Source organism: Quercus lobata, chromosome 4 (assembly GCF_001633185.2).
Source record: "Quercus lobata isolate SW786 chromosome 4, ValleyOak3.0 Primary Assembly, whole genome shotgun sequence".
Taxonomy (NCBI): domain Eukaryota; kingdom Viridiplantae; phylum Streptophyta; class Magnoliopsida; order Fagales; family Fagaceae; genus Quercus; species Quercus lobata.
In genome coordinates, this window is record NC_044907.1 from 74,083,125 (window position 1) to 74,216,039 (window position 132,915).

Sequence of the window (132,915 nt, forward strand, 5' to 3'; positions counted from 1 at the left end):
CCACCGCCGGCCAACCACCTCAAATCCTCCTCTGTGTCCAAATCCTCCTCTATCTCCGCCCGCCGGCCAGCCCAAATCCTCCTCTGTCTCCACCGCCGGCAAATCTAAAATCCTGTACTGTCTCCACTACTGGTCCACCTAGTCTCCGCCGCTTCACCGGTTAGAACTAAATTTCCTTTTGTTTTATTCATAGATAACTAAATTTTCCTTTTTAATTCTATTAATTTTTTTTGAATGAATTGTGTTTGATTATTAATGTGAGTTCTGGATTTTCTGGGTTTTTTTTTTTAAAAAAAAATTATTATTGTGCCTTTTTTAGTTTGATTGTTCATTGATAACCTTGATTCCTTCAAGAACTGAAGATGATTTTCTAGCGGTTGTTTATAAGTTACCAAATCTAGTTTAATTTACTTATTAAAAAAATGAATTTATGTGTATTTCTTCTCTAATATGTAATAGTGTTGTTATTTGCTGTCTTGTACTATGGTTTTGTTGTAGTTGTTATGTTACTAAATTTAGCTGAGTTGTAGAAATTGTATTCATTTTTCTTTAGTATTGAATTTATCTTTGATTCATCTAAAAAAATTGTTTCTGTTCATATTGACTTGATTTTCAAAAGTATAAGAACTAAGAGTAAACTTTATAGGCTTCTAGATTTATACATTCTAAAACTCTAGTGTTTTCTAAGTAATTCATGGAGAGTATTCTTTAATGGGTCCTGAATATTGGAATACTTTTTTTAAAAATTGTTTATAAAATTTTTCCTTTTTTCTGATTTGATTTTGAATATGTATCTTGACTACAGGTGATGGATACTAGTCAAATCATTTTATTGGAAGATGAATTGAATGATTGTATAGCTGATCAACAAGAGGAGGCTCAAATAGAACCTACTCATGGAAGCCCAAAAAATTCAAATACTCCAAGTAGACATAGCAAGGAAATTGTAGAAGTACCAGAAATTGTATTGGAAGATGAATTCATTGGTTGGATAGCTGATCAACAAGAGGAGACTAAAGTAGAACCTACTCTTGGAAGCCCAAACAAATCAAATACTCTAGCAATTGGCATGAAATTTGATTGTGATGAGAGTGCATATGAATTTTACAAAGAATATGCTCACCGAATTGGCTTTAGTGTACGGAAACATTTTGTAAAGTGAGGAAATGCAGGCAAATTATAAGGAGAACATTTAGTTGTTCAAAAGAGGGTGAACGAGCTGTTGACAAACGTCGAGAAAATGCATCTTATCGTCGTCCAATTTCACGAACAGGTTGTTTAGCACAGATGACCTGTCATCTTCAAAAGGATGGTATGTTACATGTTGTTTCTTTTCATGGTCAACATAATCATGAGTTTGCTCCTTCACCAATGAAACATATGTTAAGATCGAAGAGAAAAATTTCATCTGCTCAAAAAGCCATTGCAAATGATGCAGAGAGGTCTAGAATATCAATTAAACAAACCATTGAATTATTGAGCATGCAAGCTGGGGGTCGTGAAAATCTTGGGTTTATGGATGTTGACTATAAGAATCATGTACATAATGAGAGGAGGATGGCTTTGAGGAAAGGAGATGGACCTGCTATGATGGAGTACTTTCATAAGATGCAATTGGCAGATCCATCTTATTTTTATTCAATACAAGTTGATGATGATGGTCAAATCATGAACATTTTTTGGGCAGATGCTAGATCAATTGTTGATTACGGGCACTTTGGTGATGTTGTTTGTTTTGACACAACTTATCGAACAAATAGATATAATCATCCCTTTGCTCCATTCGTTGGGGTTAATCATCACAAACAATCCATTATCTTTGATGTAGCTTTACTTTATGATGAGACTATAGAGTCATTTAAGTGGTTATTTGAAACTTTTTTAACTACAATGTCAGGAAAGCAGCCAAGAACTATACTTACAGATCAATCTGCTGCAATGGCTAAAGCAATAATAGAGGTATTTCCTAAATCTAATCATCGTTTATGTGTATGGCATATTTATCAGAATGCTGCTAAGAATCTACATCATGTATTTCATTCATCTAAGCATTTTGCAAATGATTTTAGTGATTTTTTGTATGAGTATGAAGATGAAGATGAATGGCTTATTTCATGGGATTATATGCTTAAGGAATATGGTCTTACTGATAATAAATGGTTATGTAGCATATTTGATGTTAAAGAAAAATGGGCAATGGTATATGGTCGACATATGTTCACTACTGATATGAAATGCACCCAACGTAGTGAATCAATAAACAATGTGTTGAAGAAATACTTGAAACCAAAACATGATTGTGTGTGCTTTTCAGAACATTACTCTAGAGTTTTGGTTGATAAGAGACATCAAGAACTATAGGCAGAGTTCAAAATGAGGCAAACAAAACCGATTTTACAATCTACTGTAGAGATGTTGAGACATGTTGTAGAGCTATACACCCTAGAAAATTTTCAAATGTTTCAAGATGAATATATGAAGATTGCTGATTGTACTATTTACAAGGCTAATAAATCTGATACTATCACAGAATACAAGGTCAAATATAGTCAAAGAATTCAAGAGCACCTAGTTAAATATGAAGCCTCAACTACAACGATGGAATGCAGTTGCAAGAAGTTTAGCTTTGTAGGAATTCTTTGAGCCCATGCCTTGAAAGTTCTTGAACATAAAAATGTTAAAAGACTTCCCGTCCAATATGTATTGAAAAGATGGACGCAAGATGTAAGGGCTGGTTCTATCAAGGACTATCATGGCATTGATATTAAAGGTAATGCTCAAGAGTCGATAGGAAAATGCTACTCTCATTTGAGTCACAATGGTCGTGAAATTTCCACACTTGCAGCAGAGAATGAGATAATGTATGAACATACCAAAGAATGTTTTGAAAAATTACTGAGGGATTTGCAAGAGATTAGAAAAAAATGTCACTCGAATAATATGGAGAGTTGCATTGAGGTCCACGGTGATGTTACTGCAAATGTTTTACAAGGTGATAGCATGCATAGGATTAAAACAAAACCTACTGTTGGGTGTCCAAAGAGAAGATTGAAATCTGCATTAGAGAAGAAAAATGGTAAATCTGGAAGCAAAACAACACATGCTAAAAAACATGCCATTGGCTTACAAAAAAAAGCTTGTGAGGTGAGACAATTTGAATCACTTGGAAGCCTAAATAAAGTAAGATTTGTTACATTCCACTGTAATATATCAATCTTATAGGCACATAAATTTGTTTACAGTCTATCTGACAATTATTCTTTGCAATTGTTTTCAGGTTTCAACAACTACTTCTGATGTTATCCAAGAAGAGCACCATTTTGGCAAAAGCACTATATAGGTTGGAGTTAGGGTGCAACTTTATTGGATGGAGATTGAAGACCATGCAGTTTTATTTGTTAGAGATTGAAGACTATTTTTTATTGTTAGACTATTGGCAAATTGTTAAACTTTTAGTATTTTTTATTGTGATGCCATTGGCATATTGAAGACTATTTTTAATGGTTAGACCCTTGGCAGATTGATGATTCCATACTAATCATATTGTCATGTGAGGTCGAATATAGTTTAGGCTGACTTTATTTTAGCTATTGTGAGAGATGTTTGTGGTTCAAAATGGTACCACTTGTTCTGCAGTCCTAGTTTTACTTGTTCTACAGTCCTAGTTTACCACAAGTGTATTGTAACTTTCAGTATGGAAGATTTGAAATTCCCTGGCAAAGAAGCCCAATAATAATTCTGCTCTATTGATATCCATTTCCTTGCAATATCCATTTGTTAATGCCTTGCATATTGCTATATTAGGTGGCACACCAAATTTAACCATTTCTTTCATTACATATTCACCCTCCATACTTTTGTTTATTTTACACAAGCAGTCTATTATAGCTCTATATGCAGTGAGATTGGGTTTTAAATTTTATACACCATCTCAACTTTCCAAGCTAATGCCTCTGCCACATAATTGTCAAAGAAATTCGAATTACTGCACTAGCAAATAAGAAATAACCATTTTAATAATAAATTGTACCACTCAGGTAAAGGACTAAATACTTGGCTCAAGTGCTTTCATCAAGATCTTACAACAAAACTTAATTCATGTTGTGACCCAACAAGCATACAATCCATTGCCAATTGCAAAGGCAATAAAATATACTCCAATGCCTTCAGTGGAAGGTTTTTGGAAGCAAATAAGGAGAGTTCCAGCAGATAGGGACATTACAAAAGAGCTCCATAGTATGAAATGAACCATAAATAAAGCCCATTCCCTGACCCTTTTGCCATGCCAATGCAAGAGTAATGCTCAAAAAAGATGCAGCTTCAACTTGTGGCAGATAAAACTGCAACACCCTTTTCTCTTTCGTTTTAATAGATTCTGATGCTTGTATTTGGCCTTGAATTCCCTTAAATATAAGAAAACAAACTAACCCAACAGCAGCAACCATGTGCAGAAGGAACAGAAACAGAGATATTCTATCTGTATAAGCTCTTGAATTCAGCGTTGTCAGTGATGGTTGCTGTGCAAAAAGAGAGAAACCAAAAAAAAAAAAAAAAAAATCACATTCTTGACTTGAAAATTAAGCATAGATTTTAACTCATTCTTTAGATATACATGAAACTTGACATGAGATGAGAGATAGTAAGAAGGAGCCAGAAAAATTCAAATTTGCCACCTGTGAACAGCAAATATATAAGCTATTATTTTTTAATCTTATGAAAACTGACTTCTAATTGTACCCATATGAAAATAGACAAGTTCTTTTGAGATGACAGACTAGAAAAAGGTTCAAAAAAATTTCTCCTTTTGCAGACTATGAAACACAAACAATACTTGTAAATAGAATATAGGATCTCTCCAACACCTTTTAGATTTGTTTCAATTCAAAAATAGAATAAAAAGGTAGAAAAAAAAGTTTAAAAAATTTTGATTGTAGCTTCAAAAGAAAATGTCAACAATGACTGACAGTTTGAGACTTAAATCATTCTTGACCCAATTGAAGAAAGTGAGAGCTGATGAGGAATCAAATTGAAACCTCAACTGAACTTAAAAAAACCAACTAGCAAATCCTCTTCAGTTCTTGAAGGAATTAAAAAAGTAAATTTAGTTATCTATGAATAAAACAAAAGGAATTAAAAAGGAAATTTAGTTCTAACCGGTGAAGCGGCGGAGACTGAATGCGCCGGCAGTGGACACAGTGGAGGATTGAGGTGGTTGGCCAGCGGTGGAGACAGAGGAGGATTTGGGCTGGCCAACGGGCAGAGACAGAGGAGGATTTGGACACTAAGGCTACAACTGGTTTTGTAGCTAAACTTTGTCCTTACTATTTACTTTGGGAGAAACATGTAATTCATATAACTTTTTTTTAAAGGAAAAATTCATATAACATTTAATTGTTATAAGAAAGAAGAACTATATATAGCCAATACTTTTATATAGGAACGTTAGCAATTGACCAATGACATGCTAGTGTATTCACCATAATAATAAAATATAAAAAAGGACATGCCGGTGTGAAACAAATAAAATAAGTCAATAGCGTAATATTAAGAAATTCATTGCGTGTAAAAAATAATATACAGATCTCAGTAAAACTTTTTGGTTTAATTAGATTGTCAATTTTACATCACGTATCCCATTTAATTTTTAATTTTGTAACAACTGCCAAGTAAATTATTGAGTATAAAAATAAAAGAGTCCAAATCTAATTAAATTCTAAATTGATATCAATTGGAGTCCAATTTTTCGACACGTGTCCATTTATTTTTTTTTAATTTATTGAATGAAAAAACTAAAGAATCTAAATCCAATTAAAATCTAAATCACACACACACACACACACACACACACACACACACACACATATATATATAAACCATTACATAATTTAGTAATGTATGATTTAAAAAAAAGTGTAAACTAATATTATGCATTATTTGAATCTTTTCTCAAAAAAATGTATAATTGTGATTGTTTTTAGTTGTATCGGTACATATACATGGGGCTACACTAGTAGTTATATGGTCCAGAAGTCATGCTAGTCAATAGCTGAACTATTATTCCATTACATACTTTCCAAGTCAAAATTGAATTCACTAACCAAAGATTCATTCAAAGTAATTAGGATTAAAGTCTTCTAACATAATCACATGTTTTGATGTCTTTTGGATAATTTGATAGTTATAACAAAGGAGAGAGGCTTTGAATCATGGAGATACTAGGAGATGTTAACTAATTGAGCTACAAAAATCTTGGCATAGGTTTTGAGGTATATTCCCCCATAACATTGGTTTTTAAGTTTGAATGAATTTAGATAATCAATGACTCTCTTTATTTTTCTTTTTGGTTGAAACATAGAGAATCAATGACTTGAATAGAGTAGCTGTATATCATCAAACAATTATATAGCTCAAATGTCCCGCTAGTTGATAATGGTACCATATGGCCATTACTTTCCAAGTCTAAATTTATTTTACAAACACTAACCAAAGACTCATTGCAACAATATTAGGATTAAAGTCTTCTCTAATAGTAACACACATTTTGAAGTTAGTTTGTTTTTTCATTTTGATAGTTATAACGGAAGAAGGAAGATTGGAATCCGTAATGTCTCCATTGATAGTTATATCTAATTAGAATACACATATCTTTTCAAATAAAGCAACCTAACACTAAATAAATTTTTATTTAGGTTTGATTAAATTTCCTTGAGCAAATTTAAATTAATATGTATATTCTATTCTAAAAGGTCTCTAATTGACTTTTATTTATCAATACTTATTAAATGAAGGTTAAATTACAAATTACACCTCTAACTTTGACTTAATTTTTAATTCGGTTCATTAAGTTTTACTCTTTATCATTTTAGTCCTTTAACTTTCATTTGTTTTCTTTGTATTCCTTCCATCCAATCCACATTGGATGATATTAAACTAATAGCAAGATTGGACAATATTGACAGAATGACTAAACTGAAAACATATTTAAGTTAAGGACTGAAAAACAAATGAAACTTAAAATGACTAATTTGAAAATAAGTTAAAGTTGGAGGATGTAATTTGGAGTTTAAACTTAAATAAATATGTTTATATAAAAATAGATTCTCTTGATCATTACATTGGGATGTGGATGGGTAGAAAACTAGATATGTAATTATGGTCCCTTTTTTTTTTTTGGAAAAAAAGTAATGGATGATATAAAACTGACTCAGATATCATGATTGCTACACATTTGATAATTGCCATACACTTAGTCTGCAATTATGTAGTCTACATCAAACTATTATTATATAGTCCAAAATTTTAAGATTATAACTTTCCAAGTTTTTGAAATTTTCAAACAATAACTAAAAGACTTTGGAAGTTTTGAACAATGAGTCAATGACCAAAGAGTTGGTGAGATGTTAACAAGATTAAAGACTTCTAACAGTGTCATTCGTTTTCATGATCAAGGTATCTAGCATATCAATGACTTAAAAAGAGTTGCAATTATTTTCTTCAACAAAATATTTTAAGAGATAAAGCTACTAATTAAATTTTTCTTACTTGTTATTTTGGAAAACTCTGTCTTCCCCAAAAGTCCACTCCCCCTAGTAAATTATCAAAATATAACAAATGTATGCATACATATTTAGAAAAAGATAGTCCATGTTACGAAAGAGAAATCCAAAAACTCATGTATTTTATTGTTTAAGTTGCACCAATCACATTTTTGTTACCCATTTATCATTGTTTTGCAATACACTTTATTACTTTAAAAAATTTAGTACAATTTGTAGCATCTTTAAAATTTTAGTAATAAGGGTATCAAATATTAAGAAATAGAAATAACATTAGGTATATAAGAAAAAGAAAAAGAAAAAGAAAAAAACAGTGCTACTTATTAAAAATAGGACAGATGAAGTTGGCTACGCCATTGTATGCATGAAATACAATACCAAATTGGACCCTCTAGAAGTTATCAGTTATCACCTTATGTTGAACTTTAATTAATTGGAGCATTCTCATGTTGTAGCTTGTAGGTCATGACTCATGACTATACTATTACCAAATTGGACCCTCTAGACGTTATCACTTTATGTTCAACTTTTATAAGGTTTTTTTTTTTTTTTTTTGGCTGAGATTATTAAGAAATTTTCTGCTATTACAATGATCTTAGATACTATATTCCTAAGGGTGTAAACTTCCCTTTAAACCAATGGCTTACTGGCTATTTTTATTTGTGCATTTGGCATGTGCCAAAATTATAATGATTTAATTAAAATTTATGCCAAGAGGATGCCTTTGTCTTATTTGCTGGGTCCATAACAATATGCTAAATGTGTAGCATAAATATCATAATAATAAGTTAATTATTCCCATAAACTGATAGTCCTAAATGGGCAAAAACATTTCCTAAAAATGAAAAGAAAAAAAACATATAGATACATGATATATATCAATAAAAATTTATCCACTACAGGCATCGGATTGAGTGAATTGATATCTAAAGTATTTTTTTATGGGAAATATTATTATTTTTGAAAAATAGTAGATAGGATTATTATGATACTTGATTAATTATATGGAGTTTTTTATATATACCTAATCTAGATAATCTGATTTTCTAACTTTCCTTTCCCTTTAAAGAGAGAGAGAGAGAGAGAGAGAGAGAGAGACTTCTAATGATGTCACACATTTTCAAGGTTAAAGGAATTTGGCATATGAATGATATAAAACTTATTCAAATAACATGATTGCTACATGTTAATTGGTTTCTACAAAATTTGTTTATAAATCTGCAATTTGCACCAAACAATTCCTCTATAATCCAAAATTCCAAGACTACAGCAAACAAAAAAAACAAAAAAAATCCGAGACTTGAATTTTCAAAGTCTTTGAATGTTCCAAAAAATGATCAAAGACTTATCAAAACTTGAAACGCTAACATGATTAAAGTCTTCTAATGCTTCTAATGGTGTTTCCCTCAACAACAAAAAATGACTTGTAATAGTGTCACACGTTTTCAAAAATTGATTGACAAGAAATATGAGTTTTACAGGAAAAATTAGAAAAGAAATAAAAAGAAAGCAACGTGATAATCTCAAAAAGAGGTAAGTTACTTTACAGCCATATTAAACCAAACCGTTATGCATTTTTCTCATAACCAAAAAAAAAAAAAAAAAAGAGAGAGAGAGAATAAAAATGTTCATCGATTATTATTCTATTTTATCTTTCTTTTTTCTTTTTTTAATTTTATTTTATTGAATCTAATTGTAACCAAGTGTAATGTTGGCTCCACCACTGCACACATGAAATTGGAAATACTACAAATTGTACCCTCCTGATGAATGATGATGCTATCACTTTATGTTCAACTTTTATTGCTTGAAGCATTCCCAAGTTGTAGGAAATGAGCGCCTAATACCTTACACTAATTAAGAAATTTTCTACTTTTACAGTGATCTAAGAACAAGAATTAATAATTGTATTTTGTTTTCTGGCATACAAATTGATGATAGGTATCTTTCATTCAACCAGCATAGTTAACAAAGGGACCCGGATAAGGATAAGCCTAATTGCTACGCCTATGGGTCCAGATTTGAACTCTACCAAGCAATTATTATATAGTCCAAAATTTAAAGACTTCAGCTTTCCAAAGTCTTTGGGAGTTCCAAACAATGACCAAAGACTTGTGAAACGTTAACAGTAATGTCCCGTTTAGCAACAACTTATATAGCTAAAATTGAGATTTTTTTTGGCTGAAAATACTGTAGACAAAACTAAAAGGCAGCTAAAAGAGTACAGTGGAACTCATGAATAGTATCAAAAAGTGCAGTAAGACCCATAAATAGTAGTAAAAAGAAGCTAAAGAGTAAAAAAAAAATGGCTTTTTAAACCATGCCAAACGCGCACTAAGTCTACTAATCTAAACCACACGTTTTCAAGGTTCATTGAATCTTTTAGTAAGAATAGTTAGTATTTTGTTTTCTCCCATACAAATTAATGGCAGATATCTTTCATTCAACCACCGTGTGTTTCACCAAGTGGTCTTTGCTTGGAATTGCCACAAGACTTGGGAAGTTATAGTCTTTTCTATTAACCAGTGTGTTTTCAAGGTTGATGAACAATTGAGTCGAAAGCAATGAACAGGAAATTGAGGGTAAAAGAGTTCTGGGTTATGAAAAGAGAAATAAGAGAGTTTGGGAAGCAAAGAGAAAATGAAACTAAGAAGCAAGAGATATTTAATAGATAAAAAATAGAGAATCAATTGAATTAATTCATCTCAGTACAAATATATTATTTATATATAAGAGTTATGTTTAACTGCTCTACTAGCCATTATTTATATATAAGAGTTATGTGTAGCATAAATGTCATAATAATAAGTTAATTATTTCCATAAACCGATAGTCCTAAATGGGCAAAAACATTTCCTAAAAATGAAAAGAAAAAAATATATATACATAATATATATTAATAAAAATTTATCCACTACAGGTATCGGATCGAGTGAATTGAAATCTAAAGTATTTTTTTTATGGGATTATTATTATTTTTGAAAAATAGTAGATAGGATTATTATGATACTTGATTAATTATATGGAGTTTTTTATATACGCCTAATCCAGATAATCTGATTTTCTAACTTTCTTTTCCCTTAAAAAGAGAGAGAGAGAGAGAGAGAGAGAGAGAGAGAGAGACTTCTAATGATGTCACACATTTTCAAGGTTAAAGGAATTTGGCATATGAATGATATAAAACTTATTCAAATAACATCATTGCTACATGTTAATTGGTTTCTACAAAATTTGTTTATAAATCTGCAATTTTCACCAAACAATTCTTCTATAATCCAAAATTCCAAGACTACAGCAAACAAAAAAACAAAAAAAAAATCAGAGACTTGAATTTTCAAAGTCTTTGAATGTTCCAAAAAATGATCAAAGACTTATCAAAACTTGAAACGCTAACATGACTAAAGTCTTCTAATGCTTCTAATGGTGTTTCCCTCAACAACAAAAAATGACTTGTAATAGTGTCACACGTTTTCAAAAATTGATTGACAAGAAATATGAGTTTTATAGGAAAAATTAGAAAAGAAATAAAAAGAAAGCAATGTGATAATCTCAAAAAGAGGTAAGTTACTTTACAGCCATATTAAACCAAACCGTTATGCATTTTTCTCATAACCAAAAAAAAAAAAAAAAAAGAGAGAGAGAGAATAAAAATGTTCATCGATTATTATTCTATTTTATCTTTCTTTTTTCTTTTTTTAATTTTATTTTATTGAATCTAATTGTAACCAAGTGTAATGTTGGCTCCACCACTGCACACATGAAATTGGAAATACTACAAATTGTACCCTCCTGATGAATGATGATGCTATCACTTTATGTTCAACTTTTATTGCTTGAAGCATTCCCAAGTTGTAGGAAATGAGCGCCTAATACCTTACACTAATTAAGAAATTTTCTACTTTTACAGTGATCTAAGAACAAGAATTAATAATTGTATTTTGTTTTCTGGCATACAAATTGATGATAGGTATCTTTCATTCAACCAGCATAGTTAACAAAGGGACCAGGATAAGGATAAGCCTATTTGCTACGCCTATGGGTCCAGATTTGAACTCTACCAAGCAATTATTATATAGTCCAAAATTTAAAGACTTCAGCTTTCCAAAGTCTTTGGGAGTTCCAAACAATGACCAAAGACTTGTGAAACGTTAACAGTAATGTCCCGTTTAGCAACAACTTATATAGCTAAAATTGAGATTTTTTTTGGCTGAAAATACTGTAGACAAAACTAAAAGGCAGCTAAAAGAGTACAGTGGAACTCATTAATAGTATCAAAAAGTGCAGTAAGACCCATAAATAGTAGTAAAAAGAAGCTAAAGAGTAAAAAAAAAACTGGCTTTTTAAACCATGCCAAACGCGCACTAAGTCTACTAATCTAAACCACACGTTTTCAAGGTTCATTGAATCTTTTAGTAAGAATAGTTAGTATTTTGTTTTCTCCCATACAAATTAATGGCAGATATCTTTCATTCAACCACCGTGTGTTTCACCAAGTGGTCTTTGCTTGGAATTGCCACAAGACTTGGGAAGTTATAGTCTTTTCTATTAACCAGTGTGTTTTCAAGGTTGATGAACAATTGAGTCGAAAGCAATGAACAGGAAATTGAGGGTAAAAGAGTTCTGGGTTATGAAAAGAGAAATAAGAGAGTTTGGGAAGCAAAGAGAAAATGAAACTAAGAAGCAAGAGATATTTAATAGATAAAAAATAGAGAATCAATTGAATTAATTCATCTCAGTACAAATATATTATTTATATATAAGAGTTATGTTTAACTGCTCTACTAGCCATTATTTATATATAAGAGTTATGTGTAGCATAAATGTCATAATAATAAGTTAATTATTTCCATAAACCGATAGTCCTAAATGGGCAAAAACATTTCCTAAAAATGAAAAGAAAAAAATATATATACATAATATATATTAATAAAAATTTATCCACTACAGGTATCGGATCGAGTGAATTGAAATCTAAAGTATTTTTTTTTATGGGATTATTATTATTTTTGAAAAATAGTAGATAGGATTATTATGATACTTGATTAATTATATGGAGTTTTTTATATACGCCTAATCCAGATAATCTGATTTTCTAACTTTCTTTTCCCTTAAAAAGAGAGAGAGAGAGAGAGAGACTTCTAATGATGTCACACATTTTCAAGGTTAAAGGAATTTGGCATATGAATGATATAAAACTTATTCAAATAACATCATTGCTACATGTTAATTGGTTTCTACAAAATTAGTTTATAAATCTGCAATTTTCACCAAACAATTATTCTATAATCCAAAATTCCAAGACTACAGCAAACAAAAAAACAAAAAAAAAAATCAGAGACTTGAATTTTCAAAGTCTTTGAATGTTCCAAAAAATGATCAAAGACTTATCAAAACTTGAAACGCTAACATGACTAAAGTCTTCTAATGCTTCTAATGGTGTTTCCCTCAACAACAAAAAATGACTTGTAATAGTGTCACACGTTTTCAAAAATTGATTGACAAGAAATATGAGTTTTATAGGAAAAATTAGAAAAGAAATAAAAAGAAAGCAATGTGATAATCTCAAAAAGAGGTAAGTTACTTTACAGCCATATTAAACCAAACCGTTATGCATTTTTCTCATAACCAAAAAAAAAAAAAAAAAAGAGAGAGAGAGAATAAAAATGTTCATCGATTATTATTCTATTTTATCTTTCTTTTTTCTTTTTTTAATTTTATTTTATTGAATCTAATTGTAACCAAGTGTAATGTTGGCTCCACCACTGCACACATGAAATTGGAAATACTACAAATTGTACCCTCCTGATGTATGATGATGCTATCACTTTATGTTCAACTTTTATTGCTTGAAGCATTCCCAAGTTTTAGGAAATGAGCGCCTAATACCTTACACTAATTAAGAAATTTTCTACTTTTACAGTGATCTTAGAACAAGAATTAATAATTGTATTTTGTTTTCTGGCATACAAATTGATGACAGGTATCTTTCATTCAACCAGCATAGTTAATAAAGGGACCCGGATAAGGATAAGCCTAATTGCTACGCATATGGGTCCAGATTTCAACTCTACCAAGCAATTATTATATAGGCCAAAATTTGAAGACTTCAGCTTTCCAAAGTCTTTGGGAGTTCCAAACAATGACCAAAGACTTGTGAAACGTTAACAGTAATGTCCCGTTTAGCAACAACTTATATAGCTAAAATTGAGATTTTTTTTGCTGAAAATACTGTAGACAAAACTAAAAGGCAGCTAAAAGAGTACAGTGGTACTCATGAATAGTATCAAACAGTGCAGAGAGACCCATAAATAGTAGTAAAAAGAAGCTAAATAGTAAAAAAAGAAAAAGGCTTTTTAAACCATGCCAAACGCGCACTAAGTCTACTAATCTAAACCACACGTTTTCAAGGTTCATTGAATCTTTTAGTAAGAATAGTTAGTATTTTGTTTTCTCCCATACAAATTAATGGCAGATATCTTTCATTCAACCATCGTGTGTTGCACCAAGTGGTCTTTGCTTGGAATTGCCACAAGACTTGGGAAGTTATAGTCTTTTCTATTAACCAGTGTGTTCTCAAGGTTGATGAACAATTGAGTCGAAAGCAATGAACAGGAAATCGAGGGTAAAAGAGTTCTAGGTTATGAAAAGAGAAATAAGAGAGTTTGGGAAGCAAAGAGAAAATGAAACTAAGAAGCAAGAGATATTTAATAGATAAAAAATAGAGAATCAATTTAATTAATTCATCTCAGTACAAATATATTATTTATACATAAGAGTTATGTTTATCTGCTCTACTAGCCATTATTTATATATAAGAGTTATGTGTAGCATAAATGTCATAATAATAAGTTAATTATTTCCATAAATTGATAGTTCTAAATGGGCAAAAAAATTTCCTAAAAATGAAAAGAAAAAAAAAATATACATAATATATATGAATAAAAATTAATCCACTACAGGTATCGGATTGAGTGAATTGAAATCTAAAGTATTTTTTTTATGGGATTATTATTATTTTTGAAAAATAGTAGATAGGATTATTATGATACTTGATTAATTATATGGAGTTTTTTATATATACCTAATCCAGATAATCTGATTTTCTAACTTTCTTTTCCCTTTAAAAAAGAGAGAGAGAGAGAGAGAGAGAGACTTCTAATGATGTCACACATTTTCAAGGTTAAAGGAATTTGGCATATGAATAATATAAAACTTATTCAAATAACATGATTGCTACATGTTAATTGGTTTCTACAAAATTTGTTTATAAATCTGCAATTTGCACCAAACAATTCTTCTATAATCCAAAATTCCAAGACTACAGCAAACAAAAAAACAAAAAAAATCCGAGACTTGAATTTTCAAAGTCTTTGAATGTTCCAAAAAATGATCAAAGACTTATCAAAACTTGAAACGCTAACATGATTCAAGTCTTCTAATGCTTCTAATGGTGTTTCCCTCGACAACAAAAAATGACTTGTAATAGTGTCACACGTTTTCAAAAATTGATTGACAAGAAATATGAGTTTTACAGGAAAAATTAGAAAAGAAATAAAAAGAAAGCAACGTGATAATCTCAAAAAGAGGTAAGTTACTTTACAGTCATATTAAACCAAACCGTTATGCATTTTTTTTCGTAGCAAAAAAAAGAAAAAAAAAAGAGAGAGAGAGAATAAAAATGTTCATCGATTATTATTCTATTTTATCTTTCTTTTTTCTTTTTTTAATTTTATTTTATTGAATCTAATTGTAACCAAGTGTAATGTTGGCTCCACCACTGCACACATGAAATTGGAAATACTACAAATTGTACCCTCCTGATGAATGATTATGCTATCACTTTATGTTCAACTTTTATTGCTTGAAGCATTCCCAAGTTGTAGGCAACGAGCGCCTAATACCTTACACTAATTAAGAAATTTTCTACTTTTACAGTGATCTAAGAACAAGAATTAATAATTGTATTTTGTTTTCTGGCGTACAAATTGATGAAGGGTATCTTTCATTCAACCAGCATAGTTAATAAAGGGACCCGGATAAGGATAAGCCTAATTGCTACACCTATGCGTCCAGATTTCAACTCTACCAAGCAATTATTATATAGTCCAAAATTTAATGACTTCAGCTTTCCAAAGTCTCTGGGAGTTCCAAACAATGACCAAAGACTTGTGAAACGTTAACAGTAATGTCCCGTTTAGCAACAACTTATATAGCTAAAATTGAGATTTTTTTTTACTGAAAATACTGTAGACAAAACTAAAAGGCAGCTAAAAGAATACAGTAGAACTCATGAATAGTATCAAAAAGTGCAGTGAGACCCATAAATAGTAGTAAAAAGAAGCTAAATAGTAAAAAAAAAAAAAGGCTTTTTAAACCATGCCAAACGCGCACTAAGTCTACTAATCTAAACCACACGTTTTCAAGGTTCATTGAATCTTTTAGTAAGAATAGTTAGTATTTTGTTTTCTCCCATACAAATTAATGGCAGATATCTTTCATTCAACCACCGTGTGTTTCACCAAGTGGACTTTGCTTGGAATTGCCACAAGACTTGGGAAGTTATAGTCTTTTCTATTAACCAGTGTGTTTTCAGGGTTGATGAGCAATTGAGTCGAAAGTAATGAACAGGAAATTGAGGGGAAAAGAGTTCTAGGTTATGAAAAGAGAAATAAGAGAGTTTGGGAAGCAAAGAGAAAATGAAAGTAAGAAGCAAGAGATATTTAATAGATAAAAAATAGAGAATCAATTGAATTAATTCATCTCAGTACAAATATATAATTTATATATAAGAGTTATGTTTATCTGCTCTACTAGCCACTATTTATAGATAAGAGTTATGTGTAGCATAAATGTCATAATAATGAGTTAATTATTTCCATAAATTGATAGTTCTAAATGGGCAAAAACATTTCCTAAAAATGAAAAGAAAAAAAAAATATACATAATATATATTAATAAAAATTTATCCACTACAGGTATCGGATTGAGTGAATTGAAATCTAAAGTATTTTTTTTATGGGATTATTATTATTTTTGAAAAATAGTAGATAGGATTATTATGATACTTGATTAATTATATGGAGTTTTTTATATATACCTAATCCAGATAATCTGATTTTCTAACTTTCTTTTCCCTTTAAAAAAGAGAGAGAGAGAGAGAGAGAGAGACTTCTAATGATGTCACACATTTTCAAGGTTAAAGGAATTTGGCATATGAATAATATAAAACTTATTCAAATAACATGATTGCTACATGTTAATTGGTTTCTACAAAATTTGTTTATAAATCTGCAATTTGCACCAAACAATTCTTCTATAATCCAAAATTCCAAGACTACAGCAAACAAAAAAACAAAAAAAATCCGAGACTTGAATTTTCAAAGTCTTTGAATGTTCCAAAAAATGATCAAAGACTTATCAAAACTTGAAACGCTAACATGATTAAAGTCTTCTAATGCTTCTAATGGTGTTTCCCTCAACAACAAAAAATGACTTGTAATAGTGTCACACGTTTTCAAAAATTGATTGACAAGAAATATGAGTTTTACAGGAAAAATTAGAAAAGAAATAAAAAGAAAGCAACGTGATAATCTCAAAAAGAGGTAAGTTACTTTACAGCCATATTAAACCAAACCGTTATGCATTTTTTTTCATAACAAAAAAAAAAAAAAAAAAGAGAGAGAGAGAATAAAAATGTTCATCGATTATTATTCTATTTTATCTTTCTTTTTTCTTTTTTTAATTTTATTTTATTGAATCTAATTGTAACCAAGTGTAATGTTGGCTCCACCACTGCACACATGAAATTGGAAATACTACAAATTGTACCCTCCTGATGAATGATGATGCTATCACTTTATGTTCAACTTTTATTGCTTGAAGCATTCCCAAGTTGTAGGAAATGAGCGCCTAATACCTTACACTAATTAAGAAATTTTCTACTTTTACAGTGATCTAAGAACAAGAATTAATAATTGTATTTTGTTTTCTGGCATACAAATTGATGACAGGTATCTTTCATTCAACCAGCATAGTTAATAAAGGGACCCGGATAAGGATAAGCCTAATTGCTACGCCTATGCGTCCAGATTTCAACTCTACCAAGCAATTATTATATAGTCCAAAATTTAAAGACTTCAGCTTTCCAAAGTCTTTGGGAGTTCCAAACAATGACCAAAGACTTGTGAAACGTTAACAGTAATGTCCCGTTTAGCAACAACTTATATAGCTAAAATTGAGATTTTTTTTGCTGAAAATACTGTAGACAAAACTAAAAGGCAGCTAAAAGAGTACAGTGGAACTCATGAATAGTATCAAAAAGTGCAGTGAGACCCATAAATAGTAGTAAAAAGAAGCTAAATAGTAAAAAAAAAATGGCTTTTTAAACCATGCCAAACGCGCACTAAGTCTACTAATCTAAACCACACGTTTTCAAGGTTCATTGAATCTTTTAGTAAGAATAGTTAGTATTTTGTTTTCTCCCATACAAATTAATGGCAGATATCTTTCATTCAACCACCGTGTGTTTCACCAAGTGGTCTTTGCTTGGAATTGCCACAAGACTTGGGAAGTTATAGTCTTTTCTATTAACCAGTGTGTTTTCAAGGTTGATGAACAATTGAGTCGAAAGCAATGAACAGGAAATTGAGGGGTAAAAGAGTTCTAGGTTATGAAAAGAGAAATAAGAGAGTTTGGGAAGCAAAGAGAAAATGAAACTAAGAAGCAAGAGATATTTAATAGATAAAAAATAGAGAATCAATTGAATTAATTCATCTCAGTACAAATATATTATTTATATATAAGAGTTATGTTTAACTGCTCTACTAGCCATTATTTATATATAAGAGTTATGTGTAGCATAAATGTCATAATAATAAGTTAATTATTTCCATAAATTGATAGTTCTAAATGGGCAAAAACATTTCCTAAAAATGAAAAGAAAAAAAAAATATACATAATATATATTAATAAAAATTTATCCACTACAGGTATCGGATTGAGTGAATTGAAATCTAAAGTATTTTTTTTATGGGATTATTATTATTTTTGAAAAATAGTAGATAGGATTATTATGATACTTGATTAATTATATGGAGTTTTTTATATATACCTAATCCAGATAATCTGATTTTCTAACTTTCTTTTCCCTTTAAAAAAGAGAGAGAGAGAGAGAGAGAGAGACTTCTAATGATGTCACACGTTTTCAAGGTTAAAGGAATTTGGCATATGAATGATATAAAACTTATTCAAATAACATGATTGCTACATGTTAATTGGTTTCTACAAAATTTGTTTATAAATCTGCAATTTGCACCAAACAATTCTTCTATAATCCAAAATTCCAAGACTACAGCAAACAAAAAAACAAAAAAAATCCAAGACTTGAATTTTCAAAGTCTTTGGATGTTCCAAAATATGATCAAAGACCTATCAAAACTTGAAACGCTAACATGATTAAAGTCTTCTAATGCTTCTAATGGTGTTTCCCTCAACAACAAAAAATGACTTGTAATAGTGTCACACCAAAAAAATGCTTCTAATGCTCAATGTCTTTGAAAAAGTCTATCCATTATGTAACTAATAATAATGGATAGACTACAAGTCTTCTATAATCCAAAATTCCAAGACTACAGCAAAAAAAAAAAAAAAAAAATCCAAGACTTGAATTTTCAAAGTCTTTGAATGTTACAAAATATGATCAAAGACCTATCAAAACTTGAAACGCTAACATGATTAAAGTCTTCTAATGCTTCTAATAGTGTTTCCCTCAACAACAAAAAATGACTTGTAATAGTGTCACACCAAAAAAATGCTTCTAATGCTCAATGTCTTTGAAAAAGTCTATCCATTATGTAACAAATAATAATACCTTAAGGGTAATTATGAAAGTAAATTATTTGCACTCTCACCAAATAACAAGAAATATGAGTTTTACATAATGAAAAAAAATATATATATATTTTGAGCATTTTCAGGGTCCCCTCCTTGCATTCTTGCTCACATTTGAGATGCAAGGAGTAGGCAACGGGCATATGCCTAATACATCAAGCGTTGAACAATTTTGCTATGGTCTAAAAAAGATTATATACTGGTTGTAGAATTGGCATTTTAGTCTGATTAGATATAAAAGATGGAGTACTAAGTAGCTCTTGTGATTTAGCATGAAGCAAAATAAAAGTGACAACAATTCAATTTTTGTTAATAGCTTATCTAAATTCAACTCACTAAAAAGACTTCGGAAATGTGTCATTGACAAGGGATGAGAATGCAACTAGAATACGCAAGAATTTTATTGGTATATATATTTTCCTTAGCAAAAAGAATGGAAAATATCTTCAAAATTGAATCTGAGTTTTGTTTTTTGGATACTCACAAAAGAATGTAAGTTTGTAGCTCTACTAAACCAAACAATTATGAAATTTGTTTCCATTACAAAAGGAAAGAAAGAAAAAATAATAATCATCTATTATTATTCTAACTAGTATGTAACCCGTACTTATGCACATGAATGATAAATTGTAGAGGTACTATTGGTGTTAGTTTGGGTTATTAAATATATAGGACATTAGTTCGACCAGGATATTTGTACATACTAAAATGATTTTTCCTTGCAATTTTAATGATATTGGTTACTCCAAGTTTTTAATTACACTGTTGTTATGTATATAATTTTGAAAATCACAATTGGACACTACATATACAATATCAATTCACTATCATTGTTTGTGAAATTTTACTAAATACAACACAAAATAAAAGAATAAATTGGTTCAATAATATCTATATCTCCAAAATTGAATGGGGATAGGTGCATGTGATTGTTTAGCTCAATTATAGTTTATTATGTAAAAACGGAAAAATATAAATAATTTAATTTGTATGAAAAGCTAACAAAGGCAAAATCTAATTTTGATTCTAATTAAATTTTCTCTAAGAACTCCTCGTTTTCTTCACTATATTTACTCCTTGGCACAATTTTTTTTTTTTTTTTAGATTAGATGGGATATGTGGTGCAAAATTAAACTCTAATTGAAATCCAATTTTTACATTAAATTAACTCACTTGGTACAAAAATTTAAAAACTTAAATTAGATGAAACACATGGCGTAAAATTAGACTTTAATTGAATTCCAATTTGAGATCTAATTGGATTTTCTCTCAACTTTAACTATTAATATATATATATATATATATATTTTAAAGTATTTTTAATTGAATCAAATTGTAAATAATCAGTCATTAATTAAATCCCCTTACATTTTTCCCCAAAAGAAACCAATTATGATGTTGGCTCCACTATTGTATGCATGAATTGAAATTTTATAACACCAAATTAGAACTGAGTAATGATATTACAATGTCATATTCTCCGTAATACATACTTACCTTACACATTCTACCACATGAACTGAAATTTTAATTTTTAAAAAAAAATTATTTTAGTTAAATTGTAAAATAAGAATTTTAAAACACAATTTCACAATGTTGGTCATGAGTGTACCTTACAGGAATTAAGATCAATACAGTATTCCTTAAGGATGTTTTCAGAAGTGCTTATATTTTAGGCAATGGATTGGAAACCCCTTCTAGGCCAAATTAAATCATAGTAAAATAAAAATGTGGGAAACCAAGAGGTCAAGAACATTTTTAGCTGTACAATATATAAGCAATGATTAGGAATTTCAAGACCATAATCATTATAAATGAGAACTGAGCAATGATTAGAAATTCCCAAACCCTCTAAGATCTTGATTGGTCTTTTTTTTACTTGTGCATTTGGCATGTGCCTAAATTAAAATAATTTAGTTAAACAATTAGGCCAGGGCCCTGGAGGATCATTATGATACTTGTTTATAAGGAGTTTTTATAAATCTCACTCGGAATACCTGATTTTTTGACTTTGAATTTTTTTTTTTCAAATAAAAAGTTAGTTTTCCAAAGCGACCGCACGCTGGTTATACTAAAGTGACCCACAAGATTTCCATCAAAAAAAAAAAAAAGTGACCCACAAGACCTTAATTTTCCAAGTCACTGGCCCAACTCATAAAATAAAGCTAAGACTAGGGATTAGAATTGTCTACGTGTGATGTGCCTGATAATCGTAGTTATGGTCTCTCGTCATACCTATAAATATATGTATCTATGCCATCCCATTTCCTTTCTCTTCCTAAAAGAACTCCCAAAATATATCATATCCTTTCTCAACCTAATAATTGTTCCTCTTCTCTCTCTTTTAATTCATCAACGCCTCTTTGCCATTCACACCAATCCTCTGCTTTGCTCCATTTCAGAAACTCTTTTTCTGTCGGCGTTTCTCTTTGTGACAATTTGTATTATTATCCTCCGAAGAATTCGTGGAAAATGGGTACAGATTGTTGTGGGTGGGATGGGGTCACCTGTGATACGATGACAGGTCATGTCATTGCTGTCGACCTCAGTTGCAGTCGCCTTGAAGGTCACATCCATCCCAATTCTACCATTTTCTCTCTTCGCCATCTCCAGCGGCTCAACCTCGCTTTCAACGAGTTCTATCCCTCCGCAATTTCATCTAAGTTTGGTGGCTTTGCGAACATGACGCATCTCAACCTCACTGACTCCTCCTTTGCTGGTAATGTCCCTTCCGAAATCTCCCACTTATCTAAACTGGTTTCACTTGATCTCTCTTTGAATTATAACATGAGAATAGAAAAGCCTAGTTTGAAAAGGCTTGTTCAAAACCTAACCCATCTAACTGAACTTGTTTTGGATGAGGTTAACATGTCTTCTGTTCCAGCTAATTCTTTCATGAATTTGTCTTCCTCTTTGACATCTCTTAGTCTTTCTGATTGTGGATTGAAAGGGAGATTCCCAGATTATATATTCCTCCTCCCAAACCTCCAGCTGCTTGATGTAGGTTACAACTACAATCTCACCGGTTCCCTTCCAACGTATAACTGGAGTACTCCTCTCAAGTCCTTGGGTCTCTCTAGAACTGGATTCCCAATCGACATACCTAATTCTATCAGCAATCTAAAGTCCTTAAAAGAATTGTACCTCAGTAATTGCAATTTCATAGGTTCATCGCATCCAACATTTCTTTCAAACCTCACACAAATAACTTCTTTGGGCCTCTCATATAATAACTTTGGTGGTCAGTGTCCATGGTCCCTCCTAAACAATGCAGGACTTACTTATTTAGGTCTCTCAGGCAACAATTTCATAGGCCAACTTCCAAATCTTTCAACAAACTGGTCAAAAGTTTCTTCTTCAAACAGTTCTTCCAATAGTCAGTCAGTTAGTCAAATTCCTTCCAAATTGGTATATCTGCTTTTATTTGATAACTTATTGAATGGCACTATACCATCTTGGGTGTATGACATACCATCTTTGCAGTACTTATTTCTAGACAATAACCAATTCACTGGGCATATTGGTGAATTCCTGCATAACTCATTGGTTGATCTTCAGTTGAATAATAACAAACTACATGGTCCCCTTCCATTGTCAATCTCTAAATTGGTGAGCCTTCGTCAACTAAGTGTTTCCTTCAATAATTTAAGTGGCAATGTGGAGTCAAAAATATTCTCAAAACTCAAAAGTCTTGAAGATCTTGATATGTCAAATAACCCTCATCTATCACTAAGCTCCTTCACCCTCGCCACCAATATCTTGCCCAACATTTTCTCATTACATTTGTCTTCTTCCAACATAACTGAAATTCCACACTTTTTACGAACTGCAGAATATATACAATCCTTAGAGCTTTCCAAAAACCAAATCAAAGGCAATATTCCGAAGTGGTTTTTGGAGGTGGGGAAGGATTCATTGCACAATTTGAATCTTTCATACAACTTCTTGACAAGTGTAGGACACCTTCCGTGGAAGAACTTGAGATATCTTGATTTTCGTTCTAACTTGCTTCAAGGACCACTTCCAATACCTCCACTAGGCATATCTTTCTTTTCAGTTGCAAGGAATAAAATAACTGGACAAATCTCTTCCTTGATTTGCAATCTCAGTTCTATTGTGTACCTTGATTTGTCTTATAATCACTTGAGTAACATGATTCCTCCATGTTTTGGAAACTTTAGTGACAATCTCATGGATCTGAATTTACAAAATAACAATCTTAATGGCACCCTCCCAATGAAATTTGCAAAGGGATGTCGCTTGAGAAGTCTTAAACTCAATGGCAACCAATTTGAAGGGTCATTGCCACAATCATTGGTCCGTTGTAGAAATTTGGAAGTTCTAGATTTTGGTAACAACAAGATTAATAGCACCTTCCCTGTTGGTTGGAAACTCTTCCAAAGTTGCAGGTTCTTATCTTGCGATCAAACAACTTTCATGGTGCCTTAGGAAACCCCAAGACCAAATTCCCATTCCCAAATTTGCGAATCATAGACCTCTCTCACAATGAGTTCCATGGGCATTTGCCGACAAACCTTTTCAAGTATTTAAAAGCCATGATGAATGTGAGTGCAGACAAAGGTGAATTGAAATATATGGGTGATAATTATTATCAAGATTCTGTGACAGTGGTGATGAAAGGGTTTTTCTTTGATTTGGTAAAAATCCAAAGTCTATTCACAACCATTGATTTCTCCAACAATAATTTCAAAGGAGAAATTCCAAAGGTAATTGGAGAGCTTCGATCATTGAAGGGGCTTAATTTTTCACACAATAATCTTACAGGTTGTATGCCTCAATCGTTGGGAAATTTAACCAATCTTGAATGGTTAGATCTCTCCTCAAACAAGCTCACAGGTGAAATTCCTATACAATTGGTAGATCTCACAATGCTAGCATTTTTAAACCTATCAGAAAATTATCTTTTTGGACATATACCCCAAGGTAAACAGTTCAATACCTTTATGAATGATTCTTACTATGGGAACCGTGGGTTATGTGGATTTCCAATGACAAAAGCTTGTGGCAATGATGAGGGACAACAACCATCACCATCATCAACCATTCAAGAAGATGATTTCGAATTTGAAAATGGGTTTCATTGGAAAGTTGTATTGTTGGGGTATGGTTGTGGATTCATGTTTGGATTGGGTTTGGGTTATCTTGTGTTCTCAAGTGGAAAACCGAAATGGCTAGTGAATATTGTTTATGGAGGAAGACATAACAAGTTACAAAGATCCTAGAAGAATGCTCGTGGACGAACTCATTGAAGAAGAATTTAGTGGATACAAATACTAGGTATATTTTTATATACTAATATATTTGAAAATATCATTTTCATAAATTTTTTGCTTCCTTAAAACTGTCTTTATATTGGTAAGAAGATTCTTCATTTTTAATTTCCTTTATGCGAGTTTGGAATGGTTGTACTTGTGTTAATGTGAGGCTTATTACTAGTGTTACTGGGTGCATAAGCTTCTTTGCTTCCTTTAAAAAAAAAAAAAAAAAAACTTTTATGTTTAAGGTATAGCCATACCAGAGAATATATAGGCTACTACTATGTAACCACCACATTTTAATGCTTTATTTATGTCAGACTTCATTTAATGACCCTGCTTTATGCTCTAGTGTGAGAAGAAATTTCTCTACTCCATTGCAATTCTAACTACATCTTGTGGTCTGGGTATTTTTTTTTTTTAAAAGGGGCAACTTCACTGCTTAGTTGTAGCTTCAAATAATCGGGTTATATTCTATTACATATTTCATTTATTATTATTATTACATCCTTGTAATATTACCTTCCTTTTACAGATTAAGATCTTGTTGGTTGGATTGCATGAAGAGTAATTATTTATTTATTTATTGAAGAGCGGTGTTAATTACCCTAGTGCTACCTAGGATGCTTGGAGGAGTAGACTAATGTCCTCTATATTTTCAATTAGATAAGATTCTAAAGTTACATATTGATTGTGGGGAAAGCTTAGAAACTTAATAAATTGAATATATGTTCCTAGTGATTTTTGCTGTATTGGTTTCCACAAATTGTTACATACACCTTTACTAGTTGTTTCAGGAAATTTTTGGTTATGGTTTTTCAGGTCTAAAATTTCAAAAAATTCAAAAAAAATGAAATACTTTTCTTATTCCAAATTCAGTTAAACTAACAATAAAGAACAGCTCTTAGTAATTCTTTTTGTTGGAGTGCTCTTATGTACAGGCTGGTGGCCCTTTCTATCTCTCTAACAAGATGGAGGGACAGCATTCATTCATAATTTAGATCACTGGCTGACATTCCATGACCAGATGATGATAAAAAATTGTATGTTCTTATTTTTGGTGTCTAATTTCTTGCCATTTATTTTTAGGTACTAATTTGTTGGTCTTAATTTTTTGTGGGATTTTCTTGATAGGGCTATGGTGCTTCGGTCCTTTTTGATGACAGCAATTTTAATAAAAACCATTTCAGACCTTGAGGGTTTTCAATAAAATTGATTTCATCAAGGAGGAGCTTGAAAAGGCTTGTCCAGGGGTAGTTTCATGCGCTGATATTGTTTCTATTGCCACAAGAGATGGCATTATGCTGGTCTGTTCTTGATCCTTAATCTTCCTATTCTCTCTCTCTTTAAAGATATTTTTGTTAATATCCAGAGTCCTTTAGCAACACTTTAAGGTTTAGGATTTGATGATTGTTTGTGGACAATGATTCTTGAATGAAACTTGGGTAAAATGTAGGAAATAGACTTTAAAAGAGTTGGTACCTCTTTACATTTTTTTATGTCGAGAGGAGTCTATAAAGTAAATATTAGTTGTGGGGAAAGATTAGAAAGTTAATGAATTGAGAATATGTTCATAGTGATTTTTTCTGTTTTGGTTTCCACAGATTGTTAGTCACCTTTAATTAGCCAACTATTTGTTTCAAGCACTTTTTTATTATGGTTTTTTAGGTCGAAAACTTCAAAAAATTCAAAAAAAAAAAAAATACAAAAAAAAAAAGGAAAAGAAGAAGAAAAAGAAAGAAAGAAAAGAGAAATACTTTTCTTATTCCAAATTCTGATAAACTGACAGTAAAGAACAGCTCTTGGGAAGTTTGATGATGTGCTTGGGCCCAAATGCAGTTAGTTGGCCACCTTTCATTGCGTGTGCAGCAGCTGGATGTTTGATGTGAAACAAAGACAAAAGGTTTGTTGCATATTTGTTTTTCCCTTGATTTCCCATTTCTTTTTCTTCTTAGGAATTTAGTTGGAACATGCTTGTAAACTATTGTGTTGTATGATAGCCACATCATATCATTGGGTCCTAGAGGGATTTAATTTTTTTGAATTAGTAATAGTGTGAAAAAAAGATTCATATACTTTGGAAATTATATGGGAACACAAAGGTAACATTTTAAATTTGCATTTTACAATATTTTCCTGTTTTGTAGCAATCAGAGAGAGTAAAACATTCAATTTGTCTCAGTATAAATGTATTTACTTCTTTTCTGGGTTTGAAGCAAGGGAAACCAAAATTGACCAACTAGTTGTTTCAGGCACTTTTTAGTTATGGTTTTTCAAGTCTAAAATGTCAAAAAATTCAAAAATAAATAAAATGAAATACTTTTCTTATTCTAATTTCTGTTAAACTGACAATCAAGAACAGCTCTATATTGATAACTCTTTTTATGGAGTCCTCTGATGTAAACTACTATACATGACATCACAGGCTAGACAACATTCTTTCATATTTCAACAGACACCTAATCTTAGGTGTCTTGGCCTCTTTGATCATCTGAGGGTGCACAGAAAACTGGGAAGATTGGCTATGAATTCATACAGAAACACCTCTCTGACTTCAAGGGGACAGGGCAGCCAGACCCAACTATAATTCCTGATTTCCTTGTTGAGATGAGAATGAGGTGCCAAGACAGTAATAGGACCGCCACTCAGCCTTCTTCTTCATCCATGGCTTTATTGGAAATTAGTGAATCTGCAGTGGGGGATGTCATATTTGCAGACATTGTCATCTTCAATATCATCTGGGGCAAGTTTTGGCACTCACTACTATCAGAGCTTTTTAAGGGGGAGAGGACTCCTTTTTTCCAATCAGCAATTGATGGCTAATGAGGAGTCCTCAAGATTGGTAAGGGCTTATGCTTCAAATGACTATTAATCTTTTGAATGGACTTTGCTCAGGTGATGTTGAACAGTTGAAGATGTCAGGTCTTAATGTTCTGACTAGATCTCAAGGTCTGGTCCGACGAAACTGCTCCTTGGCCTTGGTTAGTTTCTAAGTGTCAGTCTGGCCATAATGAACTCTTGAGATCTCTGTTCTTTCATATTAGTTTTTCATATGTTCTATGTTTGATTGTAGATGCTGTGACTTCTAAATTTCTTGTCTGTGCTAATTATTGAGTCTATATATAAAGGCAATGGCATAGAGTGTAGAGTCTGTAGACATTAGTTGATGCTTTTGGTTGGTATGTCTGTGTTTTAGTTGGTATGGCATAGAATGTAGACATTAGTTGAAGCAGCTCAAAGATATTGCTGGGAAAGGCTGGTATGTCTATGTCTTAACGAGGAGTTTCTATTTTAGCTTTTCATTATATTTTCTTATGTTTGATTGGTTGCTGAGAAAAGGAAAGAGAGGAAAGCTTTGAATTTTATAAACTTTAATGCTTTTGTTTTCAAGTTAATCACTAACTCTCTCCTTAAATAGTCTTAGGTGTAAATAGGGTGGAGGAATTTAGTTTTTTTGGGTCTCAACTGCTCTTGCTAACAATGATTACATTCTTTTTTTGGTAAAATGTGCATAGGTTTGACTTGCCTGCACAAACCATCACCCCAGAGATTCAAAAAGATCTGCGTTTACTGAAGGTGTGGTGAACTCTATTTTTTTCCATGTAATTTGTTTCCACGGCACTACTTTTCAGTTATGCTCAAATGATTCTCTGTAACATTTTGATTGCTTCATTGTTTTTATCAAAAAAAAAAATTGTTTCATTTTTGAGAATTTGCTTAGTTTTTCAACTTTCAACTTGTGTGCTTTAGGGAATGTGCAATTAAGCAACTTGAGTCACTGTCATGCAGAAATGGAATTAGGGAAATTATTTAAATGCCTCTTTGTAAATTAAGGTTATAGCTTAAAGTATAATTAAATCTTATTCTTCTACTTAAGAGATTGTTTGACTTTAGATAACTAACAAACTGGAAAAATAGAAATGATGTAGATGGTAGGGGACTTCCTATTGATGCATTTAATATGTTCTATAATATATATGCAGTCATTAGCCTTTGACTGGATCCATGTTTAGCATTCGAAAATTCTTTTCTATGTATGGAATGTAAAATTTTTACTTACCAAAAAATAATGTTTGTGTAAAATTTGAGTCTAGGTGGGTAAAATACCAAATTGAAACTGAAAGCTGGTTGATTTTCCACGAGTTGAACTGGAATTGATAATATTTCTGCCAATGACGCTGACAGGGTTGCTGATCTTCTTCATGCCTTGTGTAACTTGAAAGCAGCATCCTTAGGCCTTCTGTAACTGTAACTTGTAAGCAGCATCCTTAGTGAGAGGGATTTACCCTGCACCATACGAAGATGATTTTCAAGGGATATAAATGATATCTGTTAGTCATATACTGCCAGTTAGTTTTCTTGTAAAATGGCATTGGCATACTCAAGTATAAAACTTGGGCTGGACTTGAAGTAATTATGATGGTAGTATCCTAGAATCTTTGATTTGTTGCATTATCTGGGATATTTATAGTTTCAATTTCAAAATGTTGATTCAGCATCTCAACTTCACTCAAAAAGTTTTGTTTGCATCATATTGACCTGAATGCACATGATTCTAGTTGTTTACATGAAATTCATATCAAGAAGCCATCAAAACACATCGTAATTTAAGACATGCTTTAAATTATGATGGGCTCTTACTTTGACCAAAGTGAGCATTCTCTTATCATAACATGGTCCAGATATAGGACTAGACCTAATTCATCTCAGGATTTCTTTGGAGTTGAACAAGTCTCACTCAAACAATCTCCCATTTATTTTTGAATTGTGCTGGAACTCATTTAGACTTTGTCATTATATAACTATCTAAATGATGGAAAGTTATTCAATACTCCTTTAGTAATGCTCTCTCCTCTCACATGAATGATGGGGCCTACCATGAATTTAATTCTAGATAGAGCAAGTTGTTTTTTAAAAACCATATTTATGAGTTTTTTGATAACAGGCAGTCAATGGAATTGCACTTCCTCTAAGATGCAACAAGCTCTGTTCAGGTAGCAGTGACGGAACAATTCGGCTTTGGGACTGCCGTGCTGGTCAATGTGCTAATGTGATTAACCTTGGTGGCAAAGTTGGATCTGTTTGTAGTGAAGGCCCATGGCTCTTTGTTGGCATGCCAAATGTTGTGAAGGTTAGCTTAAAACCGAGTAATGTTTTGTTCCAATTTTTTTGTTGCCACATTGATGTTTTTTTTGGGTTTGGTCAGTTCATGATGTGACCTTGATTTGGCATGTTGATGATGCTGCAGGTGTGGAATACTGAATCAGGTGCTGAATACAGTCTCAATGGACCTGTTGGGCAAGTCAATGCATTGGAATCTATTAATGATTTGCTTTTTGCTGGGGTAGAGGTAAGCCACTTTACTAATAGTTTAGAATTCTTGTGTTCTCTTACTAGCTTTTATTCTTTCTATTTGATTAAATTTGGGTAATGTTAAGTTCAGGGTGTTTCCCTTTTCAGAATTTTTTTTTAGTTGTTTGAGCAAGAACTTATCTCTTTATATTTAATGTACTTTGATATTGTGAGTCATATCCATAGCAGATGCTTGGGGTTGGTCAGTTGGTTGTCATGCTTGTCTCACCCACTAGAGTTTCCCAGTTTAAACTGGGGGCTAAGACTCTACTGTCAAAGCCGTTTGCTTTTACTTATTAAAAGGGGGGTGGTGGGGAATGACCAATGTTAATGCTCGAGGTCTCACTAGATTTTGGTGTTGAGTGTTTCTTGTGTGTACATCACTTATATTCTAATTAAAGTTGGTCCAAAATTAATTTAGTATTACTTTTGATTGCAGGATGGTGTTATTTTGGCATGGAAAGGCACTTATGAAACTAACATTACATTTCAACTTGCCGCAACCCTTAAAGGCCACACGCATGGTATAACATCTTTAGTTGTTGGAGGAGGCAACAGGCTGTACTCAGGTTCCAAGGACCAAACAATAAGGGTTAGTTTTTCTCTTCAAGAATTTTTTCCCCCTGCTGTTGTATCTTTTATGTTGTGAGTAGTTAGTATTTGAAGAGAGCTTGATTATTTTAGATCGTTGGTTCTTTCTTCTCATTACTTGCTTCATCTATACTGGAAGGACTGTGGTTGGATAGTATCTCATTTAGACCTGGTGCTGACCTTTTGTTTTAGTGATTCTGTATTGTTCTTGTTTGAAATTTCCCCTTTTCAAATCTTGCATCGAACCAAATGATGTACTCTCCCTCATGTATTTTGCAGGCAACAATAACATATCCTTGTTTTAGTGACTAAATTATTTACGTTAAATTGATTAAGTTCTACTCTGTAAAACTGAGCAGTATATATCTTATGTGGTACTGATATGATTTGAATCTATTAACTATCCCTTCTTTTCTTTTTCTTTCTCTCTCTTTTTTTTTTTTTTTTTTTTTTTTTGGTAGTTGTCATTTTCTTTATATGTGCGCAAGGACCATATATTTTGTTTTGATTTGTCAGAAAAATAATAATAATTCATTTCTGTTCTTATATTTTGTTTCAGGTTTGGGATCATGAAAATTTGCAGTGTATTATGACATTGAATGGGCATGATGATGTTGTGAAGTCTCTCATGTGCTGGGATAAGTATTTGTTCTTTGGTTCATTGGAATGCACGATAAAAGTTTGGGCTTCTACTGAGGATGGCAGCTTGGAAGTAATCTATACTCACAGTGAAGAACATGTAAGTTATTGAACCACAATTAGTTTCATTTACTTTCCTATTTGCTTTCCTTCTTAAGTAATTGAGTTGTGCTACAGTTTTTAGCAAAAACTCAATAGGTGTATTATTTTGTTGCAATGCCATGTTGTTGATGCTGTAGCCTTAATTTTTCAAAAGTGTCAACTAATTGGATGGCATGATTTTTCATGGTACAGGGCATCCTTGCACTTTCTGGGATGACTGATCTCAGTGTTAAACCAATCTTGTATTGCTCTTGTAGCGATAAATCTGTCCACCTCTATGAACTGCCAAACGTGAGTACAATTTTCCCTTTGAAAAATCTTTCTTCTTTTCCCTCTTGGATTTGACTAATATTAGTGATTATTGTTTTAGATTCACTGACAGGGGCAGATTATTTGCAGAACAAGAAGTCCAGACTCTTCAAATAGGTCCTGGGGGCCTCTTTTTTACTGGGGATCAGACTGCTTTGCTGACAGTGTATACATGGCTAGCAGACTAATGGCTGAGACGTGGCCAAGACTAGTAAAAGCATGGTTTTTATTAATTATAGAAAACAATGTACATTATTTTGAGTACATTTTCCAATGTACAGTATTGCGTATTTTGAGTAAATTTTCCAACGTACATTATTTTGAGTTTAGAAATTCATGTTATTATGAACATTGGGGATAAAACAATGTAGTGTTATTATTACATAATGAAAATAAATCGCTATATACCCTAAGGCAAGGGTGAGGTTTCTCCATCTTGAATTCACTGTCTTAACAGTTATTGTCTACTGCCCCTACGTGTGAACAAAAGTTACAACATAGTGGGATTTGATGATATTCAGATCTCCTTTTCCTCACTTTATTAGATGTTTTTGAGGTCTACTAGGAGGTTCAGAATTCCATTTTCTAGCCATTGCTCAGTTTAGAGAGCTTTTGCAAATAATACTGAAGAAATGTATTTCAACAACAAACCATATGCCTTGAACTAGATCCTTATTTCTTATTAGATTACATGAATATGATTTCTTAGTCAATTACACTTTTTTTTACAAAAAATTTATCTTCTATTAAAGAGATAGACCTTAGAAAGTCATTCCACACTTCTTACACATAGTGCTCTACTTGTGATTTTTGAATTAAATTCAATGGCATGAATCATACGTAGAATCTATGTTACAGAATCTAAGAAAGTCTACTTCTGTTTTAGCCATTGACAAAATTCATACATGTGGTCACATAATAGTACAAGAGTCTTGGTTGTTATCTAAGATGTCAGTGTAATAATATGGCACACTAGCTTGATAAGTTGGCCAAACCATTGATTGTATTCTGTTGTGTTTGGGCTCTTGTTGCTTTTTCCTCTCATAACTGATTGGTGAGAGACTCATTAATTCAGCAGATCCAACTTTCTTTTTCAGCAAAGATGTCAAGTGGACTAAATCAATGTCATTCCCAACAACAACAATTTGACTGCTATCCTCACCTTGTAAAGATACTGATTCAACACCTTAAGCACCAAAAAGAAAGATCATTAATTTTAAATTCCTAAGTGAAACTTTGTTGAGTTTAATTGAAGTAATTGGGGGAGTAAACAAGTACGTAAAGAGCATGTAAATTTGGTTCAATGTTAACAACTGAAAGAAAAAAAAATGATTACCTTGTACACCAACTGCAATCTGCAAGGCCTTGGTCCGAGCATTCTTTTTGCCATTATTCAAGTTCACCCGGATCACTACCTTTTGCTACAATAAAGTTCATAAGTGGCAATTAGTATTACATTACATGACATGATTTGAATTTGGAAGTACAGTAAGGAACAGAACTTCTAAATCATTGTTGAGCATGGTATTCACCACTACCTTCATTTTCTTCGTAAGAGAGTTCAAATTCTTATCAGGGAGGAGCAGGGTGATGTTTTAGATAGCTTATAATTTCTGGGTGTCGAAGCTTGATATGACAAACAAGCTGAATGGGAGGGTGATTGAGATTAACAACATTTTGTTTGTCCTCTCTAGCTCTCCATAAAGTTGTGGGTCTACTACTTTAAGTGGCTTTCGCATTCACACGGTTTCTTTATGAAACCCAAACGACGCGGTCAGCATAGGCCTCCTACTCGTAGTTGATCCCGGTCAAATATAAATAAATTTTTTAACAAAGATGACCCTTTTATTTTTAAAACAAATACGTGAATTTCAATTAATCCAATTGGTAAAATTTTTAATGATTGAATAAAATATTTGGGGTTTAATCTTTGTCTATATCAAAAAAATTGATTGATGTCTTGGTCTGATAATAAAAAACTATCATTAAGAACAGACATCATAAGTTGAAACTAATAATAAAAAAAAAAAAAAAAGTACAACAAGTACAAAAAGTAATGAGGACAAAGAAAGCTATAGGATTACAAGATATTTATCTTTGCATGATTGCATCTGCCAGTGGACATGAATTCAGAAATGGGGGATTATCTTTCGTTCAAATACATGCCTCTGGTTGAGTAGAAGCATAACAAGATAATCATTTCACTTGAAATTTCATTTGGTTATGACAATATAAGGATTGTAATTTAATTTTATTTCCTAGATATACATTATTTTGGCACTACATGTATCCTTAAGTATGTAATATCATTGCTTGTGGACTGTAAAATGTGAAATGGATCCATTATACTTTAAATTCTGAAGGATTATGGTCAAGATCAAACAAAAGGATTGAATTTTATTTCATAAATGCACGCCAATTTGGAATGAATCCAGATTAACCAGGGAATGAATCCAGAATAAATAAGATGTAAAAGAAGGGCTAAATTTTAGGAGTGACGATTTGTGTTCGCGTGTCGAATTCACGTTGTGTTGACTTATAAGTATTTGACTATATGGATTAACACAAACCTAACATATTTATTAAATGGGATAAGATCCCTCAGCTCTAACATGATCCATTTATTAAACAGATCAGTTATGTTGACCTGTTTAACAAATTTTATTAAAGTGAAAAAAAAAAATACAAATTTTAGTATTAACCAAATTAATCTAAACTATGAATATATATATATATATATAATTCATAAATAATAAGTAAATGTATCACAAATAATCATTCAAAATTAAATCATTTCTTAATATCACAAATAATTAATCAGAATATGTCAAAAAAATAAACCACAACAACTAATGAGTTTATATACCTAGAGTTTAAAGGGTATATTGATAAAATTTCATTTAATTAAATGGGTCAAACAAGTTCTATAAGTTAGACATAAACTTGACATGTTTATTAAGCGAATTAGTCCAGCTAACCCGAATATAACACGAATCCATTAAGTCTCAGCTCATAACCTGCTAATTTCATGTCGTGTCAAATTCCCCCCCCCCCCCCCAACAATATTTTACACTTTCTACTCTTTTTATTTTTATAACAACGAAGAAAGTAACTCATTTCATATTGAATAGTAAAGTTACAATCTTTTAGAGCATTTTATTTTATTTTTACAAGTTAGATTTTGATAGGGTTGAAGTAATATAATGTCTACATTGAAAAGTAGTCACATCACATGAAAAAAAAAATTCTTTTCTTTTCTTCTTTTAAATTTTCATTTGTTTGTCATATTAGACAACTAATAACATACTTAAAGCATTGATATCAGGTGTCCCAAATACTGAATTTTTAGTATTTGGCACACCAAACACCAAAATCCATACTTCATATAAGATGTACCAAATGCCAAAAGAAATAGCATGAAGCTACAATGATGTTCTATAAATGGTATAGTACGGTCAAAATACTTTAAAATTTTTAATGGTTTTTTTCTCTCTCCTTGTGTCACATCTTCTTTGTGAGATATCTTTCTTCTCCCTCCCATGCCACTATTCTCTTTCAAAGAAGCTTATATGTAATTTTTATTTGAAGGAGTATTTTTAAAATTATTTTAATGTGTCTAAAATTTTAAAATAGATCATGTGATATAGAGTATACTGTCAAATGATCTGGTAAAAAAAAAAAAAAAAAGAGTAGGTTTTAGTGTGTCAAAATAGCATTTAGCATAGCACAACTCATGCTAGTGCTCTTAGAGCATCCACTGATGTAAAAAAAAAAAAATGCTACATTCATATACCAAATCTTACTTTTACTATTTTAATATAGCATTTGAATAAAAACATTCTACATCACATATTCTAATATCATGTTCTATTCTTTTCTTTATTAATTTCTCTCTCTCTCTCTCTCTCTCTCTGTGAACCTCACCACTACCCTCCACCATGAAAACCAATCAAAATCACTGCCATTTGAAACTCACCACCACTAGAGGAGGAAAAAAGGCAAAAACACCACCTGAAACTCACCACCATCAGAGGAAAAAGAAATTCAGCCGACCTGCAACTTAGACTACTCAGATTGACAATGGCAAAGAAGCAAGAAGGTGAGATGACGAGGCGGCATGTAAAGGTGATGAGCAGAGGTGGTGGCAGCAAGAGGTTGGGATTGGTTTCACAGAGAGAGAGAGAGAGAGAGAGAGAGAGAGAGATGAATAAAAAATGTTTTTAGTTTTAGCATTTGTGTCCTTACTGTTCTATTCGTAGAATGGTAAGGTCACAAATGCTGCAAATTTTTGGCATTTAGAACATCTCAAGCAACTTATTTTCTGGTGTTAGGTGTGCTAAATGCTAAAAATGTAGCATTTAGCACATGATGCTAATGCTCTTAACATAAGGTGTTCAAAAGAAAATCTATTTTAACATACCAAAAAGTTATTTTATACTTTTATTTATACTTTTAGCATAGCATTTATAATATAACCTACATTACATCTCTTTCTTTAGCAAATCACTCACTAAAATAACTTAAAAAAACTCCTACCTTTTATTAAAACAAAAACAAAGACAAAAAATATCACCACCCTCAGAAGCAACAACCACCACAAGAAGCCAATATCACCACTAGAACAAAAATTTCAAAACAAAACCTATTGAAACTCACCCAAAACTAGAGCAATCCAACTCAAAATCAATCCACCGCCACCCATGGCTTGCTAACCACCACCACCTTCCTAAAATACCAAAATAAAAACCTATAAACAACCCAAAACCCCTAAAAGACAAAGCAACAAAGCAAAAAATTGAGATGAATCTAATCAACCAACCAAAAATCAACCCAAAAACCTCTTTGCCGACACTAACCCACCAAAAATATGATGACCCACGAAACCAACCATCACCACCATAAATAACACCCATATACACAACCTAGCAATATCGACTATCTCTTCACCACCATTAACACCATTTACACAACCCTGCAAAGAGTGTGGCATAAAGAGTGCTAGGTTCAGATTTAGAATAATTTGCAAACCATGAGCACAAACATGTCTAGTATAGATTTTAGATTCTATAGGGTATATTAAACAATGCTCAAGGTGTTGCAAGTTAGAATACAAGAACAAGGAAGTTGCAGGTTTAGGAATTTGAAACATGCTAGGCTCGACTGATCGAGACTGTGCTTCAACTAATCAAGACTGTGGTTCGACCGATTGAGATTTGAATCTCTAGGATTTATTTTTCGACCTATTAGCCCATTAAGCCCAGTAAGTGATTAGGGTTTTAGATCTAATTCACATAGTATGTAAATGAAACCCTAAGACATATTTTGTTAAGACTTGGGAGCTTTTCTTTTGAGATCTAAAAGGTTTTGTGCTTACTCCTTTTAAAGTCACTATCGGAAATCAATCTACACATCATAAGAACTAGTAGAACCAAAGTTGCTGCATATATACCAATCATCAAAGGTGCTAGATCTAAACCTTCAAGGGTGGTCTTGGAGTTACAGACTGGAGGTTTATGATGTAGAACTAAAGAGTGCACTGGAAGTTCATGTTGGAGCAAATCCACATCAAAGAAGTTTGGGGGGTTCAAAATTGGATTGGATAATCTTAGTTAAGTTTACTATGAATGGTATATTTTTTTACTATAAACTTCTATTTGATATAGTTGATTGTTTTCTTGGGATCGTTCCCCCTAGGTTTTTACCTTAAAACTATATTATTTCATTGGTTTTCTTGAGTCACCATACCTTGTGTTATTTAGTTTTTCGCTGTGCATGATATGTTTGATGAATATTTAGCCTAGATCCACCTAATTGACCTAAGTAATAATTTGGCTATTAAATTTGGTTAAACACAAGTGTTTTCAGGGGTCTAAAAAATAATAGAAAGAAATGGGAGAAAGACAGATTTCAAACAAAAAGGAGATGAAAACTAAGCCACCATCACGATGATAGTGGCGTTGACTGGCTTTACGTGGAGCAGAAACCGTGGGCACAACTATGGTTGAATTGGTTTGATAGAAGAGAGAGGGGTTGAGTGAGAGAGAGGAAAGAGAAAAGAGAAAGAGAAACTGAACTGAAAGGGAGAGAAACAAATGAATTAAAAAAAAAAAAGAGTTTTTACATTTAGCATTTGGTCCATACGTTTCTAATAGTAGAAGCATACAAACAAAAATGCTAAAGAAAAATAATAAATGCTAAAATAATAATATATGCTAAAAAAACATTTGGGACATCTAATATAGATTTGTTTTAGTATTTGGTGTGTTAAATACTAAAATTTTAGTGATTAACACACTTAAATGCTAGTGCTCTTATACTTGACAATAATTATATCATATTTGTTAATAACTAAAGTTTTATTGAACTATAACACTGTAACCACCGCACGTCCTTGGTGCGATGGTCACTCCACAAGTATAAGTGCTTGTGAGGTGTGGGGCGTAATGGCCGGGGGTCAAGCCTCCAAGAGGGAGTTTCACATATAAATACACTTAGATTAGGTTAGAGTAGAATTCTATCTAAAAAAAAAAAAAAAACACCGTAATAAACATTTAAGGTACCCTACCAATGAATGACTCCTATAATTTTAAGTATCATTGATTCTCAAATAATAATAATAATAATAATAATAATAATAATAATAATAATAATAATAATTTCAAGTAAGGAAAGGTTAAGGAACGCCCTAAGTGCATTGGTTTGGGAATATTTTTAGAAATAATTTATGGGATAAGAAAAAAATAATTGCTTTTTTAATATTTTTTTTTATAACAAATGCTCTAAAAGTATTAGTTAACCTGTAGCTTTTAAGTAAAGTTAAGGCGACTGGAGAAAGCTGAATCATGAAGCATGTGCTGTCAGAAACTAAGGGTGGTAAATGGGTGGGTTTGGGGTGGTCATAATTGGGTTGGGTATATAAAACTCATTTATCTATTAAAACCCATTTAACTAATTGTTTTTAACCCAAATACAACTCAACCCAATTATTATGGGTAATCCCCAACCTACCTAATTACCCAATTATCAAAATCACCAAAATGCCACTAAAGTGAAAATGACCAAAGTACTCTAAAATCTTTAAAAATGACCAAAATACGCTCAAATCTAAAATTACCAAAATACCCCTAAAACCCATAAAATTACCAAAATACCCCGAAATAAAAAATTACCAAAATACCACCAAAACCCAAAAAATGACCAAGATACCCTCGAAACCCAAAAAATGATCAAAATACCCCTAAAACATAGAAAATGACCAAAATAACCCCAAAACCTAAAAATTACCAAAATAATCACGAAACCTACAAAATGACCAAAATACCCCTAGAACCCTAAAAATTACCAAAATACCCACAAAACCTACAAAATGACCAAATACCCCCAGGAATCCGAAAAATGACCAAAATACCCCTGAAACCTAAAAATTACCAAAATACCCCCAAAATCCATAAAATGACTAAAATACCTCCAAAACCAAAAAATTACCAAAATACCCCCCCAAACCTAAAAATGAACAAAATATCCCTAAAACCCAAAAAAGTCCAAAATACCCCCGAAACCTAAAAAATTACCAAAATAATCTCAAAGCCTAAAAATTAACCAAATAATGCTGAAACCTAAAAAATGACCAAAATAACCCCGAAGCCTAAAAATTGAACAAAATAACGTAGAAACCAAAAAAAAAATGATCAAAATACCCTCGAAACCTAAAAATTAACTGAAATGCCCCCTGAAACCTAAAAAATGACCAAAGTACCCCTGAAACCTAAAAATTACCAAAATAATCACAAAACCTACAAAATGACCAAAGACCCCTAAGAATCCAAAAAATGACCAAAATACCCCTGAAACCTAAAAATTACCAAAATACCCCCAAAACCTGTAAAATGACCAAAATACCCCCAAAACAAAATAAAATTACCAAAATACCCCCTATAACATAAAAAATGACTAAAATACCTTTGAAACCTAAAAATGAACAAAAAACCCCCCAAAACCCAAAAAATGTCCAAAATACCCCTGAAACCTAAAAAATTACCAAAATAATCTCGAAGCCTAAAAATTAACCTAAATAACGCCGAAACCTTAAAAATGGCCAAAATAACCCTGAAGCCTAAAAGTTGACCAAAATAACCTAGAAACTAAAAAATGATCAAAATACCCTTGAAACCTAAAAAATGATGGAAATACCCTCGAAACCTAAAAATGAACTAAAATACCCCTTGAAACCTAAAAAATGAACAAAGTACCCCTGAAACCTAAATATTACCAAAATAACCCCTAAACCTTAAAATGACCAAAATATCCTCAAAACCTAAAAAATGACCAAAATATCCCGAAACCTATAAAATGACAAAAATGCCCCTTAAACCTACAAGTCGATAAAAATACACCCTAAACCTAAAAATTACCCAAATCCCCCCTAAAACTAAAAAATGACCAAAATACTCCCTAAACATAAAGAAAATGACCAAAATACCCCCTAAACCTAAAAATGACTAAGATACCTCAGAAACCTAAAGAACGATTGAAATATCCCCAAAACCTAAAAAGTTTAAATGACCTCCAAAACCTAGAGAATTACAAAAAATGGCCCCAAAATCTAAAAGTTAACGAAACACCCCTAAAACCTAAAAAATTAGTGACGTTCCCTCAAAACTTACAAAATGACTGAAATACTCTTAGAACCTTTAATTTAACGAAAATACCCTCGAAACATCCAAAATACCCCAAACCCCTATTTTGTTAGTTTTAGAGGCTTCGGGTGTATTTTGTTCATCGTATAGGATTAGTGGTACGTTGGCCATTTTAGATATTTTGAGGGGTATTTTGGTTGTTTTATAGGTTTAGAGGTATTTTGGTCGTTTTAGGGGTTTCAGGGTATTTTTGGTAATTTTAGAGGTTTCAAGTTGTTTGTGGCCATTTTAGAGGTTTTGGGTTATTTCAAAAGTTTAGGGGTATTTTTATCACTTTATAGGTTTAAGGGTATTTTGGTCATTTTTTAGGTTTCATGGGTATTCTGGTAATTTTTTAGGTTTAAGGGGTATTTTGGTAATTTTTTAGTTTTAGGGGGTATTTTGGTCATTTTTAGGTTTCTAGATTATTTTGATCAATTTTTAGGCTTCGGGGTTATTTTGGTCATTTTTTTAGGTTTCAAGGGTATTTTTGTCATTTTTTAGGTTTCGGGGGTATTTTGGTCAATTTGTTAGGTTTGGGGTTGTTTTGGTCATTTTTTAGGCTTTGGGGTTATTTTGGCCATTTTTTGGGTTTCAAATGATATTTTGGTCATTTTTTAGGTTTTGGGGTTATTTTGGTAAGTTTTAGGTTTTGGGGGTATTTTGGACATTTTTTATGCTTTGGGAGGTATTTTGGGTTTCGGGGGTATTTTGGTCATTTTGTAGGTTTTGGGATTATTTTGGTAATTTTTAGGTTTTGGGGGCATTTTGGTCATTTTTGGGTTTTGGGGTTATTTTGGTTTTTTTTTTTTTTTAATTTTTTTTTTATTTTAGGGGGGATTTTGGTCATTTGCAGGTTTAGGTGTTATTTTGGTCATTTTTTAGGTTGATGGGGTATTTTGGTAATTTTAGTGGTTTTGGGGCATTTTAGAGTTGGTGATTTGTAGAAATGATAGTTGGATCATAATTGGGTCTAATTGGGTACCCAATTAAAACCCAATAAATATTGATGTTAATTGGGTTTAATTGAGTTAATACCCATTTAACCCAATTAATAATTGGGTGGGTTTGGGTGAGCCAAATGGGTTTGGGTTGATTTTGCTAGGTCACTTGTCATCTAGACCAAGAAAGCTGAAGCAAGAATTAGTACAAACCTCTAGCTACTAATTTGTTGTTGCTTTGGTGAATTTGTTTTGATAGAACATCAAATTTAATTGTGGGACATGTGAATGAGAGATATGAACTTCTCTTCTTTTGTCATCATTTGAGAAATTTTTTTCCTTTTTGGAACTTGAGTCTTAGTGACTCAAGTTCCGCATGGATTTCTTATCCACATCAGCTTTGCCACCTCTTGGAATTCAAGTCCAAGACTCAAGTTCCTTCATTCGACTCGAGTTTTAGAGCTCAAGATGCTAGTTTACAAAATAGTTTTGAAACCTACCAACTAACAAAATTTTTAAGATAATCGTGTAAATGGCAAAAAAATGGGGTATCAATAGCCAGTTTACCCAAAAAAAAAAAAAAAAAATTTGCCTTCTAAGAGTAGAAAACATTTTCAAAAACATTACATACTCAATAGATCACCACGAAGAACTATTTTATCTCTCTTCAACTCCTCTCGGTTGCTACATACCAACTATTATCCATCATTAACTAGCCATTGATACCCCATATATTGAATAGTGTCAACTAACCATTAACTTTGTCACTCTCAAAAAAAAAAAAAAAAAGACATTTTTTTATTCAAATAAGTAGCTTTCCCACTTAATTTACTACATAAATCCCAAATTTAGGGTATTTTTTCCTTATTGAAGCTCGAAAATGGCCTAAAATTTTGAAAATATTTTCTCATTCGAAGTTTTCTTTTGTGTGTAAATGAAAGTTTATATATATATATATATATAATTGTTTAAAATTACAATAAATATTAATGATTTTCATATGATCTAAACAACAAAAAATATTTTCTAACTCATTTTCCAAGTCATAACTAAATACGGGAAAACTAATAAAATTTTCAGAAAATGTTAATTGAAAATTTTTTCAGATAAAGAGTACTTATAATCTTCCCTTCAAGGGAAAAAAAATGTACCACTAAGAACTCTATGAATAAATAGTTAGCACACAACTAGTAGTAAGTATGCAATTTTTGAAACTAGAAAAGTTAACAAAGATACTAATCTTTGTTTGGAAAGACAAAGTTTTGCTTAGAGTAAGAAAGTGATTGGCAGAAAAAATAAATTTGATTACCAAAGTGGAACCCATAGTTTTATCAATAGAGACTCATTTTTCTCTATTCCTTTAATGTCAAGATATAAACAAGTTGTTCAAACTAAAAAGGATTTATAAGTTTGAGATTTCAATTGACAAAATTAAAATTTTGAAATTTAATTCAAAAGAGGATATAAATCTTAGGAGATCCTTTTACGTAGACTCCCTTAAAAAGGGAGGAAAAGGGGGGGGGGGGGGGGGGGGGAATACGATAACTTATTTTGTAGTAAGAATAACAAACTTTTGACTTCTACTTTGTTTACATGGTCTTGAAAAATGATTCTTCGGAATAATTTAAAAGTAGAGTTATCAAACACGTTATAGACAAAACTTATTTTTTATGCAATCAAGATTCACAATAGCTTATAGGATAGGATCCATAGGGGGGAAGTGTATAAAAAATTTTCTAACTTTTTTGTGGAGGTAGTGGTATAAACCAATTTTAGTCTAAACAAAAATTGAGACTACCTTTTATCTGTCCAGTAAAAGTTGTAGAGGAATGCCCTACAAAAAGTTGGGTATTGTGCTTTTAGAAGGCAAACACACGGTTCTCTTTATGAAAAGCCAATGAATGCTTTGTGGTCTTTCTTGGACTACCCACGGGGCATGGGCTTTCTTAAGGTTCTTCTCTTTAGTTGACCTGGTTACGAACTCATGTCTACATATGAGAATTGTTGTCATTTTATGTATGGAGTATCTAATTTTTGAACCCGGTTTATATAAAAAATCAACTGATGTTCTTATTTGATGATAATGAGCAGTCATCATAAAGTGAGTACCATAAATTGAATTTTTATTTGAGCATCAGAATTCATAGTAGGATGAACTTTCTATTGGCATAAAGAAAAGTTGAAAGTTTGAAACCCCTTAACCTTTATAACTCAGGCAAATGACAATTGAGGTTACCTAGAAAGAGCTGGAATTCACCTTCTGAGCCTTTAAATTATGCTAGCAAAGTATTCAATCATAGAAAGATTGCATTGAAATAAATAGAATGAAACTTTTCCAGTTTTCCCTGAAGGGTCCCTTAATTCGATAGTGGTCGTGGCGGGTATATTACATTTTCAGTTGATTAATTTTGAACACCAGACTCTTATACTATACCAAATATCAAAAAATAAATATAAATATCTCTTGAAAAATTATTTTTCTATTTTCCAACATAAGTTTTATATTAGTGTTGTGAGTACTTAAAAAAAAAAAAAAAACATTACAACTACAATGCCTGTAACTCATCATACAATGTCTTAAGCTCGACTCTAGAAAAAAACATGTTGGTTTAATAAATAGATTAGATCCACTAGTAGATGCCAGAATATGAAACCAATTAATTTTATAGTTCATATTAGATATTAAATATATAAATATGTATTTAGTGTTATATCATTTAAAATTTTTAAAATAACATAACACCATTTATACTCTTAAGTATACAAATGATATCTTTATTGTTGAAATTGACTCTTTTTTTTTTTTTTTTTTTTTTTTTTGGGAATGAACCATAGATGACTTTCTTTTAAATATAATTTGTTAAATTATCGATTGTCCCAACTTCTAACACTTCCTCTTACATGTAGGTCAAAACTACCTTTTAATGAATGAGACCCAACATGTGGAAATTTAAATGGAAGGTAGAGTGGAGGAGATAAGAATCGAACTCAGGATCTCATGCTCTGATACCATGTTAAATTACCGATTGTCCCAAAATCTTAAGTTATTATGATATGGTAAATTTAGATTGCATTTGGGATTAGAGTTTAAAGCCAACTTATTTATTATTTAACTTATTTTTGCTACTATTCATGGGTCTCACTACACTTTTGATATGATTCATGGGTCTCACTATACTATTTCGGCTAGCTTTTACCTTTATCTACAGTGCTTTCAGTAGAAAATTTTCAGTTTTAGTTAAATAAGTTGTTCTCAAATGGACCCTAAATCATTTAACCAATACTTCTAACACAATTACCTTTCATTTATAAATCCATATATGGGCTATTAGTATGTTTGTTCAAGCATCCAAAATAGAAAGAATCTCACAAAGAATTTGACTAGATTCAATGAAAATGACAACTTCATCAAGGATATTTTATTTATAAGTTATTAGGTGTGCGTTAGGCTCCAGCTTAAAAAACCAGCTTAATTTTACTACTATTTATAAGCCTCATTGCACTTTTTGGTGCTATTCATGGGTCCTACTATACTATTTTAGCTAGCTTTTATTTTTATCTATAGTACTCTATGGTGTTGGGTCTTTTATGATGATGAATCCCTAATATGGCCTTAACATAGCTTAATTTCGTTCATTCTTGAGAAATTGGCTTTTATTGAACTTTGTGAGCTTGAGAGTTAATCAATCTTGTTGACTGGCTTTAGGAGCCGAGTTTAGCTGGTTTTGTGGACTGAATTATGTCAATTTTACGGCTATAATAATGGATTTTGGGCTTTGTTTATTTTTTGAGATAAGTATGATCAAAATCCAAAATTGTGTAAAAAATGTCCTACGTACCTATAAAGAAGTTTTAAGAAATCTTTAATTTTATTTAGTAAATAACTTGCGATTGAATGACAATTTCTCCTTATCCCCGGGTTTTATTTTATTTTATTTTATTTTATTGTTTTATTAGGGAGTTTCAACCTATGGCGTTTGCTTTTGATAATGCTTATTATCATTAAATGAAGACACTAATTAGTTTTTGATATAGGTGAGGATTGAACCCCAAATCTCTTATTCAACCATCAGAGACTTTATCAATTGAGTTAACTAGAACCCCAGATCTATTTTCCCCGCTTTATTAGATATTTTGAGGTTGACTTGGAGGTTTAATTAGAGGTCCATTTTCCACCAATTGCTCAGTTTAGAGAATTTTTGTTAATGCTATATTGAAGAAATTTATTTCAACAAAAAACCACATGCCCATTACATGAAAATAATCTCTTATACAGCGCTCTCTCTATAATTTTATTATCACTTCATATCATGCTTTAAAACAAAATTTTCTCCTTCCCATTGAATGAGAACCATAAAATCAATCCACACTTCCTAGATTTCTATACTTTAAGTGCTCTTACTTTTGATTCTTAAATCAAATTCAATCTCAAGAATCATATATACGTAGAATCAAGTTACAGCACCTAAGAAATTTTACCCAAGTTTTAGCCTTCAAATAATTCCTACATGTAGGTCACATAATAATGCAAGAGTTCTGGTTGTAACCCGCGACTTCATATGCATAATATGGCGCACTGGGTTGATAATAATATGGTACACCAGCTTGATAGGTTGGCCAAACCAATGATTGTATTCCAGATTCACTGGGTTTGGTCTCTTGCTTTGGTTTTCCCCCCTCAGTACTGACTGGCGAGACACTCGTTAACTCAGCAAATCCAACTTTCTTCCTCAGCAAAGATGTCAAGTTGACTGAATCAATGTCATCCCCAACAACAACAATCTGACTGCTGTCCTCATCTTGTAGAGACACAGATTCCACGCCTTAAGAACCCAAAAGAAAAACAATTTGATCATTAGTTTTAAATTCCTAATCAATTCAATGATCAGATAAAAGACATAAAAATGAGTACCTTGTAGACCAACTGCAATCTGCATGGCCTTGGACCGAGCATTTTTTTTGCCATTATTTAAGGTGACCCTGATCACTACCTTTTGCTGCAATAAAGTTTAGAAGTGTCAATTAATGACATAAAAATGCTTAGGAGTACATAAGGAACAGAACTTGTAAATAATTGTTCAGCATGGTATTCATTATTACCTTCATTTTCCTGGTGAGAGAGTTCAAATTCTTATCTGGGAGCCGCAGGGTGCTTTGTTTAGCTAGCTAATTCTGGTTGTTGTTGCTTAATGTCAGAAAGAAACAAAAAGAAAAGGATATATTATCTTCGCCAGAGAGTTCAAAATCTTATCTGGGAGCAAAGTGTGTTTAGGTAGCTAGTGTCGTAGCTTAATATATATAGGCGTAAGTTTAAGTTCACAGTTACACTAATTGTTTATCATGTCCAGAAAGTATGGTCAACTACTTAATGAAGCTTACACCGTTACACGCGGTTTCTTTATGAAACCCAAATAATTGAATGGTATGCCTGACTTATAGTTGACGAGGTCAAATTCAAATATAAGGACTGCCATCATTTGTGGACTGAAGTTTGATCAAGATCAAACAAAATTTTGAAATGAATCCAGTTTAACCATAGACTGGATCCGGTATAAATTAACAAACATGTATAAGAAGAGCTATATTTTACGCTTTCTACACCTTTTTTGTTTTTTCCTTTTTACCAAAGAAGAAAGTAACTCATGTCATATTGAATAGAAAAATTACAATTTTTTTGATCATTTTTTTTTTCAAGTTAGATTGTGATAGTAGAGTTCTACTATGATAAGTTGTCACATCACATGATAATCCATTTTATTTTTCTTTTTTTAATTTTCATTTGTTCCTCTTTTTAGACAAAGAATAACATACTTTTATACATTACAATAATTTTATAATATTCATTAATTACTGAAATTGCATTGAACTCTAACACCGTAATAAACATTTGTGGAACTGGTGAATGACTCTTATAATTTTAAGTAGAAAAAGTGTTACATCTACAATGTTTTCACAACGAATTCTATGTGATAAATTATTATTTGCTTTAATTTGAACCCACAACTGAAACTACTTTTTTTATCTACTAGTAACAATTAGCTAAAAAAAATTTGTTATGAAAATATTGTTAGACACAACTTTTCTCTTTTAAGTATTATTCTTTGTCTAACTAAAAGCAACGCTACTAACACAACTACTTTTGCTACGTATCCGTCATAATTAATCTGCCAACCTTATAGAAAATTAAAGCAAAAGCACTTTTTCTTTTTTAATGCAAAAGCGATTAGACCTAAAGCAAAAGCACGTGATGATATAAAGAAAATTAGTAGAAACTTCTCTATTATTAAATCTATCTTTGTAATGGAATGACGAGTATCACGACATGACTCAATTATTGGACGTGTTCCTGCTTCCTACTTTCCTGCTAGGAAGTTCTTACTCGTTTGATTCATATCCTTTTTGAAACCAAACTTTTTTATTTCTAGAACAGCTTCTTCTTTTTTTTCTAAATGGAGGTTTTTTTAAATAGTTTATTTCAAAGAACTGAAAAAAAATATGTAAGTTGTGCCAAATGAGTACAATAGATTAAGAAAAAAAAAAGGTTATTTTTTTGCTGCTGATAATAGGAAAACTTCATAAACTAAAAAACAAATATTCTTCTCAAAAAAATTTTACATAATACAACAAGGCCTAAAATAAAAGCATATGATAAATTACAACTTTTCGGACATCCGAAAAACCTAGGGTTACTTGCCCATTTTGCAAGAGCTTGGGTTGCTAGCCTTTAAGATCATAAACTCTTCTTAAAGCCAAAGCCCCTGCTTTATGAAAGTGTGACTATGCTTTTACCAACCCTCCTTGAGCATTTCAATTCTTGAGTCACTATTGCTAGTGTTGTTAGGATTAGTGTCTTAAAATCCTATTGTATGATGTTGTGTATGATATAATGTATGACATTATGTTATAAATAATGAAGTTGCTTTATTATCTAAAATAATAGTAACATGAATATTTGCACATTATCATATAGTCCTTGAGATGCATAGTATGTGATTTAGTCACAGAAAATATAAATTACAAGTTCTTTATAAACTCAAAACCTTAATTCGTTGTCAGTGATGAAATTGGACATTTCATCTGTGAAGATCATAACGTGTCAACTAAGATGGTTTGTCTTGATCATAGAAGTGGAGACTTCTAGTTGATATATGTTGATGTGTCTTATTAAGTGTATAAGACATATTAAACTAGACCACTGTGAGATTAATTATTCTATTAACGACTGCCAACTAAATAATAAATCTCACGACTTTCATTTACATAAACTCTCAATCCCGATCATAAAATGTAGGTTGCTTTGATATATTAGGAGTGAGATCTAATTCAACGGTCAAAACCTTAGTATGTTGGGCAACCACATGTAGTGCTAAAGGAATACATATTCTCAAGATGGAATTTATAGTCTCTTTGTAGAGATATAAAATATTCCCTTAAGATAAGTTTAATGAGTTTGGTTATTCAGAGTGTTAGGCCAAACCACTTTAGTAAAGAGTTACTAAAGTTTATATTTTATGAAATTTGATTTCATAAATATATATAAATAATTTAAAGAATTAAACCAGGTACTCAAGGATCAAGAAGTAGTAATTTTCAAAGTGGTAGTTATATATTATGACTTTGTATTACTATGAATATTTTCATGAATGAATTAACTGTTTAGATAATAAAGTCTTGGGATTTAATTTTATTAATAAAGCTTAGAGTGCAATTATATTTACATAGTGGTATTAAATATAATTAATGGTAACTTTGGGCTTGTCAAGAGTTGATAGATAAGCCCGAAGCCCATTGGAGCTAGAGCTTCATTTGTCCCTTTGGTCTCATCCCAAGCCACACACTAAAGCCCAATTGGGCTAGTCCAAAAGGCTAACCCAATTAGATAATAAGTTGTTTATTTAATAAGAGTTATTAAATAAAGTAACTGCTTTTGACAGTTAAAAAATGTACGTACGATTAAAAGAGAAATATACTGTTTTTGCAAAACACATTCTCTCTTGAACAAATGTGTACATAAATGATTGAGAAACCACACATCTTGGACATATTTGGAATTGGGGTGAAGATTAAAGATCTTCACAAGTTCGATCTTCTTTTGTTTTGAATTTCACTGCATCAAGGTATGCCTTTCTATTCTTTGTTTCTAAAATTCTAAATATTCCATGTTATCTCACATGAATGAAGTAGATCCTTTTATTACTTCCATTGTGGGTTTTGTATGAGATGCAAAACCAATTTTTCCAACAAGTGTTACATAGTTGCTCCCAATTTCTGCATCACAATTTAGTTTAAAAGAAATGCTATGTTCACAACTTTTTTACAACAAATTTTAAGTGACAGATTATTATTAACTGTTATGGGTGGGTAAAAAAGTAATTTAAGTTGTAGATTCAAATTAAAACCAATAACAAATTACCAACTATAACTTGTGAAAATATTGTGGATGTAACACTTTCCTTTAGTTTCATCCTCCATCACAAGACTAAGACAATTATCATTTAAGTCAAATAAATTTAACAGCTACAATCAAAATGAGAGGATAGACCTAAGTGAAATTATATACCATGATAACTTATCTTAATCACATATGATGAATATATTTAAATCAAGTTAGTTCATATAATCAAAATATTTTTTTTTTCATCTAGTCAATTTGTAAATTATAAACTACCATTTAAATGATATTGATCACAAATAATATTCTTTAAACATGTTAGATCAATCTAAAAAGAGTTTAAATTAGGATTTTTTTTGGTTCAATAATCGTTTAAATCACAAGTAGCTACCATTTAAATGATTTTTTTGCTTATTTTTGGTAGCTTATTTGCATAATATGAGACCAAAAAAAAAAAAAAACTATAAGCTAACTTATTTCCAAATGAATGAAAATTAAATTATTTGCAATAAAGCTAAAACAAAAAGTAATATGGGACCCATAAATTTTAGATAATTTAAGCAAAAAACTAGCTTTTAATTATTAGTTTCCAAATGCACAATGATCAACTTAAATGGTAAACATCATTTTACCTAACTAAACTTATATAAGTCAATATAAGAAAAGTATAAAATGAAAAAATATATCTTACTTTAATAGATGACAAGCACAATAAGGATCTCTTACTCTAGACAATGAAATTTGCAATTGTCCTTAAAAGTAAAGAAAAAAAAAATTATCGTTTATATATATATATATACACACACACATTTATATTTATAGTTGGGTATTGTTTTCTTTTAGAAGGAAAGCACGCGGTTATCTTTTATGAAAAGCCAATGAATGGATTGTTGTGTTTTTTGGACTACCCATAGGGGCATGGGTTTTCTTCGATTCTTCCTTTTTAGTTGACCCGGTCACGACTGTGTCTAAATATGAGAATTACCGTCATTTTATGTAAGAATTGTCTAATTTTTAAACTCCGCCTACACATAAATAAAAAAATAAACTGATTTTTTAATTTAATGTATAATAAACAATCATTATAAAGCGCCATAAATTAAAATTTTATTTTAGCATCATAATTCATTCGAGGACGCACTTTCTATTCCCATGAAGAAAAGTTAAAGGTTGAAAGTAACCCTTTAACCTTTATAGCCCAGGCAAATGACCATTGAGATTACCTAGAAAGAGCTGGATCTCACCTTTTAAGCCTTTAAACTATACTAGTCGCTAACCTGTGCGATGCATGGAAAAGCTACCAATTTTTTCCAAATGATGTGACATTAGCTATTGGAATTCAGCATCAATTCTCTAGTAGCACGTTCTTCTTTTTCAATTTCATTTATTTCATGTCTTCCACTAAATATTCAATGCATTCATTATATTTAAAAAATGTTGAAGTTTAGATATTGTTTTTCAGTTCCTCTTGATTTTAAAGACACAACTATTGAATCTCAACAACATGCCAATGCAAATATTAATTACTTAAAATTCAAAAGAAATTATTTAAACATGATAAGTTACAATTCAAATTGAGTCTCATGAGTTTTTTAAATGTAAAGAGAACACTACAATATTTAGAAATTAGATGTATATAGACAAATAGTTAATGCTATAGTAAAAAAAATCCTCAAATAACTAAATATAAGAGTTTAATTCCTTTATGTTTCAATTTAAAACCAAATTGTGAATAAAAGCAAAAAAATTTCCTTTGTTCCAATACGTCTTTAGTATCAAAATCACAAATTCTTTAAAACCAAATTGTGCATAAAAGCAAAAAAATTTCCTTTGTTCCAATACGTCTTTAGTACCAAAATCACAAATTCATTAAAACCAAATTGTTCATAGAAAATCTTAGAGATTGAAAGACAACTTTAAAGTGTTTTTTGTATCTTCATAATGTTTCCCCTGGTTCAACTTATTTCCTTTTTCCTAATCAATGTTTCTAAATATGTATCAATTTTCACTTGGGTCCCATCATTCACTATGTGAGCTAAAAACAAAACAAAACAAAACAAAACAAAACAAAACCACATTAACAATGTTTCCACAGGTTCATCCTATTAACTATTAACTAATTGGGAAAACAGTTGGGGGGGGGGGGGTCATCAACCTCAATGTGCCATTTACAGCATCTCCATATTGTCCAATGCATTGGGCACAACAATTTTACACACCAATACACTGCATTGCTGCCCATTAATTTCATATACATAATATATCCAAAACCAAAGTTAGATCCCAGGATTACAAAAAACCTAGATATATATTTTCAACCCATAAATAGGGCAAAACCCAAGTGGGGGATTTCCATTGAATTTGGTTCAATTTGCTATGAGAGGAATAAGATGATGACATTAGAATTTAAAAGGCTGTTTTATATACAAAATCAATTGTACAAAATCAACTGGTTGATGTCAACTATACCCAAAATCAACCTCAATTCAAGACGTCAATATACAAATTTTACATATAAACCACACATAATCAAAGCCATACTTCTAACAACAAAATATACCAAATAAGAAAATGTTACAGAAAATTAATTTATATCTATGAAAAGAAACATATATATCCAAGCATAAAAGTAGATTTAAAACCTGCTCCATATCTGTAAAGAAAAGAAAAAAAGAAAAAAGAAAAAAAAGACATAATTCAGTATGAACAATGTAATGAATAACTAACTGTAACACCCCAAACCCATACCAAGGATTTAGATGCATAACCTATCTTAGAAATATTCATCAATAATATAATGGAACAGAGCGTAATTAAATATCCACAAATAAACTTCAAATAATCAATATCTTTCCTATGAAATCCATAAAACAAAAACTTTAACAATAAAGTCTCCAAATACAATCTCAAAGAGTTCCACAAATGCCAACTTACTATCCTAAGAAAATATACTAAAACAATCCCTCGACTAACATAGCTCCAAAAGAAGTCTTCAATCTATGTCTCCAATGATCTACCACCAAAAGATATTCCACTGCTCTAATCTGAAAGGGTGGAGAAAGGGGGGGTGAGCTAGAAGCCCAATAAGAGACTACATAACATGAGGATGTCTTTCAAAACAAAACATTAGTATCATTAACAAAATATAGTCTTTACAAAACATTTACTATAATATTGTAATCAATAAATAAAATAGTAACCACTTTAATTGGCCAAAATACACTAAATAGGTAGAAACAATTTATTATAACAATAAACAATTTTTTTCCACTTGTAAAGATCAGTAACAATAAAATAGTAATTCGATATGGAAAACATTAGTCATTAGCCAGACAAAGACATAAGCTGCTAAACACTCGGTGGGTGATTCCCATGGGGAACAATAACACTAACCTCAGAGAGGCAACACTGGCTCTAAAGAGCAAACAATAACACTGCACCACACCACAATAACACTACATCGGCCGAAGACCAACACTTAACCCTGTGTTGGCAAAGGTTGCAGATTGTCTAGCTGACTATTTGAAAACATTCTTATTTTATTACAATATTGTCAATACCAATCATATATCTTATAACAAATACTTTCTCAAAAATATAGTTTTGAGTCATTCTTAACACATACAGATTCAAGGTAACACTTAAGAAATAATAAAATTTAGGTATGTGTACAAAGCATTGATAATAGTATAAGTTTTTGGAAACTTCACTTTTGCAATTGTGTATATATAAATATATTTTTACCATAAATATATATATAGATATAAACGTCCTGAGAGACGTCATGTTCTGAAGTCCACTTACCTCAAATCACCAAAACACGATAGATCTCAACTATCCAAGCTGATGTCACTTGAACCTAATACACAAATAGATGATTTTACCGTGTTAAGCCATACTTACACTATTTACATAAACCAATCATGCTATCCCTCTTCCAAAATCACATATGGACCTTCATACAACATACTTACATGTCAGATCCTAACAATGTTTTTAACCAAAGGCCTATCATTAGTATTTAACACTTTACCATCAGATCCGAAATAATCCACAAGCATTAGTATTACTTACATCTCATGATAGTCTATTTAAATTGGATATAGGGAATTCGATCTCAATTGGGGTATTGATATCATGTAATCCTATGACTCACCATGCTATGTACATCAATTTGACTCTTTACTCTCTACAAATATATATAAATACCTGACATGCCACTTAATTAAGTCATAACATAGAAACTTCAAGAAATCTTATACCATCAACTTAGAGATATCTTGCACCATGTAATATTGTAATATAAACTCTACTGTATGGAGATAAACAACACGTATCTTTAACCTATGATACCACACACAATCAATAATCAGCTTGTTAATGGTTACCTTGAAGTCGTCTATGTCAAGTTTGGCAATAACCCTTTTTGCCGTAGCTTTTTAGCATCCAGTGTCTCTCTCTCCCTTTCACGTGACTGACCTAAAAGACTAAGTATATATATATCTCTAAAATAACACTCCAAATCAAGGTTGTTTAGATGGGCTAAAACTCTAAAAAATTCCAATAACACTTAAACTCCTAATCCAAATAGGTTTTAGTCTCTTATCCTAGTCCTAAAACAATAAGGAGACTAAGAGTGCGTTTGGGAAGCGCGTTTGCGCTTCCCAAACGCGTTTGCGTTTCAGGAAAATTTTTTTTTTTTTTTTTTTTTTTCCAGCGAATGAACAGTAAAAGTACTGTTCATGTACTGTGCGGGAGACAAATTTTACTGTTCATATACTGTTTATGCACTGTTCATGGGACCCACAATCACTTTATTCAGAAAAAAAATATTAAAAATGGGTCCCACGGTACTATTTACACATTTAAAAATTATTTTGCTACAGTGTTTTTCAATTTTCAGTTTCAGTTTTCAGTTTTCAGCTGTATCCAAATGGACCCTAAAAGTTAAATATGAATAATCCACACAAAATAACTATACACGTTAGCCCTTTTTTTTTTTTAAATATAAAAATAATTTTACTTCTAAAATAAATTAAATAATTCATCAACTCCACTCTAGAAGTAATTAAAATAAATTTAAGTGAGACGGTTGTTACACTAACCTCAACGTACTCCACACCAATTTCTTTAAGATTATCAAGAAGCAAGCTGATAACTCCACCTCACTCAGTTTCCACTAAACAAATTCAAACTCATAGCTCAGTTTCCACACAAAAACAATTCAAATTGACTAATAGCTCAGTTTCCACACAAAAACATATATTCAAATTGATTATCTAAGTGTGTGCACAAAAACTACAATTCCACTAAACAAATTCAAACACATAACTCAGTTTCCACACAAAAACAATTCAAATTGACCAATAGCTCAGTTTCTACACAAAAACATATATTCAAATTGATTATCTAGGTGTGTGCACAAAAACTACAATTCAATCAACTCTAGAATACAAAATAGGCTGGGGTAAAAAAAATAAACCATAGCTCAGTTTCCGTACAAAAACAATTCGAATTGACCAATAGCTTAGTTTTCACACAAAAATATATAACTAAAATTCAAAAAAAAAGTTAAGAAATCCACACTAAAAATAGGCTGGGGTCATCACAAAGACAAACAAATACCATACCTTTAACTCTGATTCGAATGGAGGAAAAGAATGAAGAGAAAGGCAATAGCAATAAACCTAGGAATTGAACAGCCGTGAAAAAAAAAAAAAGCATCGTGAAAGGTTTATATATATAGTTATAGAGTTCGGATTCAAAAAAAAAAAAAAATATAAAATATATATATATATATATATTATAGGTTTATAAGATAATAACTTTGGGCCGGTCTCGACGGGCTAGGTCGGTACAGAACCATCGAAGGTGAAGGGGACACAGCCCCACGACCCTCGACCCATACCCATCAAGGCGTGAGAGAGGGAGGTGGAGGCCGATCTGAAGCCACCCAAAGACCCACCAAACGAAACATCCACCAATCAAACCAACACCCAAAAAACCACCAAACCAACATTCAAAGCCACCCAAACACCTAGCAACTACCGGCGAGCAAAGCCTATCACCCATCACCCACGGCCCACAACCCACGGTGAGCAAAGCCCACTATCCATGACCATGACAAGTGAAACAGAAACCCAGAAATGAAAAACTTTCAAGCCATTGCTACTTTCACTGTCTTCCTGCCCCTGCCGCCATCGTCCCTTGCTTCTACCATCGCCGCAGCCTTCAAGCTTTTGAATTGAGAGAGACAAAGCCGAGATGTGAGAGAGAGGAAAGCTGAGAGTTGTTTTTCAAGCCACCGCTGCTTTCACTGTCTTCCTACCCCTGCCCCCGTCGTCCCTTACTTCTGCCATCGTCGCAGCCTTCAAGCTTTTGAACTAAGAGAGACAGAGCCGAGATGTGAGAGAGAGGAAAGCTGAGAGTTGTGCTTGAAGAGAGAGAAAGATGAGGTAAAATAATAATTTCTTTTTTACATTCCCACCCTTAGATGTGGGGTTATTTCTCTTGTCTGAAGAAGGTAGATGATCAATGGTCGATGGTGCGAAAGGCAGAGAATTTGGGAAAAGGAGAGCATCGTGAAAACCATCGTGAAAGGGAATGGGAAAGGACTTTTTTTTTTAATTTTCTTTTTAATTTTTTAATATTGTGCTTTTTTGGTTTTTTATTTTTTATTTTTTTAATACTGTGCTGACGTGGAAAATTGTGGAAGTTTCAAAAGTTTCGGTTTTATATATATATATATATATATATATATAGACTAGTAAAGTATTCTATCAAAGAAAAATTGCACTAAAATAAATAGTGAGAAACGTTTCCCTCAAGGGTCCCTTATGTACCAATATCGGTAGTGGTGGGTATGTTACGTTTCAAATTAAACATAGAAGATTTTCTTTAAAATACAATTAGCTTTCATTTATAAATCCATACATGGGCTAGTAGTATGTTGGTTCAAGCATCCAAAATAGAACAAATCTCACAAATAATATGACAGTATTCAATGAAAATGAAAACTTCATCAGGGATATTTATTTATAAGTTATTAGACGACGAAAAATAAGCACTCTATGGTGTTGGGTCCCTTTATGATGATGAATTCCTAAACAATTTTTACAATGATCAGATAAAAGACATAAAATTGAGGTGAGCTCGATCACTATCTTTTGTTGCAATAAAGTTTAGAAGTGTTAATTAGTATGAAATAAAAGCGTGCATGACTGGAATTTCAATACTTTTCGGTCATCATGCTTACTCGTGAAAAGTAAAGCAATGCAAGATAGGAAATGAAGAAGAAAACATAGAGAATAGAAACGATTCCAATGGAAATGAGAAATTCTATTATCGCTTATATATACCATAACTACCTCCGTATAATGTGGACTGGATTAATAAACTCTGATTCAATCATTCTAGATCACTGACACGTGTACAGACTCTATCCTTCTTAGCTAACTTATGCTACCTGCAGTTTTGCCTATTATAAATATACTACAGGTCGTTTACCAGCTGCTTTATCACCAGCTTCAGCAGCTCTGTCATCAGCATTACCATCTTGTGCCTGAACCTTTACCTCAGCTTGTACAAGTGCCTTGACAACTCACATTTCTTCATAATTTTCGGAACTATCTGATTGACTTGGAGACCTGGCTGGGGGGAAGAATGTCTCTATGGAAAAAGAGATTCGTGGAGGCGATTGACTTGGAGACCTGGCTGGTGGGAAGATTGTGTCTATGGAACAAAAGAATCGTGGAGATGACTGGTTAGGTTCTGAACTAGAATCACTTTCAATGTTGTGATGTCTCTAGGTTCTGAACTAGAATCACTTTCAGTATCATGTTGATGATACTGTGTCAACTAATTGGAATCTGGATGACATGATTTTTCATGGTACAGGGTATCCTTGCACTTTCTGGGATGACTGATCCGGATGTTAAACCAATCTTGTATTGCTTTTGTACTGATAAATCTGTCCACCTCTATGAACTGCCAATGTGAGTACAATTTTCCCTTTGTGAAAAATCTTCTTTTCCCTCTTGGATTTGACTAATATTAGTGATTTATGTTTCAGATTCACTGACGGGCAGATTATTTGCAAAACAAGAAATCCAGACCCTTCAAATGGGTCCTGCGGGCCTCTTTTTTACTGGGGATCAGACTGGTTTGCTGACAGAGTATACATGGCTAGCAGACTAATGGCTGAGACGTGCCCAAGACTAGTAAAAGCATGGTTTTTATTAGTTATGGCAAACAATGTACAGTATTTTGAGTACATTTCCAATGTACAGTAATGCGTATTTTGAATAAATTTTCCAATGTACAGTATTTTGAGTTTAGAAATTCATGTTATAAAACAATGTAGTGTTGTTATTTCATTATATACCCTAAGGCAAGGGTGAGGTTTTTCCATCTTGAATTTACTGTCTTAGTAGTTTTTGTCTACTGCCCCTACAGGTGAACAAAGTTATAAAATAAAGTGGGATTTGATGATATTCAGATCTCCTTCTACTCACTTTATTAGATGTTTTTGAGGTCTACTAAGAGGTTCAGAATTCCATTTTCTAGCCATTGCTCAGTTTAGAGAACTTTTGCAAATAACACTGAAGAAATGTATTTTAACAACAAACCATATGCCTTGAACTAGATCCTTATTTCTTATTAGATCACATGAATATAATTTCTTAGTCAATTACACTTTCTTTTACAAATTTTTTCTTTCTATTAAAGAGATAGACCAGAGAAAGTCATTCCACACTTCTAACACAGTGCTCTACTTGAGATTATTGAATTAAATTCAATGGCACGAATCATATGTAGAATTTAAGTTACAACATCTAAGAAACTCTACCTAAGTTTTAGCCAATAACAAAATTCATACACGTGGTCACATAATAGTACAGGAGTCTTGGTTGTTATTTGGGACGTCATACGTATAATAATATGGCACACTAGCTTGATAAGCTGGCCAAACCATTGATTGTATTCCATTGTGTTTGGGCTCTTGATGTTTTTCCCCCTCAGAACTGATTGGTGAGAGACTCATTAACTCAGCAGATCCAACTTTCTTCCTCAGCAAAGATGTCAAGTGGACTGAATCAATGTCATTCCCAACGACAACAATTTGACTGCTATCCTCACCTTGTAAAGATACTGATTCAACACCTTAAGCACCAAAAAGAAAGATAATTAATTTAAATTCCTAAATGAAACTCTGTTGAGCTTAATTGAAGTAATTAAGAAAGTAAACTAGTACGTAAAGAGCATGTAAATTTGGTTCAATGTTAAAAATTGAAAGAAAAAAATGATTACCTTGTACGCCAACTGCAATCTGCAGGGCCTTGGTCCGAGCATTCTTTTTGCCATTATTTAAGTTCACCCAGATCACTACCTTTTGCTGCAATAAAGTTAATAAGTGGCAGTTAGTATTACATTAAATAACATGATTGGAATTTGGAAGTTCAATAAGGAACAGAACTTCTAAACCATTGTTGAGCATGGTATTCAACATTACCTTCATTTTCTTCGTCAGAGAGATCCAATTCTTATCAGGGAGGAGCAGGGTGATGTTTTAGATAGCTTATAATTTCTGGGTGTCGAAGCTTGATATGACAAACAAGCTGAATGGGAGGGACATATATATATATAGGATTAAGTTTCCACTAGTGACTGAGATTACCAACATTTTGTTTGTCCTCTCTAGCTCTCCAAAAAGTTTTGGGTCCTACTACTATAAGTGGCTTTCACATTCACACGGTTTCTTTATGAAACCCAAATGACGCGGGCAGCGTAGGCTTTTTACTCGTAGTTGACCCCGGTCAAATATAAATAATTTTTTTAATAAAGATGACAATTTTATTTTAAAAACAATATGTCCAAAAAGTGTCGATTCTAGCCAATTTAATTATTAAAATTTTTAATAGTTAAATAAAATATTTGGGGTCTATCTTTGCCTATTTCAAAAAAATTGATTGGTGTTTTGGTTTAATAATAAAAAGTTATCATAAAAAACGGATATTACCTAATAAAAATTCAAAAAGTAACGAGGATAAAGAAACCTTTAGGATTACATGATATTTCTATTTGCATGATTGCATCTGCCAATAGACATGAATTCAGAAACAGGGGATTATCTTCCATTCCAATTCATGCCTCTTGTTGAGTAGAAGCATAACAGGATAATCATTTCACTTGAAATTTTATTTTATTATGATCAAATATAAAAATTGTAATTTTATTTTATTTCCTCGATATACCTTATTTTGGCACTACATATACCCTTAAGTATGTAATATATAATTTAAACTATAAAAGTGGGTTCCAGTTAACTCAATTGGTAAAGTCTCTAATGGTTGTATAAGATATCTAGGGTTCAATAACTCTCTAAAAAAAAAAAAAAAACTATAAAATGGATTCATTGTAAATAATAAGTATGATAAGAGTAAATTTTACACTTCCCTAATACATTTTTTATTTCTAATCAAAAGGTGACTGTATCACATTGAACAGTATTAGGCAACATCGGAAAATAAATTTTATCATTTTACATGATAACCCATTTTCTCTTTTTTCTTTTTTAATTTTAATTTTTTCAGTTGTTATTCTGGGAAAATAATAACAAACTCTTATATGACAAGAATTTTATAATATTTGTTAACAATTGAAGTTACATTGACCATAGAAACCATAATAGACATTTGAGATACCATTGAAGACTCCTATAATTTTGTGTATCGTCCATAGTTATTTACCAAAAAATAAAAAATGGTCCTTAGCCTAACCCTTTTTTTTTTTTTTTTTTTGAGAAGCAATACACCAACAAATTTACTTTTATTAGATATCATCAAAATTAATCATGTAAAATGTTGTAACAACTTCTTGGGTAACTAAATCTGCCAACCTTATGAAAAATTAAGTCAAAAGTTACAAGCTTTCAAGACAAATGACCGTACTAAAGCAAAAGCACCTTTTTTTTTTAAAAAAAAAAAAAAAAATGTAAAAGACTACTTCCTAAAGCAAAAACACTTGATTATATAGGAAAACAGTTGAAACGATTGAAACACCAATTATTGGACGTGTTCAACCTAGTTCCTACTCGTTTGATTGATTTTCCGATTTGGAACCTTACTCTTTTTCATTTATTTGAACAACACTTCAATATATATAAGTAAAGATATTGTGTGAGAGAACATGAGCTTCTACCATGTGATGCATTTTTTGAGATTTTATTAATTTAAGTTTTTACCTTAACAAAAGATTGCATTTATATCAAAGTATTAATTCATTGAATTAGTCAAATGAGTAAATGCATATATTTATTATATATAGGTACTCTCAGAGTACTATAAATGCGTACTCCCCCTCTCTCACGTGAATGGTGGGCCTCACTATGAATTTAATTAATAGGACTCACTATTTATGTGAGAGGATGGAATACACATTTATGATACTCCGAGAGTACACAATAATTTTCCTTCATATATATGAATTATCTATAGTTATGCATTAATTATCTAATAGGATAAATACATTTATTTTGCTATATTAATTATTTTTAGTGCACTAATTATTTAAGTATAATGAAATTCTGTTATCATTTTTCTAAGATTTATAGGAGAAACAATTGATTTGAATTGTGGTATTCTTGCTCAAACTTAATTATTTCAGCATTTGAAATAAAGTCTAACAAAAGAAAAAATAAATTTAATAACTGTGAGAGTGCTTTTTTCTTTAGCACACAGGCCCAAGGATCCTGGGCCAAATAGTTGTATTTTGGTGGACTGGGCTTGGTTCACCGCAGCTAAATGGGGGCTGATTACGAACCAAGTTGTGCGCAAGTCACATAAATCTCCTCAAGGCAAAAATGCGATTCCTCCTAAGCAATAAAATACCATTATAAGTGTTTTAGTATCATAAAAGGATCCTTTACTCTTACAAAACAAGTAAAATAGATGTTCATAATATTCACAATGAGAAAGAGATTGAAATAGAATGTTTAAGGCTTATCTTTTATCGTATAAACATTTTAAAGAATTCCTTCACTTGGTACCCCGGGCGTACTGTCGTGGGATCTCGGGACGTACTGTCGTGGGATCCCGGGACGTATTAGGCCTGTAAGAACCCAGAATCTCTGGTTCTCTGCACTATACAATCTTTCTCCATGCTTGTTATGCAATGGAGTTTTGTCCTTTCCTTTTACCTCTATAGGTCCTACACAAGAACAACTATACAATGCACATATCTTCAAATAATTGTTAGTTCCTTAGATTGGGATATATTTATATATATATATATATATATATATATATATATTAATATATATACATATATGTAAATGAATTTCATAAGAATGATTCAGCCACGAGGATCCTGGCCCCAATTCTCACAGACTTAGTGCTTTTGCACAAGACTTGTGGGATTTGGAACTCAAGTCTGAGTGGCTTTGCTTGGGCAAAAGACTTAGCTTTACAAGCAAGAATATATGTATTGAGCAGCAAGAAGCAGTAAAGGAAGATAATATGATAAATAAATATGCAAAGTAATTGTTAGAAATCCTCAAATCAATATGAGATATTTCATTATTTTTCTTGATTCTGGATTACAAATGTGCTCATTAAGACGTGATACAAGGTTCAAATAAGCTCAAAAATTACAGACTTCGATGGCTATCCAAGCCTCTAAGACTTGCAAAGTTTGAATCCTTTTGAATCCAAGTATGTGCTATAGTGGCTGTTTCTGGGATACCGGGAGACATTAGTGGCTGTTTCTGGGATACCGGGAGACATTCCTCTGTTTTTCTTAAATTTTACAGAGTTCTAATAACTCTGTTATGATGTTCTTCCTACTGAAAATCCCCCCCCCCCTTTCAACATGGGTTTTCTCTTCTTTTTATAGTGTGTTTTCTAGGGCTCCATGGTACTAGTGATTTCTCTCTTTTGCCCCTCAGAGCTCGTGCTGTGACAGTTGCCCAAGGGCTGGTCTCTTCCCTTTTTTCTCATAGTTTTCATCTTTTATTGCTGTTTCTCTAAAATCACTTGCTAACTTTCCATTCCGGGGCGTCCTTGGCAATTAGCCTTCAATCTCTCTTCTTTCAAGGTTTCTCATTTTTCAGACTTGGCTGTCGGTGTTATTTCCTTGCTGTCATTATTCCCAAATAGCTGGAATCTTTTATTGTTGGGTTGAAAGTTCCCCTCCAATCGCTTCTACTTATGATTTTCTCATTCTTGGTTCCTTGTGGTACAGCTCCTTTGTTCATGAATGTTTGCTTTATACTTTCTGATTCTTTGCTGCACCACTGGGTACTTGAGAAGGACATCTTTGTTCTTCATTTCTTGTATTTCGTGGTACCTTTCTTGAGTTGTCTCAATCCCACAGTAGCTGTGCTGCATTACCTGAGGATCCCGGGCCTCTGGCAGCCTCTGGGTATCCCGGCCCAGTTCTTTCACTGGATTTTGCTGGACTTTTTAATGACCTTTTTGCTGGAAATCTGAACATAAATAGGGCCTTAGTGTTGATTCTTCTTGCTGCTTGAATTGGGCCTTCTTTACTTTTCATGGAATGGGCTTGTGAAATTTTAGCCTTCAAACATACATCACAATCAAAATCTAATAATTATAATGGAAGGACATTTTTATTTTTATTTTATCAAAACGATATTTGCATTCTTGAATAGGCATGGAGCATGTCTATCTATATATATTGTAAACACATATATTATAAAATTTGTGAAAGAAAATGCACATTTGTAAACACATATTGTATGATCAAAATTATTATACCACATTTATTATAAAATAGAACACTAAAGATTACAATTTTTTACAATGAGAATAATTAAAATATTGAAGGAAACTAATAACAAAATGCACAGCACATCATTGAAATGTTATTGTGAAAGAATTTTAACCCGATAAAGTAGTGAAAGAGCTTTAACTCAAAAATAATCAAACCTAGCTTTTCATGGCCATTTTGTGGAGCCACATCAATTGTTTAGCACAATCCCTAATTTAGAAACAAAATGGATAAACAAGCTTTAGGCTAAGAAATAAAAAGTTTCTCAAAAAAAAAAAAAAAAAGAGGCTAAGAAATAAAAAAGAAATTGAATAAGAGGAAGGCAAACTATACTTATGTCAGTTGTGGCTTTCAAAAGCCAGAGTAATACTCCAATGTATTGATCAAGCAGGTGTCTTTCTTTTTAATGCAATAAGTTGCATGTGGGCTAGAAAAGTGTAGGTATAGGAATAGTCAAGTTATATTCCAAATTGGCAAGAATTATTTTCTCTTATCTCAAGATATGTGTAACCTCTATACGCAATTATACAAACTTTTGAGTTTACACATTGTTGAGGGGAAAATTTTGATGTTTCCAAATAGAATATGGGATAGGCAAGCCGAAACTCGACGATGGGCCCTTGAAATAAAGCGCAAAGGCTTTCGGTGTTGTGTAAATCTGCCCAAGTAAGAGATAGAGGCTGCACCCTAACAAGAAGACAACAATAAAACATAATAAACACGATACTATTGTTAGTTTGTTATATTATTAGTCCTTTTACAGCATCATAGTTCAAATAAGTGTTCTAGCAGTACGGTATTATCTCCTATGGTAGGGTAATTCCAGGTTAATAAGTGTGTTTACATGGTAAAAATCATATGTTTTTCTTATTATTATTAAGTCAACATAAGAAAAACTTCCATAATTTCCAAAACATTATGGGCTTCATCATAATAATACAAAACAAAGATTAAAGGCTTCATAGTTACAAATAAAAGAGGAAAAATAGGATGGAATAAAGGGAGAGACAGATCCCAGCTCAGTGCGGCAAGTATTAAACTAAGACTTTGGTGAGTATGTGTGCATAAGGCATGAATGAGGTAATGTGGGCTGTTTTGAGTGAGTGGAATGGGACTAGCATTGAGCTTAAGGCTTTTTGTGAGTAGTGGGCTGTTTATGACTAGTTGAGAGACATTTATGGGTTGTGATTGTGTGAAAGGGGGAAAAGAGTATTTGAGATTAGATGAGTGTGGGTTAAAGATGATGAGTGATGAGCTTGAGAAAAGCTAAACCACGAACGAAGTAGTAAATAAACCAAGAGTTTCGAGAGAGGGTAGCTGTCCTCCAGTGGGCTGAGGTGTTCATCTTTTTATAATGGTACTTTAGAGAAGCATTAATTAACAAGAATCCAAAAATGTAGGACTACTCAGAGGTAGTGAATCAAGGTTAATCTTCTTGGAATTTCTGGTCAAAAGTAGGAGATTTACTTTAGGGGCTGCCTTGCCTCTTTGGGTAATAATGGGATTTTAGAGTGCTTTGCATTAAATGCCAAGATTTCTAGGACTAAGCCTAATTAATGGGATTAAGGCATGTATCAGGAACGAATCCCAATGCTACAACTGAGATTTGGTCCCTCAAGAAGTAAGATTCAACACCTCAAGCCATGTTTCAAACTCTAAGTCCACTTCAGGGGGTTCCGCTAGAAATCACTTTATGCCCTCCAAACCACATGTTCCCAAATTTTCCCCTTTAAGATTCATGGGCTTGGCACATGAATCATGTTTTAAACATTTTTAACATTTATAGCATCAATTTGTTGAGGTTTGGATAACTTGGTTTTAGCTCTCCTTCCATTAAAGGTATAGTCTTAAGGAAGATGATGGAGTTCCATCATCCTTCAGACTTCAGTTGATATGACAGCCCTCAGGCACTGTTCACGTCAGGTAGAGGGTGGCAAAAAACTGATGAGATAGCCCCTAGATCATCCTCAAAGACTTGATTCTCTTGTAGGGATCTCTAGTTGTTTTTTGGTTAGGGATGAACAAGGGCTAGTTGCCCACTTTCAAGCCTTTTGCTGGGGACCTTTTTCGGCTAGAACTTTGCTCCATTTCAGCACTTTTAGTTAAGCCACATGGCTCTTTCTTTGCTTGGGCTTGTTCCCTACTTCATGAGATTCTTGGTCCAAAAAAATGGGCATTAAAGACATGCTTTGCCATGAGCTTTTTACTCCTCATGGGTTTTAGTTGTTAGTAGAAATAAAATGAATCAATGAGCTTTTAATAAATATTTATGATAGATTTTGGATATTAATTCTCATGGGCTTTAAATAACAACTTGTATAGTTTCTCATAATTTTTACTATGGATTACTTTGTAAATGATATTTTCTTTGGGGCTTTTTTAAATAATGACCTCCAATATTGTTCTTGAGAATTATATTTACCATGGGTTTTAAATAAATATGGTAACAACCACTATAATGGAATAATGTGATGTTCTCATGAGTTTCTCTATAGATAATCATAATAATGGACATGTAGGATGAATAATTACCATGAGTTTTGGTAATAAATAGATAGTGAACATGAGTTTATAATATGAAATAGATAAATGTCATGGGTCTAATAATCATAACTTTCCATGGGCTTTTATAAGATGATTGCCATGGGTTTTGAGAATATATAATTCATAATTTCCATGGACTTGTAATATTACAGTAATATGTTTAAGAATCTAAAGTATTGTTCATTATTGGACTTTTAAGTGAAATAATTATGATATAGTATTTTGCCAAGTATTATTAACCTTGGGCTTTTGATAGAATAATGTCAAGTAGTTAGCTTGGACTTTTAATAGTACCAATGTAAGTTGGGCTTTTGATATTACCAATGAGAATTGAGTTTTGATATTGCCAATAAGAATTGGGTTTTGATGTTGCCAATAAAAATTAGGTTTTAAATATTGCCAATGAGAACTGGGCTTTGATATTGCCAATGAGAATTGGACTTTAAATATTGCCAGTGAGAACTGGGCTTTGATATTACCAACGAGAATTGGGCTTTGATGTTGATAATGAGAATTGGGCTTTAAATATTGCCAGCAAGAACTGAGTTTTGATATTGTCAATGAGAATTGGGTTTTGATGTTGCCAATGAAAATTGGGTTTTAAATATTGCCAGCGAGAACTAGGTTTTGATATTGCCAATGAGAATTTGGCTTTGATATTGTTAATGTGAATTGAGTTTTGGATAAATAAATTGCCATGGGTTTAAACTATGGGATTTGATTATGGATTTGAATTCCATTGATAAAATTGTTTTGCCATGGATTTGAATCATGGGCTTTTCAAATATTGCCAAGCATAAGTATTCTTGGGCTTTAAATAGAATAGGATGTGTTTATTGGGTTTATAGGGCCAGTATTGGGCTTAGTTAAATAATGATAATAAAATTGGATAAAATATGAGTTTTTGGGCTTTTTTGTGATATTTTATATCATAACCCAATTTAAATAATGAGATATAAAACATTTGTGGTTAACATATTAATAGAGCAAAAAATATTTGGGAAAACCCAATGACTTATTAGTGGTGTTTGAAAATAAATAGGTGGTACTCAAATAAAATTAGGTATAAAAAAAAAAGGTACCCTAACACACATAACACAATTACTAATATCGTCTTACAGTTAAACTTAAAATATATATGATACGTAAAACAATATGGTTATAAAATATAGTCGTATTCTATTGAGCCTTGATTTGCTTGCCAAAATACCAATTTGAACACTAAAAAGCAAAAAATTGTACTTTTGACATTAAAAAAAAGTAATTACATCAAATTAATTAATTAATTTGTCCCAATTGAATGTTTGATAAATTAATTTAATGGTTCGAAGACCCCAAATTTTAAAATTACCTTAGTTGGACTCACTTTGACAAAATTTGACCAAGCTAGTCAACAATAAAATTTGCCTGATATTCAACCCGTCACCAAATTCCATCTTATTTTGACCTAATCCACCATTTAAAACAATCTGACTAAGTTTGACCAACCCTAATTGAGGCTTAATCTGGGTTTAACCAAAATTCCTACCATCTAATCGTGATAGATTTATACTCATATGAAAGATTATAAAATTCTTCTTAAAATGACAGTTTACAAACGTAGTTCAAAGTTAAAAAAAAAAAAAAAATTCTCAGTAACATTGAATCTTTAGTTAAAAGACGTATGTTTTTTTTGAGAAACGACTTGGCCGCTTGTGAAGAGTGTCATTATGTTTAATTTTGATTGAACTATAGTCAAATGACCACCAGTTGACCCAAATGAGTTGTTGGAAAGGTCTTATGGCAAGCTTCGATTTGGTATGCTTGGATGGCAAAAACTTACTTAAATAAAAATAATTTACCAAAAATATTAAAATGAAAACTTTATGCATAAACTGATTCTGGAGCCATCTTCCAAAGTCTCCAACTTGCCAAATTGGAAGATTGAGACAATAGAGTGGATATCTTTAGAAATTAGACATAGAACCTTTCCAAAGACACCTTACTTGGGCAAAATAGAGGCCGAAAAAGCAATAAACTCACAAAGTTAGAACAAATTGAACAAAATGCATTTTTTGGGTCCAAAACTGATTTTTTGGGGTGTCTTTGTACAAAAATCTATTACGTTTTAGCCATGGATTACGTAAAAGGTTGATACTTTTATGAAGTACGATCAATTGTCTATGCCTTGGGAACAATTCAAAACTAATTTTTTTGGGTGTCTATGCAAAAAACTGTTATGTTTCAGTCATGGATTATGCAAAGAAAGATGATACTATTATGAAGTATGATCAATTGTTAATGTCTTGGAACAAACAACTCATCATAGTTATCTTCAGATTGAGATATATCGCATGCATAAGTTAGGCAAAAAGTCATCTTTATAAATTTTTGCGCTGAAGAAAATAACAGTTGAGTTAGTTTGGCCCTTTGCCATTTGGGGTAAATTGGTTGACTTGACCCTATTTGGTTCATATATTTAAGGATAATGTAGCCCCTAGAACCTGCTATATTTGTCGAATTTGGAAAATAATTACTCTATGGTGATGGGTCCCTCAGATGGCCTAAACTGGCCTAGTTTCGGGTTGTACTTCTAATATTTTGTCTAATCTTTGAGTAACTAGGCCTTCTTTTAAAAGAAACAAATCTTTCAGAATGTTAAATTTGCTAGATGATGAAAATAATCACTATAGTGATGGGTTCAAATCGCCTTAACTTGGCCTAGTTTCATGTCAATCTTGAGAAATTGGATTGCACTGGACTTTGTGGGCGGAGTTGATCACTCTTGTTGACTGGCCTAATGGTTATATCAATGGGTGTTAGGCTGAACTTCATGAGCCTGAGTTAACTGATTTTTTGGGCTGACTTCTGTCATTTTTATGGCTAAGATAAGTAATTTCATAGCTCAAAGATGTGCCAAAAGTGTTCTATTTGTTAAAATTGTTGTGTGATTGTGTGTGATAAGTGGGAGAATGAAAGAGGAGATAGACAAAATTTTACATGATTCGGCCTAATAGCTTACGTCAATAATAAAAAAAAAACTCTTGAATGACTACATATTGATATTAAGCATTCGTGTTAGTTGTTACAATGAACTTAATGTAGGGTTTGTATATTAGATAATACTTAACTAACCTAGGATTAATATGCTTATTCTACAAGTATATGAGCCAACAATTGATTTGGGCCACTTAGGCCATAATATGTGTAACACAGCCTATAAAGTATAAAGTTTTAAGAGATGTTTCATTTCATTTAGTAGGTAACTTGAGATGGAATAATGATTGGATCTTCTTATCTTCTCTTTATTAGATGTTTTGAGGTCGACTTGGATGTTTAATTAGAAGTCCATTTTCTAGCAATTGCTCATTTCAGAGAATTTCCATGGATGCCATTGAAGATATTTATTTCAAGGGTTGAGATTATTGAAGATATTTATTTCAACAACAAACCATATGCCTAGAACTCGATCCATGTTTTTTTTTTTTTTTTACATTTTTTTTTTTTTTTTTTTTTTTTAACATTACCTGAATATAATTTCTTATTCAATAACACTCTTTCTCTATAATTTTATTGTCACTTCATATCATGCTTTAAGAAAAAAATATATCTTTTCTATTGAATGAGAGAAACTATAGAAAATCAATCTACACATTGCTATACTTAAGTGCTCTTACTTAGATTCTTAAATAAAATTCGATTGCAAAGACCATTTGTAGAATCTAAGTTATAACATTTAAGACCTTTATCTAAGTTTTAGCCATCAAATAATTCCAACACATAAGTGACATGATAGTGCAAGAGGCTTGGTTAATTGTTGCAGCATCGTATGCATAATGATATGGCACACCAGGTTGAAAATAATATATAGCACACCAACTGGATAAGTAGACCAAACCATTGATTGTATTCCAGCTTGATAAGAGAATCGTGGAGGTGATTGAATTGGAGACCTGGTTGGTAGGAAGATTGTGTCTATGGAACAAGATAATCGTGGAGACGATTTGTTAGATTCTGAACTAGTCTCACTTTCAATGTCAGAGCTAAAGGGTGGGAAGATTGATATAATGGAAGCTGATTAATACAAAATATGAAACGATAATTTACAACTATACATTCAGATACTAAATATTTTATTGTCTAATTCGGAAATTCTTTGAAACTTACTTGTATCAACTAGGTGCTTCGACATGATACCGAATTGGGAGATTGAAAAAACTAAATTGGAGAGAGAGAGAGAGAATTGCATATCAATATTGTGTGTTAATATTCTTAATTTATAAGAAGTAGGAAGTTTCAACGAAGATACATTCTCATGTACTCTCAAGCTGTGTTCCTTTCTGCATGACTAACTAGACTGATGGCCAGGTTCATTTTCCAAAAGAAATAAAAAAGTAAGATGGGGAAGTTTCTCTTGTGCTCAACAGTTTTCTTACTAGCGACAAAGTGCATTTGGTAGCTCTATTTGTGAGTCAAAAATATGAATTTGGAGAGCATTCTTGTTGTGGCTCAATTGCCATATCAGTTTAATTCAGAGCTTATAACTTGGCTTTAGTATATTTATAAGGGAAATATTAATGAATGCCTTAAACATGTTTGGATAAAAGGTTTGACTTACCTCCAGTATTTTTTTAATTGGAATCTCTTTTTATTTTAATGAGAAACTGTCACATCACTTACTAACTAAATAAAAAGTGGAAATTGAAATCCACTACTACTTGCCATTATATATTCAAAACAACAAGAGATGTTCAGTTAAAAAAGTATCGAAGATAAGCCAAATCCTTGGATAAAATGAGTTATGTATGGCAATTGGCAAAAGATAATTTTTGGACTTTTTTTAATGGGAAAAGTTTGAAAAGATAAATGATCAAATCAAACAGTAAGACATAAACAATGTTAAATCCTTAAAAAATAATTAAATTCATCATAATCATAGCTTTAGGGTCCGTTTGGGATCTGCTTATTTTGCTAAAACTGAAAATTTTTGCTAAAAGTATTGTAGATAAAGTAAAAAGTTAACTGAAATAGTATAGTGCAATGAGACCCATGAATAGTAGCAAAAATAAACTGAATAATAAAATAAGTTAGCAAAAATAATTATTGTCAAACGGACACTTAATTAAGAAACCTTACATTAACATACAATAAAAACATTGTTGCTTATTTATTTATTTATTTATTTATTGAGATAACGATAGAAGTATATATTATTAACTTAAGAGAACAAACAGTATTATAGGGAGTTTTTATCATTGACTCATGTGCCCACCTACAATCAAGTCCCAAGTCTATTCCATATCTCCCTACCCCACGTAGTGATCTCAACTAGGCCTATCCGTGGGTCGGTCCGGGTCGGGTTTGTGCCCAACCCGAACCAACCCGACCAAATCGGATGGCCAAAATTTCAACCCGCCATCGACCGAAGTGGCTGATTAGATTGAGTGGATCTCACCTTTAATGGATGGCAGTTGGTTTGGTCAGAGTTGGAGATCTCAAAATCGGCCAAAATCCGACCAGTTAACGGCAAAATGGGGAAAAAATCAGTGATATTTTCTCTGGATTTTCGTTGGGTTATCGCCAGCCTTGGCGAAATCTCACCAGATTCGGCGAGATCTGGCCAAATCCAGTGGAGATTCCATGGATCTAGTTGAGATCTCGACGGATCTAAAAAAAATTTTCTTCGGGTTTTAGGGAGAAAACCCGCCAACCGGCATCAAGTCGGCCAGATCGGACGGGTTGGCTGGGTGGGTTGAGTATCGGTTGCTATGGTGTTCTGGGATGCTGCAAGACGCTAATAGTCCTCTAGAGTTCCCATGGCGTGATCCATAACAGACCTTGGCTGCATCTGTACCTTCTCAAAGTAGTATTTGTTTCGAGCATTCCAGATTGCCCATGACATCGTGGCCCACCTCTCCAGCTCTATCTTCGTTAGCTTACCCTTCAACATTTGAAATAATTGAAAGAAGTCCTGCACCTAGTTGCTACATTTCTGCACCTTTCCTTTCAATATTGCTCACACATTTTATGCCATTGGACATTCCCATAGCAAGTGCGAGGTTGATTCAGCCTGTTGACAGCAGCTTCATCCTTCGGCGGTGTAGATTATCCTTAGTGGGGAGAATGTTTGAGCTCACTCTCCAAATAAAGTTCCTAACTTTCAGTGGCACCTTTAAAGCCCAAATTGTCTTCCACACCTTGCCATCTATCCAAGCATTTGAGTGTTCAGCCTCATCATGATGCAAAAGGCAGAGAGCCACTTGGTACGCAGCTTTAACTGAGAACCTCCTTGCCCTGTTTTCCTTCCACTCTAACTCGTCCCTTCTATGTATGGCATTCAAGGGTATAGCCAAATCTCACATCGGGTACTAGGTGCAAATAATTCATGCACCTTCTATTTGTTCCACTAGCCCGTTTCGTCATCAATGAGCACACTGACTAGCATATTGGTCTGGTCTTCCCCAGTAAATACCGGCTTGTGTGTCAGCCAATTATCCACTGGCACTCTAATTTTTTTATCGTCCCCCACCTTCCATTGTGACCCTACCCTTATAATGTCTCTTGCAGCCAGTAAGCTACGCCAAATATAGGAAGGATTGTGCCCTAACTAAGCCTCCAAAAAGAGCAATTTGGGAAATACCTTGCTTTGTAGACCCAATAGAAGAGAGATTGAGTTTGATGTATCAACCGCCACGTCTGTTTTGCTAGCAATGCCATGTTGAAAGCTTGGATGTCTCTAAACTCCATTCGCCCCCTTTACTTTTAGTGAGCATAATTTTTTCCAATTTATCTAATGTATTTTTTTCTCCTCCTTTATTTGCCCCCCCCCCCCCCCCCAATATTTGGCCATGGTGGAGTTTATAGTTTCATATAAAGACTTTGGAATTTAAAAGATGCTCATGGAGTACGTCGGTATTGCTTGCGCTACCGTCTTGATTAGGACTTCCCTTCCTGCCTTTGAAATAAACTTTTCTTTCCATCCCATCGCCTTCCTTGTGATTTTTTCCAGCAAGTCTTTGAAAGTATTCACTTTAGACTTCCGACTTGCCATCGGTAATCCAAGATATTTTTCACAATCCTCCACTATTCTAGCCCCCATCAAATTCCTTATGTTGTGCTTTACATCTACTCTTGTAATTCTGCTAAAGAAGACTGACGTTTTCTGCCTGTTTATAGCTTGCCCCGAAGTTGCCTCATATTGCTCCAAGATGGCTAATAACCAATGGCATTCCTCCATTGTTGCTTGGCAAAAGATGAGACTATCATCAAAAAACAAAGGTGGGATAGGCGGACCCCACCATTGCTGGATAGAACACTTTGCAAATGTCTAGCTTCCTTTGCCTTTCTAAGCATAGTAGACAAGCCTTCAACACAAAACAAGAATAGATAGGGAGGCAATAGATCAACTTGTTTTATACCCCTTGTGGGGGTGATAAAACCCTTTGGCTCTCCATTAATGAGGACCGAGTAAGTAGCTGTGCATACTGTTTCCATTGCCAACTTCACCATTTTTCACCCAATCCTAGTTTGAGCACCTTTTGAAGGAAAGCCCATTATACTCGATCACAGGCTTTGCTAATATCCAACTTTACTACCATCTACCCCCTTTTCCCCCTCCTTTTATTTCGCATCTTGTGTAACACTTCAAAAGATACAATAGTATTATCAGTAATAAGCCGGTTAGGAACAAAAGCACTTTAGGCATCAGATTCCACATTTGGTAGAATAGTTTTTAGTCGGTTTGCAATTACCTTTGACACAATTCTAGATACCACAATTTCCAAACTAATAGGGTGGAAATCAGACATATTTGTGCTTCTTTTTATTTTTTTTTTTGGGAATCAAAACTATATGGGTAAAATTCATTTTTCGTAAATAGTGACCTAAATGGAGTACTGATAATATAGCTTCTATCACATCTGGGCTAACACTATCCCAATATTTTTGGAAAAAGAAAGGAGACATACCATCCGTTCTAGGTGATTTTGAGGGGTGCATCTGAAATAAAGCACTTCTAACCTCCTCAGGTGTGTAAGGTTGAAGCAACATGTGGTTCATATTTGGGGTGACCACTCTATCTACTACATTAAGAACCTTGTCCATGTTTAAAGGATTTGTTGTAGTGAACAAGTCTTGGAAAGACCTCTCTGCCATTGTGACTATTCCCTCATCTGATTGCCTTCATACCCCCATCTTCATCATGAACTCCACCAATATGATTTTTGCTCCACTGTTGACTTGCTCTTTAATGAAAAAAATTGGTTTTTTTTGTCTCCCGCTTGTAACCAAATGGACCTGGACCGTTGATGCCAATGGTGTTCATCATTGTATAGTCTTGTATTGATCTCCTCTTTTACATTTTTGATGGCTTCGGCATTCTCCACATTATTCAGCCCCATTAGCTCTTCCAACTCCCTATGTATTTCGTCCAAAATTGCCCTTAAGTTCCCAAACACACCTCTGCTCCACCCTACCAATGCTACACGACAACTTTTGATATTTTCAAATAGATTATACATTGGGCTACCCATGGAGACCATGTTAGTCCAAGCTACTCTTATAATCGTTTCACACTCCGGATGGGCTACCCAATTCTCCTTGAACCCGTGTGGCACTCGTTTCATTCTTGGTGGTTGCCGCCCCTGTGTTGTTAGTAGTATGGGTATGTGGTTCGAATAAGAAGCTGTAAGGTGACATACCTGTGCTTGAGGGAAGATTTCTCGCTACTCTACCGTCGTACAAGCCTGGTCCAACCTTAGTTGCACATATGCGTCTCCCACTCTGCCATTATTCCATGTAAACCGGTTCCCCATGAAGCCCAGATCAATTAAACCACAGTGAAGAAGCACACTTCTAAACTCTTGCATAAGGTGTTAGGCTTTCGGTAGTTTGCCTTGCTTCTCCTCCAACACCAAGATTTCATTGTAATCCCTAATACACACCCATGGGTAGGAGTTTCTAGTCTGCAAGTGCCTCAATAAACCCTAAGTCTCATGCCTGAGATGTTCCTCCCGTCCACCATAGAAACCTATAATTCTCCATGGCTTTGTTGGGTCTGTGAGTACTAGAGCATCGATATGGTTCTGGGTATAAGTTTGGATATGCAAATTCACTTCTTCTTCTTTCTATAGCATCGCTAAACCACCCCTTCTTCCCAAGCAAGGGACTACTAGCATTACATTGTACAGTAAGTCTACTTGGATACCTCTCATCTCTTCCACCGTTCTTTTTGTCTCCATAAGAAACAATATTTTGGGAGCTTTTTCCCTCACTAAATGAGAGAGCACCTTCACTGTCCGTTGGTTCCCAAGCCCCTGGCAATTCCGGCTTAGGATCGTCATTGTGCTCGACGAGGCTAACTAATAGCCACCACCGTTGAAAGTAAATCAGTGCCGTCCTCTAGAGGCTTTTGTCTTTTAATTGCCCTAATGATTTTAGCTATGTCATCTTCATTATTTCCTTCATGTCTTCATTTCTGTCCAACACCCTCCCCACCATTTGAGTCTTCAACCATAGAGATTGTATTTCATTCAATCTTTTCCCACGTTGTTCGTTTTTTGGTGTCCTATACTTTTGGCTTAGGCTTGTGGGGTGCATTTATTTCTTGTGTTTGTTGTTTTGGTTTTTCTAATATGTCCCTAGGGCTTGGCTCTTTCTCCTCTACGTAAATAACGGGTACACTGACCAAATTGCCCTCAATAGGTGCCGTGCGGGGTATTGACTCTCCATCAGTGGTGTGCACGTGTTTGGTGGGAGTTACCGTTGCAAAACTAGCACTAATGGGATGAGATATTCTCATATCAATTTGTGTTGTGTGGGACTTTAATTCCCCACAATTAGTGTGCACATGCATTGTGGGAGTTGCGGTTTCGGAGCCACCAATAATGGGATTGGATACTCCTATATCAGTTACGTTTGTGGTACTCACATGTGGCATAATCATTTCCATAACGGTCCTTGGACTCACGAGATTGCTCTTTCAGTTTTTGTGGCTTTGTATTGCCGGTGACTGGCTTGATTTTGTAAACGCCATGGACCTTGCTCCCGAGTTTGTCTCCGTAGTCCATCGAGGTGGATTGCAGTGATCATTCTTCTCTCCGTTAGTCTCTTTCCGAAAGCCTCCTTTAAGCCAATCTCCATACTGGCTCCCATTCCCATCCACATCCTTTGGTTCTTTACAATGTTTCGCTTCATGGCTTAACCTCCCATAGTTAAAGCATAAACCAATCAATCCCTCATATTTGAAGACTATCCATACCGTATCACCTTCCAGGCCTTGAACTTTGCTACCTCTACGGATGGGTTTATCCAATGGGATCTCTACACGGATTTGGAGGAACCAAGCCTGATCCGAGGCTATCGCTTTTGAGTCTACTTCTACCACACAACCCAATCCTTTGCCAATATCAGTTCCCACCTCTTCACTGAACAGGTAGAAGGGTAGTCCCCATACTTGCACCCATATTGGCAAATGTGTGAAAGTCACCGAATTTGCTATCATGCATGCCTCCCTCCCACCTTCGGAGTAAGAGTAGGTGGTTATCGAAACTCCACGGTCCATTGTTTACCACCCATTGCAGCTGGCTTTCCATGGCAATTTTGAATTTGAACAACTCGTTGCCTACCTTAACAATTTTTAATTCCGGTCCAAACTTCCATGCCGATCTTAGAAAATTCTTCGCTGCCCGTTGGTTGAAAGGTCAAGTTGTATGGAATTTCCGCAAAAGACTGAGGGAATACTCCTCAAGGATCTGTTCATATTGTTTAGGCCTAACTTTAATAACTTTCCCTTCTTCCTCTGTTAAGTTTATATTTTTCAACCTGTCTATGACTTTTGAGTCCATTGAGTAAGAAACAGTAGCCACCACAAAAGGTGGTAGTGTTTGGTTATTGAAGGAATTGTGGCTGTAAGGGTAGGCAAGAAAATGAGGTAAGAAAATGCTTACCTTTTGTGAGAAGAAAAGCTCCCAGCTAGTGGAGAAAAAAACTTAAGCCCTATTCCTTGTTACTTTTTTTTAATTATTAAATTCTCTAATTCAGTCAAAAAAAAAAAAAATTATGTTAAATTCTCTACCCAAATAAATTTGAATTTAATTAGATAGCCTACTCTAACAAAAGACACATTTGAGACTAGTTGTCTCGAATCAAAAAGCTTGCCTTATTTATTAAGGAACCAAAAAAAAAGGATTTTCAAATTAATACCAACGGTCGGAAGGGCAACCTTATTTCGGCCAAAATAGCCAACTGAGCCTAAAATCATAACTATTTAGTTAGTAGACTCCATTTACAAACTATATCACTTACTAGCATCTCGAGTGGTTGATGCTCGATTTTTGCTTATAAATCGAGTCTCAAGGACTCGATTTCCACGTTCTGATCTGGCATTTTTTGCCCACCTGGAAATCGAGTCTCTAAGACTCGATTTATAAACCAAAAAATTTTGAAAAAATTCTAAGTCTCAGTCTCTCGTACAAGCCAAATACCCAAAAAAAAAATTTAAGAAATCCAGAAGGAGATCAGAGGGAGAAAGATCAGAGGGAGAAAGAAGACTCAGATTAGAGGGAGAAAGAAGAATCAGATCAGATAGGAGCCGAAGCAGGCCTGGGCCGCGCGCGACCTGGGTCTCGCGCGGCCTGGGTCGCGCCCCGTCGTGACCTGGGTCGCGCACCGTCGCGACCTGGGTCGCGCACGGTGCGAGGCCTGCGTCTCGCGCCGTCGCGACCTGGTTCGCGCACGATGCGCAGCCTGCGCGCGACCCAGGTCGCGACGGGGCGTGACCCAGGCCGCACGCGAGCTGGCGCTGGTTCGCTCACGGTGCGCGGCCTGGGTCTCGCGGCGGTGGTCTGCTCCAATCTCGATCTTCTCTCTTTCTGTTTCTGGTGTTTTTTTTTTTTTTCTGCTCTGATGAAGTTCTGGCTGGGCTGTGAGATGTTGTAGGTATAAAAGTTAGAAATCGAGTCTTTAAGACTCGATTTCCATGTCATCGCCACGTCAAAAAATATGTCAGATCGGACCATGGAAATCGAGTCCTTGAGACTTGATTTATAAGCGAAAATCGAGCATCAAACACTCGAGATGCTAGTAAGTGATATAGTTTGTAAATGGAGTCTACTAACTAAATAGTTACGATTTTAGGGTCAGTTGGCTATTTTGGCCCCTTATTTCCACCATAAATAGACACCACCACTCTTACCTTTCAGTAATCTTCGTATACTCTCTCTCTCTCTCTCTCTCTCTCTCACTTTTCAAAATTCAAACCGTAATTTCCTCTGTTTCCCATCGGCGATTTGAGATTGTTTCTGATTGAACGAAGATCTCGGCGGCTCGATTATCAAAGTCTCTCAGGTTTGCTATTGCAATTAGATTTAGATTCAGATTTAGAATTAGAATTTCTTTAGCTATGATTGCACCGACTTTTGTAATGATCGAATCTATTCTCAGCCTTAGATAATGTTACCAAAGTAATTTACTTTCACGTTCGTTAATTTCTCAAGGGTTTGCCGATGGATCGGCGATTAGGTTTTGGAAGTTTGTATTTTGTTATGTATTTGATAAGGGATTTTGGAATAATTGGATTTTGGAATTGATTCAACAGAACAGGGAATTATCTTTATTTTTTAGTAGGGTTTTTGATTTGGCAGAACAGAGAATTTAAAATCCTTAATGGGTTAGCAAGGATTTTTTTGATTTCAGTGGGGGTTTTTTGATTTGGAATTGGATATTCTTCAATGGAAGAAAGAGAGCGGTTTTTGTTTTTGGCTGCTTCGCTTTGTGGAACGCTTTATTCATTGGTTTCCTATTCCTATTATTTGTGGGTGTTTATAGTATGGAGGTTAAAACTGCAAGAAGAGGGCCACAGAGAAAAGAAAGTTCTGTTTTTGATCGATTAGGAGCAGGACGAGGAGGGCATTTAAACAACAGCAGCAACAAGATATGCAAATTTTGGCTCAGTGGTAGATGCCTTAAAAACCCATGTAGATTTGCCCATTCAGAAACACCTGATGTGGCCACCATTCACTGTCACAGGCAGACTCCTTACTACCCTCGCTCCAGCAATGCTTTAGTTTCAAATACTTGGCGAAGGGCACCTAGGAATTCACAAAATGTTCAGGAGAAGGTTGTTAACCACAAGTCTTCCGAAAATGTTCCTGGGAAGTCTGAATCAGACTTGGATCATATTAAAAAGAAGTCGCCAGAAAGCGTTTCTGAGAGTTCTTCAGAATGTTTTGTTCTTGAAAATGATTCTAATCTGGAGAATGTGGTTGAAGAAAAGCCTCTGGAGCATGTTCCTAAGAAAACCGCAGAAAGGGTTTGTGAGTTCTGGGTGCAAGGGACGTGTGTCTATGGTGATCAGTGCCCTTACCTACACTCATGGTTTCGTGGGGATAAGTTCAAAAGGTTGGCAGAGCTTCAAGGGCACAACAAGGTACCTATTTGTGTTTGATGAACTGTATTCTTCCATTTCCATTAAAATTTGTGTGTAAATTTTTATATTTGGACTCTAATTTAATAATGAGACCTGAATACAGTTTATGCGAAAGTTTAACTTTGGCCTAGGCTAGCCTAATTAGTTGTTTCATCATTTGAATACTAATATAGTCCATTCATGGTATCTAGATTATAGAAATTTGATTTGTTCCTGAATAAGAACATGCAATGGGATTCATAAATGACAATTGATGGAAGACCAAAAGACAATGTTGGTTTATAGAACTTTTATCCTATAGATAGAGCAAGTTGTGTTTGGAAAACCATATTTATGAGTTCTTTGATAACAGGCACTCAATGGAATTGCACTTCCTATAAGATGCAACAAGCTTTGTTCAGGTAGCAGTGATGGAACAATTCGGCTTTGGGACTGCCATACTGGTCAATGTGCTAATGTGACTAACATTGGTGGTGAAGTTGGTTCTGTTTGTAGTGAAGGCCCTTGGCTCTTTGTTGGCATGCCAAATGTTGTGAAGGTGAGCTAAAAACTGAGTAATTTTGTGATTTTTTTTTTGTTGTTTTTATTTTTTCGGATTTTTTTAGTTCAAGATGTGACCTTGATTTGGCATGTTGGTGATGTTGCAGGTGTGGAATACTGAATCAGGTGCTGAATACAGTCTCAATGGACCTGTTGGGCAAGTCAATGCATTGGAATCTGTTTACAATTTGCTTTTTGCTGGGGTAGAGGTAAGCTGCTTTGCTGACAGTTTAGAATTCTTGCATTCTCTAACTAGCTAACTAGCTTTTATTCTTTCTATTTGATTAAATTTGGGTAATGTTGAGTTCAGGGTGTTTCCCTTCTCAGAATTTTTTTTAGTTGTTTGAGAAAAAACTTATCTCTTTATATTCCATGTACTTTGATATTGTGTGTCATATCCATAGCAGATGCTTGGGGCTGGTGCAGTTGGTTATCATGCTTGTGTCACACACTAGAGTTTCCCAGTTTGAACTGGGGGCTAAGACACTACTGTCAAAGCTGTTTGCTTTTACTTATTAAAAGGGGGGTGGTGGGGAATGACCAATGTTAATGCTTGATGTCTCACTAGATTTTGGTGTTGAGTGTTTCATGTGTGTACATCACTTATATTCTAATTAAAGTTGGTCCAGAATTAATGTAGTATTACTTTTGATTGCAGGATGGTGTTATTTTGGCATGGAAAGGCACTTATGAAACTAACATTACATTTCAATTTGCCGCAACCCTTGAAGGCCACACGCATGGTATAACATCTTTAGTTGTTGGAGGAGGCAACAGGCTGTACTCAGGTTCCAAGGACCACACAATAAGGGTTAGTTTTTTCTCTTTAAGAATTTTTTCCCCCTTTTGTTGTATCTCTTATGTTGTGAGTAGTTGGTATTTGAAGAGAGCTTGATTATTTAAGATCGTTGGTTCTTTCTTCTCTTTGCTTGCTTCTTCTATATTGGAAGGACTGTGGTTCGATAGTATCTCATTTAGACCTGGTGCTGACCTTTTGTTTTAGTGATTCTGTATTGTTCTTTTCTGAAATTTCCCCTTTTCAAATCTTGCATCAAACCAAATGATGTACTCTCCCTCATGTATATTGCAGGTAACAATAACATATCCTTGTTTTAGTGACTAAATTATTTATGTTAAATTGATTAAGTTCTACTCTGTAAAACTTAGCAATATATATCTTATGTGGTACTGATATGATTTGAATCTATTAAACATCCTTTTTTTTTTCTTTTTTTGTTGTTGTCATTTTCTTTATATGTGCAAAAGGACCATATATTTTGTTTTGATTTGTTAGAAAAATAATAGTAATTAATTTCTGTTCTTATATTTTGTTCAGGTTTGGGATCATGAAAATTGGCAGTGTATTATGACATTGAATGGGCATGATGATGTTGTGAAGTCTCTCATGTGCTGGGACAAGTATTTGTTCTCTTGTTCATTGGATTGTACGATAAAAGTTTGGGCTTCTACTGAGGATGGCAGTTTGGAAGTAATCTATACTCACAGTGAAGAACATGTAAGTTATTGAACCACAAATAGTTTCATTTACTTTCTTATTTGCTTCCCTTCTTAAGTAATTGAGTTGTGCTACAGTCGTTGAGCAGAAACTCAATTGGTGTATTATTTTGTTGCAATGCCATGTTGTTGATGTTGTAGCCTTAATTTTTCAAAACTGTCAACTAATTGGAATCTGGATGGCATGATTTTCATGGTACAGGGTATCCTTGCACTTTCTGGGATGACTGATCCGGATGTTAAACCAATCTTGTATTGCTCTTGTAGCGATAAATCTGTCCACCTCTATAAACTGCCAACGTGAGTACTGTTCTCCCTTTGTCAAAAATATTTCTTCTTTTCCCTCTTGGATTTGACTAATATTAGTGATTTTTGTTTTAGATTCACTGACAGGGGCAGACTGTTTGCAAAACAAGAAATACAGACTCTTCAAATAGGTCCTGGGGACCTCTTTTTTACTGGGGATCAGACTGGTTTGCTGACAGTTTATACGTGGCTAGCAGACTAATGGCTGAGACGTGCCCAAGACTAGTAAAAGCATGATTTTTATTAGTTATGGCAAACAATGTAGAGTATTTTAAGTACATTTTCCAATGTACAGTATTTTTAGTACATTTTCCAATGTACAATATTGATAGATGTTTTTGAGGTCTACTAGGAGGTTTAGAATTCCATTTTTTAGCCATTGCTCAGTTTAGAGAACTTTCGCAAATAATATTGAAGAAATGTATTTTAACAATAAACCATATACCTTGAACTAGATCCTTATTTCTTATTAGATTACATGAATATAATTTCTTAGTCAATCACACTTTCTTTTACAAAATTTTTCTCTTCTATTAAAGAGATAGACCATAGAAAGTCATTCCACACTTCTTACACGTGGTGCTCTACTTGTGATTTTTGAATTAAATTCAATGGCATGAATCGTTTGTAGAATCTAAGATATAGCATCTAAGCAACTCTACCTATGTTTTAGCCATTGACAAAATTCATACACATGGTCACATAATAGTACAAGAGTCTTGGTTGTTGTCTGGGACGTCATACGTGTAATAATATGGCACACTAGCTTGATAAGCTGGCCAAACCATTGGTTGTATTCCGTTGTGTTTGTCCCCCTCATAACTGATTGGTGAGAGGCTCATTAATTCAGCAGATCCAACTTTCTTCCTCAGCAAAGATGTCAAGTGGACTGAATCAATGTCATTCCCAACAACAACAATTTGACTGCTATCCTCACCTTGTAAAGATACTGATTCAACACCTTAAGCACCAAAAAGAAACATCATTAATTTTAAATTCCTAAGTGAAACTTTGTTGAACTTAATTGAAGTAACTGGGAGAGTAAACAATTACGTAAAGAGCATGTAAATTTGGTTCAATGTTAACAATTGAAAGAAAAAAAATGATTACCTTGTACACCAACTGCAATCCGCAAGGCCTTGGTCCGAGCATTCTTTTTGCCATTATTCAAGTTCACCCGGATCACTACCTTTTGCTACAATAAAGTTAATAAGTGGCAATTAGTATTACGTTACATGACATAATTTGAATTTGGAAGTACAATAAGGAACAGAACTTCTAAATCATTGTTGAGCATGGTATTCACTAGTACCTTCATTTTCTTCGTCAGAGAGTTCAAATTCTTATCAGGGAGGAGCAGGGTGATGTTTTTGATAGCTTATAATTTCTGGGTGTCGAAGCTTGATTTTTACAAACAAGATGAATGGGAGGGACATATATATATAGGATTAAGTTTCCACTAATGACTGAGATTAATGGTCTGTTTGGAAGTTAAAAAAAGGAGGGAGAGTAGAGTAGAGGGAGGGAGAGTAATTCAATTATCTTGTTTGGAAGTTTTTTAAGGAAGGAGGGGGAGAAGTTTGGAGGGGTTTGGAGGGGTTTCAACTACCTCTAACCCCTCATTTTTAATTCCCCAAATTGGAGAGATTTGGAGGAAGAGTAGAGTAGATAAAATATTGATCAAATAAATTCTCCAATTTACCCTATCTAAATTAACAAAATTACAATCCAATTATATAAATAATCTTTGATTATTTAAAAAGAAATTCTTCAATATTTGACAGGATATTTTCTCCGAGAAAGTAACATTTTACCTAGAAACAAGCAGTAATTAACGAAGTCATTGTTAATAGTACAGAAAAACAACCACAACCGCATCATTCGCATTTGACAATTAAGAGGAAAATAGATCAGAAAAGAGAAAATGAAAATCTAGAGCAGCAGATTGGATCATCTTCTAGAACTCCTCGAAGTTGATATTTTCATCGCCATCAGAATTGACTGATCGGATCATCCAGTGGCAATCTTCGACGGAGCATTTCATGCCCAAGCGGTTGAGGACGAGGTGGAGCTCGATGGCGGAGATGAGGCCGTTCTGGTCCTAATCGTAGAGCTTGAACGCGTCGCGGAGCTCGGAGGCTCCGCCATCTTCGGAGATGGAGCGGCAAACTCAGTCAGGGAAATGAAGCAGTCATGGTCGGAGTCGAGCTCGTCCATGACACGACAGAGCTCGTCCTCATCCTTTTAATATATATGTGAGAAATGCTCGCATCGTTTTGTTTGGTTGCTGGGAAAGTGTGGGAAAGAAACGAATTATAAAGGCCTCTGTTTGGTTAATGAGAAAGAAAATGATAAAGGACTTGACGATAAAGAAAAAAAAAAAATGATCATCAAATAGACCCAACCCGAACTGAAAATGAATCTTCATCTAGGAAAAAAAAAAAAAAAAAAAAGGCTAGGAAGACCCGACTTGAACAGAAAATGAATATTCATCAAAATGATAGTTTTTTTTTTTTGGGTTAATGATAAAGGAATTTTTTTTTTCTTTTATCTGTGAGTTGAATTATCAAAATTAGCTTGTTTCCTCTTTTTTTTTTTTTTTTTTTGTTTATTTGGGTGTTTTGAGAGAATTAGTAAATTAATTTGTAATATTTTGAAAATTTTAATGTGTTTTTCTGTTTTTTGATGAGAGGCAATTTTAGCATTTCCACCAAAACCCCATCACAGGTTTTTATTTTTATTATAATTTGTTTTGAGATAATAAAAATTATTTTATAATAGTTAATAGTAGTTTTATACTTTTACTAGTGGTATTTGAGGGAATGAGAATGTTGATTAAATAATTATTTAATTTAACAAATTAATCATAAATCAATGTTGCAAGTCTATTTTTAAATAGGGGTAAATTTGTCTATTTAAATCATTTCCTCTCATTTTCATTCTAATTTTTAAAACATCCAAACAAAAGGAAGGGCTAATTACTCCCTTCCCCCTTATTAATTTTAAAAACATCCAAATAAGGTGAAGGATAACTATTCCCTCTACTCTCCTCCCCACTACTCTACTCCCCTCTACTCTCCTCCTTCTCTAAACTTCCAAACAGGCCATAACAACTTTTTGTTTGTCTTCTCTAGCTCTGCATAAAGTTTTGGGTCTACTACTTTAAGTGGTTTTCACATTCACACGGTTTCTTTATGAAACCCAAATGACGCGGGCAGCATAGGCCGCCGCTTTTTACTCGTAGTTGACTCCGGTCAAATATAAATAATTTTTTTTTAATGAAGATGACAATTTTATTTTAAAAACAAATTTGTATAAAATGTGTGGGTTCTAGTTAGTTTAATTGGTAAATTCTCTAATAGTTAAATAAAATATTTGATGTTCAATCTTCACCACAAAAAAAAAAAAAAAATTGATTAATATCTTTGTCTGATGATAAAGAATTATTATAAAAAACAGACATCATAGGTTGAAACTCTTAAAAAAAAAAAAAAAATAACGAGGGCAAAGAAAGCCATAGGATTACAAGATATTTCTCTTTGCACGATTGCACCTGCCAGTAGACATGAATTCAGAAATGGGGGATTATCTTTTATTCAAATACGTGCCTCTGGTTGAGTAGAAGTATAACAGGATAATCATTTCACTTGAAATTTTATTTGATTATGACCAAATATAAGGATTGTAATTTTATTTTATTTCCTAGATATACATTTTTTTGGCACTACATATATCCTTAAGTATGTAATATATAATTTTTTTTTTAGTATATAATATATACATATATATATATATTTTTTATAAGATATAATATATAATTTTTTTTTTTGATAAGATATAATATATAATTTAAACTATGAAATGGATACATTGTAAATAATATGTATGATAAGGGAAAATTTTACACTTCCCTATACTTTTTTTTTTTTTTTAATTTCTAATGAAAAAAAGACTGTCACATTGAATAGTATCAGGCAACATCGAAAAATAAATTTTATCATTTTATATGATAACCCATTTTCTCTTTTTTCTTTTAATTTTTTTTTTGGTTGTTATTTTGGGCAAATAATAACAAACTTATACATGACAAGAATTTTATAATATTTGTTAATAATTGAAGTTGCATTGACCATGGAAACCATTATAGACATTTAAGATACGATTGAATGACTCCTATAATTTTAAGTATCAGCTTTAGTTATTTACCCCAAAAAAGAGAAAAAAAAGGATCGTCCCCTAACATTTTTTTTTTTTTGAGAAACAAGTCCTTTACCTAACTTAAGAGCAATAATACCAACGCAACTACTTTTGTTACACATCATCAAAATTAATCATGTAAAGTTTCTTAAAAAAAAAAAAAAAAATTAATCATGTAAAATGTTGAAACAAATTTTATGCCTCCCCAACTTCTTGGGTAACCAATCTGCCAACCTTATGGAAAATTAAGTCAAAAGTTACAAGCATTCAAGACAAATGACCATTCTAAAACAAAAGCACTTTTTTGAGGTAAATGATTAGTTCCTAAAGCAAAAGCACTTGATTTATATAGGAAAACAGTAGAATCGAATCAATCGATTGGAACAACGTGCAACACGGCATGACCAATTATTGGACGTGTTCAACCCCTTTTTCTACTCGTTTGATTGATTTTCTTGGAACTTTTTTTCTTTTTCAAAGAGAAATGCTAGGTTCTCAATATTTTTACAACACTTTTAGAAAAAATCATAAGTAGCAAGTTGTTTGTTATTGGTGAAAAAAATAATTTCAGTGATAGATTCAAATTAGAACCAATAATAACTTACTACTTATGATTTGTTATAAAAATGTTATAAACATAACACTTTTCTTTTTTTATTTAAACAAGGGAAATGCTAACGAGTGCCCTTAGGGCACTGGTTAATAATTCATTTAAAGAAAGTTTTTATGGAAAATGAAAAAAATAATAATTAATATTTTGACCGCTTTTTTTCATTTCTTATAAAAATAGTATCAAAACTTTCCTAAAATGAATTATTAATGAGTAGGGCACTCGTTAGCATGACCCTTTAAACAACACTTCAAATATATATATATATATATATATATATATAAAATACATCATATGAAAGAGCATGAGGTTATTCATGTGTTTCATTTCTTGAGATTTTAGTTATTTAAGATTTCACCTTAACAAAATTTGCATTTATATAAAAGTATTAATTCATTAAATTAGCCAAATGAGTAAATGCACATATGAATTATCTATAGCTATGCATTAATTATCTAATAGGATAAATACATTTATTTTTATTATATTAATTATTTTTAGTGCACTAATTATTTAAGTATAATGAAATTATATTATCATTTTTCTAAGATTTATAGGAAAAACAATTGATTTGAATTATGATATTCTTGCTCAAATTTAATTACTTCTGAATCAGTTCAAGCAAAGTCTAACCAAAAAAAAAAAAAATTTAATAACACATTCAATAATACAAAATAATAATAATAATAATAATAATGGAAGGATATTTGTATTTTTATTTTATCAAAACGATATTTGCATTTTTTTTTTTTTTTGAGAAGTCTATATTAGTCACTATATCATGCAATTTTTAAATTTGTAAACACATATTATATGATCAAATTACTACATCACTCATATCATAAAATAGAACTTTAAAAATTACAATTTTTTATAAGGAAAATTATTAAAATATTATAAGAAACTAATAACAAAATGCACCGCACATCATTAAAATATTATTGTAAAAGAACTTTATCCGGATAAAAAGCAGTAAAAGAGCTTTAACTTGATAAAAGCAATGCAACTGCAGCTTGTTTAGGCTTCAAGTATTTTCTATACACAGCTAGAACCTAGCTTCTCTAGGCCATCTTGTGAAACCTCATCAATTGTTTAACACAATCCTTACTTTAGAAACAAAATGGCAAAACAGGCTTTAGCCTAATAAAAATAGAAAATGAATAAAAGGAATGAAGCAAACTATACTTATGTCAGTTGCGGCTTTGAGAAGACAGATTAATACTCCAATGTCTTGGTCCAAGCTGGTGTTTTTTGTTGAATACACTGAGTTACATGTGGGCTGGAAACAGATAGATGTAGGAACAGTAAAGTTCTATCCCAAATTGTCAAGAATTATTTTTTCCATCCAAAATCATTTTGATCCGTGTAACCTATGTATGCAGTTTTACAAACTTTTTGAGTTAGTACATAACACAATTATTAACATCATCTTACAGTTAAAATATATATGATACTGAAATGCACCAAAATAATAAATTTGAAAATTAAAAAATTGAAATAATATGACCCATCTAAGAAATAATTAACATCAACTTATTAAGCCAAAAATATGCAAATTAAAAGGGAAGTGCAAAGTTTTATCAAAGCGAAACTTTCTCTTTCTATGATCTATGTTCAATGGTTGCCATATTTATTTATGAAAAAACAATATACTTATGGACAAAATTTCAAATTGAAAAATTTTCATATGTTTGAGACTCTTACAAAATTAAAAATCTAGCACTTCCTATAAACCTTAGGCTCTTTCCTTTTTTATTTTTTTTTGTGGTAATTTCCCATCAATTTTATTTTCAAGGATATTCATGACAGGATACTATAAATTTCACTTTATAAATTGATGTGTTACTTAAAAATATATATTTAAAAAAAATCATAAACTTTACCGATTGATATATATATATATATATATATATATATATAAAGGTATAAAACCTTTAAACTCTTATAATATAATTAATTGACCTTTAATATTTTTCCTCAAAAGGTGCCTTAACTTTGTGCCCCACATTTGAACTGCAAACTCACATGACTAAGCTCAGCTACATGCTAGTGGTTGATGGCCTAATGTTGTGGTTCTTTCTGTTGCATTGTCACGCATTATGTTAAGATAAGTTAGCGACTAGACCTAGGTTCTTTAAGGTAGTTAAGTTTGGTATTCTTTCATTGCCGGGTGCTTCAAGAAGGTTTCCAATTTGTCACTATTGAAAATACAATTTGTATTAGTAAACAATAATCATGGCTAAGTAATGTAGTGAAAATTTGTATAGAAGAGTTATGGCAAAATGCTTGTGACAAGCTTAGAAGATTGAGGTGGTTGAAATATTAAAGGAGAAATTTATTGTATGAGAAGAGTAATAGTCAAGGAAAGCAGTAATACAATAATAGTAACTAACAAAGAGGGTGTTTGAGAGTTAACCAAGGTACACATTGCTTGTGTAGCTTCAAGGTTTGGTGTACGGCATCTAGAAACCATTGGTGGGCTGTTTAGCTATAGGCTTTGGTCATGTAGGGACAGCTTCATATAACCTTTTTGGTTGGACTTGTGGCTCATAGTTTTTGCAACTTCAAGCTAAAACTAACTGTGTTTTACAAATACAATGCAAAACAAGAAAGATATGAAAATCTATATAGAAGTATAAAAGTAAAGAAGAATACGAGTGAGTGCTAGGGAGAGATGTAGTTGAGTTAGCACAAACCAAAGGGTCCAAGATTGTGTTTCTGTGTCTTGGGGGATTTTCATATTTCTGGTTCAAATTGATGAGTAAGTAAGAGGAGTGACACTTATTAGTGTTGCCAGATGAAATGGAATAGATTTAGGACTTGCTGAATTTGAGGGCGTGAATATTGGAAATTTGGAATTTTCTGAGTAAAATTGGGTGATTTTTTTTCTTTTTTTCTCTCTCTAAGTGAAGGAACCTGGGTTCCTTCTTTTTTGCCTCTTCTATTGAATGTTTGCTCCCCTTTTATTCATAAAATGCTTGGATTTTTAGATCCAAGGGTTTAGGTGTCCAATTTTATTGGGCCCTTTGCCCCACATTTAGCTATGATCTAAGAAAAAGGTGGAGTAGTGTTGACTTGCATCTGGGTCCCTTATGATGATGGATCTCTCAAATGGCCATAACTTGGCCTAGTTTCTTGTCAATCTTGAGAAATAGGATTGTAATAGACTTTGTGAGCCTGAGTTGATCAATCTTGTTGACTGGCCACATGAACTTGATGAGTTATATCGATGGGTTTTAGGCTTTTAGCCTGAACTACATGAGCCAGAGTTTAGCTGATTTTGTGGGCTGAGTTTTTTCAATTTTATAGCTAAAATAACGGATTTTGGGTTTTGTCTTTTTTTTTTTTTTTGAGATAAGTATGATAATAGCCCAAAGATGTGCAACAAGTGTCCTACCTATAAAGTATGAAGTTCTGCAGAGATCATTCATTTCATTTAATAAATAACTTGGGATTGAAAGACAATTGGATCTCTTTATCCTACTTTAATAGATGTTTTGAGGTCGACTTAGAGACTTAATTAGTCCATTTTCAAGCAATTGCTCAGTTAAGAGAATTTTCATTGATGCAATATGAAGAAATGTATTTCTACAACAAACCATTTGCCCATTACATGTACATAATTTCTTATTCAACAACACTCTTTCTCTATAATTTTATTGTCACTTCATATCATGATTTAAGACAAAATTTTCAATTTTCAATTGAATAAAAACTATAGAAAATCAATACACACTTCCTAAACTTTTCTCTAAGATACGGCACCGAAGAAACTTTACCTAAGTTTTAGCCATCAAATAATTCCTACGCATAGGTCACAAAATAGTGCAAAAGTTCTGGTTGTAATCCATTGCATCGTATACATAATGATATGGCACACTAGGTTGATAATAATATGGCACACCAGCTTGATAAGTTGGCCAAACCATTGATTGTATTCCAGATTCACTAGGTTTGGTCTCTTGCTTTTGTTTTTCCCCCTCAGTACTGACTGGGGAGACACTCGTTAAATCAGCAGATCCAACTTTCTTCCTCAGCAAAGATGTCAAGTTGACTGAATCAATGTTGTCCCCAACAACAACAATCTGACTGTTATCCTCACCTTGTAGAGCGACTGATTCCACACCTTAAGCACCCAAAAGGAAAACAATCTCATCGTTAATTTTAAACTCCTGATCAATTTTAACAACGATCAGATAAAAAACATAAAAATGAGTACCTTGTAGACCAACTGCAATCTGCATGGCCTTGGACCGAGCATTCTTTTTGCCATTATTTAAGGTGATCCGGATCACTACCTTTTGCTGAATAAAGTTTAGAAGTGTCAATTAATGACATAAAAATGATTGGAAGTACATAAGGAACAGAATTTCTAAATAACTGTTCAGCATCATTACCTTCATTTTCTTGGTCAGAGAGTTCAAATTCTTATTAGAGAGCTGCAGGGTGTTTTGTTTAGCTAGCTAGTTCTGGGTGTTGTTGCTTAATGTCACAAACAAACACAAAGGGATGTATTCCCTACGTCAGAGAGTTCAAAATCTTATCTGGGAGCAAAGTGTGTTTAGCTATCTAATTCTGGGTGTCGTAGCTTAATGCCACAAACAAGCTGATAGGGATAATATATATATATAGGCGTAAGTTTAAGTTCACAGTTACACTTAAAACAACCTTTTGTTTGTCCTGTTCAGTTTAGCTCCCCAGAAAGTTTGGTCTACTACTTTTTGCGGCTTAAACACGGTTTCTTTTTGAAACCCAAAGAATGGTTTGGTAGACTTAGTTGACGGGGCCATATTTCAAATATAAGGACTGTCATCATTGATTGTGGACTGTAAAGTGTGAACTGGATCCATTATACTTTAAATTCTGAAGGATTATGGTCAAGATCAAACAAAAGGATTGAATTTTATTTCATAAATGCCCGCCATTTTGGAATGAATCCGGAATAACCAGGGAATGAATCCAGAATAAATAAGATGTAAAAGAAGGGATAAATTTTAGGAGTGATGATTTGTGTTCGCGTGTCAGATTCACGTTGTATCGACTTATAAGTATTCAACTATATGGGTTAACACAAACCCAACATATTTATTAAACGGGGTAAGATCCCTCAACTTTAAAATGATCTATTTATTAAACGGGTCAGTTATGTCAACATTTTTAACAAATTTTATCAAAGTGAAAAAAAAAAAAAAATAGTATTAACCAAATTAATCTAAACTATGAAAAACCAAAAAATAAATAAAATTTTTAAATATAAAATTCATAAATAACAAGTAAATGTATCACAAATAATCATTCAAAATTAAATTATATCTTAATATCACAAATAATTAATCACAATATGTCAAAAAAAAAAAATCACAACAACTAATGAGTTTATATACCTTGAGTTTGAATGGTATATTGATAAAATTTCATTTAATTAAATGAGTCAAACAAGTTCTATAAGTTGGACACGAACTTAACACATTTATTAAACGAATTAGTCCAACCAACCCAAATATAACACGAATCCATTAAGTCTTAGCTCATAACCTGCTTGTAGTGACCCAAAACGGGGTTCTGCAATCCATGAAATCCCACATCGCCTAGGGAAGCATATGAGGATGTGCTTATAAGGAGTGACCTTCCTTTAATGTGTAGAGGCCTTTTCTCCCTAATTTCATGTCGTGTCAAATTTTGCCACCCTAACTAAATTTTACACTTTCTACTCTTTTTTTTTTTTTTTAACAGAAAAGAAAGTAACTCATTTCATATTGAATAGTAAAGTTACAATTTTTTAGAGCTTTTTATTTTAATTTTACAAGTTAGATTTTGATAGGGTAGAAGTAATATAATGTCTACAATGAAAAGTCGTCACATCACATGAAAAAACTTTTTTTTTTCTTTTAAATTTTCATTTGTTTGTCATTTTAGACAAATAATAACATACTTAGAGCATTGACTTCAGGTGTGCCAAATACTGAATTTTTAGCATTTGGCACACCAAAATCCATGCTTCATAAGATGTGCCAAATACCAAAAGAAATGGTATGGAACTACAATGATGTTCTATAAATGGCATAGTACAGTCAAAATACTATAAATTTTTTAATGGTTTTTTCTCACTCCTCGTGTCACGTCTCCTTTATAAGACATCTTTCTTCTCTCTCATTCCACTATTCTCTTTCAAAAAAGCTAATTTGTAACTTATATATATATATATATATATATATATTCAAATGAGTATTTTTAAGATTCTTTTAATGTGTCTAAAATCTTAAAATAGAACATGTAATGTAGAGTGTATTGTAAAATGATCTAGTAAAAAAAAAAAGTTTTAGTGTGTCGAAATAGCATTTAGCATAGCACAACTGATGCTAGTGCTCTTAGAGCGTCAGCTGATGTAAAAAAATGCTACATTCATATACCAAATCTTACTTTTACTACTTTAATATAGCATTTGAATAAAAACATTCTACATCACATGTTCTAATTTCATGTTCTATTCTTTTCTTTATTAATTTCTCTTTCTTCCTCTTCACTAACTCTCTCTCTCTCTCTAAAACTCACCACTGCCCATCACCATGAAAACCAATCAAAATCACTGCCATCTGAAACTCACCATCACTAGAGGGGGGGGGGGGGAACTGAAAACACCATCTGAAACTCACCACCACTGGAGGAAAAAGAAAATCAACCGACTCGCGACTTAGACCACTCAAATCAACAATGACAAAGCAGCGAGAAGGCGAGACGACGAGGCGGCATGCAAAGGTGGTGGCAAAGAGAGGTTGGGATTGGTTTCAAAGAGAGAGAGAGAGAGAGAGAGAAATGAATAAAAAATGTTTTTAGTTTTAGCATTTGTGTCCGTACTGTTCTATTTGTAGAATGGTAAGGTCACAAATGCTACAAATTTTTGGCATTTAGAACATCTCAAGCAACTTATTTTCTAGTGTTTGGTGTGCTAAATGCTAAAAATGTAGGGTTTAGCATATGATGCTAATGCTCTTATTAGAGCATTAACATAAGGTGTTCAAAAGAAAATCTATTTTAACATACCAAAAAGTTACTTTATACTTTTAGCATAGCATTTATAATATAACCTACATCACATCTCTTTCTTTAGCATATCACTCATTAAAATTACTTAAAAAAACTCCTACCTTCTATTAAAACAAAAAACAAAGACAAAAAAAACATCACCACCCTCAGAAGCAACAACCACCATAGGAACCCACTGCCACCACTGGAACAAAAATTTCAAACCAAAACCCATTGAAACTCACCTAAAACCTAAGCAATCCAACTCAAAATCAACCCACCACCACCCATAGCTTGCTAGCCACCACCACCTTCCAAAAATACCAAAATAAAACCCCAAAATCAACCCAAACCCCCTAAAAGACAAAACAAAAAAGCAAAAAATTTAGATGAATCTAATCAACCAACCAAAAATCAACCCAAAAACCTCTTCGCCAACACCAACCCACCAAATATCTAATGACCCACAAAACCAACCATCACCACCATAAATAACACCCATATACATAACCTAGCAATATTGACCACCTCTTCGCCACCACTAACACCATTTACACAACCCTGCAAAGAGTGTGGCATAAAGAGTGCTAGGTTCAGATTTAGAACAATTTGCAAACCATGAGCACAAACTTGTCTAGTATAGATCTTAGATTCTATAGGGTATATTAAACAATGCTCAAGGTGCTGCAAGTCTGAATACAAGAACAAGGAAGCTGCAGGTTCAAGAATTCGAAACATGCTAGGCTCGATCGATCGAGACTGTGGTTCAACTAATCGAGATTATGGTTCAACCAATTGAGATTTGAATCAATAGAATTTATTTTTCGTCTCATCAGCCCATTAAGCCCAGTAAGTGATTAGGGTTTCAAATCTAATTTACATAGTATTTAAATGAAACCCTAAGACACATTTTGTTATGACTTGGGAGCTTCTCTTTTGAGATCTAAAAGGTTTTGTGCCTACTCCTTTCAAAGTCACTACCAGAAATCAATCTACATACCATTAGAACTGGTAGAACCAAAGTTGCTACATATCAATCATCAAAGGTGCTAGATCCATACCTTCATGGGTGGTCTTGGAGTTATAGATTGGAGGTTTATGTTGGAGATCTAAAGGGTGAACTGGAAGTTCATGTTGGAGCTCATCCACATCAAAGAAGTCTGAGGGGTTCAGAACTAGATTGGATAATCTTAGCTAAGTTTACTACAAATGGTATGTTTTTTTACTATAAACTTTTATTTGATATAGTTGATTGTTCTCTTAAGATCGTTCCCTCCAGATTTTTTACCTTAAAGCTAGATTTTTTCATTGATTTTCCTGAGTCACCATATCTTGTGTTATTTAGTTTTCCATTATGCATGATATGTTTGATGAATATTTAGCCTAGATCTACCTAAGTGACCTAAGTAATAATTTGGCTATTAAATTATATTAAACACAAGTGTTTTCAGAGGTCTAAAAACTAACAGAGAGAAATAGGAGAGAGACGGATTTGAAACGAAAAGGAGATGAAAACGAAGCCACCCTCACGATGGCAATGGCATTGAGTGGCTTTATGTGGAGCAGAAACCGTGGGCACAACTATGGTTGAATCGGTTTGACAGAAGAGATAGGGGTTGAGTGAGAGAGAGGAAAGAGAAAAGAGAAACAAAACTGAAAGAGAGAGAAACAAATGAATAAAAAATGAGTTTTTACATTTAGCATTTGGTCCATATGCTTCTAATAGTAGAAGCATACGGACAAAAATGCTAAAAAAATAATAATAATTGCTAAAATAACAATATAAGCTAAAAAAAAAAAAATTTGGGACATTTGATATAGGTGTGTTTTTAGTGTTCGGTGTGTTAAATACTAAAATTTTAGTGATTAAAACACTTAAATGCTAGTGCTCTTATACATGACAATAATTTTATCATATTTGTTAATAACTTAAGTTTTATTGAACTATAACACCGTAATAAACATTTGAGGTGCCCTACTAGTGAATGACTCCTATAATTTTAAGTATCATTGATTCTCAAAAAAAATTTATAATAATTTAAGTAAGGAAAAGTTAACGAATGCCCTAAGCGCATTGGTTTGGAAATATTTTTAGAAACAATTTATGGGAAAAGAAAAAAGTAATTGCTTTTTATTATTATTATTATTATAGTTTTTTATAACAAATGCACTAAAAGTACTAGTTAACCAGTACCTTTTAAGTATCATCCTTTGCCTAACGAAGAGCAATACTAACACAATTAATTTTATTATACATCCATCATAATTAATCACTAAAAATGTTTGTAACAAATTTTGTTTTTCCCTAACTTATTGGTTAACTTCAGCCAAAAAAAAAAAAAACTTATTGGTTAACTAATCTGCCTACCTTTATGGAAAATTAAAGTCAAAAGTTACAAGATTTTATGGAAAATGTTCGTTCTAAATCAAAAGCACCTTTTATTTATAATGTAAAAGCGATTAACCCTAAAGCAAAAGCACTTGATGATGGAGGAAAACTAATAGAAACTTCTCTATTATTAAATTTATCTTTGCATTGGAACAATGGAACGACAAACATCATGACATGACCCAATTATTGAATGTGTTCCTACTTCCTACTCGTTTTGATTGATATCCATTTTTGAAACCATACTTTTTTATTAATAAAGCAAAAAAAAAAAAAATTCTAAATAAAGGTTTTTTAAAATAATTTATTTATATTAAAAAATAAAAAATAAAAAACTGGAAAAATAAGTTGTACCAATGAGTATCATACTAGTGTAAATCCCCAACTAGACAAAAGCCACTAACTATACACCAAAAAAGATATAGGATTTTGTTGGCATTTAGCATGATTTTGCTAACAATTTTGTTAGATGACATGTTTTGCAAACTATTTTGTTAAGTAGCATCTCAAATCTCAAAGACTCAAGTTCAAGCAAAGCTAAGGCAGACTGAAGAAAGTTGAATCATGAAGCATATGTTGTCACTTGTCATATAGAAAAAGATAAAAATGAATCATATTATTTGGCTGGGGGACCAAGAAAGCTGAAGTAGGAATCAGTACAAACCTCTAGCTGTTGATTTGTTGTTGCTTTGGTGAATTCGTTTTGATAGGACATCAAATTTAATGGCAAGACACGTGAATGGGAGGCATGAACTTCTCTTCTTTTCTCATTCTTTGAGAAATTTTTTTCCTTTTTGAAACTTGAGTCTTAGAGACTTGAGTTCCGTATGAATTTTATCCACATCAGCTTTGCCACCTCTTGGAACTCAACTCCAAGACTCACGTTCCTTCATCAAACTCGAGTTTCAGAGCCTCAAAATGCTAGTTTATAAAATAGTTTTGAAACTTGCCAACTAACAAAATTGTTAAAAAAATCATGTTAAATGGAAAAAAAATAGGGTATCAATAGCCAGTTTACAAAAAAAAAAAAAAAAAAAAAAAAAAAAAAATTGCCTCCTAAGAGGTAGAAAACATTTTCAAAAACATTACATACTCAATAGATCACCGCAAAGAACTCTTTTATCTCACTTCAACTCCTCTCCGTTGCTTCGTACAACTATTATCCATCATTAACTGGCCATTGATACCCCATATATCGAACAGTGTCAACTAACCATTAACTTTGTCGTTCTCAACCAAAAAAAAAAAAAAAGAAGAAGAAGGCTTTTTTTATTCAAATAAGTAGCTTTTCCACTTAATTTACATAAATCCCAAATTTAGGGTATTTTTTCCTTATTGAAGCTTGAAAATGGCCTAAAATTTTGATAATATTTTGTCATTTGAAGTTTTTTTTTTTTTTTTTTGTGTGTGTGAATGAAATTTATATATATATATAATTGTTTAAAATTACAATAAATATTAATGATTTTCATGTGATCTAAACAAAAAAAAAAAAAAAAAATTTCTAACTCATTTTCCAAGTCATAACTTAATACGAGAAAACTAATAAAGTTTTTCAGAAAATGCTTATTGAAAATGTTTTCCTATAAAGAATACTTATAACCTTCCCTTCAAAGGAAAAAAATGTGTACAACTAAAAACTCTATGAATAAATAGTTAGCACATAACTAGTAGTAAGTATGCAATTTTTGAAACTAAAAAAAGTTAACAAAGTTACAAAGATTCTAATCTTTGTTTGGAAAGAGGAAGTTTTGCTTAGAGTAAGAAAGTGATTGCCAGAAAAAATAAATTTGGTTACCAAAGTGGAATCAATAGTTTTATCAACTGGGACTCATTTTTCTCTATTCCTTTAATGTCAAGATATAAACAAGTGCTTCAAACTAAAAAGGATTTATAAGTTTAGGATTTCAATTAACAAAAGAGGATATAAATCTTAGGAGATTTTTTATGTAGATTCCCTTAAAAAGGGCGGGGGAGGAATAAGATAACTTATTTTGTAGTAAGAATAACAAAATTTTGACTTCTACTTTGTTTTCAAGGTCTTGAAAAATGATTCATCGGAGCAATTTAAAAGTCGAGTTATCAAACACGTTATAGACAAAACTATTTTTTTATGCAATCAAGATTCACAATAGCTTGTAGGATAGGATCCAAAGAGGGGAAGTATATGAAAATTTAAACCAATTTTAGTCTAAACAAAAATTTAGAGTCTTAGACTACCTTTTTATCTGTCCAGTAAAAGTTGTAAAGGAATGCCCTACAAAAAGTTGGGTATTGTGCTTTTAGAAGGCAAACACACGGTTCTCTTTATGAAAAGCCAATGAATGGTTTGTGCTTTCTTGGATTACCCATAGGGGCATGGGCTTTCTTAGGTTCTTTCTCTTTAGTTAACCCAGTCTCGACTCATGTCTACATATGAGGATTGTTGTCGTTTTATGTATGGATTATCTAATTTTTGAACCCGGTTTATCCAAAAAAATCAACTGATGTTCTTATTTAATGATAATGAGCAATCATCATAACGTGAATACCATAAATTGAATTTTTATTTGAGCATCAGAATTCATAGTAGGATGAACTTTCTATTGGCATGAAGAAAAGTTGAAAGTTGAAACCCCTTAACCTTTATAACTCAGGCAAATGACAATTGAGGTTACCTAGAAAGAGCTGGAATTCACCTTCTGAGCCTTTAAATTATGCTAGTAAAGTAATCAATCATAGAAAGACTGTATTGAAATAAATAGAAAGAAACTTTTCCCTGAAGGGTCCCTTAATTCGATAGTGGTCGAGGTGGGTATGTTACATTTTCAGTTGATTAATTTTCCGCACACCAGACTTTTCCAACATAAGTTTTATATTAGTGTTGTGAGTACTTAAAAAAAACATTGCAACTACAATGCCTGCAACTCATTATACAATGTCTTAAGCTCGACTCTAGAAAAAACATATTGGTTTAATAAATAGATTAGATCCACTAGTATATGCCAGAATATGAAACCAATTAATTTTATAGTTCATATTAGATATTATATATATAAATATGTATTTAGTATTATATCATTTAAAAATTTAAAAATAACATTACACCATTTATACTATTAAGTATATAAATAATATCTTAATTGTTGAAATTGACTCTTTTTTTGTTTCAAATGAAACATAGAAGATTTTCCTTTAAATACAATTACCTTTCATTTACATTGACAGGATTCAATGTAAATGACAATTTCATCAAGGATATTTTATTATAAGTTATTAAATGGTGAAAAATAAGCACTCTGTGGTGTTGGATCTTTTATGATGATGAATCCATAATATGGCCTTAACATGGCTTAGTTTCGTGTCAATCTTGAGAAATTGTCTTTTATTGAAATTTGTGAGCCTGAGTTAATAATCTTGTTGATTGGCTTCATGAGTTGAGTTTAGCTAGTTTTGTGGACAGAATTATGTCAATTTTACGGCTATAATAATAGATTTTGGGCTTTGTCTATTTCTCGAGATAAGTATGATCAAAATCCATTGTGCAAAAAAATGTCCAACCTATAAAGAAGTTTTAAGAGATCTTTAATTCTATTTAGTAAATAACTTGGGGTTGAATGACAATTGGATCTCCTTATCCCTGGTTTTTTTTTTTTTTTTTTTTTAGAGAATTTCAACCTATGGCATCTACTCCTGATGATATTTTTTATCATCAAATCAAAACACTAATTGGTTTTTGGTATAGGCAGGGAATTAATTCCAAATTTCTTATCCAACCATCAGAAACTTTACCAATTAAGTTAATTGGAACCCCAAATCTCTTATTCCCACTTTATTAGATATTTTGAGGTCGACTTGGAGGTTTAATTAGAGGTCCATTTTCCACCAATCGCTCAGTTTAGAGAATTTTCGTTAATACTATTTTGAAGAAATTTATTTCAACAAAAACCACGTGCCCATTACATGAAAATAATCTCTTATACAGCAGTAACAGCACTCTTTCTCTATAATTTTATTATCACTTCATATCATGCTTTAAGACAAAATTTTATCCTTTCCATTGAATGAGAACCAAAAATAATCAATCCGCACTTCCTACACTTGTCTGTACTTAAGTGCTCTTACTTTAGATTCTTAAATCAAATTCAATCTCAAGAACCATGTGCAGAATGAAAGTTAAGGCACCTAAGAAACTCTACCTAAGTTTTAGCCATCAAATAATTCTTACACATAGGTCACATAATAGTGCAAGAGTTCTAGTTATAACCCGCGACATCATATGCAAAGTATGGCACACCAGGTTGATAATAAGATGGCACACCAGCTGGATAAGTTAGCCAAACCATTGGTTGTATTCCAAATTCACTGGGTTTGGTCTCTTGCTTTGGTTTTTCCCCCTCTGTACTGATTGGTGAGACACTCGTTAATTCAGCAAATCCAACTTTCTTCCTCAGCAAAGATGTCAAGATGACTGAATCAATGTTGTCCCCGACAACAACAATCTGACTGCTGTCCTCACCTTGTAGAGAGACTGATTCCACACCTTAAGAAAAACAATCTGCTCATTAGTTTTAAATTCCTAATCAATTTTAACAATGATCAGATAAAAGACATAAAAATGAGTACCTTGTAGACCAGCTGCAATCTGCATGGCCTTGGACCGAGCATTCTTTTTACCATTATTTAAGGTGACCCTGATCACTATCTTTCGCTGCAATAAAGTTTAGAAGTGTAAATTAATGACATAAAAATGCTTGGGAGTACATAAGGAACAGAACTTGTAAATAATTGTTCAGCATGGTATTCATCATTACCTTCATTTTCCTGGTGAGAGAGTTCAAATTCTTATCAGGGAGGTGCAGGGTGCTTTGTTTACCTAGCTAATTCTGGGAGTTGTTGCTAAATGTCAGAAAGAAACAAAAAGAAAAGGATATATTATCTTCGCCAGAGAGTTCAAAATCTTATCTGGGAGCAAAGTGTGTTTAGGTAGCTAGTGTCGTAGCTTAATATATATATAGGCGTAAGTTTAAGTTCACTGTTACACTAATTGTTTATCATGTCCAGAAAGTATGGTCAACTACTTAATAAAGCTTACACGCGGTTTCTTTAAGAAACCCAAATAATTAAATGGTATGCCCGACTTATAGTTGACGAGGTCAAATTCAAACATAAGGACTGCCATCATTTATGGACAGTGAAGTTTGATCAAGATCAAACAAAATTTTGAAATGAATCCAGTTTAACCATGGACTGAATCTGGTATAAATAATAACATGTATAAGAAGAGCTATATTTCACACTTTCTACACCTTTTTTTGTTTTTTCCTTTTTACCAAAGAAAAAAATTAACTCATGTCACATTGAATAGTAACATTACAATTATTTTTTTTTTTTTTCAAGTTAGATTGTGATAGAGTTCTACTATGATAAGTTGTCACATCACATGATAATCCATTTTCTTTTTCTTTTTTTAATTTTCATTTGTTTGTCTTTTTAGAAAAATAATAACATACTTTTATACATTACAATAATTAATTTTATCATATTTATTAATTACTGAAATTGCATTGAACTCTAAAACAGTAATAAACATTTGAGGAATTGGTGAATGATTCCTATAACTTTAGGTAAAAAAGTGTTACATCTACAATGTTTTCATAACAAATTCTTTGTAATAAATTATTATTTGTTTCAATTTAAACCCACCACTGAAATTACTTTTTTTATCTGCTAATAACAATTAGCTAAAAAAAATTATTGTGAATATATTGTCAGACACAACATTTCTCTTTTAAGTATCATTCTTAGTCTAACTAAGAGCAGTGCTACTAACATAACTACTTTTAATATACATCCATAATAATTAATCTACCAACCTTATGGAAAATAAAAGCAAAAGCACATAACTACTTTTTTCTTTTTTAATATAAAAGCGATTAGACCTAAAGCAAAAGCACGTGATGAAATAAAGAAAATTAGTAGAAACTTCTCTATTATTAAATTTATCTTTGTAATGGAATTATGACGAGCATCACGACATGACCTAATTATTGGACGTGTTCCAACTTTCTACTTTCCTGCTAGGAAGTTCTTACTCGTTTGATTTATATCATTTTTGAATCCGAACTTTTTTATTTCTAGAACAACGTCTTCTTTTTATTTTCTAAATGAAGTTTTTTTAAATACTTTATTTCAAAGAACTGAAAAAAAAAAAAAAAAAAAAAAAAAAAAAAAAAAAAAGGTTGTAACAAATGAGTACAACAGATAAAAAAATAAAAATTTTTTTTTTTTTTTGCTGCTGATAATAGGAAACCTTCATAAACTAAAAAAAAAAAAAAAAAAAAAATACTCTTGTCAAAAAAAGTATACATAATACAACAAGGCCTGAAATAAAAGCATATAATAAATTAGAGCTTTTCGGACATCCAAAAAACCTAGGGTTACTTGCCCATTTTGCAAGAGCTTGGGTTGCTAGCCTTTTAGATCATAAACTCTTCTTAAAGCCAAAGCCCCTGCTTTATGAAAGAGTGACTATGCTTTTACCAACCCTCCTTGAGCATTTCAATTCTTGAGTCACTATTGCTAGTGTTACATAATTGCTCCGAATTTCTGCATCACAATTTAGTTTAAGAGAAATGTTATATTTACAACTGTTTTCACAACAAATTTTAAATGGCAAGTTATTATTAACTGTTATAGGTGGGCAAAAAAGTAATTTAATTAAGTTGTAAACTCAAATTAAAACCAATAACAACTTACCAACTACAATTTGTTGTGAAAATATTATGGATGTAGCACTTTCCTTTAGTTTCATCCTCCATCACAAGACTAAGACAATTATCATTTAAGTCAAATAAATTTAACAGCTACAATCAAAATGAGAAGATAGACCTAAGTGAAAATATATACCATGATAACTTATCTAAATCACATATAATGAATATATTTAAATTAAGTTAGTTTATATAATCAAAATATTTTTTTCCCATCTAGTCAATTTGTAAATTATAAACTACCATTTACATGATATTAATCACAAATAATATTCTCTAAACATTTTAGATCAGTTTAAAAAGAGTTTAAATAAGGAATTTTTGTTCAATAATAGTTTAGATCACAAGTAGCTACCATTTAAATGATTTTTTTGCTTATTTTTGGTAGCTTATTTGCATAATATGAGACAAAAAACTAAAAGCTAACTTATTTCCAAAGGAATGAAAGTTAAATTATTTGAAATAAAGCTAAAACAAAAGGTAATGTGGGACCCATAAATTATAGATCATTTAAGCAGAAAACTAACTTCTAATTATTAGTTGTAAAATGCACAATAACCAACTTAAATGATAAACATAATTTTACATAACTAAACTTATATAAGTCAATATAAGAAAAGTATAAAATAAAAAAATATATCTTATTTTAATAGATGACAAGCACAATAAGAATCTCTTACTCTAGACAATGAAATCTGCAATTGTCCTTAAAATTAAAGAAAAAAATATATTTATAGTTTATAATGTTTCCATTAGGAGAAGAAGTTGTACTACCAAAAACCCTACGAATGGATAATTAGCACGTAGCCATTGCCCATTAGTAAGTATGCAAATTTTTTTAACTAGAAAAAGTTAAAAATAAAGTAATCTTTGTTTAGAGAGAGAACGTTTTTCTTCAAGTGAGAAAGAGCTTGCCAAAAATATCAAAATTGATTACCTTAGTGGAACCCATAGTTTTATCAACATTATCTCATTTTTCTCTATTCCATTACTATCTAGAATAAACAGATATAAGCAAATGCTTCAAATAGAAATGGCTTTATAAGTTTATAAATTTAATTGACAAAAATAAAGCTTTAGAATTTAATTTAAAAGAGGATACAAATCCTATGAGAGCTTTTTATATGTAGATTCCCTCCTTTCTTTTTATCGGTCTTGAAAGTGATTCATGGGAGTAATTTAAAAGTAGAGTTATCAAACACGTACGTGTTATAGACAAAAACTACTTTCTTATGCAATTAAGATTCAAGAAGTAGCTTATATAAGATGGATCCAAATGGGGAAGTGTATGAAACTTTTTCGACTTTTTTTTGTGGAGGTGAGATATTTAGCCTAATTTTAGTCTAGACAAAAATTTAGACTACCTTTTATCTGTCCAGTAAAACTAGTATTAAAATGCCCTACAAATAGTTCGGTATTGTTTTCTTTTAAAAGGCAAGCACACGGTTCTCTTTTACGAAAACCGATGAATGGACTGTTTTGGACTACCCATAGGGGCATGGGCTTTCTCTGGATCTACATCTTTTGTTGACCCAATCGTGACTATGTCTAAAGGTCTATTTAAATACTGTTTATTTGTGAAAAATTAAAAATTTATTGATGAAATTATTATAACAAAATAGTTTTTAAAAAGTAAAATACTGGTCACGCATTTTTGTACTTTGGCTGGTCTATGAACAATGGCATTAGACCAGCCAAAAAAACGCAAACGTAACTTCAACGCAGATGTAGTGCTAGGCAAACAAACACTAAATATGAGGATTATAGTCATTCAATGTAAGGATTATCTAATTTTCAAACCCCGCATACACAAACAAACAAAAATTAAATGATTTTTTTATTTGATATACAATGAACAACAATCATAAAGCGAAAAACATAAATGGAGATTTTATTTTAGTATCATAATTCATTCTAGGATGAACTTTCTATTCCCATGAAGAAAAGTTAAAGGTTGAAAGTAACCCTTTAACCTTTATATCCCAAGCAAATGACCATTGAGATTCCCTAAAAAGAGCTGGATCTCACCTTTTGAGCCTTTAAATTATACCAGTTAAGTATTCTATCATAGAATAATTGCACTAAAATAAATAGTGAGGAACGTTTCCCTCAAGGGTCCCTTATGTCAATATCGGTAGTGGTGGGTATGTTACGTTTAAATTTAAACAAAAAAAAATTTCTTTAAAATACAATTAGCTTTCATTTATAAATCCATACATGGGCTTGTAGTATGTTGGTTCAAGCATCCAAAATAGAACAAATCTCACAAATAATATGGCAGGATTCAATGAAAATGAAAATGAAAATTTCATCAAACGACAAAAAAAAAAAACTTTATGGTGTTGGGTCCCTTATGATGATGAATCCCTAATATGGCCTTAACTTGGCCTAGTTTTTTGTCAATCTTGAGAAATTGGATTGTATTTGACTTTGTGGACCCGAGTTGACCAATTCTGTTGACTGACCTCATGAACTTGATGGGTTATATTGATGGGTTTTTGTCTAAATGAGCCTGAGTTTAGCTAATTTTGTGGACTGAATTTTGTCAATTTTGTGGCTAAAATAACGGATTTTGGGCTTTTTCGATTTTTTAAGATAAATATGATCAAAACCCCAAATATGTGCAAAAAATGTGGTACCTATAAAGTGTGAAGTTTTAAGAGATCTTTAATTTTACTTAGTAAATAACTTGGGATTGAATGACAATTGGAATTTGGAACTCCTTATCCCCGCTTTATTAGATATTTTGAGATTGACTTGGAGGCTTAATTAGAGGTCCATTTTCCAGCAATTGTTCATTTTAGAGAATTTTCGTTAATGCTATATTGAAGAAATTTTTTTAAACAAAAACCACATGCCCATTACATGAAAATAATCTCTTATACAGCACTCGGTCACATAATATTACAAGAGTTCTACTTATAACCCACGACTTCATAAGCATAATATGGTGCACCGGGTTGATAATAGTATGGTACACCAGCTTGATAAGTTGGCCAAACCATTGATTGTATTCCAGATTCACTGGGTTTGGTCTCTTGCTTTGGTTTTTCCCCCTCAGTACTGACTGGCGAGACACTCGTTAACTCAGCAAATCCAACTTTCTTCCTCAGCAAAGATGTCAAGATGACTGAATCAATGTTGTCCCCGACAACAACAATCTGACTGCTGTCCTCACCTTGTAGAGAGACTGATTCCACACCTTTAGAACCCAAAAGAAAAACGATCTAATCATTAGTTTTAAATTCCTAATCAATTTAAACAATTAATGATCAGAATAAAAGATTAAAAAAAAAAAAAAATGAGTACCTTGTAGACCAACTGCAATCTGCATGGCCTTGGACCGAGCATTCTTTTTGCCATTATTTAAGGTGATCCGGATCACTATCTTTTGCTGCAATAAAATTTAGAACTGTCAATTAATGACATAGAAATGCTTTGAAGTATATAAGGAACAGAGCTTGAAAATAATTGTTCACCATGGTATTCATCTTTACCTTCATTATCTTGATGAGAGAGTTCAAATTCCTATCAGGGAGCTGCAGGGTGCTTGGTTTAGCTCGTTAAGTCTGGGTGTTGCTGCTTAATGTCGGAAAGAAACGAAAAGAGAGGGATATATTATCTTCGCCAGAGAGTTCAAAATCTTATCTGGGAGCGAAGTGTGTTTAGGTAGCTAATTATTCTGGGTGTCGTAGCTTAATATATATAGGCGTAACCGCGTAAGTTCACAGTTACACAAGTGTTTGTCCTGTCCAGAAGGTATGGTGTGCTACTTTATGAAACTTGCACGCGGTTTGCTTGGCTTATAGTTGACGAGGTCAAATTCAAATATAAGGACTGTCATCATTTGTGGACTCCGAAGTTTGGTCAAGATCAAACAAAATTTTGAAATGAATCCCAGTTTAACCATGGAATGAATCCAGTATAAATTAAATAACATTTATAAGAAGAGCTATATTTTACACGTTATACACCTTTTTTCTTTTTTCTTTTTTTAATCCTTTTTACCAAAGAAGAAAAAAACTCATGTCATATTGAATAGTAACATTACAATTTTTTCGAGCTTTTTATTTTATTTTTTCAAGTTAGATTGTGATAGAGTTCTACTATGATAAATTGTCACATCACATGATAATCGATTTTCTTTTACTTTTCTAATTTTCATTTGTTTGTCTTTTCAGACAAATAATAACATACTTTTATACGTTACAATAATATTATTATATTTGTCAATTACTGAAATTGCACTAAAATCCAGCACCGTAATAAAAATTTGAGAAACTGGAGAATGACTCCCATAAATTTAAGTAGAAAAGTTTTGCGTTTACATTATTTTGATAACAAATTTAATGAAATAAATTATTATTAGTTTTAATTTGAACACACTACTGAAATTATTTTTTTATTTACCAGTAACAATAAACTACAAAAAATTTGTTATGAAAATATTGATAGACACAACATTTCTCTTTTAAGTATTATTCTTAGTCTTTCTCAAAAAAAAAAAAAAAAAAGTATTATTCTTAGTCTAACTAAGAGCAATGCTACTAACACAACTAGTACATCCATCACAATTAATCTGCCAACCTTATGGAAAATTAAGTCAAATGTTACAACTTAAGATTTATGACAAATGACCGTTGTAAAGCAAACGCTTTTTTTTTTAGTGGACGTAATAGCAATTAGCACTAAAAAGCGAAAGCATTGGATGATGTAGAATAGGAAAACTAGTAGAAACTTCTCTATTATCAAATTTATCTTTGGATTGAAACGACGTGCATCACAACATGACCCAGTTATTGGACGTTTTCCTACGTACTCGTTTGATTGATATCCCTTTTGAAACCATACTTTTTATTTTCTAAAACAACTGAAATCACTGATGAGAACCAAAATGTGTGTTGGCTAGGCTTCCATGTAGTAACTAGTGTCCCAAGCCAGGAGAGTATTTCAAGTAGGCTTCATATAATTAAGTCCTCTAATTTGTGCAGCTACTTCTTGGATGACTTAAGGAAATAAACTAATCTGAGTGGCAGAAGTGAGAATTAACTTGTTGATAAACCCTGCTTCTAGCATTTCAGATAACCAAGAAGGATCACAAATCACTGGATCCTCTGTCTCAAAATTGACAAGCAATCCCGAGTAGGGATGTTGTCCATCGTAAACTCTTTCTGTTTCTCCAAAGCTTTCAGACCATGTGGCTTTATGAGATAGCCATACATCGTCTGTCATGTCTGTCCTGATAAATGCTATAGAGACTAAAACTCTAAAGAGATACATCCATCTATCATAAGAACTAGTTAAGGCTCTATGAGTTAGTATATTCTATTGGATTTCAGGGGGTAAGGTTCTAATGGCAAGTCTTATTTTTTGTTGAATATTAGGGTGGAACTTTGAAAGGCTTGTTCCCAGAAGATATCTTTTTAGAGATTGTGATTCTGTCTTTGTGGTGCTCGAATCTCCATCCTCCTTGGCAGGGAGTTGACAACCAAGTGCTTCAATAAATGCACTGGTGCTAACAAGATGCAATTCCAAAGCCTTAAGGGTCTTTTGGAATAAGGGTTTATGTCTGAGGATGAAGACTGCTTGTAAATTATCAAGAAGTAATTTAATATGAAAAGGAAGGTTTGTAAATTCTCCGCTCTGAAAAATGAGATCAATGCGGAGCACTTCTTGCATAATTTCACTTTTTCCACCACATGAATACATTGCCTCTGCTAGCAACATATCCTGAAGGGATATTGTCTCTATCGAGACGCCTTCATGCTTATCCAAAGTCTTCATTGAAGCCTTTTGGATTTCTTTTTCTTTGGGTTGCACCGCTGGTGCCTTGCCCTTTCCTTTCATGTCTACTCTATAGTTTATTTCAAAAAATGAAAATAATAAAATAAAATAAAATAAGTTGTACCAAATGAGTACCGTAGAAAAAAATATTATTTTATTTTTATGTTGCTAATATTAAACTAAATAACAAATATTCATCTCAGAAAAAAAAAATACATAATACAGGGCTTGAAATAAAAGCACATGATAAATTAGAGCTATTTGGACATCCAAAAAACCTAGGGTTACTTGTCCATTTTGCAAGAGCTTGGGTTGCTAGCCTTCAAGATCATAAACTCTTCTTAAAGCCAAAGCCCTTAGCTTTATGAAAGAGTGACTATGCTTTTACCAACCCTCCCTGAGCATTTCAATTCTAGAGTCACTATTAATGCTTGTGTAACATAGTTGCTGCCAATTTATGCATCACAATATAGTTTTAGAGAAATGTTATGTTCACAACTTTTTCACAACAAATCTTTAATGACATTTTATTATTAACTATTATGGGTGGACCAAAAACTAATTTAAGTTTTAGATTCAAATTAAAAACAATATCAATTTATCACCTATGATCTGTTGTAAAAGTATTGTATAAATATTATGGATATAGCACTTTCCATTAGTTTCATCCTCCAAAACAAGACTAAGACAATTACCATATAAGTCAAATAATTTTAACAATTACATTCAAAATGAGAAGATAGACCTAAATGAAAAAATATACCATGATAACTTATGTTAATCACATATGATGAAAATATTTAAATCAAGTTAATTTATATAATCAAAATATTTTTTTTCTCATTTAGTCGATTTGTAAATTATAAACTACCATTTAAAAGATATTGATCACAAGTAATATTCTCTAAACATTTTAGAACAATATCGTTTCTATTATCATAACTAGGTAAGAACAAATTTTCTAGCTCATGAAGATGCTAAGGTGCAAAAGAACTTAAATCTTTGGAAAGCATTTTTTTTTTTCATTTTTTAATATTTAGTACCACAAAAAAGTAAGTCAATAGAGAATTTGTTCTATAATCAATAAACAATAAAGAAATAAACTCTCTAGAGTAGTCTTTTTTTTTTTTTTGGTCTTTTAAGAGTAGAAAACCTTTCCAAGAACATTATATACTCAATTGATCACCACAAAGAACTCTTCCAATGGTAAGTTATCTCCCTTCAACTCCTCTCTCTCACTATGGACCAATTTATAATCTATCTATACTACTATTTAAGAGGCTTCCACTGTTTGGAATCCTCAATTTCAATACCCAAAATACCCTCAATCTATTCTCTTACAAGTTTTTCAACTAACAGGATAAATTTAAAAAAAAAAAAAAAAAAAAACTGCCTGTTGAATTCCACTTTCCATGTTTTACACCTAAAAAATTGCTTTTATTTTTATTTTATACAAGATAGAATTTCTACTCTAACCTAATCTAAGTGTATATGTGTATGAAACTCTCTCATAGAGACTTGAACCCCAGCCGTTGCTCCCCACATCCCACAAGCACTTATACTTGTAGAGTAACCATCGCACCAAGGGTGTACGGTGGTCTAAAATAGTGCTTTTAATATGCCAATAATGTTTTCCACTTTTTCAATTACCAAATTCTTTTCTTTTCTTTTCTTTTTTCCTTTTACAACCGATTATATTTAAATTTCACTTCTCATGTTTTTAATTTGTTCAATTTTTTTTTTCTTTCATTTTACAACCGATTACATTTGAATATTAAAAAACTAAATTTTGGGATTAAATGAAAATTTATAATTGCCATAAAAAAAATTTTAAAAAAAAAAAAAAAACACAACAACAACAACAACACTAAAAAATAAAGAAACTTGGATCTTGGAGCCTTTCCTTTAAGAAAAATAAATAATAATAAAAAACCTAAGCCTTTTTCCGCAACAAAATAAATAAAAAATATTAAAATTTTGTACTTTGTTATGTTATGAATCTGTACTAAGTGACTACATTTTAGGACTATCATAAACACATAACACAGCCATGTCCATTTTTCTCAAAAAAAAAAAAAAAAAAAAAAAAAAAACCCCCACATCCATTTTTACTTCCATCAAAAATGTTATTCCATCAAAAATGTTACATAGAGTTTCTTGGTTTTAAAGGTAATTGTGAAATCCTGAATTTAAGCTCTTTTTAACTATTGATATGAATGTGTAGTTAGTGGCAAAATTTTAGGATTGAAGATAAGTAGATAACTCCCATCAATAAATCAAAATTTTCTCTTAAAAAAATATAATAAACAATTAAGGAAAGATGTGTAAATAAAAGTTTGGATAAATGAAACACTTAAAAATGAAGTATTCTTTTTCTATACTTCACTAAAAACATGTAACCGCGTAAGTTCACAGTTACACCAAGTGTTTGTCCTGTCCAGAAGGTATGGTGTACTACTTTATGAAACTTGCACGCGGTTTGCTTGACTTATAGTTGACGAGGTCAAATTCAAATATAAGGACTGTCATCATTTGTGGACTCTGAAGTTTAATCAAGATCAAACAAAATTTTGAAATGAATCCAGTATAAATTAAATAACGTTTATAAGAGCTATATTTTACACTTTATACACCCTTTTTTTTTTAATCCTTTTTACCAAAGAAGAAAAAAACTCATGTCATATTGAATAGTAACATTACAATTTTTTCGAGCTTTTTATTTTATTTTTTCAAGTTAGATTGTGATAGAGTTCTACTATGATAAATTGTCGCATCACATGATAATCCATTTTCTTTTTCTTTTTCTAGTTTTCATTTGTTTGTCTTTTCAGACAAATAATAACATACTTTTATACGTTATAATAATATTATTATATTTATCAATTACTGAAATTGCATCAATTACTGAAATTGCACTAAACTCTAACACTGTAATAAAAATTTGAGAAGCTGGTGAACGACTCCTACAAATTTAAGTAGAAACGTGTTACGTTTACAATATTTTGATAACAAATTTGATGAAATGAATTATTACTAATTCTAATTTGAACACACTACTGAAATTATTTTTTTTATCTACCCGTAACAATAAACTACAAAAAATTTGTTGTGAAAATATTGATAGACACAATATTTCTCTTTTAAGTATTATTCTTAGTCTTTCTCAAATATATATATATATATATATATATATATATTATTCTTAGTCTAACTAAGAGCAATGCAACTAACACAACTAGTACGTCCATCATAATTAATCTGCCAACCTTATGGAAAATTAAGTCAAATGTTACAACTTAAGATTTATGACAAATGACCGTAGTAAAGCAAACGCTTTTATTTTTTTTTTTTTTTAGTGGACGTAAAGCAATGGATGATGTAGAATAAGAAAACTAGTAGAAACTTCTCTATTATCAAATTTATCTTTGGATTGGAACGACGTGCATCACGACATGACCTAATTATTGGACGTTTTCATACGTACTCGTTTGATTGATATCCTTTTTGAAACCATACTTTTTATTTTCTAAAAAAATTGAAATCACTTATGAGAACCAAAATGTGTGCTGGCTAGGCTTCCATGTAGTAACTAGTGTCCCAAGCTGGGAGAGTACTTCAGATAGTAAGCTTCATATAATTAAGTCCTCCAATCTATTTAACTGCTTCTTGGATGACTTTAGGAAATGAACTAATCTGAGTGGCAGAAGTGAGGATTAACTTGCTGATAAACCCTGCTTCTAGCATTTTAGATAACCATGAAGGATCACAAATCACTAGATCCTCTATCTCAGTATTGAAAAGCAATCACAGGTAGGGATGTTGTCCATCGTAAACTCTTTCTGTTTCTCCAAAGCTTTCATATCATATGGCTTTGTGAGATAGCCATACATCGTCTGTAATGTCTATCCTGATAAATGCTGTAAAGACTAAAACTCTAAAGAGATACATCCATCTATCATAAGAACTGATTAAGGCTCTATGAGTTAATATATTCTGTTGGATTTCGGGGGTAAGGTTCTAATGACAAGTCTCGTTTTTTGCTGAATCTTAGGGTGGAGCTTAAAAAAGCTTGTTCCCATAAGATATTTTTTTAGAGACTGTGATTCTGTCTTTGTGGAGCTTGAATCTCCATCCTCGTTGCCAGGGAGTTGACAACCAAGTGCTTCAATAAATGCACTGGCGCTAACAAGATGCAATTCCAAAGCCTTAAGTGTCTTTTGGAATAAGGGTTTATGTCTGAGGGTGAAGGTTGCTTGTAAATTATCAAGAAGTAATTTAATATGACAAGGAAGGTATGTAAATTCTCTGTCTTGAAAAGTGAGATTAGTGCTTCTTGCAAAATTTCACTTTTCCACCACATGAATACATTGCCTCTGCTAGCAACGTATCCTGAAGGGATATTGTCTCTATCGAGACGCCTTCATGCTTATCCAAAGTCTTCATTGAAGCCTTTCAGAATTCTTTTTCTTTGGGTTGCACCATTGATGCCTTGCCCTTTCCTTTCATGTCTGCTTTATAGTTTATTTCAAAAAATAGAAAAATAAAATAAAATAAGTTGTACCAAACGAGTACCATAGAAAAAAATATTATTTTATTTTTACGTTGCTAATATCAAACTAAAAAACAAATATTCTTTTGAAAAAAAAAAAATACATAATACAAGGCTTGAAATAAAAGCACATGATAAATTAGAGCTATTCGGACATCCAAAAAACCTAGGGTTACTTGCCCATTTTGCAAGAGCTTGGGTTGCTAGCCTTCAAGATCATAAACTCTTATTAAAGCCAAAGCCCTTGCTTTATGAAAGAGTGACTATGCTTTTACCAACCCTCCTTGAGAATTTCAATTCTAGAGTCACTATTAATGCTAGTGTTACATAGTTGCTCCCAATTTATGCATCACAATACAACTTTTTCACAACAAATAATTAGTGGCATATTATTATTAATTGTTATGGGTGGACAAAAAAGTAATTTAAGTTTTAGATTCAAATTAAAATTGTAGGGGTTGGCTAATCAATAAATTATTAAAGTCGTGTAAATTGAGCCTGTGGCCCATCCGAGGATGTAAATACTGCCCGAGGAGACCCAAATCAGGTTGTAAGGGTAACCAAATGAAAGGAAGAGTAGATATCACGTAAGGTGAGTTCAGTATTCGTCCGAGGACAAAATCCTTCTCGGCAGTGTGAGTCTGAGGACGACCGGAACGCCGCCTTGTTATTAACATACTTCGAAGCTACGTTACCACTAAAAGTGAGATATGGACCAAGGGTAAGAAGGAAAAGGGAAACAAATATCTATGACAACAGCTGCCTCTGCATTAATTGCCTCTCAACCAACTCTCTGGCCGCATTAATGTGGAGGTGATGCCTGAACAGCGATGAAACAACCTTATAGCTGCTGGTTGGAGGTTCTAGAAGGTGTGGGATGGGACAGAAAGAAATCCCCCGAACCCAACCTACACATGTGTGGTGAAGATGATATCAAGAGGACAATATATAACATGAAAGAAAGCATTGAAGGAAGGGATTGGAACATCAACCAAAAAAAAAAAAAAGAATACTCAGAAGAAAACCTTCAGAACCAAAGAACTAAACTTGTTTGAAGAAAAAAGAGATCGTTACAAATTGAGTCCTTACAATTTGTTATATCTGGGCTAATCTATCTACAAACGTGAAGCTTAATCGTTTTTCTTTTAAAGTTAACCTAGTTCTTGGACACCCATACTCTACAAATTTTATTGTTTGGGCCTTCAACATACAAACCCAATACCAGTTTGGGATCATTACAAATTGAGTCCTTACAAAAACCAATAACAACTTACCACCTATAATTTATTGTGAAAGTATTGTAAAAATATTGTGGATATAGCACTTTCCTTTAGTTTCTTCCTCCATAACAAGACTAAGACAATTACCATTTAAGTCAAATAATTTTAACAATTACAATCGAAATGAGAAGATAGACCTAAATGAAAATATATACCATGATAACTTATGTTAATCATATATGATGAAAATATTTAAATCAAGTTAGTTTATATAATAAAAAAAATAAAAAAAATCTCATTTAGTCAATTTGTAAATTATAAACTACCAGTTAAATGATATTGATCACAAGTAATATTCTCTAAACATTTTAGAACAATATCGTTTCTCTTATCATAAGTGGGTAAGAACAAATTTTCTAGCTCATGATGATGCTAAGGTGAAAAAGAACTTAAATCTTTGTAAAGCATTTTTTTTTTTCATTTTTTAATATTTAGTACCACAAAAAAGTAAGTCAATAGAAAATTTGTTTTATAATCAATAAACAATAAAGAAATAAACTCTCTAGAGTAGAAATTTTTTTTTTTTGGTCTTTTTAAGAGTTGAAAACCTTTACAAGAACATTATATACTCAATTGATCACCACAAAGAACTCTTCCAATGGTAAGTATCTCCCTTCAACTCCTCTCTCTCTCTACGTACGGACCAATTGATAATCTATCTATACTACTATTTAAGGGGTTTCTCCTGTTTGAAATCCTCAATTTAATACCCAAAATACCCTCAATCTATTCTCTTACAAGTGTTTCAACTAACAGAATAAATATGTTAAAAAAAAAAAAAAAAAAACTGCCAGTTGACTTCCACTTTTCATGTTTTACTCCTAAAAAAGTGCTTTTAATATGCCAATAACATTTTCCACTTTTTCAATTACCAAAATTTTTTTTTTTTCCTTTTACAACCGATTATATTTAAATTTCACTTCTCATGTTTTACTCCTAAAAAATGCTTTAATTTATTCAGTTTTTTTTTCCCCCTTTTATAACCGATTACATTTGAATATTAAAAAACTACATTTTAGGATTAAAAAAAAATTTATAACTGCCACAAATAAAATAAAACAACGACACTAAAAAATAAAGAAACTTGGATCTTGGAGCCTTTCCTTTAAGAAAAATAAATAATAATAAAAAACCTAAGCCTTTTACCGCAACAAAATAAATAAAAACTATTAAAATTTTGTACCTTGTTTTGTTATGAATCTGTACTAAGTGACTACATTTTAGGACTATCATAAACACATAACACAGCCATGTCCATTTTTCTCGGGAAAAAAAAAAAAAAAAAAAATGACATCCATTTTTACTTCAATAAAAAATGTTATGTAGAATTTCTTGGTTTTAAAGGTAATTGTTAAATCCTGAATTTAAGCTCTTTTTAACTATTGATATGAATGTGTAGTAAGTGGCTAAATTTTAGGATTGAAGATAAGTAGGTAAGTCCCATCAATAAATCAAAATTTTCTCTTGAAAAATATAATAAACAATTATGGAACGATGTGTAAATAAAAGTTTGGATAAATGAAACATTAAAAAATGAAGTATTCTTTTTCTATACTGCACTAAAAATAAAAAATAAAAAAAAGTTTGGATATGCCCACAAATATGAGACTAAATTCAGTACTGATAATATTAAAAAAAAATATATATGGATTTTAACTCAATATTGATGAAAAATTATTTCACCTGCAAATGCATAATACTCATCACATCCTGAGGATATAAATATATATATATATATATATATTTTTTTTTTGTAATTGAAAAATGTAGTAATTTCAAATTATAATGAATGCAAATTATTAACTTTATCCAACAAAATAAAAAAGTCTCTACTCAAAGGCTAGTGTGTGTCTATATATATATATATATATATATATATATAATATATTTGGTATAGCATAAAAGTGTGGTGTGCGGAAAATGAGTCAACTAAAAATGTAAACCACGACCACAATCGACATAAGGGACCCCTTGAAGGAAAAGTTTCTTTTTGTTTATTTTAGTGCAATCTTTCCATGATAGAATGCTTTCAACTTTCAAATTTCAACTTTCAACTTTCGTCGTGGGAATAGAAGATTGATCACTAGGATAAATTATGATACTTAAATAGAATTTCAATTTATGATATTCGCTCTATAATGATTGTGATAAGAATCACCTTATTCCTATCCAAATAAGAAGAAACAGGGGATTTGAAAGAAGAATAGAACAGAGAGAGATTAGAGAGAAAATAAATAGGAATTAAGAAGAAGGAAAGGCATAGGAAATTGCATTAGTTTTCTCATTGATTCCCACATTCAGAACCTACATTCCTTTATACCCAAGCCTAAAAGAATTGGGATACATTGGCACTTCCTATAACTGCTACTAACTAACTAACCAACCACCCCATCCCTCAATAGCTGTAACTAACAGAATAATACCAATTACAACTATCCCTTAACTAACTACTCAAGACTTAAACCCATATACATTGTAGTAGCAACCTCTGATCCAAGCACAGTAGCCCTTGGCCACATCAGCACTGCACGAACCAGCCCACGGACCAACAGCACCAATACCCAGAGCACTCCTAACGGATTGCTTATTGTCATCAAATATTAACATGAGTTTTTTTTGTGTGTGTGTGTGTAAATAGAGTTCAAAAATTAGATAATCAATATATAAAACGACAATAATTCTCATATTTAGACACAGTCGTAACCGCGTCAACTAAAGAGGAAGAACCGAAGAAAGCCCATGTCCCTATAGGTAGTCAAAAAAACACCACAAACAGACAAACTATTCATTGGCTTTTAAATTTTCATGAAAGAGAACTGCAGACTTGCCTTCTAAAAGCACAATAACCAACTATTTTTAGGACATTTTTCTACAACTTTTACTGGACAGATAAAAGGTAGGTCAAAATTTTTGTCCAGACTAAAAATGGGTTTATCCACCCACCTCTACAAAAAAGGTGAAAAAGTTTCATACACTTCTCCCATTTGGATCCATTTTATAATTAAGCTGCTACTTCGTGAATCTTGATTGCATAAAAAAGAAGTTTTGTCTATAACATGCGTTTGATAACTCTGCTTTTAAATTACTCCCATGAATCACTTTTCAACACCTTGAAAAAAAAAAAAAAAAAAAAAAAAAAAAAAGAAAGAGTAGAGGTCAAATTTTCATATTATTATTTATTATAAGCAACCAATAAATAAAATAAATTTTTTTTCTAATAACTGTGAAGTGGCTTTTGTCTAATTTGGTACAAATTTTTTTTCTTTTTAGTTTTTTGAAATAAACTATTTAAAAAACCTTCATTTAGAAAAAGAAAATTGGTGTTTTAGTAATAAAAAAGAAAGTATGGTTTCAAAATGGATATCAATCAAAGAACCGATAAAGGGAGAGATTCAAGATTTTTAAGGTTAGACCGAGATTTGACCAAAATCAAACCGCGATAACATCATAATTACTTTAATAATTAATTATTAAACTTATAAAACTAGCAAAATTGACTAATATATCTATATGTGTGAGGAAAATTCAATGATTTTCAAGCATATATTTACAAATTAAATAAAAATTTAATAAAATAGAATAATAAGCCATGAAAAATATTAAGAGTTATGATTAATTTTTTAAGTAAAGTTGAATATCTTTGAAGGATTTTAAATATAATTTTTTTTTATTCCCTTTAAGAGATGGATAATTTAATTCAGTAAAATAGAATTGTTTCAAATTGTTTTAAAAAAATTGCGTTAATGTGAGTGCCTTTAACCGTGGAATAGGGAGGTTTTTTTTCTTTTTTCTTTTTTTTTTTTTTTTAATGTATTTCACATTTTGTACACCAAAATGATCCTGACTGTGGTTTCACCTTCTTTCCGTAAAGTACACATAAAATGTAATACCAACCCGTCGTTGTATCAACGTTGCTTGTTGCAATACCATAGCATTTCACATCCTACAATGAACTTTGAAGTTAATATGAATTTTTTTAAATGTAAATATATAGTATGATGTATTATTATTTTTTCAAGTAAATGATGAGTATGATTTGAAATGATTAATAAACTTGTTTCGTAGGATCCCATTCAATGCATTTGATCTCTTCTATTGTCTTCATATTTTTTAAAGATAAGATTAGCAATATATATATATATATATATAAAAATTTAAAGATAAATCCTCCTATGAAATTTGTTTTGCATGTATTTTTTATCTTTCTTGTATAGAATCATGGTTTTAATCATTCCTATCGTTGAATTTTTTTTAAAGACAATATTATGTAAATGGCATTTTGTGAGATAGTATATGCTATTTATCAAAAATATTTCGAACCCATTTTCCAAGTTGTGACTAAATACAAGAAAATAAATATGTTTTCTAGAAAATGTTTATCAAAAAATGTTTTCCATTAAAAATTACGTATAATCTATCCATTAGGAGAAAAAGTTGTACTACTAAAAGCCCTACGAACAGATAATTAGCACGTAGCCATTGCCCATTAGAAAGTATGCAAATTTTTTTAACTAGAAAAAGTTAACAAAGAAAGTAATCTTTGTTTAGAGAGAGAGTTTTTCTTCGAGTGAGAAAGAGATTGCCAAAAAAATAAAAATTGGTTACCTTAGTGGAACCCATAGTTTTATCAACATTATCTTATTTTTCTCTATTCCATTACTATCTAGAATAAAGAGATATAAGCAAATGCTTCAAATAGAAATGGCTTTATAAGTTTATAAATTTAATTGAAAAAAAATAAAAGTTTTAGAATTTAATTTAAAAGAGGATACAAATCCTATGAGAACTTTTTATGCGTAGATTCCCTCAATTATTTTTATAGTTAAAGATATGGGGGGAGGGGGGGGGGGGGAATTTGACTTCTCCTTTTTTTTTTAGGTCTTGAAAGTGATTCATGGGAGTAAGTGAGAAGTAGAGTTATCAAACACATACGTGTTATGGACTAAAACTACTTTCTTTTGCAATCAAGATTCACGAAGTAGCTTATGAGATGGATCCAAATGGGGAAGTATATGAAACTTTTTCAACTTTTTTGTGGTCGTGGGATATTTAGCCTAATTTTAGTCTAGGCAAAAATTTAGACTTCCTTTTATCTGTCCGGTAAAACTAGAATTAAAATGCCCTACAAATAGTTGGGTGTTGTTTTCTTTTAGAAGGCAAGCACGCAGTTCTATTTTATGAAAAGCTAATGAATGTATTGTTGTGTTTTTGGACTACCTATAGGGGCATGGGCTTTTTTTGGTTCGTACCCTTTAGTTGACCTAGTCACGATTGTGTCTAAATATGAGAATTATAGTCATTTTATATAAGGATTATCTAATTTTCAAACCCCACCTATAACAGCAACATGCCAACAACCCAAAAAAAAAAAAAATCAATTGATTTTTTTATTTGATATACAATAAGTAATCATCATAAAGCAAACACCATAAATTAAATTTTATTTTAGCATCATAATTCACACTAGGATGAACTTTCTATTCCCATGAAGAAAAGTTAAAGGTTGAAAGTAACCCTTTAACCTTTATAGCCCAGGCAAATGACAATTGAGATTACCTAGAAAGAGGTGGACCTCACCTTTTAAGCCTTTGAATTATACTAGTAAAGTATTAAATCATAGAAAAATTGCACTAAAATAAATAGTGAGGAACGTTTCCCTCAAGGGTCCCTTATGTCAATATCGGTAGTGATGGGTATGTTACGTTTCAAATTAAACATAGAAGATTTTCTTTAAAATACAATTAGCTTTCATTTACAAATCCATATATGGGCCAGTTGTATGTTGGTTCAAGCATCCAAAATAGAACAAATCTCACAAATAATATGACAAGATTCAATGAAAATGAAAACTTCATCAGTCGATGAAAAATAAGCACTCTATGGTGTTGGGTCTATTAGGATGATGAATCCCTAATATGGCCTTAACTTGGTCTAGTTTTGTGTCAATCTTGAGAAATTGGATTGTATTTGACTTTTTGGGCCTGAGTTGACCAATCTTGTTGACTGGCCTCATGAACTCGATGGGTTTTTGGCTAAACTTCATAAGCCGGAATTTAGCTGATTTTGTGGACTGAATTTTGTAAATTTTGTGGCTAAAATAATGGATTTTGGGCTTTGTCGATTTTTTAAGATAAGTACTTTCAAAACCCCAAATATGTGCAAAAAATGTCCCACCTATAAAGTATGAAGTTTTAAGAGATCTTTAATTTACTTAGTAAATAACTTGGGATTGAACGACAATTGGAATTTGGAACCCCTTATCCCCACTTTATTAGATATTTTGAGGTTGACTTTTTTTTTTTTTTTTTTTGAGGGGAATTTTGAGGTTGACTTGGAAGTTTAATTAGACATCCATTTTCCACCAATTGCTCAATTTAGAGAATTTTCATTAATGCTATAATGAAGAAATGTATTTCAACAAAAACCACATGCCCATTACATGAAAATAGTCTCTTATACCGCACTCTTTCTTTATAATTTTATTATCACTTCATATCATGCTTTAAGACAAAATTTTCTCTTTTCCATTGAATGAGAACCATAAATATTCAATCCACACTTTTCTATACTTAAGTGCTCTTACTTTTGATTCTCAAATCAAATTCAATCTCAGGAACCATATGTAGAACATAAGTTATAACACCTAAGAAACTCTACCTAAGTTTTAGCCATCAAATAATTCTTGCATATAGTCACATAATATTGCAAGAGTTCTGGTTGTAGCCCGCTACTTCATATGCATAATATGGTGCACTAGGTTGATAGTAATATGTTACACCAGCTGGATAAGTTGGCCAAACCATTGATTGTATTCCAGATTCGCTTAGATTGGTCTCTTGCTTTGCTTTCTCCCCCTCAGTACTGACTGGCGAGACACTTCTTAACTCAGCAAATCCAACTTTCTTCCTCAGCAAAGATGTCAAGATGACTGAATCAATGTTGTCTCCGACAACAACAATCTGACTGCTGTCCTCACCTTGTAGAGAGACTGATTCCACACCTTAAGAACCCAAAAGAAAAACGATCTAATCATTAGTTTTATATTCCTAATCAATTTTAACAATGATCAGAATAAAAGATAATAAAAAAAAATGAGTACCTTGTAGACCAACTGCAATCTGCATGGCCTTGGACCGAGCATTCTTTTTGCCATTATTTAAGGTGATCTGGATCACTACCTTTTGCTGCAATAAAGTTTAGAAGTGTCAATTAATGACATAAAAATGCTTGGAAGTACATAAGGAACAGAAATTGTAAATAATTGTTCAGCATGGTATTCATCATTACCTTCATTTTCCTAACAGGGAGCTGCAGGGTGCTTTGTTTAGCTAGCTAAGTCTGGGTGTTGCTGCTTAATGTCAGAAAGAAACAAAAAGAAAGGGATATATTATCTTCGCCAGAGAGTTCAGAATCTTATCTGGGAGCAAAGTTTGTTTAGGTAGCTAATTATTCTGGGTGTCGTAGCTTCATATATATATATAGGCGTTACCGCGTAAGTTAAGTTCACAGTTACACTAATGGTTTGTCCTGTCCAGAAAGTATGGTCTACTACTTTATGAAACTAGCACGCGGTTTGCTTGACTTTAATAGTTGACGAGGTCAAATTCAAATATAAAGATTGTCATCATCTGTGGACTCTGAAGTTTGATCAAGATCAAACAAAATTTTGAAATGAATCCAGTTTAACCATGGAATGAATCCAGTATTAATTAAATAACATTTATAAGAAGAGCTATATTTTACACTTTCTAGACCTTTTTTTTTTTTTAATCCTTTTTACCGAAGAAGAAAGTAACTCATGTCATATTGAATAGTAACTTTACAATTTTTTCGAGCTTTTTATTTTATTTTTTCAAGTTAGATTGTAATAGAGTTCTACTATGATAAATTGTCACATCACATGATAATCCATTTTCTTTTTCTTTTTTCTTGAAATTCTTTTTTAATTTTCATTTGTTTGTCTTTTTTGACAAATAATAACATACTTTTATACTTTATAATAATATTATCATATTTATCAATTACAGAAATTGCGCTAAACTCCAACACCATAATAAAAATTTGAGAAACTGGGGAATGACTCCTATAAATTTAAGTAGAAAAGTTTACGTTTACAATATTTTCATAACAAATTTTATGAAATAAATTATTACTGGTTCTAATTTGAACACACTACTGAAATTACATTTTTTATCTACTAGTAACAATAAGCTACAAAAAAATTGTTGTAAAAATATTGATAAACACAACATTTCTCTTTTAAGTATTATTCTTAGTCTTTCTCAAAAAAAAAAAAAAAAAAAAAAGTATTATTCTTAGTCTAACCAAAAGCAATGCTACTAACACAACTAGTACCTCCATCATAATTAATCTGCCAACCTTATGGAAAATTAAGTCAAATATTACAACTTAAGATTTATGACAAATGACCGTAGTAAAGCCAAAGCTTTTTTTTTTTTTTTTTAAAAAAAAAAAAAGCGAAAGCATTGGATGATGTAGAATAGGAAAACTAGTAGAAACTTCTCTATTATAAAATTTATCTTTGGATTGGAACGACGTGCATCACGACATGACCGGCCCAATTATTGGACGTTTTCCTACGTACTCGTTCGACTGATATCCTTTTTGAAACCATACTTTTTAATTTCTAAAACAAGTGAAATCATGATGAGAACCAAAATGTATGCTGGCTGAGCTTCCATGTAGTAACTAGTGTTTCAAGTTGGGAGAGTACTCCAGATAGTAAGTTTCATTAGAGATGGTAATTTTTCCCCGCCCTACTTAACCCGCCCCTCCCCGCTTCGCCCCGCGCGGGTTTTCCCCGCCCCGCAAAGGTGGTGGGGTAGGGATAGAGCAAGATTTTAGCCTCGCACCACAGGGCAGGGCGGGGATGGGTTTAGGCTTTTTAGACCCACCCCGCCCCGCCCCTCCCCATCCCCGCCCCGCCCCGCGTTACTAAAAGTTATAATTGTAAAATTTTCATATCCTAAAACCCTACTATTTAAACAAACATATTAATATTAGCATATTTTATTCTACCCAATGTAATTCTCTGCCTTTATTTTGTTGTGTTGTACTATGAGATTTTTATTTTTATTTTTTTTAATGATTGTCTTGATAAACACTTGGATATATTATTCAATTTTTTCTAAAAATTGATTTGATCTGATGAGATAAATTTAGTTGTAATTTCAAGTATATTTTTATTAATGAAATAGGTTTCATTAAAAAAATTATACTAGTTGTAGGGCAAATTAATAAAAAGTAGAGTTTTACGGGGTGGGGCTGGGCTTCGCAGGGCCCCAAGGGGCGGGGATGAGGTGAAAAAGTATTCCTCGTCATGCGAGGCGAGGCAGGAATGGGGTAAGATAAAACCATGCAGGGCGGGGACGAAGACCCCATCCTTCGGCCCTGCCCCGCCCCATTGCCATCCCTAAGTTTCATATAATTAAGTCCTCCAATCTGTGCAGCTGCTTCTTGGATGACTTTAAGAAATAAACTAATTTGAGTGGCAGAAGTGAGGATTAACTTGCTGATAAACCCTGCTTCTGGCATTTCAGATAACCATGAAGGATCACAAATCACGAGATCTTCTGTCTCAGTATTGATAAGCAATCTCGGGTAGGGATGTTGTCCATCGTAAACTCTTTCTATTTCTCCAAAGTTTTCATACCATGTGGCTTTATGAGATAGCAATACATCATTTGTCATGTATGTCCTAATAAATGCTGTAGAAACTAAAACTCTAAAGAGATACATCCATCTGTCATAAGAACTAGTTAAGGCTCTATGAGTTAGTATATTCTGTTGGATTTCAAGGGGTAAGTTTCTAATGGTAAGTCTCATTTTTTGTTGAATCTTAGGGTGGAACTTTGAAAAGCTTGTTCCCATAAGATATCTTTTTAGAGACTGTGATTCTGTCTTTGTGGAGCTTGAATCTCCATCCTCCTTGCCAGGGAGTTGACAAATAAATGAACTGGCACTAACAAGATGTAATTCCAAAGCCTTAAGGGTCTTTTGGAATAAGGGTTTCTGTCTGAAGGTGAAGGCTACTTGTAAATTATCAAGAAGTAATTTAATATGAAAAGGAAGGTCTATTAATTCTCCATCCGGAAAAGTGAGATCAGTGCGAAGCACTTCTTGTAGAATTTCACTTTTTCCACCACATGAATACATTGCCTCTGCTAGCAACGTATCCTGAAGAGATATTGTCTCTATCGAGACGCCTTCATGCTAATCTAAAGTCTTCATTGAAGCCTTTTGGATTTCTTTTTCTTTGGGTTGCACTGCTAGTGCCTTGCCCTTTCCTTTCATGTCTGCTCTAAAGTTTATTTCAAAAAATGGAAAAATAAAATAAAAGAAAATAAGTTGTACCAAATGAGTACCATAGAAAAAAAAAATTATTTTATTTTTACATTGCTAATATTAAACTAAAAAACAAATATTCTTCTCAAAAAAAAAAATAATAATAATACAAGGCTTGAAATAAAAGCACATGATAAATTAGAGCTATTCGGACATCCAAAAAACCTAGGGTTACTTGCCCATTTTGCAAGAGCTTGGGTTGCTAGCCTTCAAGATCATAAACTCTTCTTAAAGCCAAAGCCCTTTGCTTTATGAAAGAGTGACTATGCTTTTACCAACCCTCCTTGGGCATTTCAATTCTAGAGTCACCATTAATGCTAGTATTACATAGTTGCTCTCAATTTATGCATCACAATATAGTTTTAAAGAAATGTTATGTTCACAACTTTTTCACAACAAATTTTTAGTAACATGTTATTATTAACTGTTATGAGTGTGGACAAAAAAGTAATTTAAGTTTTAATTAGATTCAAATTAAAACCAGTAACAATTTACCACCTTTGATTTGTTGTGAAAGTATTGTAAAAATATTGTGGATATAGCACTTTGCATTAGTTTCATCTTCCATTACAAGACTAAGACAATTACCATTTAAGTCAAATAATTTTAACAATTACAATCAAAATGAGAAGATAGACCTAAAAGAAAATATATACCATGATAACTTATGTTAATCACATATGATGAAAATATTTAAATCAAGTTAATTTATATAATCAAAATATTTTTTTCTCATTTAGTCAATTTTTAAATTATAAACTACCATTTAAATGATATTGATCACAAGTAATATTCTCTAAACATTTTAGAACAATATCGTTTCTGTCATCATAAGTGGGTAAGAACAAATTTTCTAGCTCATGAAGATGCTAAGGTGAAAAGAACTTAAATCTCTGTAAAGCATTTTTCTTTTCATTTTTTAATATTTAGTACCACAAAAAAGTAAGTCAATAGAAAATTTGTTCTATAATCAATAAACAACAAAGAAATAAACACTCTAGAGTAGTTTTTTTTTTTTTTGGTTCTTTTAAGAGTAGAAAACCTTTCCAAAAACATTATATACTCAATTGATCACCACAAAGAACTCTTCCAATGGTAAGTTATCTCCCTTCAACTCCTTTCTCTCATTACAGACCAATTGATTATCTATCTATACTACTATTTAAGGGGCTTCTACTGTTTGGAATCCTCAATTTTAATATCCAAAATACCCTCAATCTATTCTCTTACAAGTTTTTCAACTAACATGATAAATATGTTTAAAATATAAAAAAAAAAAATATATATATATATATATATAAAAACCGCCCGTTGAATTCCACTTTCCATGTTTTACTCCTAAAAAGTGCTTTTAATATGCCAATAACGTTTTTCACTTTTTCAATTACCAATTATTTTTTTTTCTTTTACAACCAATATTTAAATTTCACTTCACATGTTTTACTCCTAAAAAATGCTTTAATTTATTCAGTTTTTCTTTTCTTTTCTTTTACAACCAATTACATTTGAATATTAAAAAACTACATTTTAGGATTAAATGAAAATTTATAACTACCATAAATAAAAAAATAAAAAAAAATTTTAAAAGCAACACTAAAAAATAAAGAAACTTGGATCTCGGAGCCTTTTCCTTTAAGAAAAATAAATAATAATAAAAACCTAAGTCTTTTACTGCAACAAAATAAATAAAACTATTAAAATTTTGTACTTTGTTTTGTTATGAATATGTACTAAGTGACTACATTTTAGGACTATCATAAACACAAAACACAGCCATGTCCATTTTTCTCAACCAAAAAAAAAAAAAAAAAAAAAACCCACATCCATTCTTACTTCCATCAAAAATGTTATTCTATCAAAAATGTTACATAGAGTTTCTTGGTTTTAAAGGTAATTGTTAAATCCTGAATTTAAGCTCTTTTTAACTGTTGATATGAATATGTAGTAAGTTGCTAAATTTTAGGATTGAAGATAAGTAGATAACTCCCATCAATAAATCAAAATTTTCTCTTAAAAAAAATATAATAAACAATTAAGGAAAGATGTGTAAATAAAAGTTTGGATAAATGAAACATTTAAAAATGAATTATTCTTTTTCTATACTTCACTAAAAAAAAAAAAAAAGTTTAGATATACCCACAAATATGAGATTGAATTCAGTACTGATAATATAAAATATATATATATATATATATATATGGATTTTAACTTAATATTGGTGAAAAATTATTTCACATGCAAATGCATAATACTCATCACATCCTTAGAAATTTTTTTTTTTTTTTTTTTTTTTTGTGATTGAAAAATGTGGTACTTTCAAATTATAATGAATGCAAATTATTAACCTTACCCAACAAAATAAAAGAGCCTCTACTGAAAGGCTAGCGTGTGTGTCTATCTATATATATATATATATATATATATATTTGGTATAGCATAAAAGTCTGGTGTGCGGAAAATGAAACCAATGAAACCACGACCACTATCGACATAAGGGACCCCTTGAAGGAAAAGTTTCTTTTTATTTGTTTAATGCAATCTTTCCATGATAGAATGCTTTACTACACTTTAAAGGCCCTAAAGGCGAATACCAGCTCTTTCAAGGTAATCTCAATTGTCATTTCCTGAGGTATAAAGGTTTAAAGGGTTTCAACTTTCAACTTTCAACTTTTCTTCATGGGAATAGAAGGTTGATCACTAAGATAAATTATGATGCTTAAATAGAATTTTAATGTATGATATTCACTCTAGATGATTGCTTATTGTCATCAAATAAAAACATGAGTTAATTTTTTTTTTTTTGGTAAATAGAGTTCAAAAATTAGATAATCTTTATATAAAACGACAATAATTCTCATATATAGACACAGTCATGACCACGTCAACTAAAGAGGAAGAACCGAAGAAAGCCAATGTCTCTAAAGGTAGTCCAAAAAAGACCACAAACCATTCATTGGCTTTTCAATTTTCATAAAAGAGAACTGCGTAAAAGATTTTCATAAAAGATTTTGAGCACTGTAGAGGTCCTCTCCTTGCTTTCTTCCCCACATTAGAGATGCACATAGTAGGCAATGAGCATATGCCTTATGGTTTGATGTGTTGAACAATTTTGTTACGGTCTAAAAAAGATTATATGCTAACCAAAGGCTTTATAGTTGAATTGACATCTCCTCATGTACAAAGTACTTAGCAACATGTTGCAATTATTTTTAATATATATATATATATATATATAAGATGGAGTACTAAGTATAGAGGGAACCAAAACATATTTATCAATATAAATGCCATCCTATTTGAAATTAGCTCTTGTGATTTAGCATGAAGCAAAATAAGAGTGACAACAATTGAATTTTTGTCAATAGCTAATCTCGATTCGACTTACTAAAAAGGCTTCAGAAATGTGTTATTGACAAGGGGTAAGAATGCAACTGGAATACACAAGAATTTTATTGGCATATATATAATTTCCATCACAAAAGGAATGGAAAATATATTCAAAATTGAATCTAACGTTTTGTTTTTTGGATACTCTCAAAAGAATGTAAGTTTATTGCTATAATAAATCAAATAGTTATGAAATTTTTTCCATTACAAAAGGAGGAAAGAAAAAAAAAATGTTCATCTATGATTATTCTATTTTATCTTTTATTTTAAAGTATTTTTAATTGAATCAAATTGTAAATAGTCCATAATTAATTAAACCCCCCCCCCCACTTTTTCTCTCAAAAAGAAACTTTACCACTATATGCATGAATTGTTTTACAACACAAAATTAGAACTGGGTAATAATATCACAACACGTCATATATTTCGTAGTACACACTTACTTTACACATTCTACCACATGAATTAAAATTCTACTTTTAAAAAATGATTTCAATGTTTTCATAACAAATTTTATGAAATGAATTATTACTAATTCTAATTTGAACATACTACTGAAGTTACTTTTTTTTTTTTTTTTTATCTACCAGTAACAATAAGCTACAAAATATTTGTTGTGAAAATATTGATAGACACAACAGTTCTCTTTTAAGTAATATTCTTAGTCTTTCTCAAAAAAAAAAAAAAAGAAGAAAGAAGGAAGGAGTATTATTCTTAGTCTAACTAAAGAGCAATGCTACCAACACAACTAGTACATCCATCATAATTAATCTGCCAACCTTACGGAAAATTAAGTCAAATGTTACAACTTAAGATTTATGACAAATGACCGTACCAAAGCAAAAGCTTCTTTTTCTTTTTCTTTTCTTTTTTTTGGTAGTGGACGTAATAGCGATTAGCACTAAAAAGCGAAAGCATTGGATGATGTAGAATAGGAAAACTAGTAGAAACTTCTCCATTATCAAACTTATCTTTGGATTAGAACGACGTCCATCACGACATGACTCAATTATTGGACGTTTTCCTACGCACTAGTTTGATTGATATCCTTTTTGAAACCGTACTTTTTAATTTCTAAAACAACTTCTTCTTCTTTCTAATGAAGGTTTTTAAAATAGTTTATTTCTAAAAACGGAAAAATAAATAAAATAAAATAAAAAATAAGTTGTACCAGAAGAGTACCATAGAAAAAAATATTATTTCATTTTTACGTTGCCAATATTAAACTAAAAAAAAAAAATTCATCTAAAAAAAAATACATAACACAAGGCTTGAAATAAAAGCACATGATAAATTAGAGCTATTCGGACATCCAAAAAACCTAGGGTTACTTGCCCATTTTGCAAGAGCTTGGGTGCTAGCCTTCAAGATCATAAACTCTTCTTAAAGCCGAAGCCCTTTGCTTTATGAAAGAGTGACTATGCTTTTACCAACCCTCCTTGAGCATTTCAATTCTATAGTCACTATTAGTGCTAGTATCACATAGTTGCTCCCAATTTATGCATCACAACATGGTTTTAAAGAAATGTTATGTTCACAACTTTTTCACAACAAATCTTTAATGACATGTTATTATTAACTGTTATGGATGGACAAAAAAGTAATTTAAGTTTTAGATTCAAATCAAAATCAATAACAATTTACCACCTATGATTTGTTGTGAAAGTATAGTAAAAATATTGTGGACATAGCACTTTCCATTAGTTTCATCCTCCATAACAAGACTAAGACAATTACCATTTAAGTCAAATAATTTTAACAATTACAATCAAAATGAGAAGATAGACCTAAATGAAAATATATACCATGATACTTATGTTAATCACATATGATGAAAATATTTAAATCAAGTTAATTTATATAATCAAAATATTTTTTTTTTCTCATTTAGTCAATTTGTAAATTATAAACTGCCATTTAAATGATAATGATCACAAGTAATATTCCCTAAACATTTTAGAACAATATCGTTCCTATTATCATAAGTGGGTAAGAACAAATTTTCTGGCTCATGAAGATGTTAAGGTGCAAAAGAACTTAAATCTCTGTAAAGCATTTTTTTTTTTTTCATTTTTTAATATTTAGTACCACAAAAAAGTAAGTCAATAGAAAATTTGTTCTATAATCAATAAAAAAATAAAGAAATAAACTCTCTCTCCAAAAAATAAAAAAATAAAAAAAAAGAAATAAACTCTCTAGTGTAGATTTTTTTTTTTTTTTTGGTCTTTTAAGAGTAGAAAACCTTTCCAAGAACATTATATACTCAATTGATCACCACAAAGAACTCTTCCAATGGTAAGTTATCTCCCTTCAACTCCTCTCTCTCACTACAGACCAATTGATAATCTATCTATACTACTATTTAAGAGGTTTCCACTGTTTGAAATCCTCAATTTTAATATCCAAAATACCCTCAATCTATTCTCTTAAAAGTTTTCCAACTAACAAGATAAACATGTTTTAAAAAATAAATAAATAAATAAACTGCGAGTTGAATTCTACTTTCCATGTTTTACTCCTAAAAAAGTGCTTTTAATATGCCAATAACGTTTTCCACTTTTTCCGTGACCAAATTCTTTTTTTTTTTTTTTCCTTTTACAACCGATTATATTTAAATTTCACTTCTCATGTTTTACTCCTAAAAAATGCTTTAATTTATTCTTTTTTTTTCTTTCCTTTTACAACCGATTACATTTGAATATTAAAAAACTACATTTTAGGATTAAATGAAAATTTATAACTGCCATAAATAAATTTTTTTTAAAACAACACTAAAATATAAAAAAAACTTGGATCTTGGAGCCTTTCCTTTACGAAAATAAATAACAATAAAAAACCTAAGTCTTTTACCTCAACAAAATAAATAAAAACTATTAAAATTTTGTACTTTGTTTTGTTATGAATCTGTATCTATACTAAGTTACTAAAGTATAGGACTATCATAAACACATAACATAGCCATGTCCATTTTTCTCAGAAAGAAAAAACCCACATCCATTTTTACTTCCATCAAAAATGTTATTCTATCAAAAATGTTACATAGAGTTTCTTGGTTTTAAATGTAATTGCTAAATCCTGAATTTAAGCTCTTTTTAACTATTGATATGAATGTGTAGTAAGTGGCTAAATTTTAGGATTGAAGATAAGTAGATAACTCCCATCAATAAATCAAAATTTTCTCTTGAAAAAATATAATAAACAATTAAGAAAAGATGTGTAAATAAAAGTTTGGATAAATGAAAACATTTAAAAATGAATTATTCTTTTTCTATACTTCACTAAAAAAAAAAAAGTTTGGATATGTCCACAAATATGAGACTGAATTCAGTACTTACTAGTCGCTGATCCGTGCTATGCACGGGAACATACCTATTTGTGTGGGAAACTAAAATAATTTTATAAAATTTTAAATTGATTAAGAAACTACATTATTGTATGAATTGCTCTTGTATAACTTTAATTTGTGTTACAATTTGATAAAGAAGTCATTGTTTGAACGTGCAATGACTTACAAAAAATATTAAAGAATATTTCATGACTATAAACCTATAACTATTGAAAAGAATCAAAAGATTAAGAGCTTAAAAATTATAAAAATATATATATGTGTGTGTGACTACACAACAGAGAAATATAAGAGAAAAATTTGTTACACTCAAAATAATAATTTATGGTTATAATCATTGCAATTTTCCAGATAGTTTTAGATATTACAAAAATATAACTCAAAAAGTCAGATGTTAAAACTTCCAAAAGGCCAAAAAATATTAAGGAATCATAAGATTTACATCCTATAAATTATTGAAACAAAACTATATATATATATATATATGATTTTATAATAGAAAAATATAAAAGAAAAATTGATTACCTTCAAAAGAATAATACATGGTATAGTTGTTGAAACCTGTTAAACATGTTCAAATATTGCAAAAACTAACACAAAAATTCAGATGTGAAAACTTCCAAAATGCCAAAAATATATGACTATTCAAAAGAGAAAAATAAGAAGAAGAAAAAAGTACATGAACCTATAAAGTAATAAGTTTTAAATTTTAATGGGTCTAAACTTTAAACAATGAAAAAAAATCACATGTTAGGTTGTGTTCCTAGCAACCTTGAAAGAAAAAGTAAAGGGAAAAAAAAACCATGAAATACCATCAAGTAATAAGTTTTAATGGGTTTAAACTACAAACAATGAACAAAAATAATCATAAACAATCAAAGGTGCAGGGTTTGGTTACCAAGATCAGATGGTTGTAAAACACAACCTTTCAAAATTGATTTAGGGTTTTAATGTGTTTTCTTTGTGAAAATTTGAGTGAGTATGAAGGGTTTCGACCTTGGTAGAAGTTTATATTTGTGAAAATTTTTGTTATAGAATTTTAGTTGAAATAGAATTTTCAAGCTTTTGAAACATATATCTAATAAAGTTTTATTTAAACTAAACTATTGTAATACTTGATAAGATATAAAACCAAAAATAAAAAGAAAAAGAAAAAGAAAATAGTGATGACGTGGAAAATTGAAATAGAATTTTCAAGTTTTTGAAACATATATCTAATAGAGTTTTATTTAAACTAAACTATTGTAATACTTGATAAGATATTGTGGAGACTATTTTTGCCTCAGCTCGGCCAATAGCTTGCTTGTAACCGATTTTGGCTCAGAATCCCACATCGAAAGAAAACCCCCCCACTTGCTGCCTTATAAGCTGTGAAGCAAAGGGAGTAGTGTACCACCAAGTCTCTTGTGATCA

At 32.0% G+C, this 132,915-nt stretch overlaps 10 protein-coding genes and 2 long non-coding RNA genes across 19 annotated transcripts; 5 read left to right on the forward strand and 7 right to left on the reverse strand.

Annotated features, from left to right (window-relative positions):
- Positions 1-1,287: 1,287 nt before the first annotated feature.
- Positions 1,288-2,361, forward strand: LOC115985785 (protein FAR1-RELATED SEQUENCE 5-like). Its single transcript, XM_031108684.1, has one exon. It carries the CDS (start codon positions 1,288-1,290, stop codon positions 2,359-2,361), a length of 1,074 nt encoding a protein of 357 aa, XP_030964544.1.
- Positions 2,362-4,275: 1,914 nt separating this feature from the next.
- On the reverse strand, positions 4,276-5,368 carry LOC115983269. Its single transcript, XR_004089967.1, has 2 exons — positions 5,155-5,368; positions 4,276-4,517 (listed from the first exon to the last, which is right to left on the reverse strand). It is a non-coding gene; the product is annotated as an uncharacterized LOC115983269 (long non-coding RNA).
- A 16,549-nt stretch (positions 5,369-21,917) lies between these two features.
- Positions 21,918-23,894, forward strand: LOC115985786 (receptor-like protein 7). Its single transcript, XM_031108685.1, has one exon. The coding sequence runs from the start codon at positions 21,918-21,920 to the stop codon at positions 23,892-23,894; it is 1,977 nt and encodes a 658-aa protein (XP_030964545.1).
- On the forward strand, positions 23,778-26,424 carry LOC115986340 (receptor-like protein 9DC3). Of its 2 annotated transcripts, XM_031109206.1 has the most exons (4): positions 23,778-24,743; positions 25,811-25,817; positions 25,867-26,028; positions 26,390-26,424. In XM_031109206.1, exon 1 carries the CDS (start codon positions 24,002-24,004, stop codon positions 24,686-24,688), a length of 687 nt encoding a protein of 228 aa, XP_030965066.1. In that variant the 5' UTR covers positions 23,778-24,001; the 3' UTR covers positions 24,689-24,743; positions 25,811-25,817; positions 25,867-26,028; positions 26,390-26,424. The 2 variants fall into 2 exon arrangements, with proteins under 2 accessions (XP_030965066.1, XP_030965067.1); XM_031109207.1 differs by lacking the exon at positions 25,811-25,817 and having other exon boundaries at positions 25,888-26,028.
- On the forward strand, positions 25,663-58,035 carry LOC115986339 (zinc finger CCCH domain-containing protein 48-like). Of its 2 annotated transcripts, XM_031109204.1 has the most exons (10): positions 25,663-25,764; positions 26,511-26,624; positions 27,227-27,464; positions 27,617-27,702; positions 29,667-29,852; positions 29,970-30,071; positions 30,513-30,665; positions 31,224-31,403; positions 57,619-57,716; positions 57,794-58,035. In XM_031109204.1, exons 2-10 carry the CDS (start codon positions 26,598-26,600, stop codon positions 58,011-58,013), a joined length of 1,290 nt encoding a protein of 429 aa, XP_030965064.1. In that variant the 5' UTR covers positions 25,663-25,764; positions 26,511-26,597; the 3' UTR covers positions 58,014-58,035. The 2 variants fall into 2 exon arrangements, with proteins under 2 accessions (XP_030965064.1, XP_030965065.1); XM_031109205.1 differs by lacking the exons at positions 25,663-25,764; positions 26,511-26,624; positions 27,617-27,702 and adding an exon at positions 28,237-28,297 and having other exon boundaries at positions 27,372-27,563.
- LOC115986347 lies at positions 32,822-33,357 on the reverse strand. The gene is made up of 3 exons (XR_004090696.1): positions 33,253-33,357; positions 33,051-33,135; positions 32,822-32,900 (listed from the first exon to the last, which is right to left on the reverse strand). It is a non-coding gene; the product is annotated as an uncharacterized LOC115986347 (long non-coding RNA).
- Positions 45,694-106,474, reverse strand: LOC115986343 (heavy metal-associated isoprenylated plant protein 46-like). Of its 5 annotated transcripts, none has more exons than XM_031109211.1 (3): positions 100,833-101,003; positions 46,243-46,327; positions 45,694-46,153 (listed from the first exon to the last, which is right to left on the reverse strand). In XM_031109211.1, the coding sequence occupies exons 1-3, from the start codon at positions 100,836-100,838 to the stop codon at positions 45,846-45,848; spliced, it is 399 nt and encodes a 132-aa protein (XP_030965071.1). In that variant the 5' UTR covers positions 100,839-101,003; the 3' UTR covers positions 45,694-45,845. The 5 variants fall into 5 exon arrangements, with proteins under 5 accessions (XP_030965071.1, XP_030965070.1, XP_030965074.1 ...); XM_031109210.1 differs by lacking the exon at positions 100,833-101,003 and adding an exon at positions 46,431-46,603; XM_031109214.1 differs by lacking the exons at positions 45,694-46,153; positions 46,243-46,327 and adding exons at positions 100,004-100,561; positions 100,645-100,729 and having other exon boundaries at positions 100,833-100,997.
- On the reverse strand, positions 58,488-59,357 carry LOC115986344 (heavy metal-associated isoprenylated plant protein 47-like). Its single transcript, XM_031109215.1, has 3 exons — positions 59,234-59,357; positions 59,032-59,116; positions 58,488-58,884 (listed from the first exon to the last, which is right to left on the reverse strand). Exons 1-3 carry the CDS (start codon positions 59,237-59,239, stop codon positions 58,607-58,609), a joined length of 369 nt encoding a protein of 122 aa, XP_030965075.1. The 5' UTR covers positions 59,240-59,357; the 3' UTR covers positions 58,488-58,606.
- On the forward strand, positions 78,248-82,320 carry LOC115986338 (zinc finger CCCH domain-containing protein 48-like). 2 transcript variants are annotated; one of them, XM_031109203.1, is made up of 8 exons: positions 78,248-78,378; positions 78,859-79,459; positions 79,812-79,997; positions 80,107-80,208; positions 80,658-80,810; positions 81,336-81,515; positions 81,717-81,814; positions 81,896-82,320. In XM_031109203.1, the coding sequence occupies exons 2-8, from the start codon at positions 78,860-78,862 to the stop codon at positions 82,020-82,022; spliced, it is 1,446 nt and encodes a 481-aa protein (XP_030965063.1). In that variant the 5' UTR covers positions 78,248-78,378; position 78,859; the 3' UTR covers positions 82,023-82,320. The 2 variants fall into 2 exon arrangements, with proteins under 2 accessions (XP_030965063.1, XP_030965062.1); XM_031109202.1 differs by having other exon boundaries at positions 78,248-79,459.
- Positions 82,265-83,326, reverse strand: LOC115986345 (heavy metal-associated isoprenylated plant protein 47-like). The gene is made up of 3 exons (XM_031109216.1): positions 83,133-83,326; positions 82,931-83,015; positions 82,265-82,781 (listed from the first exon to the last, which is right to left on the reverse strand). The coding sequence occupies exons 1-3, from the start codon at positions 83,136-83,138 to the stop codon at positions 82,519-82,521; spliced, it is 354 nt and encodes a 117-aa protein (XP_030965076.1). The 5' UTR covers positions 83,139-83,326; the 3' UTR covers positions 82,265-82,518.
- LOC115986341 (heavy metal-associated isoprenylated plant protein 47-like) lies at positions 90,259-91,201 on the reverse strand. The gene is made up of 3 exons (XM_031109208.1): positions 91,025-91,201; positions 90,847-90,931; positions 90,259-90,753 (listed from the first exon to the last, which is right to left on the reverse strand). Exons 1-3 carry the CDS (start codon positions 91,028-91,030, stop codon positions 90,443-90,445), a joined length of 402 nt encoding a protein of 133 aa, XP_030965068.1. The 5' UTR covers positions 91,031-91,201; the 3' UTR covers positions 90,259-90,442.
- Positions 106,475-120,839: 14,365 nt separating the features above from the next.
- Positions 120,840-121,833, reverse strand: LOC115986342 (heavy metal-associated isoprenylated plant protein 47-like). Its single transcript, XM_031109209.1, has 3 exons — positions 121,692-121,833; positions 121,504-121,588; positions 120,840-121,404 (listed from the first exon to the last, which is right to left on the reverse strand). The coding sequence occupies exons 1-3, from the start codon at positions 121,695-121,697 to the stop codon at positions 121,097-121,099; spliced, it is 399 nt and encodes a 132-aa protein (XP_030965069.1). The 5' UTR covers positions 121,698-121,833; the 3' UTR covers positions 120,840-121,096.
- Between the last annotated feature and the right edge of the window lie 11,082 nt (positions 121,834-132,915).

Excerpts from the sequence above, each read along its gene's own strand:
- LOC115986339 (XM_031109204.1), top strand. The coding sequence starts at position 26,598 with ATGTTTGATGTGAAACAAAGACAAAAG. Across the intron at positions 27,465-27,616 it reads CATCTTCAATATCATCTGGG|GTGATGTTGAACAGTTGAAG; the intron begins GCAAGTTTTGGC and ends GACTTTGCTCAG. Across the intron at positions 27,703-29,666 it reads GAAACTGCTCCTTGGCCTTG|GCAGTCAATGGAATTGCACT; the intron begins GTTAGTTTCTAA and ends TTTTGATAACAG.
- LOC115986342 (XM_031109209.1), bottom strand. Across the intron at positions 121,405-121,503 it reads GATTGCAGTTGGTCTACAAG|GTGTGGAATCAGTCTCTCTA; the intron begins GTACTCATTTTT and ends TGGGTTCTTAAG.
- LOC115985786 (XM_031108685.1), top strand. The coding sequence starts at position 21,918 with ATGGGTACAGATTGTTGTGGGTGGGATGGGGTCACCTGTGATACGATG.
- LOC115986341 (XM_031109208.1), bottom strand. Across the intron at positions 90,754-90,846 it reads GATTGCAGTTGGTCTACAAG|GTGTGGAATCAGTCGCTCTA; the intron begins GTACTCATTTTT and ends TGGGTGCTTAAG.
- LOC115985785 (XM_031108684.1), top strand. The coding sequence starts at position 1,288 with ATGACCTGTCATCTTCAAAAGGATGGTATGTTACATGTTGTTTCTTTT.
- LOC115986345 (XM_031109216.1), bottom strand. Across the intron at positions 82,782-82,930 it reads GATTGCAGTTGGTGTACAAG|GTGTTGAATCAGTATCTTTA; the intron begins GTAATCATTTTT and ends TTGGTGCTTAAG.
- LOC115986338 (XM_031109202.1), top strand. The coding sequence starts at position 78,860 with ATGGAGGTTAAAACTGCAAGAAGAGGGCCACAGAGAAAAGAAAGTTCT. Across the intron at positions 80,811-81,335 it reads CCAAGGACCACACAATAAGG|GTTTGGGATCATGAAAATTG; the intron begins GTTAGTTTTTTC and ends TATTTTGTTCAG. Across the intron at positions 81,516-81,716 it reads ATACTCACAGTGAAGAACAT|GGTATCCTTGCACTTTCTGG; the intron begins GTAAGTTATTGA and ends TTCATGGTACAG.
- LOC115986344 (XM_031109215.1), bottom strand. Across the intron at positions 58,885-59,031 it reads GATTGCAGTTGGCGTACAAG|GTGTTGAATCAGTATCTTTA; the intron begins GTAATCATTTTT and ends TTGGTGCTTAAG.
- LOC115986340 (XM_031109206.1), top strand. The coding sequence starts at position 24,002 with ATGATGAATGTGAGTGCAGACAAAGGTGAATTGAAATATATGGGTGAT.
- LOC115986343 (XM_031109211.1), bottom strand. Across the intron at positions 46,154-46,242 it reads GATTGCAGTTGGTCTACAAG|GCGTGGAATCTGTGTCTCTA; the intron begins GTACTCATTTTT and ends TGGGTTCTTAAG.